This window comes from Echiichthys vipera (genome assembly GCF_963691815.1).
Source record: "Echiichthys vipera genome assembly, chromosome: 16".
Classification (NCBI taxonomy): domain Eukaryota; kingdom Metazoa; phylum Chordata; class Actinopteri; order Perciformes; family Trachinidae; genus Echiichthys; species Echiichthys vipera.
Window position 1 is genome coordinate 13464113 of NC_139841.1, and position 144179 is coordinate 13608291.

Consider the following 144179-nt stretch of genomic DNA (forward strand, 5'->3'; position numbering starts at 1 on the left):
TGGCAGAGGACAGAAGACGCAAGGTGTTACTGTGGACTCCCAGTAGTAACAGCTCTGACTGGACCGACGCCAGAAGCAAAGGCTCGTCTAGAGATGGAAATAAGATCAGTGAGTAACAGGAAAATATAACAGCACAAACTGAAGCGCAAAGATAACTTTGTAAACAAAAGTAAGTATTTCCCTTTTCTTGGCATATTTTTTAAAAAGTGTGTCTAGTCTCCCATATCTGACGTATTTAATCAACTGCATTTGGTCTGACATGAACTAATTCAAATATGAATAAATATTTTCCAAAATTTTGAGATGATTTTTCTGCTGAGACTAACAAAATGAAATCGGTGACATCCACTGGGCTGTTGAGCAGGAAGGAGAGTTCATTACCTTCTGCACTCCATCATTTCAGTTAAGACTGATTTACAACCATGTGGGCAGCCTTTCAATATGCTACAAGGATTGTAAACTTAACTTGAACTTACTTATCATAGTGAACATTTTGATGGCTAAAATATTTTTTGGTAGAGTTACACAGAAAATATAGTTACTGACTACAGGAACGGCTTTACAAACCTTTTGAACAAATCGCTGACATCCAGGATTTTACAGCCAGCTGCTTAAGAGCATTGCATTCACATTACCTAAGAATGCAACTTGACTTTTCCTTCAACAAGCAGACACAGCTTCTAGACCTACAATACCTTTGGTCTTGCAGCTTTTGTTGTCAGGCTCCAGGTAGAAGCCTGGGAGGCAACGACAGACGTAGGAACCGCGAGTGTTTAGGCAGGTGTGTTTGCACACAACATGTGGAACTGCACTGCACTCATCAATGTCCACACAGGACACGCCACTGGACTGGAGTCTGAAACCTGCAGCACAGTAACACTTCTACAAAAGGGAACAGATAAGGGGGGAAAAGAGAGTTTGAGTTTCATGTGCCATTAGAGTCAAAATGTTATGTTTCTAAATACAGTTCTCTAGCTACGACAGGCTGATTAAATTACCTATTCATAAATAGAGAAGTGAAACCTTGCCTGCCATTTCACGAGAGCACACCAAGGTTAAGTTTGGACAAAAAAAACAACCACACACACACACAATCTGTTCAGTACTGACCGGTCCGTTAGGGGTGCTGACACAGTGGTCACAAATGGGAGCCGACGGGCTCGAGCAGTTGCGTCGAGCACATCCCGCGCCCTCGTCTGAGCTGTCAGCGCAGTTGGTGAAGCCGTTACACACCAGGCGGGGGTCCACACACTCACCACTGCCACACTGGTAAAGGTGAGAGGGGCATTTTTTCTGGCTGCCTGTGAAGGCAGATTCACAGATTTGTTGATTTTAGGAGGTACTTCAGTGATTTAAATACATTTCACTATTGTGTAGCATTTCCACAGAAACGTACAGACATTATGCAACATATGGGGCTCTTTTCTTCTTTTGCAGTCTAAATGTACCTCAAAATTAAAGAATGGATGCATGACTGACAAAACCAACACCTGAAACTGACTAAGACTCCGAGTACCTCATTTCAGTTTTAAACTGAATGGATTGATTTGAATCAACAGTGTATTTTAGAAATGGATAATTGTTTTATGGGGTATGTCAGCTCATGAAAATTATATGGTCAGAGTAAAGTAAAAAAGTAATCCCATCCAAACAGGCCTGAATGCACCCCAATGAAGCAGGACAACAAAATGTCTGAAGCAGAGAATAAACCTGACCGAGTAAGGAGCGGAGCAGTGATGAATGTTTAAGAATAAACATGCTCACATTTGTCCTCGTCCACGCCATTGTGGCAGTCCTTCTTCCCGTCACATCTCCATGACAGAGGGACGCACTGGCTGCTGTCTCCACACTGCCACTGATATTTCCTGCAATTTGCTGTTGGCAACGTGCAGTCCTGGATATAAATAATGAGACCAAGTTTAGACCTCTACTTCCTCCACCTCTAATCACATACGCTTGAGAAGCAAGAAAAGTCCCCTCATTAATACACACTGACTACACCTCGATGCAACTGTAGTGCCTTACCTTCTCGTCTGACCCGTCTTTGCAGTCATCTTCACCGTCACAGAGCCACTCTTTCTGCAGGCACTCGTGGCTGTGTGGGCATTGGAGCTGGGTTGAGCAGCGTGGTGGTCTTGGGCAATACATCTCATCAGAGTGGTCACTGCAGTCGGCGTAGCCATCACATCTCAGGGCCTCGGACACGCACTGACCGCTAAGACAATGATACTGGTCTATTGCACAGGCCACCAAACCTGGGAAGAAGAAAATCATCTGATTGAACAAATCATTTACATGAAATTGTTGTTCGGATCCATGTTTCTATATATGGACATCACCTACCACACTTTGCTTCATCTGACCCGTCAGTGCAGTCTCTCTCGCCGTCACACAGGAAGGTCTCTGGTATACAGCGAGTGTTGTTATCACAGCGCAGGTGGCAGCCCTCAATCAGACTTGAACAGTCCATTTCGTCAGATCGGTCTTGACAGTCGTTCTGCCCGTCACACACCACCTTCTCTGGGACGCATTTATTCCCGTGGGCACAACGGAACTCATCTGGGGATGGAGAAAAGAGACTCCTCAAAGACATTTGAATGCATTTAGAGCATCAATTTTTCGAATTAAACACATCTACTGTGCACATCTACTGTGCATAACATCCTGGTGGTTTCTTGAGCAAAGCCAGCTCCGAGTATGGACTAAAAATAAATTCAATTTAGAAATCCATTTCAAAGTTTTCAGAGATGCCTGAGAGACTCAAAACTTAAGACAAACTCAATAGTAAATCCAAAGACAAGGAGTGGTGTCCACTGATACATACCATAGAAATCAAGATGAAATATAATATATAATAAGTTCATAGTGTTGCTAGGATATACCAAAGTCCTTTAGCATTATCAATGAATGTAGACATTTTCCAGGTAACTTTGCGACAATGCCTTAAGCTGCTTTTTTCCAGCTCAATGCATATAACAAACCTGCTTTGCACTGAGTGGCACATCCCTCTTCATCTGATCCATCCTGGCAGTCCTTTTCTCCGTCACACACATGGCTGTACATGATGCACGCCAGGCCATCTTTACATGGCTTGAAACCTTTGCGGCACCTCAGTGGGGCTGATCTGGCACTAAGCACGTTTTTGGAGGCTTTGAAGAGATAAGATTATGCATTTTAAAGTTATGAAGACACCTAGTTTAGATTTTGAGAGCATGGTCAACAGTGAAGTCAGGGCTTGTTTTCTCAGATAAACAAATTATGTCAAATTATCTGAGCTATATCCTGTATCCTGGGCAGTTGGCTAAAGTAATGGGAGTTTCTATGGTGGTACTAGGTGTTTGCTAGGGTGTATATGTTTGATTTTACATGTAGTTGCGCTACATTTTGCTTGTTGGCTTACGGGGAGCAGTAGGATCTGCTGATTGACACTGCTTCTCGTCTGAGCCGTCAGGACAGTTGGCACGACCATCACACACTTTCATCTTGGGGACACATAACCTCCGGTCGCTGCATAAGAAGTCATCTGATGTGTAGGAAGTAAAAAGGTGTCAATTTGAGGCAGAGGGAGGAGTTAATAAACCAGTGGAGATTTTGCAACATCTGAAATCCTTCTGAAGCCAGAGAACTTTCACTTTTTCTTTGAGACATTCCCATAGTAAGTCCATGCCATTAATGGGATGCTGTAAATTATTGTTCCTTTTGCCTTGGGGTCGTCAATGGACTCAAACTTACCTGGATTTTTGCATTGGACCATGCAGTTATTTTCATCAAATCCATCAGGGCAGTCTCTTTGTCCATCACACAGCTGCTTCTGAGCAATACAGAGTGATGAACGTGGACAGAGAACTGAAGGAGTGATGCAAGTTGATACTGGAGTGAGAACAGGAGACTTCATTGTTGAAGCAGTAACAGGGTCTGGAAAAGGAGAAAACTAAAATGTCAAATATTGTAGCAATACCGGCAGGAAAAAAATAAACCAAGTAAACATGATTGCTTTCAGTTTTTTTTTTTCATCATTTCCATCACCAGCTTTTTTAAATCTACTCATAAATCTAAAGTTTCGAACCTTTCATTGGTGGTGGAAATAATGCAGCTGCATCAGCCTCATGATCACCAGTGGATGAATACTTGAAAACTGGATCTGAAGACTTACCACAGCCCACCTCATCAGAGCCATCTGGGCAGTCTTTCTCGCCATCACAAAGGAACTTCTTTGGGATGCAACGTTTGCCGTCTGTGCAGCGATGCTCGCAGTACTTGGTTGGTTTCCAGCAGTCCAGTTCATCAGACTGGTCCAGACACTGTGGCTTGCCATCACACACCTCAGCCTCGGGGATGCACATCTTCCCGTGGGAACACTGAAACTCACCTGTGGTGGTTAACAAATAAAAAAAAAAAGGTTGGACTACTAAAATCAGGTGTCTCAAACTCATCGAGTAAAGGAAGCAGCATTACAGCCAGTCTTCAAAGTGCTCATTTACAATACAGAGTGTTCAGAAGTAGAAAGTATTTCTGTTCTATTGTGCTCCACTTTATCTTATCAAGTCAAAAAAAATAAATTAGAGATTGTTGGTCTATGTAAATCATAAATAAGTCATAGAGTGTGGTCTATACCTACTCTGTAAAGTGTCCTGAGATAACTTTTGTTATTATTTGACATATAAATAAAATTGAAGATAGCCTCAGTGTATATGGTATGGCAAAAAATATAAATGTCCATTAAATTTGATTGAAAAGTTTAAAGTGCAAAATTACCTTGTTTGCAGGTTTCTGGACATCCCCGTTCATCAGATCCATCCTTACAGTCGTTCTCGCCGTCACATACGTGGCTGTATAAAACGCACTCTCTTCCGTCATTGCATGGTTTTGAGCCCATGCGACACTTTGGGGTGTTCGTTCGAGCTGCAGGAGGACTTATGCCCGGACAGTCGACCTCATCCGAGCCATCATGGCAATGAGAGCGACCGTCACAAACCAAATTCTTGGAGACGCAACTCCTACGATCCTTGCAGAGAAAATCAGCTGACAACAAAGGCATTTAATGTCAAATATTATGCAAAAGCAACAATATAACAAAAAAATCTGCCTGGTTGAGATCAGAGAAAATCTGTCTGAATCAGCCCATAATCTGACTACTTACTCTTGTAAGGGCATCTTTTCACACAGTTCTCATCAGCTCCATCGGGGCAGTCTTTCTTTCCATCACATAGCTGTGTTGGCTTGATGCATAAAGAAGAAGCTGGACACTGAAATGAAGGGCTGGTGCAGGACAGCTTGGTGGGAGGCTCAGTTAAAGGTGTGACAATTAAAGGGGATTTATTTTCTGCAGCAACGGTAGGGGCAGCCTCTGCAGAGTCTAAAAGGTAGACACAGCAGTATGATAGTTCAAAGTTCCATTTTAAAATCAGCAAAATACCATGGCAATATGGCTATATATTTTTAATAACTATAAAAATAAGCTTAAGCCACTAGTATCATTGCCATCTCTTAGCAATATACTTACTGATTTTTATTTTCACAATCATTTTGAGAGGTTAGTAAAATTAAGCATCACTCTTAACATATTCATTCAAATGAATATAGCTATTTAAAAATGGGAAGGGTTGCCTGACAATTTCAAGGATGAAACAATACAGCTAATTAAGCTAAAAGGAAAAGTTTTGGATTATCGCAGAAAATCTGACAAAAAAACCCAACAACAAACAAAACCCTCACCCGTTTCATTCACAGATTGTGCTCATCTAAAACACATTTTAACATTTTTTACCACTTTGAAAGATACTCACCACATCCTTCTTCATCTGACCCGTCCTGACACTCTCTCTCTCCATCACACACGTGACTGAAGAGAACACATTCTGTCCCGTCCCCACACAGTCTAGAGCCCATGCGACACTTCAGGGTGTTTGTTCGAGCTGCAGGCAAAGCTACGCTCGCACAGTCGACCTCATCTGATCCGTCGTGGCAATGAGAGCGACCGTCACACACCAGACTCTTTGACACGCAGCTGCGGCGGTCTTTGCAGCGGAAGTCAGCTATGGAGGGTGAAAGAATATTCAAAGACATGAGTGCAATGAAATTTGCTCTCTATATTTAATCTCCATAAGAACTGTCATTTGTTGGAAAGTCAATTTCAAAGAACCATAAATAATACTTTAAAGACTTACACTTGTAAGGGCATCTCTTTACACAGTTCTCATCAGATCCATCAGGGCAGTCTTTCTTTCCGTCACATAGCTGTTTTGGGTTGATGCACAAAGATGAACCTGGACACAGAACCGAAGGGCTGGTGCAGGACGGCTTGGTGGGCGGATGAGTTAATGGCTTGACGGGTGCAGGAGATTCAATTGACTTGATATTTTCTGCAAGAATGGTGGTGGCAGTTGTCAAAACTGAAATTGTTCTGTTGTCAGAAACCTTTGTAAACCTTTGCTCACCACATTCGTCTTCATCTGACCCGTCCCGACAGTCTCTCTCTCCATCACACACGTGACTGAAGAGAACACATTCTGTCCCATCTCCACACAGCCTGGAGCCCATGCGACATTTCAGGACTTTTACTCGGGCCGCAGGAGGTGTTGCACTCGGGCATTCGACCTCATCTGAGCCATCGTGGCAATGAGAGCGACCGTCACAAACCAAATTCTTGGAGACGCAACTCCTACGGTCCTTGCAGAGAAAATCAGCTGACAACAAAGGCATTTAATTTCAAACATTATGCAAAAGCAACAATGTAACAAAAAAATCTGCCTGGTTGAGATCAGAGAAAACCTGTCTGAATCAGCCCATAATCTGACTACTTACTCTTGTAAGGGCATCTTTTCACACAGTTCTCATCAGATCCATCGGGGCAGTCTTTCTTTCCATCACATAGCTGTGTTGGCTTGATGCATAAAGAAGAAGCTGGGCACTGAAATGAAGGGCTGGTGCAGGACAGCTTGGTGGGAGGCTCAGTTAAAGGTGTGACAATTAAAGGGGATTTATTTTCTGCAGCAACAGTAGGCGCAGCCTCTGCAGAGTCTAAAAGGTAGACACAGCAGTATGATAGTTCAAAGTTCCATTTTAAGATCAGCAAAATACCATGACAATATGGCTATATATTTTTAATAGCTATAAAAATAAGCTTAAGCCACTAGTATCATTGCCATCTCTTAGCAACATACTTTCTTATTTATACTTACCTCTCAAAATGATTGTGAAAATAAAAATCGGTATCAGTCTTAACATCAATTCAAATGAATATAGCTATTTAAAAATGGGAAGGGTTGCCAGAAAATTTAAAGTATGAAACAATAAAGCTAAATAAGCTAAAAGTAAAAGTTTTGGATTATCGCAAAAAATGTGCCCCCCCCCCCCAAAAAAAACAAACCCTCACCCGTTTCATTCACAGATTGTGTTCATCTAAAACAAATTTTAACATTTTTTACCACTTTGAAAAATACTCACCACATCCGTCTTCATCTGACCCGTCCCGACAGTCTCTCTCTCCATCACACACGTGACTGAAGAGAACACATTCTGTCCCGTCCCCACACAGTCTAGAGCCCATGCGACACTTCAGGGTGTTTGTTCGAGCTGCAGGCAAAGCTACGCTCGCACAGTCAACCTCATCTGATCCGTCGTGGCAATGAGAGCGACCGTCACACACCAGACTCTTTGACACGCAGCTGCGGCGGTCTTTGCAGCGGAAGTCAGCTATGGAGGGTGAAAGAATATTTCAAGACATGAATGGAATTGTATCAAATTTATTCTAAAATTTACAAAAGTACTGACACATTTGTTGGAAAGTCAAGCTCAATGAACCATAAATAATACATTTTAAAGACTTACACTTGTAAGGGCATCTCTTTACGCAGTTCTCATCAGATCCATCAGGGCAGTCTTTCTTTCCGTCACATAGCTGTTTTGGGTTGATGCACAAAGAGGAACCTGGACACAGAACTGAAGGGCTGGTGCAGGACGGCTTGGTGAGAGGCTGAGTAAATGGCTTGACGGGTGCAGGAGATTCAGTTAACTTGATATTTTCTGCAAGAATGGTAGTGGCAGTTGTCAAAACTGAAATTGTTATGTTCTCAGAAACCTTTGTAAACCTAAACGGGTGCAGGAGATTCATTAAAGTTGGGGAATATCTTCCAGAATGGTAAAGGCAGTGACATTTTACACTAAGAGTTCATTTGAGAACTGTAAAGTTTCATATCAAGTCTTCAGGACAGTGTCAAATTGTTATATTATCCGGATCAGCAAAGAGTGCCAACCTTTGAATGAATACTCACCACATCCTTCTTCATCTGAGCCGTCCTGACAGTCTCTCTCACCATCACATACATGACTGAAAAGAACACATTCTGTCCCGTCTCGACACAGTCTGGAACCCATTCGACACCTCAGGTCTTTTGCTCGGGGTGTAGGAGCAGTTACACCCTGGCAGTTGACCTCATCGGAGCCATCGTGGCAATGAGAGCGACCGTCACAAACCAGACTCTTGGAGATGCAGCTCCTACGGTCTTTGCAGCGGAAGTCGTCTGTATGGAAATTAAGGAAGACAAATTAAAGGGTTTCAAGACACACACAAAAAAAAAAGTCTGACACGAGGGGCATACATGACACTTGGTATTTGGAGACCACTACATTCAAGGATTACTTTTAGAGGGACATCTTTTGACGCAGTTCTCTTCATCAAAGCCGTCGGGGCAGTCTTTACGCCCGTCGCAAAACTGGCCCAAAGAAATGCAGAGATGAACAGCAGAATGGGGACAGAGCATAGAGGGGCTGCTGCAGGGCGGTACAGTTGGAGCAGGAGGTTTGGTCGCAGGCGGCATCACGTTGGATGGATAAATATTTCTTTTTGATGTCACGGTCTGTTCTGCAGCACCTCGAATGACAAAGTAAATTTGCATTTGTCATACATTACATTAACACAAATTAAGCTGGAAATTAAAATCAATAAAAGGGTTATGTCATGAGAACAGAAAATAGATTGCATCAGTAATTAAACTGTAATTTTCACAATACGTGAAATTATGTGGTGGGAAACTTACCGCATCCCTGTTCATCTGATCCATCTGGACAATCCTGTTCCCCATCACACACGTGGCTGTATAAAACACACTCTGTGCCGTCCTTACATGGCTTCGAGCCCATTCGACACTTCAGAGTGTTTAGCCGAGCTACAGGTGAACCTACAATCGGACAAATTTCTTCATCCGATCCATCTGGACAGTCCTTTTCCCCATCACACACGTGGCTGTATAAAACACACTCTGTGCCATCCTTACATGGCTTTGAGCCTGTGCGACACTCCAGGTCTTTCGACTGAGCTACAACTAAAGCTACAGTTGGACAGTCAACCTCATCGGATCCATCCCGGCAGTCCTTATCCCCATCGCACACGTGGCTGTATAAAACACACTCTGCGCCGTCTTTGCACAGCTTCGAGCCAGTGCGACACTTCAGGACATTTTCCCGAGCTGCAGGAGGAGCTACAGTGGGACAGTTGACCTCATCTGAGCCGTCCTGACAATGAGAGCGACCGTCACAAACGAGATTCCTGGAGATGCAACTCCTATGGTCCTTGCACTTGAAATCCTCTAAGATTGGAAATGAAGGCAGAAAAGAAGATTCTTACAAAAATTAAAAGCTGGCTCAAGTTATAAAATCAACGGTGAAAATGTTTACTACTTGTATGGTTGTAGGGGTGCACTGCCCGTTCCAATGAACACATAAAAGTGATACTTTACCTTTAGATGGACATGTGGTTACACAATAATCCTCATCATCTCCGTCAGGGCAGTCCTCCTTCCCGTCGCACAGCTGGGCTTGTGAGAGGCAGACTGATGTGTGTCGGCACAGCACAGAGGGTTCACTGCAGACTGGAGTATCTGGAACTATGGAAAGTTATAATAATTGGAAAAGAGAACGAAGTATGTCAGAGTAAAAACCTGTGGCCTTCATATAAATGTCCTCTTTTCTGTGCTTTCAAAAAGTCATGCTGTAAAATTTACAGTTGTGTAACATCTATGCAGTGAATATGAGCCATGTGAAACTTTACAGAAAAAAAATGCATCTGTATATATACACACTGTATGCTTATTTCATCTGTAACACATTCACTTGGTCTGACCTGTACCAACGTCCTGGAGTGCAGCGATTACACTGAGCACATGACCTCTCACAGTCATGTCCTGGATGGGACTCCCATCGCGCCGGTCCCACAGAGTCATGACATCATCAGACTGGGACAACAGGAAGGGCTCAAAGGCAGCTATGATTGAGCCTGAAATGTTCCATCTTCTGCCAGCTCGGTGGCTTTTTTCCTGCAGTAAACTCATTGTCGTCAAACCTGTAAAAAGTAAGATCCAAAACGTATTCAACAGGCTTGTTGTGTGGAAATATTCAGTCCTAAAGATTGTACATGTTGACAGACCTGGACCTGGACAATAACACTGTATTTCTTGGAGAAGTTAAAACTACTCTCTAGAAAAATGACACATCTTGTTTCATATTGTGCATATTTTAAAACACTTGCTACTAAATTTCAGTTATTTTACTGCTTCAAGCGTTTACTGGTGAGTCACAGCTTGAAAGCCATTTGAGCAACAACATTTCATTACTCTGATCTATAGAAGCAACAGACAGACCTGCCCTTTTTGAGTTCCAGAGCAGACTATTAGCCCTGAGGTCAAAGGCAATGTTCCCCCTGACTCCTTCTGCTAAGTGCAGCAACTCTTTGGCTTTGCCTCCCGTCATGCTCATGGTGAGGACTCTGTCTTCCTCCAGCCAGATGATGCCACCCCTCAGCCAGTCCAGATACAGGTCTCGAATCTCCTTTGTTGTTCGGTACAGCTGCTGTGGGTATTGACTATCGGCCGTGGCAGTGCCAATAGTGTTTTGGTCACATGACACCCAATATAGGTTCCCTCTCATCGGGTCTACTTTTATCAGACAAACTAGAGGGGGGAAAAAACAGACACAAAAGTGAATAAATGGAAAGGGAGCAAAAATCGAAATGAGGATAAGTAGCCAGTTGGTTCATGGCTCAACTCAACTGACTATCAAGTGCAAGTTGCACAATTACCATTTCACTGTTTGCCAGTCGACTAAGTGATAATGCAGTGAATATTGCCCTCTCAGTTCCACTACGATACATTGCAACATCAGTTTCCTGTTTCTGTACAAGCAACTAAAAGCATTAACCTGGCAAAGGTGTTGGGAAGACCTCAGTCTTGACCTGGGTTAGGCTGGTGCGTTGAATATGGCCAGTTTGGTTAGCCCAATAGAGCCAGTCTCTGTACCAGTCCAGATCAAATGACAGGAGGCCCTCATCAGTGGTAAACAGCTGGGTTTTAGTCGACTCTTTGCCTCTAAACTCCAGAAGGTTGATGCTGGTGATGGTAGCATAAATAAACCTTGGATCTATGGGACAAAGAAAGATAAACCACAGTTTAACGAGGCCCTTGCGGTTACCGAGTTCTAAAATGATTAGACAATATGACCTTAATCCTGTAATGATAATAAATAATTTGGCAGGATCAGACACAGTTTCTGTTACAGTAGTCTTCTTCTACCAAAAAAAAATGACAAGGCATTTGTTATTGCAAGCAAACTAAGTGAAGTTCTGGTAAACTTACATTCGCATGTCCCATCAAGCACCAGCACTTTGGAGTTTGGACAAGCGCATGTGAATCCGACAGGGTTGCCTTTAGTAAGCTGGCAGAGTTGACACGGAGTCTTTAGACATGCAGAAGTACCTGATGGACGACAACGCCACAAGATAATTTGAAAGAGTTCTTTTACTAGATGTGAAAGAAACAATATATGATCACTAGAAAGTTTATTATAGACTTAGTTTTTAACCAATCAAATATATTGTTTACATCAACCCTCACTGCACTCCTAAAAGACAAAGTGAGTTCACTTCAGTATTGTAAATTGGTATTGTATTAAAAATGAATAATGGGTGCTATAGGGGACCATAACCTCGAAAGGTCAGTGGATATTCAAAAGGAACAAAATACTGTAATCAACAAGCATTTTATATTCCCATTACATCTAAGAAAAAAAAATAAAAATAAAAAAAAAAGTACCTTGAGGCTGCTGTAGCTCGTGGTAAACGGACAATATTGGAAGAGAGGCTTTCGTGATGAATTGCTTCCTGTTTGGTTGGTTCTGTGGAACCTGCCACAGTCCTTCGTCATCCACGAAGTAGAACAAACTCTCAAACACAGCCAGGCTCAGAGCCGGTCTCCTGCTGAACAGTCCCATGAAGGAGTAACGGCCAGTCCCGTCCACCTTTACCGTCTCTATAGACTGAACAAAATAAAATTCATGTTCACTGTATATGAAGGATAACAAGTCGTCAAACATTCTGACAACTGTGCTTTAACTGTGTGAAAAAGGTCTACCATGTATCATTATTCTGTATATCCATGACATTATGTAATGTATTGTATGTAAAATGTATTTTACACGCATTTCCTTCCTAAACTGACCTTCTTGAAGTTGCTGATCCAATACAGCTTCCTAGCAGCCACGTCAGCAGTGAGGCTGTGGGCCGACTGAGCGGTGAGCACAGTCAGAGTGCTTCTTTCTGACCCATCCATCCATGACTTCTCTATTGTCACCCTGTCACCCTGGCCGGCATTGATCCAGAACATTATGCTAGGAGGCAGAGAGCAGGGAATTTGAACAGGCACTACCCAGTGTATCATCATCTCTCTGGGTTCTTTTCATGATGGCTGGATTTTCTTGTGTGCCAAGCACACAAACACTAATACCACAGCAAAAATGGCACTCATTTTCCAGGTTCCATACACTGTATACAGTAAATAAAAGTGGATTTCCCCTTCACTGAGAACAGGATTATTTAACAAAAGTCAAACATACCTTTCCACAGGTATAAGCACCAACTCTGATGGACTGATGTTTTTGCTCAGCAGAGTCGTGAAACTTTTCCCATCAGCTGACTGCATATAGATTGACTCTGTCTTCTGATTGGTCCAGAACAGGTTTCCATTTAGCCAGTCACAGGCTAGACCCTTGATTCCAGGCTCCCCTATTAAAAAAAAAAAAAAAAAAAAGGGAGGGGGGGGTGGTTTAGTTTCTTCTGCTGTTCAGACCCAAATTTTCTTTTGCACAAATATTCAAAGCCCCAGACTAACTGAGCCCCACCTCCTCATGAGGTATTGAGTCATTTTAAAAACTTTAGTTAAAACATCTTGAGATAACTAACCAGTATAAACTGTCCAGCTGTGCTTTCCGTCACTTTTGTAAATGCTGCCATGGTTGTCAGCCCAGAGGTACCAGCCTCGGGCAACGTCAAAAGTCAAGGCCACTGGGTCAGGCACTGGAGTGTGGATAACTTCAAACTGTTGAGTCTTCACATTCAACAGTCCGATGGAGCTCCTCTGCACAGTGAGTAATCTGGTAGCATTACCTGGACATGTGCATACAGTAGTGTGAATATTTGGACTGGAGTAAGTTTACCATCCCCCAATTACTGACATGAGGAATTGCTAGAGATAAGTGTAGAAAGTTACAGAGTTAAAACACTCAGGACAGGACAGAAAAAAATAATCCTGATGACTATGCAATACCTCACATTTGCCCATATTGTTATCCTTTTATTAGCAATTTGATCTTCTCAGAAGATTAAACTAAATCCAGAGTAAGTTCTGACAACCTCACTTCCACTCACCGGCATCAGGTTTGGTTTGTACTTGCATGCAAGTCGATGTACCAAAACAATCCCGTCTTGTACTCAGTGTTATCCCTGGCTTACGATGAGGCTAAACTGGTACCAAACAAGGTTGAAAGGCCATGATATGTGTATGCTGATTATGTGCACTGTCAGATTTGGACAAACAAGGTAAAATGTCACCTCATTACCTGTTGCTTGACACGTGGAGCCTCCGTTCAGTTTGAAGCCTTCTCTGCAGTGGCAATAGTAGGATCCAACAGTGTTAGTGCAGTGATGCATACACGGGGAAAAGGGTAGGGCGCATTCATCTAAATCTGAGGACAGAGCGGGTTTAACTTAACTTGGTAACAGATACAGCTGCAAAAAGAAGCCTCTTCGTAAAAAGCCAGCATACTCAGTTGCTAATAGACGAGGGGGTAAAGGGTCCAAGGTTCAGACTGAATATTTTCATCTTCATTCTGCATATTGAAAGTGAATAGTATGTTGCCCCACGCACCTTCGCAGATTGCTCCATTGGGAGAAAGCTTATATCCAACAGGACAGGCACACAGAGCTCCCCAAGGTTCATCGACACAAACATGGCTACAGCCGCCATTGTTCACGGAGCAAATACGACCTGCAGGAGGTGACACATAATTACAGGGATGCAGGTTTCAGAAGCATGTCAGAAACATTATTTTGATAACCAACAGTTAGTTTGTTGCTGCAATTGCAATTATTTTAATTCAGGTGAATCTGCCCCCCACCCCCCCAAAACCTACCGCAGGTCACAGGCTCATCACTACCGTCTGAGCAGTGAAGCATTCCATCGCACTTCTGTCCAGCTCGGAGACACGTTCCCTCAGGACACCGTACACCGTTCTCACCACACAGACCTATAGGGGACAACCAGTACTTAACCTCTGAATCCGTATAGCCAGATTCTTAATGACAGTTGTATGTTTATGATTACAATACTGTAAGCAAGTCGATATATTGTGATTTTTTTTTCATCCAACTTTAAGACAACTGTCACAGTATAAAAAAAACACATCACCATATGTATACATTACAGTGGAGTGGAAGCGTCAGATGGCTGAGGATACATTACAATGCTGCTATCTAGTGGTTGGAACAACACTAATTGAACCGCTGTCTGCCCCAAATCTTTGTATGCTTGTATTAATTCAAAATTGATGACGTTTTTGAGAACTGATACAGTATCACAAAACAATATTGTATCGATATTTTCCTTACACCCCTAATACCTAACCCTGAAGGGACACCTGGTCGTGTCTGACATCTTTTGAAAGTCTGTGTTCACTCTTCCTCCATGATCATATTGGGCAAAATTAATTCATTCATTTTTTTTTTAAACACAGGAGTCATCACATTGATATCAAAAGTGTATAATAGGGGCAGCTGGTGGCTCAGTGGTTAAAGCAGTCGCCCCATGTAATGAGGCTGACTCAAACCCGCTGTTGACTCCAACCTGCAACCCTTTGCTGCATGTCTCTCAACCCATTTCAAATCTGTCTTCTGTAATTAAAAAGGCTTAAAATAATCGTAAAATAAAATGCATTATAAAATTCTAATGGGCAAAAAGATGGAGACATTTAGGTGATTGTTAAGACTATGCAGATACAAATCATAGTGATATTAAGTTCAATGTTATTTGTCAAACCATCTGGGAAAAATATAAAAAGATTTATTTTCGCTTCAGGATTAAGGTGTAAGAACCAATAAAACAGAGTTGGTTTAAATAAAAGTGAATTAAATTCATATTTTTATTTGTTTTCTTCCAAAAATGTATAAAAGGCGAAGCAAATTGGTATATTAAAAAAATGTTGTTTGAGACCAGGCTGCACTGAATACAACTGAAAGACTGGTCATCTCAATATCTGAAAAAATAAAACAAAAACTATCTACAGTGCTATAGTAGATACAACAGATGAATAAGAAAATACAGGTTTTTGTAATTGTTGTGAACCGATCCTTTAAATACACAGACTGACACTCTGCTGCTGACACAGCATTCATACCTCCAACTTTTTCACCACAGCCTTCTTCATCAGAGTTGTCCATGCAGTCATTCAGTCCATTGCAGTGCAGCTCTCTGGGGATACAGATGTGGTTTGGACAGGTCCAGTCAGAGTCCAAACAGCCCTCTTTGGCTGCACAGTTCTCCTCATCAGAGCCGGTTGGACACTGCTTTTTTCCGTCGCAGCGGGCCGACGAGTCAACACAGCCGACAGAGTCAACACAAGAAAACTGACCTGGCGGACAGTCGGGAGAGCCTGGAGGCGCTGTAGGGACGAAAATCCTTTTTATTTCATCCTACCCACATTTTTTCTTCAGGTATAAAAGCTTTAAATGCTTCTGATAAACAGTATTGTACAAATGTAATTTGAACAGTTTTGATTACTAAAATGTGAAATACAAATGAACCTGCTGTCATTTCTGCTGATTCTATTAAAACATACGATGATAACCATTTCAGCCTCAAAGAAAAAGATATGAAAGCAATCAAAACAATTTAGACAGTTTATTATTATCACCAGTTTTTCATACACAGGGACAGGAAGTCTACCTACCAGTGCAATCCATTTCATCCGATCCATCCAGACAGTCTCCACCTCCATCACATCGCCAGACATCAGGGATACAGTTTCCATCATCACACTGCCACTGGTCTTGGTGGCATCCCAAAATTTGAGCTTCAAACATAGAAAGAGGAAAAACCCACACAAGGACGAAGATTAAAGGCTTAGGAAATGGGGGCAACGCGGGTCTACACGTTGAAGTGTCCTTGAGCAAGACACTGAACCCCTAATTTGGGTTGAAAGCAGAAGTCAAATTTCACTGCATTTTACTAATTATTGTAGTACATGACAGCTGCTCAATAAAGTCAAGGTTAAAATATGCAGTACAATATGAAAAGCCTTCTGAAATCAGTATTTTCAAGTACAAATTAATCTTAATTCAAGAATTCAGAATTTAATTATTGGTCCATTTATTTCACCAGGATTTAATTTGAGACACAAAAAGCCAAAGACAAACTCCTAGTAGGTCCCATGCTGGAAGAGAAACCAGGAAAGACCAAGGAGGGTCTGGTGTTTAACTCCTCAGAGAGGCTCACAATAGGCCTCAAAAGGGCAAACAGAAGGAATGGTTTGATATAAATTTGCACATTATTTGATGAATGTTGAGGAAAAAGTTACAATAACAAAATATCATGGGTCCATTTTGTTCCAGCCTGGCTGAGGCCCAAAAATGCAACTGCCCCTCACCCCCCTTTTTAAAATTATTCGACCCAAGCACGTGTTTAACGTAAAACGGGACTGAACCCATGGGGACAACGGACGCCATATTGTGTATCTGAAGAAAAGGTCAAAAAGCCTCTGCGTGTTATCTGACACATTAACGCCACACGCTTTTAAGCGAGCTAAGAGGTTAGTCACACAAACGTCTTCAAAGGTATAAATATATGTATTTTTTTTTACCTCGGGAAATTCTCAGACTCGCCAGGAAAATCAAACAAATGAACTGGCGTGAGTCCATGACGGCCCGCGCGACTCACCGGGGGAAAACGACGTCACCTGAGAGGAAACGCTTTTATCAGCTTCCACTGCGACAGGTGCGCGTGCGAGCATAGATCATTCAGCTTCCGTTACCAATAAAATAAAAATAAAACACTTGCAAAAAATGCAGTTATAATAAATTATATAAAAAAATAATTACAATAATACATTATTATTATTATTATTATTATTATTAGTAGTAGTAGTAGTAGTAGTAGTAGTAGTAGTAGTAGTAGTAGTAGTATATACTTCATTAGAATCAGCCTATTCTTCCGACACACTGGGGTTATTATTTGATTTTTACATCAGATAAATCAGGCATTTTTAAATCAGATTACCTAATGTAACCTATTTCATTAACAAATTACAATTAGGCAGCTGCAACAGATAAATTGTAAAATCTTAACTTAACTTTTGAACGGCCAATACACACAGAAATACTGTTTTATTGTATAGATTAAATATATGTCTAAATGAGCACCCAGTTCATTTCATGTCGTTTAAATGTTAATGTGTGACTATCAGATCAGATTTATTGTTAGTGTCATCTCACCTGTTTTCACCCTTTTGGCAAAATGTTTTTTTTTATATTTGTTGCAAATTATACAAAACAAATATGATTTAGAAACAACACCTTATCAATATTTACCGTTAAATCAAGATGATGTCAGAAGGAATATAATGACATATTAAAAATCTTGTGAAGTTGGCTTGATTGCCCCGTGGAACACCACAGATTTTTAATTAGAATTATAATGTTATTTCCATGGCTGAGGAAGGTTCAATCAATATTTATGAACATGACCTTCTCTCCCTCAAAGCCAAACCAAATGTTAAAGTCTCAAACTTGTCATATCATCAAGTATAAAATATGTGGCTGCACCAGAGACAATGCACAGGAGATTTATGTTTTTCACTGAATTTTTGTCTATTTCCTTTTTTTTATTGTTTAGTTTAGTTTAGAGTTTATTGAGAAAAAGAGGGGGATTTACTCTTTTGTAAAACCACCCAGTGTTACTGCCCCCTCAGCCTTTGATGCATGATTAAAGCACAGAACCACACAGCTTTGACATTGCAGCCACTGCAGTGTCCTATAAACGGAATGTCATAACAATTATCAACCACAAGGGGGAGACTGCGAGGGTGTTTCTACACCACGTATAGAAAGACAGCGGCACCTGGAACATACGGTACCTTTCCATGAACTGAGCAGGCTGGTTTCCTTGTAATCGATTTCATAATGCATGAAGCGAGAGCCCAGCATGAAGTTAGTGTTGTATCTTTGGCCCTTGTGTTGTTGCCCTTTCTTTAAAAAAAGTGCCCATAAATAAACCTGACAAAGTAAAGGGTTCCCCCATCCTTCAGGATGTGGATGTGGTCGGCGGAGCTATTTATATAATATACTTCAATAAGCATATTTGGGGATATGAACTTATATACAACTTTTAAAATGGTCTTTCTCATAATTGGGATTCAATACACTGCCCCAACAACATCATACTACACCTAGTGGTGGAATAGCTACTCAGAGAGCCTAGCAATACCATTATAAATAATGATTATTAGTATTGCGTTTAAAACTTTACTGAAAGCATGACAATTTACTTAAAGAAGGAAAAGCAAAATGCCCCATAAAGCCTATTAAATCACTGAAGTATAATGAATTATTGTTGGTTAAAGTGGCTAATTCGACATTTTTACAGTACAAAAATATAAATCCACTGGTAAATCATCCTGTAGTTTGATATGGATTAACTACAGGGTGATCTACCAGTTGATTTATATTTTTGTATTGTATCTCTGAATTTGGAAAGTAACTAAGTAGCAAGTAGCATAAAGTGGAAATACCTAAGTAAAGTACAGGTAACCTGCCTCAAAATTGTTTGCCTACTTAAGTATATTTCTCGAGTAAATGTACTTTTTGTGGCAAACTTAAACTTATTGGAAATATTGTTTTAAAACATATACAGTACAAATGGAAATGGCATGGCAATTTGGTTTCTTTTTAAAGAATGAACTTGTATCGATTTTTCTGTTCTTCCGTTCCGATCACTCTGTATCCACGTGCAGCAGATTAAAACAAAAGTGTGTTTCATGTCGTGGCAATAAATGACCTTCAAAGGGCGAGGCTAACTGAGTCCTAATTGCTTTTTGGATTCTTTTTACACAGCGTGCTCATCAAAAAGAATCAAAGCTTTGTAGTTCCCCTCGAGCGTTTTCTCTCTTCTTTTGAGGTCAAGTGTGCAGTTTGACTTATGGATGGGCAGCGATCAGCTGGCGTGTCTGACGTCACGCATGTCCCTTTCATGCTGCTGTCAATTGTCATCGCATATTTTAGACTCCGATGGTGTTGCGTGAAATCTTTTCATTGAACTTTAGATGTACTGTACATGAAACGTATATGGATGAAAGAATAGCCATATGCTCCATGAACACGTCACTACTTGGCTAATTTACACAAGAAATGGTTTGGAAATAAATATCCTGACATTTGTCTGATTTTTCTGATATTTTGGTGTGTTTATTATTGTTATTAATCATCAATCTATCGAAAATGTTTTATAAGTTATCCTGTTTAGTTGCAATTCCAAACTGGATTTTATTAAGGTCGTTTAAAAAAAATGTCCCTATTGTCGTTGTCTTTATGTCAGACGATATCACATTTGAATGATTTGTGTTTTTAATGATTTTACACATCAACGTCAAATTTCTATGTATTATTGTTTTTTTTAACTCTACGGTGACCTTGTGTGTTCTGGAAGGTGCCTATTAATACAATGCACTAATTGTATTATTATTAGTAGTAGTATTAGTATTATTACTTTTATTATTATTATAATTATTATAATTATTACTATTATATCTAATTGGTATTGCAAATAATAAGCGGAACTTCTGCACATGCGCAGTATATCAATTATGTAAGTTTATGGCTATTCAAAGTTCCTGTGTAGTTCTCAGAAAGACCAAATAGTCAAAAAATATATAGGCGAGTCAATGAAAAAATGGACCAATGATTAAAATGCAACATGGAACTTTTTTCCTGCTGCATTAGAGTCGTGTCAAATATTGACCTTAACTTGCCCTCTGACTAACAGTTCCCTAACGGGCTCTAACGGGCTCTAACGGGCTCTAACGGGCTCCTAGCAGACCACGACAGGAATAAACACAAAGTGATTTCTGATTAACTCCCGTGTCACTTCCCCATTAATCAGAGCGCGCTTGTAATCTCCTTAACTAATATTATTGTCATTCTCATCAAAGGGATCTTTAATATACAAAACAACAACAACAATCAGAGCGGTGCGCTTTTAACAGTTTTCACACCTCGGCCACTACATAGGCAGACTGGTTTCGATACAACGACCTTGTCACATTTAAGTCTTTGAGCGCCCCCGTGGATCACACACGCCCCTCGGCCATCCACAGCTTGACAGATCTCTTCAAAAAGAGTCAGTACAGAGGGGTGTGATTATAAATACAAGTCTCATAATCTCACCTGGACCACTTGGGAATCTACCTCTGGGAGAGACAACACCGCACCTGGGAATTATGAAGGGACTAACGGTGGATTTCTCTTTTGCGCTTCTTCTTCTTCTGGGGGATTTGGTCCTGGCTGTCACCGCGCAGCCTTTTCCCGGGACGCACCCTCACGCACTGCTCCGTGGGATGAGCACCGGCTCCACGAGCGCCGTGCAGAGGCAGCAGGTCAGCAGGCTGCCCCTCTACATGATGCAGCTCTACCGGACCATGCTCACAGAAGACCGGGCTAGGACCCTGGCTGACAGCGGGAGCCACACCGGGACGGAGGACAACCCCGGTCTGCACGACTCCGACTCTGTGATCAGCCTTGTCGCTAAGAGTGAGTATTCAACTTCAGAAATAAAATGTTTCAATGGAGTTTGATTTTGTCGTGATTTTTCCCACCTATAATGGCATGCAGTGCACGTGGGCTATCTGTTATAACATTGAAAACATAAGGAACACTCTATGCATGTGCTCTCCTTTGACACACATACAAAGTGTGGTTTTGTGGTGATTTATTTCACTTTTAATTTTATCATTCTTCTAATCAAACATAATGAAACTGAATCTTATGCAGCTCCCTACTGAGAAAAAAAAGCTGTGAAGTTATCACGTTTACAGATGAGAAACTGTTCTTGCTGGCAAATCTTTTGCAAGCCCAAGGTCAAATGAATAAATGCATTCTCTTGTACAAGTCTAACCATTTTTCTTCACTCTTATTTCTTTCAGCATGCCAACAGATTGGCAAGAGGTGGTCTGTCACCTTTGACCTGTCCTCCATGTCCGCAAGCGACAATGTCCAACTGGCCGAACTCCGCCTCCGCCTGCCCTCCTTTACAGAATCTTCCAGAGCCTCAGTGGACATCTTCCACTCCCACAGGGACTTGCTGTGCTCCGGCATGCACTGCCCAGAGAACAGGGTGTTCCTGGGCCGCCTGAGAGCTCGTCCAAGTGCCATGGCCTCCCCCTCCTCCTGGAAGGTGTTCAACATGACGGAGATGCTCCGTCGCTGGATGCAGGGGGAACACTCCATGCTGAGGATTGGTGCTGAGGCTGAGGGGATGGAGGAGGAAGAGCAGGAGCAGGAAGGAGCCCAGCACCACACAGCTGACAGGGTCATGATGGTGGTCTTCTCAAGGCAGAACCTAAACAGCCAGCGAATGCCAACGCTCATCCGCACAGCAGAGCACTCCAAGTACGTCAGCCTGGGCCGAGAGAGGGAGACGGCTGGCTCCAGGCGGAGGAGCCGCAGAACCAGGAGGCACCACCACACCCAGCAGCAGAGCCAGAGAGTGGCCGGAGCCGCTCCTGCCAGCAAGCCCACACAGGAGGAGAAGGGTCCTCTCTGCAGGAAGGTGGACATGTGGGTGGACTTTGCGAAGCTCGGCTGGAGTGAGTGGATCATCTATCCCAAACAGTACAACGCCTATCGCTGTGAAGGGAGCTGTCCTACACCAGTAGATGAGACCTTCACCCCAACCAATCACGCATACATGCAGGTAAGACTGAATTTACCAACTACTGTTATTTTTTTCGTATTAGCTGCTACAGGAAATCTCTTAATAATGCACTACATGGGTGTTAATCAATCATGTTTTCTCTTTCTTTCTCCAGAGCCTTCTGAAACTTCACCACCCAGACAAGGTGCCATGTCCGTCCTGTGTGCCAACACGCCTGGCACCCCTTTCCATGTTGTACTTCGAGGATGGGAAGATGGTCATGAGGCATCATGAGAACATGGTGGTGGAGGAGTGCGGCTGTCACTGAGCAAAAGACATAAAATAACCTTTAGGTTTAAAAAGGCCAGATGGACTGGAACCACTGAGCTGTAGGCCCAGAGGAGGCTTCAGCCACAGAACTGAGCCACTCAGAGGCACAAAGTGGATGGTTGTCCACACGCACTTTACATAGATGTCCAGTTTGACACTGGGACATAGGCTGCTGCATGCACGCCATGAAAGAAATGAACTACTTTATATCCTGGACACAGCTTTTTAAATTATGGATTTTAAAAATCAAGAGTTATATATTATTGGTACTTTATTGTAAATTAGTCGACCTGAAGAGTGCCTTGGATGCAAGAGGATGAGCTACAATTCAGGTTTGCAAGGACTGATGATGGTAAGAGATCGATCCAGTCAAGATGAAACAAGACAGCACAAAATGGTCACTGACTGACGCACTGTAGAAGACAAAAAGGTCTTATGTACAAACGGTTCTCTTCATGATGAAAGGACAAATGCAAATGTCAGAATGGTGTAAGCGCTTTTAACTTTATTGCCATGTTTGGGTCACATTGACCCATTTGTATGTTTACTATGTACAATAATACAGTACAATAAATTATTTCTTATCTGAACAAAGTGTTTGATGGGTTTTAATACAGAGTTGAAATCAGGCTGCTCACTGCCCTTAACTTTATAGGATTGGAAAAATGAAACTTCAATAACAACTGTGTTCCATTTAGGGTGTTCAAGTTCACAGTCCTATGGTGTAAGCTGGTTCACTGACATGGTTTTACTGAATGACCTAAATGGAACGGAGCCATCGTTCATGTCATTAGTAGCACCTGCATGTCTGCTAAAATATGGGCAGTGGCACCTGACTATTGCTTTTAGACAGTTAAAACATTTGTGAACATCTCCTTTAATATTTCACAGTTTTACAAGAGAATAGACCTCACTGATGAAGACTGATTAGTTGGTTTCCAGCAACAAAACTCTTCAGCAGACTGACAAAGTTACCAGTTGGCTGGTGAGGGGGTCATCCCATTGTCCCCGGGTCCTATGTTCCCCAGTCGCATAAGCCTATGCTTTCACTGATTAAATTCAGCATTTGGTTAGGGTTAGGAGTTAAGGTTTGGGGGTAGGGTTAGGGTCTACATAAGCTTATTTGCCGTGGATCATCCCGGGTCAAATAGGACCTTTTTTGGGAACATAGTTAAGCACTTATAGCAGCTGAAGATATCTTTCTTAAAGCAATTCTTATTTGGACTGAATAAAATGATGGGTCAGACTTTTATCATAAAAATGTGAGGATTGAATATTGATCAATTTTAACACCTGGTGGATTTCTTTGATATTTTACCATACCATACGATTACAAAACAAAAGTGTTAAAATGCCGGAAAGGTAAAATTATGTGTATGTTATCAAATTCGACAACAACATAACAACTGATTAAATTCAGCATTTGGTTAGGGTTAGGAGTTAAGGTTTGGGGGTAGGGTTAGGGTCTACATAAGCTTATTTGCCGTGGATCATCCCGGGTCACATAGGACCTTTTTTGGGAACATAGGCACACTCCCGTGGTGAACATAGTGAAGCACTTATAGCAGCTGAAGATATCTTTCTAAAAGCGATTCTTGTTTGGACTGAATAAAATGATGGGTCAGACTTTTATCATAAAAATTTGAGGATTGAATATTGATCAATTTTAACACCTGGTGGATTTCTTTGATATTTTACCGTACCATACGCTTATTAGGAGGATTTAAAGATTACAAAAGAAAAGTGTTGGCGGAAAGGTAAAATTATGTGTATGTTATCAAATTCGACAACAACATAAAAGTGTTCACAGTCATCCTGTCAGTGTTCACAGTTTGTTCCTTAAACTATTATTGCAGATTTCTAAACATCACATTTCCCCAAATACTAGCAATTTGACATGTTTTCAAAATACATCTAAATTATAATTAAAGTACTTCGTTTATAGGTTATAACACTTGAAAATGTGACACAGACTGAGTCCAATCCCATATAATTAATGGTTTAATTTCAACAAGAATTCGACTTACTTGTCAAATATATCAGAGGTCATACACAGTCAAGTATATTCAAAGTAAAGAAACAATTGCACGCATCAGTTTCTGTTGTTTGAGAAGCATAAAACATTTAAAGACATATTAATTGTTACAAAAAAAAAATGCCATCTTGTTGACAGAATAAATCTGAAGGCGGATCACACAGCTCAGTAAGACTATAGGCTTCATGTTTCAACTGAGATTTCTTTTTTTATCTCAGTAAACAAAAAAATGCAGTTAAAAAGTTGTGAATCACTTTTGTCCTTGCGGCTGACTCTCTTCAGATGTCCATTTCAAACTGGGCATCTTCAAAAAGAGAAGAAAAGATGTGGTTGAGTAGAAGGAAGTAGAGAATGAAAGAAAACCATGATTGCAGCTCATCGTAAATATACAGATGTGTTTACCTGCGCTCTCCTCTGTATGCAGGATGTGGTCGGTGTTATTGCTGGGTGTCTGTTCGGGCTGGTGCGTGTCGTTGGAGGAGTTGGGTTTGAGCGGCTTGGTGACTCCCGGGATGTCAGGCAGATTTGGAGGCGTACGAGCGAGAGGAGACGTCCGACACTGCAGGAGGAACTTCCTGTCGTAGATGATTCTGGTACCTGCAGGCAGCAGCAACAGCAAGGGGACCAAAAGTCACGCATTGTCAATATTTTGGCAGTATAGTACAGTAACATTTCAAGCAGCTGCGTTCATATTGTAAATTTAGTTTTGTGTAAAAGTTTTATTTTTTTATTTGGGCTAATAAACATTTGTCAGTTTTACATAAAAATAACATAAAATGAAATGCATCTGCTAACCTTCACATATGACACTTATAAAAGGTTTAAACGGTGAAAATAGAATTAAATTCAGCAGCTAATATTGATTTTAAAAAATTGTAACAGTTAAAAATAAAAGATACAAGACAACATTAAACTTACACTTTTTTTTAAATGTAATTAAATTGAGCAGCACTGGCATTAAACACCTTAACACTAAACAAATTATATTTTTAAAATCTAATTTAATAGAAAACACTTTTTGAAAGTGTTAAATCAAAATAAGGTAAAAAAAAGAAATACATATTGTATGAACCACCTCAACAGTATTGTGGAGACTTCTACTTTTTCTCGGTCTGGTGACTATTGTGTCTTTACTGTATGCACGTCCATACATGCCCATGACCAATGACCTATATTTTGTCATCCCTTTCAGTGACGTTGATACACCTCCACTGACCCTATTCTGCTTTATCTGTGTAAATCTGTCCCCAGCCATGACAGTACACAGTATCAGTTATAATGGACATGTGCACTCCGCGTCAACATTCTCACAACCAGGGAGGGAAAACCTTTTCTGCTCTACTTCTGTCACCACACTGGAGATTTCCCAGCGTGTTATTCTCAAAGATATTTGAGTAAAATACTGAATAATGGGCCAAACAACTCAGTGTTTTGATGAGAGTGAGACTGGCTTTTAGTTGTAGTCGGGTGAGTGGGTGAAAGTTTGGTTATTTTTAGACTTAAAGTAGCTCATTTTCTTCCTCTTTAATATAACCAGTTTGTCCTAGTGGAGCCAACACCTAGTAAACATGTTGCTGCTGCAGCTCAACAACAGCCTGCTGTAATAACAAGCCTATAAATAGGATGTGAGCCAGTACAGTGGGCCTACATTTGATCATACAGTCCTTGATTGTGTAAGTATTCATAAGTCTGCTAAATGTTACTCATGTCTGTGCGCTGACTTCTCCATGAGCATTAATGAAGAAATACATCTGCATTAAAGTTGCTGTTGAGAAGATGAAACCAATGTATGAAATATTGATTGGCAACACACAATCTTTCCAGTGGTCTGTTAAGCGGAGACAGGGTCTGGCATGCCAAAGATTGTTAGTGTACAGACAATGAAAGCAACTTTCACCTACACTGAAATGCAATAAAAAAAAAACAAGTGTACAGTCAAAGGGGGCTGAGGAGTGTGCAGGCCGCATGATTTAGGTGCAGATAATAAGTTTCCTTTAATTCTGTTAACTTGTCAGGAAACACCGTCAAGCATGTGTCTCCATACTATCACAAAATCCAAAAAAATTAAATAAAGGTGTCATCTTTAAATTGACAACACATTTACTTTAATGGCCTCATGCCATTTGACCCAATGCCAACAGATTTACCAAAGCTTACCAGCATACTGTGTGATGGGGTGGAATAACAGTGAAATGATAACACTGATAACTTCTCCACTCAGCATGATTATTCTTCAAAAATCCCCTAAATCTTCTTATTTCTATTTAAATGTCTCTTTAATTCTGTTTACACTCATTTTACAGACCCCCTTTTCTTGTCTCGTGTCATTTTAATAGTGTGTATTTACATCTGTTTCAACTTTTATTATTATCAATGTTTATATTATGTTACGGAGCTTTTTCTTAACCCTTTGTTTTATAATATCTGATAACAATGTAACTGTGTTGAGTCTTTTGAAAAGACCCAGCACATGGTCACCTCCTGGCGTGGTGCTGAACAGAGTCCCCCCGGGAGTCGTAGAGTAGTCCTGGGGCATGTGGGCAGCGTCGTGGATGGTGACCCGTCTGACGGCCGGGATAGCCCGGCTCCCGGTGGTGTGACCTCCCGCTGACATCTCTCGCAACACTCGGTCGGTTTTGCGCTACTGTAAACACCGCAGAAATGGGGGGGAAAAGTTGCCACGGGGGTACAGTGAAGACAGCAGAGCAGCTACCATGTGGGAACACGTGGTGTGAACACATCCAAAACAACCCAGGCACTTCCTTCAAAACGCCACGTGGAGCAGAGAGCTGTGATTGGCTGAAAGCAGGGGCGTCACAGGAGTGGGATTGTAGGTTTTTTTTCTGATCCGCAGGCTGCTCTGTCGACCACAGATAATACTTAAATCCCAAATATTCAAACATCGATATATAATAAAAAGAACAATAACATATTAAGAACAAGAATAAATATGTATTACATTAAAAGTTTTTTTCATGTGATTAAAAAACATGTGTAGTCCCAGCAAAAATACACTATACCCCCCCCCCCCATCAGCGAAATCAGAATGAACCATATAATTATTATTATTATTATTATGAGGATGGTCCCATATGACTTAATATGTAAATCTATATGAAGTGTCCTAAAAAAAGACTATAAAGTATTCTTATTTCAAAGAAAAGACAGTGTCCAGGTAGTTGCCTGTGTAAAATGGAAGTGAAATGAAGTAATTCTTCTTCTTCTAAACATCAGTAGTTTAGTCAATATAGAGCTGCTCAGCTGAACATGCAAAAAGGTAAGATTTACATGTTAAGTAACAATATATAAGTACAATTCAATTTCCAATAAGGAATAATAATTCATTTATATTTATTTGGGTTTAAACTGAGCAGTCCCTCTGGAGTCAACAACTGCTGATAAACTCCAGAACACATCTAAGGGAAATATTTTTTGGACCCATAAAACAAAGTATGAAATACAAATACAAATACATTTAAATGTACACAGAATTCAAAATAGTCCAGATTATAGCAACAAATGTAAAGGCTGCACTCATTTTTTCTATTTATTTACAAAAAACAGGACAATATCTATGTCACATCTTTGTTTATTAATTCTTGTAAATGGTTTGAGCTGGTGTACAGGGAAAGATGATCTATACATATCGTCATGTCAGAATGACTCTGATTGAAAGGCTTGTATACATATTCACGTTTGTTTATCCTCTCTCCAGGACAATACAAAAGAAAAGAAAACAAGTGGTCATAGCTACAAAGCCTCTACATTCCCCATGATGTGGGCGTTGGCCTACTCTAGATAATGCTTAAAGAACATCCATAACAACTCTATGAGGGTGCATAGCATTCTAATTAAATATATTTTGTCATATATTTATACATATATTTTCATAAAAACATCTTTTTTTTGTGCATGTGCGCAGTTGCATTCCTTAGGATAGAGTAATATGATATTGCGTTTACATTGTCATGTATCCATTCTAAAGGAGTATAGGTGATTTCTATTCTTTCGCGACAGTTGACATTTTACAATACTCTTTTTTTTTTTAAATACATCGTCGAAGGTTACACGACCTCTCAAGCCCCCCCCCCCCCCCCCGATCCAACAAGGTTTGAAACCAAGCACCATCTCACACACACACACACACACACACACACACAGACACACAGACACACACACACACACACTCACACACACACACACACACACACACACACACACACACGCTTTACCTACAGCACAAACATGGTGGAGTTGAATTTATCATAAAGCACAGGCTCACTGACTATCTTATGTCAGACTGCAAATCCAAATGATAATTTTTATCCTTATCATTATCCAGTGGAAATACCTGGTCTTTTAACTGTAATATCAACAAAAGGATAATGGCTCAGGGTTTAAATTATAATCCCTAAAATTTTAGTCCTGGGTGTTTTCAAGTGGGCCTATTTGGGGGTGCACAGTACTGCAGGACACACCTACTACACGAAACGGTTAGGTTTAGGCACCAAAACTTCTTGGTCAGGTTTGAAAAAAGATTGCTGTTTGACTTAAAATAAAAACGTTCATCCAGGAAGTTATCTCAGGGGACGTGTGGTGTAGTGAAGTGGGCGTGTCATGTCGCTGAACCTTCTGACCTGTTGTTAGGGTTGGCAACAAGTGTGTTTGAATCATACAACTCCCAGAGTTGCATTTGATAAGAAGTGTATCGATCATCGGGGGCAGCAAACACGCCTGGAGAGTCTGCCAGGGCCCTGGTCAGGATTTTAGAAACACTGAGTCCTATCCTCCCAAACAGAACTCTCTTGTACATTTTTGACAATCCACCTAAGAAAGGTTTTTCTCACATGTACTTATTAGTGTAATGTCCAATAACATTTCTGTAAATTGTATCTCCAACATTATAGTCTAAATACATCTCAAAGCTGTCTCCACACACATTTTGTAAATGGTAATTCAAGTCAATTCAATTTTATTCACAGTGCTAAATCAAAACAAAAGTTATCTCAAGACACTAGATAAAGCTTCAGCCTTGGTGGCTACGTTTTCTGCTAAGAGGAGCAACTTATCGGGCTAACATATCTACTGAAAGCACAAACAAACAAACTGCTTGAGTTGAGTTACGGCACAGTGTAAATATAAATAGAGGGTATCTTATTTTTCCTCTAGTGGGCAGACGTAAGGCTCAGAATTAAAGGCTTGACTTTATGGGAGCAGCTGATTTGATAAGATTACAGAATGGGTCAAACAGAAAGTAACTCGAATAAAACACGGCATTCTTTTGCGCTTGTCTGCAGCAAAGTAAAGACTTGTCAGGAAACGAAAACGTCTTCAAAGCCTGGAGCAGTTTAGGGTATGTAGTAAAGACTGCAAAAACCTTTTGTAGTTTGCCTATGCTAACTAACGCATGTGTCCTTAATTTCTTTGGATTCTATATAATAATGAATAATATCTCATAGCCCTCCATTTTAGGTATGGGTCTGGAAAATCACCCCTGCCCCTACACGTGAACGCGCAAAACCAAGGGGTGGGGCTAGGGCGTAGGGGCAAGGGGTGAAATGGGATTGGGCATTCGTCTTCTCTTTGGTCCTATTTGAATCAATGAGTTCTCCACCACAAACTGTGTCAAGTATACACACACATACACAAGCACACACGCGCACACACACACACACACACACACACTTACACCCCCCTCCCCATGCATCCCCATCCCGTCCCAAAACAACCGAAAGCACTCGCTTTTTGTCCCATACTTGTCTTTGAGAGGAGGACTCGAAACTTAAAAAGGAAAACTATTTTTGATTCTGACGAAGCAGAACTGAAAACCTGAGTGGAGTAACAGTGGAAAACATGTGATTCGTAATAAACATGTGCTGTATCGGATGAGGCTCTCATGTGCACGGACATGGAAAATATGTGCATTTGTGAGATGTGTACCTAATGTATCCATTCAGTCATTCATTCGGTGTCTCTATCATTCAGGCTACAGGAGCATTTACAGTACTTAAATAGTGTTTTGATTGCCGGGAAATGTGTGCTACGGATGATATGACCCCTTCATAGTGCTGCTGTTGATTTCTGCATAAAGGAAGTGCTTCAGAGATAAAGAGAACAATGGGTGGTTTTGCAGTGTATGAAAATAGTGAAACAACTTAAATTACTCAGAAAAAGAAAATGGAGCTATAGGTACTTTCCACCTTATGGCAGCAACATACTCCTTGATAGGTACCAGTCTATTAAGTTAACATATCCTGGCTTATATTTTGCTACTTTAGGTACTAAAAACAAACGATCAGTCTCAGGCCTCCACAGTCCCGCACTGCTACAGCTGAATCATCCGATCTTGCATCAGTATACCCTCTCTGACTCATTCAACCAGTCAGATACAGCACATCTGTCTCCAGCGAGCTCAGTCATTTACACCTTTCACTTCCAAATCCTTTCGTGTAGATATACAGAACCCTGGCTTCCATCTTCTGTGTTCTTGTAAGGTATTATTGCTGTGGCAAACCCCCCCAAAAATCTAACACTCCAACCAGGCTATTTCTTTTTCATGATGTAACGTGTTTCTGATATGTGTGTGTGTGTGTTTGTGTGTATGCATGTGTCTTCACAGTTCACGAGTCTGTGGTCAGTGTTAATAAGACAATCACAGTGCTACCTCTGTCTGTCCTCGCCGCGCAGCACCTATCACGATCACAAAATATACTGTCGTAGAGTCAGGCTATTTTATACCTTTTTTTTTTACCATTGACAGAAATCCTCCAAATCCCTATATCCTCACATGAAACAGATCCTCCATGTTGGTTCCACTTCATTCACTCACCTGAATTCAACAGTGAGGAGATACAGCCGTTGCGAACAGATAAAGAAGGAGCACACAAAGTGTTTTAGCATTAGGGAGCTATAAATGATGATGAATAGGCCTGTGATTTTACTGCATATTGACTGAGGTGGCTACTGATAATGATTGTGAATCAAGATGGCATGCGCTACTGGAAGAAATGACAGAAGAAGAAGATAGAAAAAGGTCACGGGGGGAGGAAAACATCGATCTTTGTGTTGTAGAGCTGCTGCACAATACAATAAAGCAACCGACCCCTTTTTTTCCGAAAAAAACACGAGGGGGGAAAGAGATTTCTAGTTCCATACAATGGTCAGACAATTCTAAAAAATTAAAAAACAAAGGCGGACAGGTTCCGAAGTAAACGAGCTTCATCCACGAAGGAAAAGATGTTGGCGCACGCAGACAGGAAACACTCACTAGCAGGGGGAACACAGCGACTTTTTTCATTCCAGCGCAGACCACGCCGTGACATCACAGGGGCCAAAGAGCCAATCGTGAGGCATGAGCTCAGCGCCAAGCTAGAGGCAAGAAACACATGCAGCAGAGAAGAATACACGCACACATACGCACACATACGCACACATACACACACTGACACATGTCCAAGTAGCATAGAGTGCATATATCACATTGAGAATATTAGGGGAAAGGGTCCAGTGAAAGAAGCATTGGTAGGCTCAGCAGAAGCTTAGCTGTAGACAGAACCATCCATGGAGGGACTACTTTTTGGCTGTAGTGTTATTGGACTGAACTTGCTGAAACAAACCACTCCAGTTTGGGGGGAATAAGGTCCTAAAAAGCGTGGGCCAGCCCCCTACCTTGTACCGCTTCAGTTTGTAGATAATGACAGTTCAAAAGGTCAAAGGGCATGCACCAGCAGTCATCATGCGATTACAGTTCACAGGAAGCACTTTTTGTTGCTCTTTTTTTTCGTGATTGTTTTTACTGACATTTATGTTTTTTTTGTAAAAAAAAAAAAGAAGAAGAAGAATCATGCCTTAGTCTAGTCGATATTTTTCTTTACAAATGTTATAAAACTACAGGTTGAACTCCTCTTTTTTTCTCTTTGTCTCTTTTTTTGGGTGTGTGTTATCCATGGTCACACATTGAGGATGATTTTGTTTGTTGTAGTTTGCACTTCTTAGTCTTTGTCGGACTCTTCCTCTCCTCCTTTGCTCATTTTCCTCTGCGGTCCGGTTGTGTTTTTGTGGAGGATGATTTGGCAGTGGCTTTCCAGTCCTGCAAAACAGAATCGGACAACATTACCACATGAAACACAGGCAAGATGAATCTGGCCTTCTAAAAATAAAACAAATCATATCAAAGTGTACTGATTGCTACATCTAAGGTTTTATTTTTTTTTAAACATATGAAAAAAGCATGTGAGAGACCACTGAGCTCTCCTGTATGTCACCATACAGGCTTCTATCCAAGCACTGGGATGCACAAGTGCTTGTTGTGTGTCCCGTACCTGGAGGACTGGGTAGTATGTGTATTTTCAGTGTTTAACTCTCCGCAGAGTGGTGCGCTGCGCTGACTGAGCACCCTTTCTCACATCCACCCCCACCTGGAGCAAGGAGGGAGGGAGTAGGGAAGAAAACAACACTCGGACCAGTTAACTGCTGAAGCCTCTATGTAACCAGAGCAGAACACTTGCCAGCCACTGTGGCTCGCTGCAGCCCCAAAATACCAAAAAAATGTGCAAGCATTTGTCAATGGTGACAATGATTATTGTGACGTCTCACTTTTCTACAAACACACATTTTGTTCAACTATGACTTACAGTTATGTAAGCTATGTATTTAAAGGTCCCATATTTTACCCATTTTCAGGTTCATACGTGTATTTTGGGACCTGTTTACATGCTTTTATGTTCAAAAAACAATTTTTTCTCATACTGTCTGGATATACATGTACATGTATTCACCCTCTGAAACGCTCCTAAAGAACCCCGCTTGAAACAACACAGTCTGCTCTGATTGGTCAGTGTTTCTGGGTCTTCTGCATTGTTATTGCTACTGGGGAATGACTGTAATGTCAGTTTGGAGGCTCTACCTGTATTTAGTATGGATGTGACATCAAAACTGTACGGAAGTTATATATCACCTGGACCTGCTATATAATAATAATTTAAAAAAGACACTTGCTTTTTACAATATGGGACCTTTAATATATGGATGTCTAATTTGCACAGGAGAATGCTTTTAGTCAGCGTTTGGCTAGTGACAACTGCTCATTTCTCACTTTTTGTGCCAAGCTATGTGAGTAATTCTTGTCATCTGCTTGGGTTAACAGTGTTTATGTGTGAATATGACTCAGTGTAAATGATGAAAAACATGACTGACTCACCCTTCTGGCAAGCACATGTCCGTGCTCATCAACAAATTGCGCCTCAGCAGCGTAGTCCTCTTTCTCTTCTCTCTGTACAAAAAAAATAACACAATTTGGATATAAACAGCAATTCATTGCACTCATATTTGTACAACAATAAATTGTTTGCAATCAGAAATGTAAAACCAAAAAGTATCATACATGGCAGATATTCCCCATGTGTTGCACCACATAACACATAATTCTGATCGGTTCTATGATTTCATCAAAATAATCAATTTTGATGATTGTTGACTAAATTTGTTAATGGTCATGAGCAAAAGAAAATCAAATAAAATGACTGTCTTTCAATTTGCTTGTGAAAAAGATATAAAGGGATGGACAAAAATATTCCCCCTCCAGGCGCAGGAAGCGGCGGGTGGTTGGCAACCTGACCTGGCCCCGCCTCTGCTCCTTTTCCCAAGCATGTTGGTCTGCCTCCTGGTGAGAGAAGCCCAGCCCCTTCTCAAAGGGCTGCGTGCCCTGCAGGAGGCGCCCACGCAGCACATGAGAGTAACCCGTGTCACACACCCGAGTCAGCAGGGCCTCCTGGGCCACGCGCAAGCCTGGCACACTGCCGTCACGTCCTGAGGACACCGAGCCCACCCAGCCCTGCAGGGAGTCCTTGTCTGGTAAGTAGGGCTGAAATGCTCCGCCTCCCACCACCCTGGAGAGCAAAATGCAAATAAAGCAAAGCGAGAGAAAGAAAAAGCCATTTTGAGTACAGACAGTGGGAAACAACACACAATGTAATCAGTTTGACTACAGTTATAGCCGACGTACCGGTTATCTCCGTTGTGTTCCGAAGCTCGATTCAGTCCTGACACCTCACACCGCTGGGCATACACCTGCTGGCCTGCAACAACAGAAATCCCTTCCACTGAACCCAACCCTAAACCTCCACCTCCACCTCTTGCTCCTCCTCCTGCTGCAAGGACCTCCCCTTTCCTCCCATCCAACCTCTGACCTCCCAGCTGGCCGTTTAGATTGACCTTGGGAACAGCGCCACTGGCCCTCACCCTGTCCCATTCTGCCAGTACAGTTGCTGGCTCATGTGGCGCCTCCTCCTCCTCAACATCCCCTTCCTCCTCCTCCTCCTCCTCTTCCTCCTCCAGCTCCATGATGGAGCCACTGGCCCCGCTGGCTCCACTGCTCGGGCGACCCAAGCTGTAGGGAAGGGAGAGCGTTGCGCCCTCCGAATCGTCAGCCCGGCTGCTGCCGTCTAGTGACGAGTCCTCCACCGTGACCAACGAGGGGCTCACCCCTGCTGGCCACACCTGAACGTCCGACATCTCCATTAATGTGTCTTCCTCAGTGGTGGCGATGGGGGCGCACTCGAGGCTGGAGACTTCCTGCCAGTAGGGCTCTGCACCCAGTGGGGAGGGCAGGCTGTACTGCATGGAGGCCGGAGACAGCAGCTCCTCCTGCACCAGCCCATAACCTGAGGGAAGACAGGGGTGAGACAAGAGAAAGACTAACACCACGCAGGCATAGCCAGGGCGAGGATGGGGAGGTGGTGGATCAACTGTTTCTCCAACCTATGAGGAAACAGTGGGGCTCAGCCCTGTCCCAATATACCAACAAACAGAATAGAGTCTGTCTTTATAAAGCCACTAATTAAGGATTGAGATATCCTTCAATTCATTTCATCAAGAGTGAAAAGCAAGATGCATTAAACCAGCCATCCATTAAATCCCAGCCAGAATGTGTTGTACTACTTTCAGTTTGAAAAGTAGAGCACAGGAACAATACTTGTCTTTCACTCTGAAATCAGCTTCTCTCTAATGTTGATTGTTCTAATTAATGTTTGCGGGTTTGATCCGAGCACTTCAGGTTACTGTTATTGGGACACAGCAATAAGAGTAAGGTGAGGGTAAAAGTGGTTTGGTGGATGTCACCCATTGATGTGAATGGTGCAGGGCTGCTGTGTAAGGAAGTGAATCTGAAGAACATACACTGTGTTCCTTGATAAGCAAGAAAAGGTGAGTCTAGAGTTATACAGCATAGTAATTGTGGGGTTGGCACGATATAAATGTATCATTAGCAACATCTGAGAAAGTATTCCAATTGAATTTTAGTATCCTGATTGAAACCGGAGTTCATTGAGAGGCAAATTAGCAAAAATGTCCATAAAGGCAACTACAATATAGGAAGTACTTTACTGTACATTTGAAATTTGACCGTCACAGATATGTTCAGATAATTTCAGATAATTTCAGAAAGCATCATCAATTTGTCCTTCTTCATGACTTGATGACATTTGGTGAGGACCGATCAAGGCAGGAGCTAGGTGCTGTACCTTTTCAGTAATTATTATAGACAGCTGATTAGATGGAAGTTGATTTTTTCTACAGTATCCCAGCAGCTGTGATACAAATACCAAAGCTGTAATAAAAACGTCTCTATTATCGTTCCAACCCTTGTCACACCTTCCTGATTGGGAGTCAGCAGCATCTTGCATATTCTGCAGATGAAAATGCAAGTTGCCGTTGCTCTTGCATTATCAGTCATGCATTCATGTGTCTGCATCCCAGGCATCCAAATAAATAAAGGTCACTGTGTACACACACACACACACACACACACACACACACACACACACACACACACACACACACACACACACACACACACACACACACACACACACACACACACACACACACACACACACACACACACACACACACACACACACACACACACACACACTATCCGTAATGTACACACACATTAGACAAACCTGTTATGTTTACAGCGTTTTCGAATTAGAATTGATTTTGACAGTTAATGAAGGCAATTTATAGTATTGCAACTTTTATTCAAAACGTACCTGGTTGCAGCATGTATTATTTTATCTTATTCTGCTGAGCCTCTTTACATTCAAGAGGACTTAATTGATTGTAAACCAAATACTTTTACCCACACTTTTTGGTGTTGGACAATCATTTTTGAGTCCACTTGAAATATGTCAGTCTAGTAAATTGGACACACAAACACACTATCACATACACAAACACACTGTCACATACACAAACACACTTTCTATTCAGTGATCATTTTTCTATTATTCTTTATAATATAAATTCCAGCAAAACAAATATGTGTTTTTTTCTAATATGATGAGGTGATTCACAGTCATATCAAAAGTTATTTTTATATTTTGATTTATAGTACATACAGTATAACAACAGGTTTGATATCTGATTTAAAATGTTATTTAGGTTCAGTCTATTGATATGGATTTTGATCATTTTCCAGAAGCAATTCTTTCGTCTTGTTTTTGCTTTAAATAATTTGATTAAGTGGCATTTTTAATTCTATTATCTAAGTTTAAAAACATTATTGAAACACATTCAGTATTTAACTTTGGAAATGCTATGTGAGTAAAGCTTATAATCTGTGTGTGTGTGTGTATGTGTGTGTTTTTTTTTCATTATACTTGAAGACAATCATACTCTCACAGTTTTGTACATGTGACCAGTTTGGGTTATCTGATCCCTTAGTAAAATGTTTTTGATAAATTGTTGCAACAATGAGTTCAGATGAATGAAATAAGGGGAACTTGAACAGTAAAGGAGTACTTCACCCAAAGTCACTGTTAGGATAAGTTTACACTTTTGTGCTTTGGAGCGCTAATCCACTTTGGAATGCTACATTTTCATTCATTTTCAACTTGTATAAGCTGACAGGTTAAAACCACAAACACCTGAAAGTTAAGTAGAGGCTTTAAAGTAGTGGGGTTGGTAGATGGGGCTTTCAAGGAGAAACCCAAGGTATAATATCCTTAATGTATGGATTGTCCTTACCTAACCAGGCCCAGACAGAGAAAAGGCAAACAAAGTGGTTATTTGTGTAGTAATTAAATAATTAAAGCTCATGTTAATTGCATTGGCAATGTCACATTTAGGCAGTACATTGACTAAAGCAATTTTTCTTAAAAACGTTATTTTTGTATGTTCAGTGTGAAGGAATATGACTAGGCTTAAAAATATAATCACACAGAACGTTCACTAAGAAATTATGACTTTTGTAAAATGACATCTACAGTATCAGTGCATTGAGTGTATCGAGTGTGATAATGTACAACTGTAGAAACAGAAGGTAAGAACCATCATTGCTTAGTTAGTGTCCATGATTAAGCAGATAATTGAGCATAAAAAGGGTTTTTCTTCTCTATTTTTCATGTGATTTTTGCTGAAAAAAACAATAGCAAAAATATCCATCAAGTCATTAAGGTCCATCTATATAAAGAAGATGACAAAGTAAAACAATATGCAAAGTCTGCCTTACCTGACCTGCTAATATGTGAATTATCTAGTCTCAGATTTTAAATGCTTCCAGGTCAAATTTATCAATGCATAAGTTTGACCACAATTGAAATCTCTCAGCATGTCAAAGTCAAGTCAACACGATTAATTAAATCCATTATGAAATCCATTACAACTCTGGCCTGCAAAAAAAGTAGGTATTAATGGGTGAAATACCTCTTTACTGTGAAAGCAATTGTCTCTCAGAGAATTTGCACTAATGGAGTAAAATGGGCTTGTCTAGATGGTAACTCCGGATATGCGAAAAATCTTGCGAGACTCGCTTCCTTATGACCTATACTAACCTTAACCATTCAAGATTGATGCCTAACCTCAACCATCTAACCTTAACTATCTAACCATAACCATTCAAGATCGATGCCTAATCATAACTACCTACCTTGAACTATTCAAGGTCAATGCCTGACCTTAACCATCTAAACATAACTATGTAACCTTAACTGTTCAAGGTCAATGCCTAACCTTAACCATCTAAACATCACTATGTAACCTTAACTGTTCAAGGTTAGTGCCTAACCATAACCATCTAAACATAACTATGTAACCTTAACTGTTCAAGGTCAATGCCTAACCTTAACCATCTAAACATAACTATGTAAGCTTAACTGTTCAAGGTCAATGCCTAACCTTAACCATCTAAACATAACTATGTCACCTTAACTGTTCAAGGTCAGTGCCTAACCTTAACCATCTAAACATAACTATGTCACCTTAACTGTTCAAGGTCAATGCCTAACCTTAACCATCTAAACATAACTATGTAACCTTAACTGTTCAAGGTCAATGCCTAACCTTAACCATCTAAACATAACTATGTAACCTTAACTGTTCAAGGTTAGTGTCTAACCTTAACCATCTAAACATAACTATGTCAGCTTAACTGTTCAAGGTCAATGCCTAACCGTAACCATCTAAACATAACTATGTCAGCTTAACTGTTCAAGGTCAATGCCTAACCGTAACCATCTAAACATAACTATGTCACCTTAACTGTTCAAGGTCAGTGCCTAACCTTAACCATCTAAACATAACTATGTAACCTTAACTGTTCAAGGTCAATGCCTAACCATAACCATCTAAACATAACTATGTAACCTTAACTGTTCAAGGTCAATGCCTAACCTTAACCATCTAAACATAACTATGTCACCTTAACTGTTCAAGGTCAATGCCTAACCGTAACCATCTAAACATAACTATGTCACCTTGACTGGTCAAGGTCAGTGCCTAACCTTAACCATCTAAACATAACTATGTAACCTTAACTGTTCAAGGTTAGTGCCTAACCTTAACCATCTAAACATAACTATGTAACCTTAACTGTTCAAGGTTAGTGCCTAACCTTAACCATTTGAGGTCGATGCCTAACCTCGACCCTCTAACTGCAACCATCTTGCAAGACTTTCGCAAATCTTGGGTTACCATCTACACACATCCACTTAAATGTGAGTACGCATGTGTGTCTTTCTGGGATGGTACAGGGCCAGGACAATGAGATGTGGCGTCAGAATGAGGTGAACGGGGAGGTATGAGTCAGAATTAGAATGAGTTAGAATGAGTTAGATGAATCTGGTTTAGCCTTTCCCTTCACTCCTGCTATTTGAACACAAACGCACACTTACAGGTGTCAAAAGCACAGGGTGTAGTGAAGCACAAATGAACTCCACAGAGATTGTCATGGCACAAAAAAACAAAAAAAACAAAGACAACACACGGCACAGCACTCTACTTGTTTCACCACTGTACACACACACAAACACACATTCTGCACTCATATTAACATACAGATGAGGACACTTTTAGCAGCTCAAATGTAAGACTCAAATGTACAGAAATAATCACACACACCTAAACCAATACACAAACACACCTCACAGCAATATCCCTGCTGGCAGATAACGTTCTGACAATGTTAACAGTGAGACTGTCATCAGACTTGGGCAAAACACAGTTTATGAAAATAAAATAAAATCATCTATCAATCATTTCAATTTCAATCAATCATTTAAAGTCAACCTTTGACTTTGGCCAGATGGTGGAGCTATAACAACAAATTGTTTTGCCCTGTAACTTTTGAACCGTACGTTCTTCTCCTGGATTCTGTGGATTCATACAACTCCATTCATATAAGCCACGTCCAATTGTGTCTAAATCAATTTTTTTGCCATTTTAAATTCTGTCAAAATCTGTCTTTTTCACAATTCCTACTACAAGTTTTGAGTAATGATTATCAAGTTTGGTACAGAACATCTCTTGACCAAGCCGGAAAAAAAATACCTTTTCAGATTTTACCTGTTTCATGCATTTTTGCTTTAGCTGGCCCTCAACTTGAGCTCAAATGCTGTGGCAGGGCTTATATTACAAAACATATAATATCTCCTGAACATTCTGTATTATTGCAACCACATTTGGTGATACTGTGTAAATATGCTGTCTGAGTGCCCATGCTAAATCTGCTGCCATTTGGCCAATAGATAGAGCTGTAGCAACATCATCTAACTACACATTATTGGTATCTGTGAGTGTATGCATGTATGACTGCCTTTCACATATTTATGTCCTGAGAATAATTAACAGTTAGTAGTTTTGCCCATGAATGAAAGACTTGAAATGTCACAGCAACATTGTACATTGAACGTTATGTCCTACACAGCTGATCATGAATTACAGCGTAGCAATAAACACACCATTTATTTTACAGTTAATGAAAAAAGAAACATTTGTTTGTTAATATAGCATTAAAAAGAAGACTGAAATACACCCATTGAACGGATAAAACATTTTACACTGTGAAGAAAACGTCATACTTTGAAAGCATGCCATGCACATAAAGATGTCAATCAAAAAACAGCAAACTTCATTTTGTTTAGGAAACTCCTCACTCACAAGTCCCAGTCACTGTACAGACAAAAATCCACTGGTGTAGACCTGGGTAAAATATGTATTTATATATATTTATTTACACCTAAAGTATTAAACTGAGCCTACTTTACGCAAGCCACTTCTTGTGTAGAAACAAGACCGAATATTTATACACATGAAATCCTTGCAAGCTGAACGAAACTAAAAGGGATTTTCTTGCCTTTCTTTGAATACTAACAAATTCATCTACTACTAAAGCCCAGGTCTGAAACACACACACACACACACACACACACACACACACACACACACACACACACACACACACACACACACACACACACACACACACACACACACACACACACACACACACACACACACACACACACACACACACACACACACACACACACACACACACACACACACACACACACACACACACACACACACACACACACACACACACACACACACACACACACATAAACAGATACCGTAACAGCAAAACATGCAGCATGCACATGCACAAACTGTAGTACACACAGAGCTGGATTGAGAGAGGAGGAGAGGGTCCCCGCTCGACTGAACGAGGGAGGAGCGCGGGGAAATAAGATGACAAGAGAAGGAGGAGGCCCAGAGGTCAACATGAGGTCATATGAGGTCAGAGGTCGGACAGGAAGAGCTGTGAGGAAGAAGAGCAGGAGAGGGGAGGAGGAGGAGGAGGAGGAGCAGGGCGGCTTGGCAGCAGATATGACATGTCATAGGTTCAGAGACAGACTGAAATTAGGACGGAGAGAGATTGTCCGGAGCAAGAGACACAATTTTTGAGACTGCTAGAATATTACAATGTCTGCTGTCAATCAAGTGTAGTCTGAAGTGAAATTATGTCTTGTTCTCAGGGAAAGAAAGAGAAAAAAAAGAAAGAGGGAGGGATAGAAACACGGTATGAAGGCCCAGAGCACACTATCATCTGTGTACTAGTGCCACTTTTGAGTAGTGTATCCATCCCAGACACACGTGTATGCACACACACACACACAAATGTATGTGTGCACACACTCACTCAGACACACATACGCACATGTAATCTAAACAATGTCAAACATCCTAAGGTGTAAATCAGAAATTACCCAAAGTGTAAAATCCTGTCAGTAATAGCAATAAGGAGTGTTCCCTCGTTTCTCATATTGAGAAAGAAGAATAAGAACCGTCATGTTCAGGGCTCAAGTATGAGGTGTCATGAGGAAAATAAATGACTCGTGCCCCAGTGAGGAATGCACAGAGGCGGTGTTAGTGCATGCTGCAAAAGGCCGGGTTCAAGGTGGGAGAATGACACCATTCCTCAGACCTCAAAAACATCATCTGAGATTCATCATCATCATCATCATCATCATGTCATGAGCAGCAAACCACCATGCAGCCCGAGTTTCCCTTCAACTTACCCCTTCTGAAAAACGGGGGTCTAATAACTCGTGGCTTGTGCACTAGGCGCGGTGGCCTTGTGTCCGTGACCTCTTGTGGAGCAACAGAAACAAGGTGAAATGGCTGTTACCCAGACTGAGGGGAAGCAGGGAAGTTTTCAGAGGTGGAAAGTAAATGAGAACAACAGCTCACCTTATTGAGCTGACGGAATTTTGTCTCAGATTTTCAGTAGAGCTGACTACACCAGCTGTTGTGACCAATACCTTTATTCATTTATGTGAGTAAATAAATCCTGGCGGCATATTTATGAAACATGAGCAGAATCACAGTGATTTTTAATCAGCATGGAGAAGTTATTTGTTTTTTTCTTTGATATTCTTTTTTTAATTTTTATTTTCGAACCACTGAATTCTCATTCCTTATGAATATATCTGCAAATATTACCAGGTACAAAAATACTTAGCATCTAGTTAACTTTCCTTCCAAATTCTGCTTAAGCAGGAAATTATATTAAACTTTCCATTTCTGTTCATTACAGATTATCATGGTAGAATCAAACAAGCTTATGTATTCATTCATTCCATATGTATTTCATTAAAGACTTTTGCCATCTGTCTTACATATCTTGAATGGGGAATACTATTCATTCTTAAACAAATGGACTGCTAGAAAAAATAGTGAAATGATCTAACCTTGGTGATAGATTGTTTTGTTCACTTTTAAAAAAAGGTGTTAAGACTAAATACATTTTGTCTTGCTAGACTTAAATGTATTTATTTAAAATGTATAAATGTATTATACAAATGAGAATATTTAAAGACTAAATACAAGATTCATGTTCTCTTTATTGATCAGGATGCTGATTTGAATGGTTCATGTCATGTGTGATGTGTTTGCGTGTCTTACCATTGAGGACACTGGGGGACAGCAGGGTCGAGTCGCGGTCGCTGAGTCGACAGGCACCCTCCTCTAAAGAACCAGGCGCTTGCTGTGGAGCCTGACCCTCCAGAGATGTTACGATGTCGGCTCGATCGATGTTTTTCAGAGCAGTGTACAGGCTCTCCACTGAAAGGGAAACGTGCAGAGAGGGGTGGGAGACATAAAGAGAGGGAATGTGCATTAGGACAGGGAAGTCAAGAAAGATCAGAAGTCAGAGAGCATCATTCTTGTAGACAGCCAGAGTATAGTAAGTAGAATAGATTTAAACTACGACGGCGTATTAGGGCCAAGTATGAAAAAAATAGTAATACAGACCCGGTGAGGGGCGTTATATTATGAGAAAAAGTTGAAGATTTATGAGATCAAAATGGCAAATCTACGAGAAAATAAAGTCACAGATTTATGAGATTCAGAGTAGAAAATCTATGAGAAAAAAGTTGCAGATTTATGAGATTCAAACTCGGAAGATAGTGTTTTGATATATACCTCCAGTGTTTTGTTTTACACTGTTGAACTGTTGCTGTGTAGGCTATTATATCTGTAGCAAACTCTGAAAAAGGTCAGATGACATCATGTTTAATGCGGCAGTGGTTGAGAGACTGCATTGTGATGTTATAAGTACAAGGAAACTTTAATGGGACTATTATTTTTGATGAGCGATTTATGCTTATAGTGAAGTGACTGACAATAGTGAAAAATATTATTTTTCCAACTTTGAATCTCATAAATATGCTAACTTTTTCTCTTAAATTTGCCACTTAAATCTCATAAATCTGCGACTTTTTTCACAAAATAAATCTCCTCCCTCAGGTCCATATTTTTTAGTTTTTTTTTCATACTTGGCCTTATTAGCCGTCATATTAATGTGACGATTAAATAGTCAAAAGAGAAATTCTCCAGTGGGCCCTGTGATGTGATTCCTATAAAAACAACCCAGCAGCAATTAACATCTATGACTTACAGCAGTTTGTATGTACTGATAAATGAATTGAAACATTAGCTATTATTAGCTAGTTTCTGAGGGATACGCAGTAGTGTCGGACTTACTCTTGGCTCTTTTGCCTTCTCTGGTGGCCCATAGGCTGAGCAGGGCAGAACTTTGGTCTAGCAGGGAGTTGGGATTCTCCACACGGATCCTATTGATGTCATCCACACTAAATTGAAGCTCACGGGCCAACTCTAACAAGTGGACAGTCAAGTACATAAAAAAGATATGTAGAAAAACAGACGGATGCAGTAGATACACAGCTCGTTGGATTTTTGTCTATGACTTACCTGCCCAGCTCAAACCCAGCTGTTCAGATATGATGTTAATCTTGATCTCAGTTCTTTCCATAGCATTCACAGTGGCTAAAATGAGAAAAAGACAGCCACATTAGAAAAATAGCTGTCATGCCAGTGTCAAAGACAAAAAAGTGTACATTAACTGAACTTAGAAGATTGTACCCCTCTTAAAATAAGTAAATACATTGTGTTTAAGTCACACTTTTATTTGGACAGTCCAGCTGATATTCAAGTGACTATACTTTGGGACTTAGTGGACAGATAATATCAACTTTGGACCATCCAAAAGTGTGTTATTGACAAAATACTCAAATAGTGCAGACAGATTTAAAGACTTTTTGGTTTCAATACAGCCCTTAAAGACTTGACATTGACTTGAGTTGCTATTAAAATTGTTAATAGCAATACTTACCTTGACAAAAAGCATTGTTCTGTTGAAGGAAATATGCAATACCCACAACTTTGGGTTTTGCCCAAATAATCTTCAGGGTTAGCACACCATATGGGCAAGGGGAGGTTAGAATTTGGGGTTCATTCAGGTGCTAGTCCCACCAATCAAAGTAGCATTCAGTTACCATAACAGAGGGACTGAGGTGCAATGTAGCAGCGCTGTGTGATAGACAGAAAAGGCCTTTCTCTTCAACCCACCACCCTCCATCAGCAGCATTTAAACCAACCAGAACGGCCATCTTGACTCTGTTCATTTACCACAGGCCAATCAATATGAGGGCTCCTCTGTCTAGCTCCACTGCGAGGTCCTGCCCATTCCCGGTGCTAAGCTACAGTGCTAATGCTAACAGTATCTGCTGCCATGCCATTGGAAATCGCAGTGGAGACACTAGCGCCATGCAAACCAATCACAGAAGTCATTCATCTGTTGTCATAGCTACCAGGGCACTCCGCACTCAACACAAGAAAGGCCAATTTGCCAGGTGCCATGGTGCCATTTTAGGTCACGTTGGAGATCGCTGCTCATCCTGTTGATCGCACATTCAATATAATATCCTCTAACTGCACTGCAAAGAACTCTGGGGCATACTGTAGAGCAGTGCATTGCATCCAAGGCTCGGCATTTGTGCCATGCGTGCACGCGAGACATTTAGGGGAAAATAGAGAGGGGCAAAAGTGGGAAGCAAAGGGTTGTGGGTAAAGGGGCTGTGCAACATTCAGTGCCCGTCTCCACGGTGTATAAATCAGGAGAGGGCTGAAGGTCAGGCAGTGAAGGACTCACCCACACCAGGCTCATTCAGTGCACTGTAGCGTTCCCTCAGGGCGAGGGGGGTTAAGGTTCGCCTGCGCTCCTCACTTCCAACAACCTAATAAATAAAAAGAAAAAAAACATTATTGTCATCAATGTAGTATTTATTTATTTATTAAGATTTGTTTTGGCTATTTTCCAGCTTTTTATTATGTAGGACAGACAGGAAATGAGAGAGAGAGGGGGAGACATGCAGCAAAGGGCCACAGGTCAGAGTCGAACCCGGGGCCGCTGCCTCGAGGACCTTCAGACTCTTTACATGGGGTGACTGATCTAACAACTGTGCCACCGGCCTCCCCAATGTAGTACTTCTTAACCTTTTTAATGGCCGTTGTTTGGCCTGGGGCCTTATAGTACTATAAAAAAAACCTTGGTGGACTGCGGATACAATGAACAGCCTGTGAATGTTCTCATTTGTCCAGGTCATCGTTATTACCAAAGCATGCTTTGGGGATGCTTTGGGGATACAATGAACAGTTACGTGAATATGAGCATGTGATACATGAATCACTAGATAGGACTTTCATCTTTTGGGTCACTGTGGTCATTTTCAAAAAGAATGCCCTGTGGTGACAATAATTCAGGTTCAATGCACAGCAGAGTATACAGGTGAAACCTTGGCCTTTTAAGCACTCTGTCAGTCTAACAATCTAATATATCCTTGGGAACTAAACTTAATTAATTGTAAATTCAAAAATAGTCAATCTACATTTACATGTAGGTGAACCACCCCAATAACAAGGGAGGTGTTAAATGAGTTCTCAAAAAACTGAAAAGCGGCGGTTGGGATTGTCTCCACACAGCTCTCACAGGCAATTCTCCAAAACATAATATACTGTTGTTCTTTCATGGCCACATGGACATGCAAAATAAACATACTGTTTCATTACTTATTTGTTATTCTTTCTTATTTACTCTGTTTGGTTTAGGCGACTCGTGGTGCCTGGGTAAAGCGTGCAGAAGGCAGGACATGACGTGGATTACACTGCTGCGATGTAGCGGGTTAGTTATTTGCTCATAAACAACTAGATCTCTTGCTGTCCTTCAATTTGACGATTTCTCCGTCGTGCCTTACCGACAGAAGTTCCTAAATCTCGTTGTCTTTTCAGATAGACATTTTCGTCGCTGTCTTTGTGTAAATCACCCTTCTTCTTCACGTAAGTGATTGGATGAACCATGTATCTATTGACCTCTTGCCGAAGTCAATCAGGAGGAGAATGAAAACATCTTTTCCATTGTGAAAAGTCTTAAGTGCTGTTGTCTTCTCTCAGTGAAGAAAAACTCTCCAGTTCTGATACAACTGATGCTATTGTAGCATGTAAGCTAACCTCTTTAGGAGCCGCCTCTGTTGTTTCGAACGAGCTGTCGCCTCTTGTGTCATCATCCCCTGCTCCCCCCTCCCCCCTCAACTGCTGGTAGATCCTCACAGGGCGCTGACTGGCCGGTACACCTTGGCTCGGAAAACAAGCACATTACTTGGAGCCTGACCAGATGGCTTTTCTTGTGACGTAAACCAGCGACTCTCGTGGGATCTTCTGTTATCGCAAGAAAGTCTGTACGATCTCATGTATGATCCAACTGATCCGGGTAATGTCTAGATTATTTTAGGTTTGCAGTGCATGAGTGAAAGGAGTTTTAGTAAGTAAGACATAAGAGCTAATCAGAGAATGTCCCAACCTCCGTCTCATCAGATGGACGTCTAGGGAAATTCAAGAACAAAAGTTTGTGCATGGGTGCTTGCAGTAAGGTGTTTGCAAGTAAGTTCTTACCTTGACACAGGGTGGCATGGTTATGTTTAGGTTACACAGTACGTGCTGCGTGTCCTCATACTTGGTGCACTTTCGCAGAAAGGACAAAAACCCAGCAGCTTCCTTGTTACTATCTCTGACCTAACATAGAGAAATGATGGGTAGAAAGAAGAGAAAAAAAGAGAGAAGAAGGAGAAGATGGAGAGAGAAAATGAAGGATAGTGATGAAACCAGACCGAGGAATGGAAGAGAAGAAGAATAAACAAAAGGAGTAAGCAAAGAGAGACAGAGGAAGGATGGAAGTGTCATAAAGAGATAAGAAGGGAAAGATGGAGAGAAACATGAAGGAAACAGACAGAGCCAGATAGAGGAATGGAAGCGAGAAGTATGAACAAAAGCAAGTAAGCAAAGAGAGATGGAGTGAGGAAGGAAGTGAAATAGAGAGACAGGGTAAGAGGCAGGACACATGAGAAAAGACAGAGGGAAGAGGAGGAGGAAGAAACACAGATCAAAACGGGTATTAGATCCCTCCACAATGTCTTGAGCATGTGGCGCAGTTACATGGGACGAGAAGCAGGGGGAAACAGGGATGGAAGCAGTCCACAGGCAGGCGAGAGGGAGAGATTTACCTGCACATTTTACCTGGACGTCTGTCAGACCAGACAGTAACAGAGTGACCATGAGAGAGAGAAAGAGAGACAGTGAGACAGACACGTACAGACAGGCAAGGCCGCAAGATAGGAAGGCAGGCAAAGAAAGTGAGGGAGTCACACAGGACATGCAAACAATTACCCAAGAGAGTCGACAGGTAGGTAGGTAAGTTGTTTGTTGCTTGGCTACACCACTATGAAGAGATATTTATCAAAGTAGTCAACTAGCTGATACTGCACAGTAGTGTGTGTCACACTGACAGACACACATAGACAGGAAGACACTAATAAATAAATGGACTATCAACTGAAAACAAACAATGCAACCAATGCAAACATAACACATTACATGGATATAAAAAAACAAATGAAAGACATGAAAAAAGCACACAGTGTCAAATCAGACAAGTTACCTGTGCAAGAGAGGGAGTTTAAACAACATCAATCATTTTTACTGTCGCTTTTATTGATACACATTTATTATATCTTGCGTTTCCCGCTGTTGTTATCTGCATTAGTATCCTCTTTGCTGCTTTAGCACTGAAACTTTCCCCACTGTGGGACAAATAAAGAAGTTTTATTTTATCTTATACATTCAATTATAAAAGAAAAAGAACCAGAAAAATCAGGGACACATTTGGACCATGTTTAACTTAGCAGAGACACACAGATCATGATTTATCAATATGTCAATGCTCATGATGACAATAATAATGTTTATTGGTACCTTCATAATTTTAATGCTTCAGTTAAATTGTTATTATGTCCCTATTCTAACTGCACTGTTGTATAGGTGTATTTTAATTTCTTGTTGTGATGATCAAAATAAGTGCAAAGAGTACACAGCACTGTACTGTTATCTTAACCTATTCATGCTAATGGTGAGATTGCCTGATAGAAATGACAGTGAAAAGCACACAAAACCCACTGTACGAACAGGTTGTGGAGTGATCAGCATGTGGGTGCTCAGGACGGGAAACTGACTAACTGGCGAGGGGATCCTTGACACACTGAATCCAATAACTGAAGAAATCAGACCACAGTACTGCATGAATACGTAGCGAGTGATAGAAAAGCAGGCATACGGGCAGTGAGATGGAGACAGACCTTGACAGAGACAGGCAGCCTGTTATCTCTGAAGGCCTGGAAGCTGAAGCTGCGAGGCTGCTGGGTGGCCTTCCTGATGGGCACGAGGTTCCCAGAACACTCCAGGTGAAGCGGCATGCCCTCCATCAGCTGTGGAAAAGTTTCACAAAATGTTAGAAGTGACTAGATAAATCGTATCAGCAGTCAGTGTGGATCCGTATCATAAGACACCATCGCCTACTTCTCTGTACTGCAGAAAACACTCTATTTGCCATTTTTAGGTCTTTATTTTTTTTTGTAAAGCTAAGGATTGAGAGGTAATGGGGGAGAGAGAGAGGGGGGATGATGTGCAGCAAAGTGCGCACCTGTTCTACTAGGTGAGCTACTGCTGTTTAGACATCGCTTTGTGAAAGTTTGTGACCCGGCCGCCATAATTTCCTGCTTCAAAAAAGACAGAGCACAGCTTCAACTTAAAGGGCTATGTCGTTTCAATGCTCTTATTGGTTGTAGGACACATCTGTTTGCTCTGATTGGTTGTAGGTCTATCTAATTGCGTGCAGAGACATTTTGGTCTGCACTGTTGAAAACACCCCCAGGAAATCACAAATGAACTGAGAGATCATTGACTAATAAGCATCTGCATTAGAAAAAGACACAATTGCATAAAAAGTGCATACATATATATATATATCTATTCTTTGTCATGTTATAATTGTAAAATTGATTTGCACTGTCTTTGAATTACTTTCAGGCTTCCATAATCGCTACACCTCTCCCTTTTAGTAACCGTGGCAACATTTTCCTTTGCCACTGTGCTGACCTCTATGTCTCGACTGCGGGCCACTTCTGTGAAGTTTTCATGCAGCTCCAGTGTTTTGTCCATCTTGTCATCTGTCATGCAGTAACAACGCAAGCGTCCCTCCCGTGCTTCATTCATCTTAGCAAAAATAACAAACTTGGCCATATATGGGACAGACATCAGCTCGCGGTACAGCAAATTGGCAAAGGTCACTGCCTCTGCCGTGCGTGGACAGTCTGCCAGCCAGAATCTGGATGTGGTAGGAGAAGAGAAATAAGAAGTGTGCGAGACAGGGAAGGAAAGCTGACTACTAATGCATTCATCTTGATTTCCTCCTGCTGAGGTGCTCACCTTGCGGAAACATTGGTGGTAAAGTTGGCACAGTTGTGGGCGTACATTAGCTTGGTTGTCCCGGTGATGTCCTCCCACTGAGCTGGTGCTGTGCCACCTGAGTCACAACAACTACTGTGTCATTCATGCCCTGATATTCAAGGTAAAAGATGCCTACATTCACCCTTTTCATGCACATTTTATATTACGAGTATACCCAGACAATTCAAAATGATACGAAAAGTAATTACTTTACAGCATGGGTGTCAAACTGATCCAGTAAAGGGCCGTGTGGCTGCAGGTTTTCATTCCAACCAAGCAAGAACACACCTGACTCGACTTACTCAATCACCTGAACTGTCTTCACACAGTCGGGCCAGGTGTGTTTTTGATGGTTGGAATGAGAACCTGCAGCCACACGGCACTTTACTGGATCAGTTTGACACCCATGCTTTTCAGGGAACGTTGGCAAATTTCTTGTCTTTTTTATTAACTAAGTCCCGTTCCTACCAATGACACTGCAGAGAAGGCGCAAGCTGGTGGTGTCACCCTCCCCAGCGTCCCGAGGACTCTCCCGCCAGGATGGTGGCAACGGGATGCGCAACCCGATTGGGCGGTGAAATTTGCGTCGGCGTGGTTCGATGGTAACCACTGGGCTGAAGGTCGCCTGGTTACCAAGCTGCCGAGTCAGCAGCTCATCGGGGATTGGCTGCGCCTGAAGTGGAAGTAGTGGGGGGGAAAGCTTATTAAAAAGGAGTTTGCAAAAAAAGACAGTTTAAAGGATATGGAGTTGAAGAAGGATGGGTGCATGAACAAGCACAGACACAACATTAAAGCTGCAGTAAGTATAGGTGATCCAAAAGGATATTAAATAAGCAGGGAATAGAAATAAGGGCAGGGTACAAAAAGAAAACAGAACAAAAAAAATGTGTGCAATAGACTGAGATGTCAAACTCACAGCCATACTCACACATGCAACTCAATTCATATTTCACACCTGACCCAACTCAGATCAGTGCATCAGCTCGGTCAGTGTGGCTCACAATTTAAATCAGGCAACTGAAGAGTGATGAATGGCTGGATAAAAGGAAAACATAAACAGAGCAGCATAAGGCAAAGCAAAACTCAGACCCATGCAATTTACCCTGAATAACATCAGCACCGTGTCAAATCAGTGCTTTCACAGACAATGTAAACAACGTATGCTTAAGTGCCCAAAAAAACGGAAAGGTAGAACCCGGAATCCGCTGTAATCTCTCTGTCATGAAAAACAAAACCAAGCGGAGGTGTCGGGTGAATAGAGACAGTCAGTGTCAGAGTGTTTGCCAAGTTCCCATATGCGGGTCTGTGGAGGTCTGGATGAATGACAGGCAGCCACGCATTTGCCAAAAGCTCCTGGCAGGACAGACACCACGTGTTACAAATGCTATTTTAGAAACGGTGCAGTATGGTGTGACAGGCCGAGATACTGCTAAAGTCTAGTTCTTGGCAACTGTATGTGGGGTGATGTAATGTATTGTAAAACTACATCATTTAGTATTTTTAAAAGGCCCTGAAAACCGTTTTTCTCAGTCAGTGTTTCTCAGTCAGTGTCATCTAGAACAGTTTTGGTTATTCCACAAGAGAGATTTCAGCATTTCTGCATTTGTCACTGGCTGTCCCAGTTGGAAAAAGTTGACTTTTGCAACATTTGAATCATTGTTTGTCGAGTGTTTTTTTTTTTATGTCACCACTGTCATTAAAAGAGAGGGTCTCACTTTTAATGTCGCTGTTGTTGTTGATGTTTTAATGTGGGCATACGGCTGAGTCTTTCCAGTGTGTTTAGTCATCTTGATGGGCGGATTGCGTGCTTCTCTTTCACCTCGGGCCTACTCGTCAACCTCCGGCAGAAGCTAGTAGAATGTGGTTACCAAAGAGGATCATGTGTGAGTGCGAGCGCGAGGCCAGATGAAGAAAATCTTAATGACGGAGAAAGAGTAGATGTGCTTCCAGCTCCTTCTCCAGTTTCTTCCAGTTTTTTTTATTTTACTGTCTATGTGGGGAAAACCATGTTACGCAGAATATTAATCATAGCAGAGTAGTTTTAACCTGTGTCTGGAGATGGAATTTAAAAATTGAAGATGAGTTTTGGGGGACTTTAAACCTGAAATCACCTGTATCTAACAAGTAGAGGTTATATTTCACACCGTAAACCACCATAGGAGTGTTTTTGAATATTTTAGCCATTTGCTACAACCATGAATATTTTAAATGACTGGGGACCAGTTTCTAAGGCATAGAGCTTTACATTTTTTATATTTTCTTCATATCTTTGAGGTAGCTGATTTAGTGTTCTCTGTAATGAATTAAGTAAAAAAAATGTACAATTTAATGAAATAAACAGAAACCAATGAGAAATCTAAGGCAAAAAGAACATGTACACCATTTGCAGTAAATAAGAAAAAAAACATGTAAAAAACCCTGGATGAAAAAATACAGCATGGGACAACTCACACAACTTCCTTCTAACGTTAAGATTCACAATAACAAAAGAATAAAGCATCTGTCTGCAGTCTGTAGTACAGCGTACACATTGACTCTGACTGATAGCACAACTCTTACATATTCAAGGCCTGTCGTTTGTCAAACAGACAGAACATCAACTTCGGGGTATAAAAAATCTGTCAAATCTCGACTCCGAGAGACTGAATGCGGCACGTGCCACAGGTAAAACATTGGCACAGATCACTGACTCACAGACTGAGAGTCAGCTGTTTAGTAATTCAAACATCTGTCCTCAGTAATTCCTGAAAAAGCGCCAGATGTCTCTGTTGTAGAAGCAAAAATAACAAACACCCGAGCATTTACGAAACATGTACAGGATCTGTCAGGTTTTTGCAATTCCCTTTCCTCCTCATCATTCCTACTCACACATAACACTCTCCTGTCTACTGTATTTTAGCTCTTTTCTTCTTACCTGCAGCCCCAGTCTCACTCTCTTGGTGACGGCCGTTTCAGGGAAGATGGCCTCGACGTGGGGCACCAGTTTACTGGTCAGCCGGCCTCCCTCTGGACCGATCAGATCGCTCTCCTGCTGAACGCGGGAGACCACGGCAAAGTAGAGGGGGAAGTCGGTGGAGATGATCCGACGGATTCTCTTCTTCTCCAGCTCGTCGTGACTCTCCAGGTCTTTACATAAGAAGGAGTGAAGAGGAAGACAAAGAAAAATAGAGACACAGAGGGAACAACAAAGAGAGGAGGGGAAATGTTAGAATGCGAGTTACACGTGTCCAAGTGAGAAAGGTGCACTTCTGGGTCGCTGCTTTGACAACATTCCTATATTAACGAACTGTCCCCTCCCGGTTCTGAAACTCCAGGGTCGTACATCAAGAGTAAGACTCTTCTGTCACCATGCAAGATATCACTCATTACCATCACACTGACCTTCATCCATGCCATTCAGAATCGTTTCCAGGACTTCGTCACCATAGCGATTGCGATGTTCCTTCCAGACGGAACCATTTTCGCTGCGGAGAACCACGAGCTCTCGGTCCCCTCGGCCCAGTGAGGCAAAGTGAGGGATTTCCACTATTACTGGTCTGTGAAAGCGACAGAAATCTGCATAAAAATGTATGGTTTTGAAACAAGTTTCAAGCCTTTTTTACTCGACCCACGGACCATCACAAATTAGTTTGAAAAATAAATACATTAAAAAATGAGATTTTGTAACCCGATTTATTTTGCTCCAATATCGTTTCTAGGATTACACCATACTTTACAGTATTGCCCTGAGATACACAGACCATAATGTCTGTGTACCTTAATGTCACCAGATGGCGTCATAATCATCAGCTTGCAATTTATTTTCAAATGACACAAAATTTAGCACATTATTGTCATTATCTTACACACATTCAGTGCAAGTCATTCAGTCTAATTTGTGTTTGAGTTGACGGATGGAATGCATATCTAGCATATAAATATTACAATTTAATGAAAATACAAATGGCAGGTAACTGAACTAGTCATTTTTTACATGACAGGCCTTAAAGCTAGCAAAATACAGCAAGTAAGCCAAGCACAAAGTCGACTCACCCAAGGAACTGCATACTGGATGGCCCCAGGGATATGATACGGCTCGCAAGCCCCTCCCCCTCCACCAGCGGAGGAGGTGTGGTCAGCTTCTGAGGTTTGACCAGACGGCAGGTAATGCGCGTTGGTGCTGTGCAGGTTCGAGGTGGGATAATCACTCGCAGGCCGTGGTGTCTGCTGCCTCGCATGGAGCCTCCTCGAGCATCCACCATGAAACTCACCAGGAAGCTGAGAGTCAAACAGTGATGAGGTTGAATAAATTACAAGGTTCACATGATCACTTTTGCTATTTCTTATTTTTTTTTCCATTGAGCAGTAACTCTGTAACCTGACTCCGCCAGATTGATTGATTCGCATTTGCTCAGCATATCATTCTGGGAACTCTCGTTTGGAATATCAACCAATCAGATGAACAAAGCGTATGACGTACTAACAGAGTATTGAGGCAAAGCTCAAGAAGTAAACATTATGTCGGTAAAGGATAATTGCTGTTTGTGTAACAGGAATTTAAGAGTAAAGGACACAATTTCAGGTGCCCAGTCCATATTCCAACAGAAGGATCCAAGAGCCTCAAAACCAATGCTTGGACGTTCACTCGGCAAACGCTCCAAATTTTCTCCGTTGCATGTTACAAGACTGATCTGCCAGTAAAATATAATGGAGCTCGTGAGATCAGGATGGACTCATGAGGCCAGTAACTCTGGGTAAGAATATAAAATGTAACAATCAATACTGGGTTTTCCTAAGGGAAAGTCTTCCACTGAATGAGACGGACAAGGATAATTCATTTGTGGTTTATTCGTCAGCGTTTGGAATTGATCTGGTCTCTGTCTGTTTCTGAATGATTCAGAAAGGCACCAATTCACTATGTGGGCGCTCTTTTCATTTGACTTTCTCAATATGACAGGAGTAGACAGGCCATCTGGAGTGGCCACTAAAGTGCAGCATGAATGGCGTAAAGAGACTTTAAAAAGAGCCCCATGCTGTTTGATCTCTCATTAGATGTCTGTGTCTGTGTGTCAGGGTGACTCTTGTCTCATGAGTTTATCTTTTCCAACACATTCACCTTACATTCTGCTGTTTCAATGCTGACTCATTGTCCTGTGCATACATTATGACGAGGCAGACTTCTGCTTTAACACTATGAACATAAATGCCTTAATTACATACGTTATATGGATTCAAATATAAACAAAGTGTAAACATTAACTGTCAGTTAAAACAGACATGTGCCAGCACTGTAGGAGATGGGGTAGTGGGTGGAGTATCAGTGGTTCAGTCTTGGCATCATTAATGTGTAGATGTCACGACACTGGCGATGATCTGTGATCATAAAAGACGAAGGATGATATTGAAAAGTGCGGCATTCTCAGTTGTATTGTTTGTGAATAACGCCTTTACAAATGAGTAAACGTAATGCCCAAAAGAGACCCCTGTCTCTCACATACTAAATTCTTAATCCAAGGTACTGTTTGACAGATCACATATTTTCCCCTTTATTCCATCTCTACTGCCCTTGCAAGCATTCTGTACTCTAAAAACCATTTGCAATACTGGTAATCTCATTGAGTCTGCCAAAATCCATTCTTTATGACAAGCAGCATCAATCAATTACATAATTTAGCACAAAAAAATTGAGGATTAACATGCAGCAGAATGTCTTATTAGCTGACCCAGTGTGAATAGGGCTGGCCACAGGGCTGACGTTGTCTGAAGTCTCCGTAGCCGGGCTACTCGGGATAAGAGAGTCTTCATCATACTCCTTTGGCAGAGGGATGGGGGTGTGCTGAAGTCAGAGAGGGAGGCAAAAAGGATGGGCAGTGAATAACTGAGAGCCATTTAAATAACCATGACTGAAAAGATTAAGACAGAGAAAGGGAGGGAGTGGATGCGATAAAAAAAGCACAATGAAAAGAGTGAGAGCAAAGAAACAATAATAGACAGGCAAAGAGGAAATGAAATAAAAGGGCAGACACATCAAATAGAAGAGACAGAGCAAATCAGAAACCAAAAGATGAGATATAAATAAATAAATAGCCAAATACTTTTTGATTTTCACGAATCAATATCTGTCTTTAATTGGACAAAGAAACTAATGCTCACAAAATGTGATGCATCCACTAAACGTCATGAGCTAAGCCTACCTGATCCAGCAGTACAGTCTCTGGGGACACACAAGGGATCCTGGGAATAGCAGGAGAATATGGCCTGTAGGAGAGGAAGTGATTATAATGTGAATACCATTACGACCCCATTTATAGAACAACACAAATGGATACTGCGAGTATAAAACGACTTACGTTGTACCCATGCCACCCTCAAAGTCTCTAAGGGTTTTCTTCGGGGAGAGGAAGTCATCGTCCTGGTCCTTGAAGTCATCAAGCTTCAAATAGCGTGCCCCATCCATCCCGAGCAACTCGTCTCCTGTGGGTTAAAATAAAGTGGTAAGAAAAGTGGAAAAGGAGTAAAAAAACAACAACTATAAACTGGTAAGGAAACACGTTGCACATAAAGAATAAAGAGAGAAAAGGACAAAAACAGGGGAATACAGGGCAAAATGATGCTGATCTCAACTCTGAAGTTCTTCCACTCAGTCATAAAATGTAAGTTTCCTAAATTGAGTCAGAAAGAAAAAATGCCAATTGAATCCACCCCACATGCATTTTGACTTTTTAATTGTTTTTACGAGTTACAGTATCTTGAACTGTGGTTGACCTCTCCACTTGAATCAAAATAGTGTCACTTGATTTAATTCTCCATAGACGAAAGTAGGAGTAGTTACACCACCATCCTTCCCATCCCTTCACCTTCATGAGAACCACAGAAAGAAAAAGAAATGGCCACAAAAGCAATCTCAACAATCAGAGCCAATGGAAACCAAAGGGGTGAAAGAAGAGGATTGGTAAGACAGTGAATATTAACACAGTTAAGGACACTGCATGGACGGCAAACTGCAAGGCACCTGGTGACAGCTTTTTTTTAGTGAGCATGCCCATTAAAGATGAAATCACATGTGGTGATGGTTGTTTCTGTGTAGGAGAAAATACCTCAATTATTAAGAAAGAATGATATTGGAAAAAATGATCATAACAACAATAGAGAATGATAAACCACAATAAAACAGTTGGTCACAGACAATTAAACATCCACTGGTACAAGCTGTACGGGTCACCAAAACGAATGTTAAAGAAGAAAAAGCAATACAATTAAACATTACGACAAGAATGAAATAGATTAAAAATAATGCTTGTGTGAAAAAAGGCTTTCAAAATTCCACTGATTTGATTTAATTATGAATTTCTTTAAAACAGAAACATGACTGCATAAGCAGCAGCTGTGTGTGTGTTGAGAGTCATGCTGGGGCACAGCATGTGCGTAATTTATCTTACTGATCAATTAGGCTGTAAGAGGCAGGAGCGCTCGGTTTGAAAATGTCTCGATTGGAAGAGTGCCTTTTTAAATTCAGAAATACTGGAGTTCTGTCAATAATGAGTCCACGAACAGATGTGCACTGAACGCTGATAAAAGGAAAATGTTGTGACTTCATGCCGATGAAAAACAGACACTTTTTTTTTTTAATAAATCTCTGAGCAGGAGAGAATAAAGATTGCAAAGATACAGATAGACGGGGCTGGTGTTGTTAGCAGAGTCAAAGAAACTGAATAAAAAAGACAATTCGAGACGCACAGAGAAAATGAGAATTGCAATGAAGGCACAAGTTCACTAGCCACCGGACTGGACAAGTCAGAGATACAGACACAATCCTACCTAACGTTAGCTGGGCAACCCCTACAAAACAAATGGAAAAAGGGTGTTATAAACAGCCATGTACATATTTTTATGTACTTTGATGTGTCAGTGTACCTCCCATACAGTCTTCTTCTACCAAAATAGCCAATCAGAGCTGAAAATTAATTCTCAAAGCTCTACAGTTGATGACATCATTAAATCAGATAGCCTACCTTCATCCTCAGAAACATCCAAAATCTCATCTACTGTCTCAGGGAAACTCATCCGATGCTTCTCTGTGGTGATCTGTGGAGAGCAGAAAAAAAGGAAATAAGAGAGAGAAATGGCAGAGACAGAGGAGGGAGTGAAATGAAAGAGGAAAGAGAGATGGAAAATGCAGAGTTACTTTGCAAGCAGGTGAGGGAGCTCAAGACAAGACAATTATTCGATTGAACATCTGAGTCATGGCGTGTCAAGGCTACTTTATTGTGCACTGGTGTTACCATGTGAACCATGCGTGATGTGTTGCTCACCGCGGAGACAGACTCCTCAGTAACCAGTTTGAGCACGTCAATTACAGAGATGTAACCCAGCCGCTTAGCAATACCCAGGGGAGATGTCCCGTTCTGTACAGAGAAGGATGACGCAAAAATATTTTTAGCAACTTTTAACAGTTTCAAAGCATTTCATTCTTTTTATAGAGAGTACATGTCATAATGGGATAGACCTTTTAACTGTGTAACATTAATAAATGCAAAATAAATGTAAATATGGTGCACATAAATATATTTTTGATATATTTCTGATGTTGATACACAAAGTTTCTAATCCCAAACCTACAGATTACAAGCACCTTTTCATGATAATGGGGCATGTCACCTATTGACCATTGTCCACCAGAGACAATATAAGCAAATATAAGATACATGTCATTTTGTGTTATTACATCTATGGTAAGGTGTTTCAATGTGGAAGTCAGAAAATGTAACTTATAATAACAGGGGAAAATTATACAATTTTCAAAAATACAATAGAGTATCATAAGCATATACAGTAGGGGTGAATAGTGACTGGAGACAAGGGGATACTCATGTATCACATAATAGAATTGGTTCATACTGCTAACAATCACCACAGATGGAGGCATCTTAATTTCAGACTATAAAAACAAACCAAGTCCTAAAGGACCTACCACAGGTGATGCACTTGATGGCAGTATTACTGTAGAGTGATAGGCACGGAACAATGTACTGCTGTGGACGGGGGCATCGACTAAAGGTATTTTAGCCACCTAAAAATGAATATCATATGTACTAGATTTGGAATATTTTTTGACAGCTTTGCCTTGCCCCCAAACAGCCCTGTTTAAGTTTCAGTGGGGGAACTGAAGCTTAGGATTTATGATCTCCTCCACTGACAAAACCTGTAGCTTGTGGAACACTGTAGTTGCTGGTCTACCGTTGCCTTGATTTGAAACTAAACCAATCGAAGGAGTAGATGACCAACTCCCGTGTACTTTAAGGTTAAATAACAATTTTGGCAGTGGAGTCTAGTGGCCTTGACAAGAGCATAGAATGGCTTCAGTTCCCCCCCATGTAAACTTAAAGAGAACTAAAAATATTCTTAATATAGTGTACACTTAAAGTGATAACGATTCTTTTCAGGTGGGCTGTTTTTAGGTTGCTAAAATACATTTGACTGCTGTCTTCCTGCCTGCTTCTCCAAACTGGTGGCATGCTAACCATCATCTACTGTAGGTAAATCACTGACTATGGATAAGTACCTCATACAACCCTCCTTCAAAAAATTTGAACCATCCTTTTAATGTGGGTCAAGCCATTTGATTTCATGCTTTATAACAGGTGCACCAGGGGAGGCCAAATAGTAGGTATATCCTGAGAGGCATGCCTTTAGAGAGTCCTTCTTTATTTGTTACTTACATTATCTATGTAGGTTTATGTTTGCCCGGAGAAATCAGTGTGCACGTACAGAGGGAATGACCAGTGTCGAAGGGAAGATTATAACAGAATAAGGTAATCCTAAAGGTGTCTCACCGAAGTAATCTCATTGGGCAGGGCTCCGTGCTTCAACAACAGGGTGACAATATCAGTATGGCCCTGCTGAGCTGCCTGGTGCAGAGGGGTATAGCCCATCTGGAGGAAAAAAGATGGAGATGGTGAGACAAAAGAAGAACACAGAGAAAGTATCTATTTGATGTTTGGCACAGAATGCCAATACCAATGGTGCTCCTGCAGTATGCTCTAGTTAACAAATTGCTGCTGGCTAAAGACTGTTAAAGCTAAAGCTTAAAACTAAATACGGCTTCACAGGACTAACATACAGCCAGTCATTATAAGGCACTTATAGAACATGTCATATAAATTACACAAGTGAGAAAGAGATCGTTTACCCTGGTTTTGCTATTCACATGAGCCTGCTGCTGCAGAAGGAACTTCACCATCTTGATGTTGCCATAGTGACAGGCCACATGGAGGGGTGTGTAGCCCATCTGAGACAAGAGGGGTAGAGAGAGACAGTTGGCTGCTGTTCGGTAGCTTTATTAATGCCTGTTTAAGTCTATAAAAAGGCCTTGTAAACAAACATGAGTATGCAAAATTGTAAATAGGCCAAAAAAACAAGACGAGATGAGAAATGATTATGCAATCCTTTAAAAGACTCATTACCTACTTTTACATCCATTATTGCTCATAGACTCTGGAGGACCATTTTTAAATCAATAAAATCATTTTATTTTCCCTATCACTGGGAACTGAGCCATCTGTAAAAGTTATATAGCAAATCAATATATATATATATATATATATATATATATATATATATATATATATATATATATATATATCAATATGTCAAATTGCTCTCCACTTAGCCACATGGCAAACCTCGGTCTCCGAGATGAGTAATACATGGGAATTGTCAATAGCAGGCTGGCTCAATCAGGTTCAGTTTTAACTGTCCTATAGTCCACTGAAGACCACTTCATGATATAATTATACCCCTTCTACTAATGTGTGTACCAGAGGAGGTAGTGTAACATACCCGTGAAGCAGCGTAAACGGAAGATCCTTGTTTGACCAACGTGTCAGCGATTCCCACATGACCCTCCTGAGCCACAAGATGCAGAGGGGTCAACCCATTCTAAAAACGAGAGATGGAAAAGGAAGGAATGGTTTTCAAAAGCTACGTAAATCAACAACCATAGCTGGGATTGATGTACTTTGATCCAATCTAATATTATACCTTATTTCCCAGATTTACGTTGGCCTGTTTGGTGATGAGCAGGGCAACCATGTCAGGTCGCCCCTCCTGTGAAGCCAGGTGTAAGGGCGTGATGCCTTGGAGGGACTCGCAATTGGGTGTTGCCCCATTCTGCAGCAGGCAAGTGGCCACCTCCATCTGGTTCTGCTTGGCTGCTATGTGTAGGGCAGTATAGCCATTCTGTAGAAACAAGGGCATGCAGACACACAAGTGGAAATCGCTTTTCTTAGCACTAAACTTGTCTAGTTTTAAATAAAATAATAATACAAGAAAAAAACCTGTTGTGAGAGAGTGCCTAGTAGTAGAAATGTTGTCATGTTGTCACTGTATGTTTAAGCACACTCATTTGACCCGCTTTGCTATGTGTGTCAGTGGTGTGTTGGCCTGCCTGTGTGAGGATATGCACACACATATGTGAGCATCTTACTCGGGCAGTGCTGTGTGCAGATCCTCCCTTGCTGACCAGGAGTCTAACAACATCCAGGTTGTTGTGATGGACGGCCACATGAAGGGGTGTCAGACCATTCTGTTAAACACACACACACACACACACACACACACACACACACACACACACACACACACACACACACACACACACACACACACACACACACACACACACACACACACACACACACACACACACACACACACACACACACACATACACACACATATATATATAAACCCACAGACACACACACACACACAAAAACATGTATATATGTAACACATAACCATGATTATCTGTAAATCCGCTGATATCCCCAAATCATCTCTACGATCAGGCTGATTTGCTCTTCGCAGGCATGTAAAGAATACTTCATGGTTTTGTGTCCTTCAGGGAGCGCAGGTTGTCTTACCTTCCCGGCTGCATTAGGGTTGGCCCCTCTCTCCAGAAGCAGTTCAGCCACATCCACCTTCCCATATTTAGAGGCCACATGGAGGGGAGTGAAGCCTTTCTGCTCAAAAGAAAACATACTTGTCATTATTGTATATTACAGTCACTAGTTTTCTCCTTAATTCTCAGGTAATTGATAATAAATGCATTTATGCATGCAGTTCGCAGAGTGGCCACTTTCGCAGAGGGGCAGGTTTCATAATAGAGTAATTTCTCATCGATCCCCATGTTAAACAGGCCATTTTTACAGCATAATTAAACCTATTTCCCTAAAGACATTCTAGTCTGTATGTTTAGCTCACATCTCCATGACAACACTGACGGGGTTGAATTTTTTGTACCAGGCTAGTTTTTATTTTATTGAAGGTTAAAGTTTATGAATAATTAGGGGCATGGTCTCTTTAGTGACAGCTAGCTGCTGGCCCTCACTTCTCCTCGGAGGTATACGTCAGCCAAATGGACGTATCTCCCTCCCCCCAACGTCACATCAATGCCCTTTTTTGGTAAGAGGAAATGAGGCAAAGTCAAAGTCTGACAAGACAGCGACTCCCATTGGCGAGTATAATTGGAACAAGTTAAGAGAACGGACCTCGATGGAGATGCTAATTCCATTTTTTATACAGTCTATGAATAATAATAAATACCAATACAACTCAGTGTGTTGTTAACTCTGCATTTTTTCCCAACCTTTGTCATCTTGATCTGCTGTGCCCCAGCATCCAACAAGATTCGAATAGTGTGGACATGTCCTTCACGTGCAGAGATGTGTAGGGGTGTGTGGCCTGCAGTTGTGGACGAGTCCGGGCTGGCTTTGTGCTCAAGGAGCATCTTGACAAGCTCCTTGTGGCCCATGCGGGCCGCACAGTGTAGAGGTGTCTGGTCATCCTGGACAAAAGGACAAAGTGTCAATTTTTTGTTGTAAATAGGGAGACCGATATCATTAATCTAGTGGGTAACACTACTATCCGACCACAAAAACCAATGTATGCTAATTTCATTGTCTACTTGAGGTGGGCTTTATGAAACCTTTCCTGCAGTTTAAAATACAGCAATGACCTCCTCAACCAATACTGAATGTCAAATACAAACATACAGTACACACACAAAGATTTTTAGGGTTGTGATAGCTGAGTTAAGACTACAGGACACGTACCTTAGCTTTGGCGTCCGCTTGTGCTGCGTTCTGCAGCAGGAACTGAGCAACTTCACAGTGTCCTGCTCTGGAGGCCATGTGGAGGGGAGTCTCCACTTTCTATTGTGTATAAATACAGGCAACCGGTCACTCAAATGAAAAAATAGTACGCCACCTGTATGTATGAATGTAACTGAGATTTTCAATTCATTCATCAATTGCTATTGCTCAAAATGTAAGCCAAGTGTGTCTGAGCATATTGCACCCCATACAGAAAAAAAGACTATTTCTTATCTTGATATTTAATCTATTATTAGTTTTGCAGCCTTTTGACCATGTTTGTTTTTCAATTTAAGAGAACTCTTTAAATCCACCTTGTCCATAGCAGGGCCCAGGCAGTAGTTCAGACCAGTCTATTAATTTAAGTCATTTAGAAACAATTAATGTTCATTCAGCAATATCCCTTTTAATAGCCGTGGCTTTCTGTGCTGATGAAAAAAGAGACATAATCCATCCATGGCTAATAGTTGAATGTTTGACCTATAGAATTAATCTTCTTAGGTAATTAATTATTGAATACATCATGGAATTCGTTGTCTTTTAATTGAACACAGAAAGGGTAACTTTTTGTGGTTCAACTGAACATTAATTACTTAAAGCTGCAGTCGGTGAGTCTAGCAGATGAGTTCACTTAGTCAAATTTTTAATGTTTACAACTCTCACGCCTCTCCCCCACTACCACAGAGCTCCTCAGCTCCCTCCCATCGAGTTCTCGTCAGTGCGTGCGCACCAGATTCCTGTGAATGCTTCTGTGTCTTCTCTCATCGATAAACAGCATGGAGTGACCGCTACATGGAGGTAGGCTGGCTAACTTACTCATAGATAGCAATTTCTAACGTCATTAAGTTTATGCCTAGCTTGAGGCGTGGGTTTGTGTTATTGTAACAACAAGTTCTGGGAGCAAGTAGAGGCGCACTTTTTTTTTCCTAGAGCCGTTTGATTTGTGTTGTTCTATCGGAGCATAGTGTCCGTTTCAGTGAAAATGATAAAAAATGTTGCCAACTGCACTTTTAAAAACGGGTAATGTTGGACAGTGATTTAAAAGAAAAAAAAAGAATTTGAGAATTATTTCTTTTCATTTTTTTGGCAGAAAAGTAGTTTCTCACCACATTGGAAGCATTGGGTGAAGCCCCTCTCTGGAGCAGATTCTTCACTATGTTCAGATGGCCCATGAATGCTGCTACATGAAGAGGAGTGAGACCAGACTGCAAACACAAACACAAAGACAGAGAGAGAAGGTCACCAAAGCTTAATGATAACAATCAAAGCATTACAGAGAAGTCGAATGACATTCTAGTTCATTAGCCACATCTGAATGACTGGCATGAAAGGATTAGTGTCAATTTTGACTCTGTCGTCTTTGACAGCTGTTTGGACCGCAAAGGACAACATTTTTAATATTTCCTATTAACCATCAGAAAATTGCCGGTCTGAAAACTTCAACACAGATGATACAGACATCAAACAGGGCTATATCATTGTGAAAATGTTGCACATTCCTTGTCATTTTAAAGCCATTTCAGCAAACTGTTCTATATATAACATACTGTATGTTTGTAACAAAAGGCATAGAATGCTTTATGAATGCTGCGTTGGTGGCATTAAAAGAGTGGATAACATTTTCAGACACTGTCCCCCGGGGGTCGCACCGTCTCACCTCTGTGACAGCTTCTAAGGATGCAGAGTGCTTTAGCAGCAGGTCCATGGACCGCATGTGGTTCTTCTTGCAGGCAATGTGGAGAGGTGTGAAGCCATTCTGGAAACACAGAAAATTGCATATCACAAATGTCTCCCTGCAGTGAAGGTGATTGTCTGTTGTGGTACGTTTTGAAATGACTGAAACACTAAAGTGGACATTAAATATTGGTTTCCCTTTTAAGCTTCTGCATAAGTCTTCAGTCATTTAAAAATAAATCTGCCAGGTCCTCAATGAACTTCTGAGCGACATGAACACAATATTAACAAGAAATAACAAGATGGATACAAAAATTACACCTATAAAAGTAAATTATTAGTAAATAATTAACTGGGGAAATCATCGATAAATGATGAACATCTTGGTTGATTGTACTGTACACTTATAACATTTTAAAGTCGTTTGAAATAAACAAGAAAACAAAAGACCTACCAGAGCTCTTGCATTTGCTTTGGCCCCCTTGTCCAGTAGGACTTTGGCCATCCGATGGTGACCACAGTGGGCTGCTACATGAAGAGGGGTTAAATGGTCCAGCGTGATATCATCAATCTCTGCGTTGTACTGCAGTAGCTGCCTGACACAGTCCATGTGATCCCCCTGAGCTGCCATGTGGATGGGGGAAAGACCGTTCTGGAAGAGAGAAGGAGTAGGCAGGAGAGTTAGCGAGAGAAACATGTGCATGCATCAGGATGTATGTAGCACATAGTCGACAAGATTATATTTCTTGTTTTCGGGAGAGCTGAGTATGACTCCTTAGAGGAGATATAATCAACGCACTGTGATAAAATGACTTGCAGATGACAGGCAAGGGGGCTTGTGGCAATAATATCTGCTTAGTGCTAAGTGTGAGCTTCCAAGGCTGACATCTAGATGCTAAGTAAACAGACCAATGTGTCACACAGCTTTCAGCTAATTAGCCAAAGTTGGATGAAAGTGCATACGATTCTAGCAAGCTGGTTTATATGCTGATTTTCTGTCCGCTTCATTGGTCATAAAATATGGAATCTCACTCAGTAGTTAGATTGAGATGTCACTGAACTACTACTTTTATTAAAGATAGTGCCACTTGTTGCTGCTCATGGGGGAATTGTTGGGTCTCTGTAAATGATAAATAAGTCATAGAGTGTGGTCTTTACCTACTCTATATGTAAAGTGTCCTGAGATAACTTCTGTTATGACTTGGCACTGTAAATGAAATGGAATTGAATTGAATAAACACTGACGTTAACAGAGCTCCAAAGGATAGTAATGGCAAAAAGACAACTACAGCGAACATAGTGTTTCGTTCAATTTCTCTACCTTGGTTTTAGCTTGGATGGGAGCACCGTGTTCCAGCAGGAGCTCAATGATACGAACGTGACCATTCCTGGCTGCACAGTGGAGTGGAGTCAGCTCATCCTACAAAGAGAGAGACGGACGAGAGTAATTAGAAAGGTGTTAAACGACGTAAGAGACTGGAACGAGCAAAACATTAGAGAGGAAGACGGACAGAGGGAATGCATTTTGGGAAGGATTTAGGCATACATAAGTGACAAAACACCAGAGTGGAGTAGAGCTGGAATGAACACTACCTTAGTTACGGCATCTATCTGTGCTCCTCTGTCCAGCAGTAGTCTGACCATCATCACATTGCCCCTCCTGGAGGCTATATGAAGGGGTGTGATGCCATTCTAGAGAAGCAGGGACACGAAATATGTGAGTTGTAATAAGGAAAAATAACAGTTTGGAGTCATTGCATCAAGTCTCCAGGTTGCTTCAAGATATGTCAAGACAAAAAAGGAAACTTATAAGGAAATGTACTATTAAAGTGTAAGTCCGGTGAAAATGGACCCCGGAGTTTATTAAAAAAAGACGGTTTTATATGTCTGTGCGTTACCACTAGGTCCATGTTGACAAGTAGTCCATACGACTTGATGACCGAATGCACTGAAGTTCAGCTCAAGAAGGACATTTTTTCACTAACTACGTTGTTGGTGTTTCGTTTTATGTGTAGGGACCTTAATCATGCTCCTGCAGAGGGTGGGTGCTAATTTGAGCAATATTAGTGGTTAAAAAAAACTGTTTTGGATGCGTTCAGTGCACCGCCAAGAGCTAATCAGTGTTATCCCTTTGGGTGTGTTTTTCCAAGATTTCTCCATACATGGTTGATTAACGAGAAAAAAAAAACTGTCTCGATGGCTTATTTGATGTATTTTCATGCCGAAAAAGACTATGAGGTCCATTTTCACCGGACTTACACTTTTAGATTCCTGTCTCCTTCATAATATTAATTTCTCAACACACATTGTTTGAAGCACATGCATTATTCCTTTTAGAGGTCACTGTCGAGATAAACTGACCTTGGGGGTGAAGTTAACATTGGCCCCTCTGTTCAGCAGCAGCTGGGCTACGCTCATATTCTCATAATGGGCTGCAATATGGAGAGGTGTGAAACCAGTCTAGAGAAGAGAAGACAAAATAAGAAAGTGCAAGAATAAAAACAATTATAAGGATGATAATCTATTTATACTATTATAAAAAATCAAGGTTACAGTAACGTGCATGACAAAAATAACAGTTTGGGACAGAAAGTGCAGTCCGACAAAAGTCCAAAAGATGAATAACAGTGTGTTTCTAGGGATTATTTTTTATATAAAATATAATAAAATAGTGATTTGCTTTAAGAAAGCTGTGGCACCAAACCGTTTACCTTTAGTATTTGCTTGGAGAGTTTTCTGGTTATTCAAGGAAATGACATTGTAATTGTGTTGATTCTGCTCATACAAGGTATTTTTCTTTATCTATTCTTTGTGGCTGATTATATTGTTATAGCACACTAAGTAAACCATTACACTAGTGCATAACATCTCAGTGAGCGCGTACCTTGCTGAGGACATCAGCGTTAGGGTCGTTCTGCAGAAGCACTGCGGCGGTGCGAGTGTCGTCGTTTCGCGCGGCTATGTGCAGCGCAGGGAGCCGGACCTTGCCTTTGGTACCGTAGTTGATGAGCAGAGCCACGACGTTTTCATGGCCCTGCTGGAGCGCCACCGCCAGGGGAGTGAAGCCGTCCTGAGAGAGGGGACATGGAGTGAAAATAGAGGAGAGATGATAGAAAAGGTAAAGAGGTCAGGAGGGGGCAAGGACGAGAATGTAATAGAGGAGAGGGAGGAGAAAAGGGACAAAGTGAATCTGACACCATGTAATGTTATATTCTATGAGCCAACACAGTGCAAGATAAAATATCATGAAGTACCTGACAGCATGATATTTTTTCTTTGCTTGAAAAAAAGCTGCAAAGTGACATTTTTTTTTCTGGTGATCCATTTTCCAGGTGTGATCTAAATTGTTCTCTCTCCTGTGTTTATGACTAAAGAACAGTTGATGAAAACGTTTTGACAGGTGATTTTGTTTTTTGTTAGAATCATTTTCTAAAAGAAAAGAGAAAAATGACCCCGGCAAAACTTTTTTTCATCTGTTCTTAAAGCTGCAATAGGAAAAAAGCAAAAAAATATATAGTATTTGAAGCTGAGTGAAACCTCTTCTTACAGCTCTCCCTCCCTATCTGTCTTGAGCCAACAGTAATGCCCTCTCTCTCTCTGAAATGACCTGTGATTGGCCAAAGTCTCACATCAAAGGCTAGATTTACTAAAGCCTAGAAACAGAGCCAAGGAAGTGCAAAAGTCTAGTTTCTCTCAGTACACTTGAAAAACAAAAATGATGAAAGATTATTCTGCCCAACAATGCCAAAAATAAACTGCCTGCTCCAGGTTTAAGTCATGACAGAAAACAATTTAGATCATACAGGAAATTGATCACCAAGAAAAACTCTCAGGACAATCCGTAGAGTTTTGTCCAGTGCAGACTGGCAAAAGAGCCAGTCTGAAGAGACACGTACCTCGGTTGGGAGACTTTGATTGGCACCGTTCTCGAGCAGAAACTTGACCACCTCTAAGTGATTCTCCTGTGCTGCCATGTAGAGAGGACTGAACCCTTTCTGTTAGGGCACAAATATATTATGTAAAGTTACACACATGCAAACAATACAACGCAAAATGCACACATCCACATACATACAGGGATTCAAGACTCGACTGATCTGAGAAATAAATACTAATAAAACAGGGGTTCACTTTTACAAGGACACACACGTGCACGACTCAAGCGTGCATATACAAGCTCAGAAATACACAACGCCCCTAGGTTACTGTTTGATTGCCCCCCCCCCCCCCCCCCCCAGTATTAATCATGCTTTATCAGAAAAAGAACCCCACTAGAACAGAAGAAGAGTACACATCTTGAAAAATCCTGTCAATTTAGAAATGTTCTTTAGTAGATCTCGGTCCTGTCATTCTTTCTGCTATCACATATCCATTCTAACATTTTGCCACTATACTGTCTTGTAACAGTGAGTGACGTATCATTTGACATCAAAACTGACCTTATGAACCCGGCCACATGATGGCAGATGATTGGGTAAATGTGTCCCATATCTTTCTAATCAGTGTTTGAACTTTTTTTTAATGTTTCTAAGGGCCCCTTAATAGAAGGTAAATAAAAAAAATAAAAAAATAGTCTGGCCAATCTGGGGGCCCCTGCACACCTGGGGCCCCTACTCTGCGGCCTAGGCCGGCCTGTGCATTAATGTGGCCCTGGCGGTGACTCACGTGTGACTGGGCATTAACGTTGGCACCATAATTGACAAGCTCAGCCACCACTTTCTCCTGCCCTGCCAGCGCTGCGATATGGAGAGCCGTGTTCCCTTTCTGAAGGTCGCACACACACACACACACACACACACACACACACACACACACACATACACATAAAACCGCACAAAAAGAAAGGGGGAGAGAAAAATTAGAGTGAATGAGAGAAAGGCAATGCAACCTGATGGCCTAGATCTCGACACGGAGAACTCCAGGCTGAAATACATCTAGTGTTTTGCACTTATAAAGTATTTATGATAAAAACCATGACGATAGCAGTATTTACATTTTAGCCATATTGATGATATGATCAGACCAATGTAATGGCACCCAGTGGTTTCTATAGCTACAGTCCATCTGTAAAAGCTCTAAAGTTATTAAAGGTGTGTTACTTAAAGTGCTTTCTTTCATTTCTAATCAGCATGAAATGCTTATTTAGATTGTAAGCACACAGAGGGAATAAAGTACCTTGGTGGTGGCTTCCAGCTCAATGCCAGTGTGTAGTAGCTCCAGGACCATTTTGACGTGACCTTCTTTAGAGGCCAGGTGTAGCCCGTTGAGACCATTCTTAGGGAGAAGACAGAGACATTTAAGTCACATTAGAGTTAGAAGAAACATACAGGATAACATATATTAAAGTATTAATTCATTGGCCCAAACAATTGAACTTTTGATTAAACAAAGGACCATCTGTACCTCGAAGCTTCAGTAATAGCATAATAATCCTGTTAATAATCAGGATTATTACAAAGTCCAGATTAACTGAAAGTGATACGACATCTCTCAGGGCAACTAAATGAGTTAAGTTTTGGTCTTGGGAGTTAATGTAATAAATTATACATCCGCAATTGTCGGCTGCATCAGCAAGGAGAGGGAGGCTAAGTACAGGGGCGTTGTGGACTCAATGTTGGCAAAACGAAGGAGTTGATGGTGGACTTCGGCAGGCAGAAAACACCCCCTACACCTCTTTTAGTCCAGGGGATGGATGTGCACACTGTACAGGAAGACAAGTACCTAGGAGTACATTTGGACAAACAAACTGGACTGGATTAAGAACACAGAAGCAGTGTACAAAAAGCGCCAGAGCCGACTGTACTTCCTGCAGAGGCTCTGATCATTCAGTGCAGTACAATGCTATGGTTGCTCTACCAATCGGTGGTAGCCAGGACAGTTGATGACAACAGAATCAACAAGATCATCAGAAAGGCTGGCTCTGTCCTGGGGGTGGAGCTTGATTCTTTGGCGGTGTTGTCAGAGAGGAGGATGTTACTCATGCTATGAATTATCATGGAAAATGACTGTCACCCTCTCCACCATGTTCCGGTCACACACAAAGCACCTTCGGCAACAGTCAAATACAGCAGTGACAATGTGCAAAGTTTGCAATGACAGTAGGAGAATTGACCTCCCTAAGGGGACCCCACCTGACTCCAGCCACTCCCGTTGCAAGTTTTTTAAAATTGTTTTAAGCATATTAATATACTTGAATTACAAGTTGTTATGTTTATATTCATATTTTGAAAAGAACTAACTTTGAAAATGACAAAAATGTGCAAAAAAAAAAGAAATGTTTTTGTTGCTGTCAGATTATTTATAAAATAATGGTGATGAACGCTGGTTCTAAATATCTAAATTTTTGCCTAGGACCCCAACTGACTCTAGAATCGCCTATGCATGGATTACACTGGATATTTATCATTACAGCTCCTCACAACTGACTCACGGGACATACTGTACAATAACGGGACATACAAACAAATATCATGGACATATCCATGAATACTCATATATTGTACATATTAGGATCACACCGTGTTTGCATCTTATCTAGGTTCTTATATTTTGTAATTACTGTTATGTTATCTTAGTCTTTTCTTTATTTGAATTCTTTGTAGCTGCACTCTTCCCACTTTGTTTTGCAACAGCTGTACAGCAATTTCCCTTTGGATATATACCGTCTCAACACACGCACACACACACACAAACACAAACACACACACACACACACACACACACACACACACACACACACGCACACGCACACACACAAGGCGACACATTCTACCCTCCTAAATCAATTAATGGAACAGATCTTTGAAAAGATCTCTCAGTAATCTCTACACATCCTTGGCCACATTTGGCCTTGTCCTCTCCTTGGACTTGATCATTGTGGTCTCTGCCACAAGCACTGACATAAAGTATCTCACAACCTTTCAGAATAGTCACATGTGCAATAATTGCGGTGGTCTGAGGAAGTAGACTGTAATGTGTTTAACTTCTGCTACTGAACCCCGTCAAACTTTCAAGTTCATATTCAATCTGTATGAAATGAAACCGCTTTGTTGATGGAAATGAAGTAAGTGAAAAATAAATGCCGTATTCATTCAGTCTGATGCCCGTGAGCACTGCACCATATGCGCATCTCCTCCAGCTGTGCGTAACATCACTCGTGTAGTTACTATCTCTCTAAAAATCAACACACAACAGCAGGAGAACTCAGTCATGACAACATGAAAAACCTGATGAGGCTGATGAGTAGAGAGGAGAGGTTGCTGTTTTATTTGAACATTGTCCATCTGTCTGTCTGATTGTTTCTCTAGGTGCCTGGCTACATATCGTATTAGTACATTTTGAGCTGCAAAATCCGCCTGCTGTAACCAGCCTGGCCACCAGGAGTCTCAGTTATCCACACTGTTCTCAGGCTTCCCATCATACTGCGGTGTCACTCATTTCAAATGGGCAACACAGTCTCTCTGCACGCATGCGCAGAGAGATGGGAAACACACCGTGTATCAGTGGCAATTACACACCCTGTTACATGTTGTGTGAGAATGTCTGCTGTGCACACACTTTAGACTGAATACACCGTGACATTAAGTTTTGTTTTGAACACAAAAATAGAACCTTAAATGCTCATTCACAGCTACATGTTAACGATATGCATTCATGTATACATTGACACAGGCAATAGTAGGGAGTTACCTCAATATAGAAAAGTAAAGAGAGGAAGACAGGGAGCACCAACAAGTGCCTGTGGGGTTGCAAGGATAGCAAGGGCAGGCTATTGCTGCTGAATCACATAAATCACATTCAAAAATACCATCTCTGCCCTTGCCTTCAGTCCCCATAAAAAAAAACCCAGGCTGGGTTGCAGCAACAACGACTCATTTTTAAACCTGTTTAAATCACGGATTAACTTTAAATCATGTTGCACCAAACTTTAAAACCAGCTTAAAATTAAGAAAGATTCATTATAAACTTTTCTTTACCCCTAGTTTCCTTTTCACCTTAAAGTTAGATTCCATTTAATTATTTTCCATCAAAACTTTAAACTTTAAAGAAACGCGATCCAGTATTAACAATGCATTTAAACATGGCGAGTTTTAACTTTTAAAATTGCAGACTTTTTTAAGATTTTTTTTTGGCAGTTTTTCAAGCCTTTTATTATCTCGGACAGACAGGAAATGGGGTGAGAGAGGGGGAGACATGCAGCAAAGGGAGTCGAGTCAAACCCGCGGCTGCTGCCTCGAGGACCTTCAGCCTCTTTACATGGGGCGACTGCTCCAAACACTGTGCCACTGGCTGCCCCGAAAATTGTTGCCTTTTTTGAGATGGAATGAGGAAGTTTTTCGAGGTAAGTTAAGGGACAGACTTAAATCAATTGTGATGTATGATGCTGCAAGGAAACTGTTATGGATGATGATGATCGTTATCATCATGGCAGTTAAAGAAATTCAGCTGTTCCACCAATGCTCCAACTGCCCTAAGATTTAATGCCACTGGATGTTTCCAGAGGGTTCGGCCAACAAGTTTTCCTCGAAGTAGAAGACATTAGAGCTTCTCTGCTGATCCATTGTGAGTAACGTTTGGCTAACTTATGGATAAGCTAGATAGCCAATATTGTAACATTTTGTCAAGGAAGACAGAGCAGCCGATTGGTACTTTAAACTCTTATTTTGATTTACATTAGAAAACCTGGATTTACTTAACATAGATCATTTTTAGGTGTGCTACAGAGCTCTGCTTAAATTTAAAAGTAGATTTACTTATTTAAAACCTAATTTTTTTTAAAATCTGATAAGAACTAATCTTAGATTAAAATTAAATTACTTAATTAATTCTCGCTGGCACAACCCAGCCTCAGAAAGAAATAACTGCATAAGGAAATGGAGGGAAATAATTCCTATTAGAGAATCATTTAGGGCCTTTAGAAATATAATGGATCACATGGTTGTGGGTATGAAATTAAATTATTGTAGATAATATCAATTGTAATTATCTAGTTGATTAAATTCTTAAAAGGCAGAAATTAAGGACCCTTAACACAATTCCAAAACAAGGTTTTTCTTTTATTTTAACAGTCATCTATCGTCTATAACTCATTTTCTGTCTGAATGCATCAATAGTGCAACGCAGATTAAGGGAGGTGGGCGTTCATTCTTAATGCCCAGACTTCCATCTCACTGACAGTGGTTTGTCCGTGTTTAAAAACATTTGTCTATTCATTCATCAAACTTCTCTCCCACTCCACAACCATCCTTAACACACCAAGTTGAAGCCTGGATTTGTTGTGCTATGGTCATGATGCAACAAGGTGTAAGAGAGCAGACAGTAGGGCTGAAGATTGAGGGGACTTTAATCTAATATACTTAATTATTTATGCCCACCACTTTACACAAAAGATAGAGAATCAGGAGGTCTAGGAGTCATGCATTTTTAATTTTTCTTTCTTTTACATAATTTGCTGATACTGCAGAATGGCATTCAAATGAGATTATAGGGACATTATGAATTGCATTCAGATCCCTTTCTCTTGAGACTCTTTGAGTCTGTTTAATGAAGGCTAACACCACATTTTGGACGAATTATTTTTCACAGGAATAAAATGAAGTTCTACTCTCTATTAAATGCGTTTCATAATCGTGACGTTTCTAAAGGCCTTATACTTTCCGACAGAGGAGTTGGCGAAGGGCAAAATAATCTCCCAGACATTAGTGCAAGAGGCAAACAACCTTTTTCTAATTACTTTTATTTACAATTAAAATATTCATCATATGCTTTGAGTTCCTTTTCACATTAGTTAATGTATTATTCTTTAAAGCAATGTAAAAAAAAACATAAATATACCTCATTAATATATTATTTGCTTATCATTGTCTGAGCAAAAGGTGTGTCTTACTGGTCTAACAGCAGTTGGTCTCCACATATATTGTCCCAAAGATAGCAACGTCTATTTTATGCTTAGAGCAAAAAGGTAGCCAGAAGGCACTGAGCAAACCAAGAAAAAACTCTTTACTTTCTCAAATACGCTTCCCCTGGGCATGAATAATTGAATTGGAGGGTGGTTTCAAGGAAAAGGAGCTTATAAAGTGGAGAGAATATCATATCATCGAGACCTGCATCATTGGAAATTTCTCCTGAGAAGCATTAACAAGTCAGGCAATAAAGTTCTCTCACCTTGATATGTTGCAAACCCTTTCAATTTTTACGACTGACAATTTCATTACCTTGGTGGCTAACATCATCCTCGACCTGGCAAAACATATGGTTACTGGACTACACTATGCAAGTTTCTTTCAGCAAGGATTTCGACTCAAGGCAGCATGGTGGTGTGGTGGTTAGTTCTTGGTTCGGATCCGAGCTGGGGCCCTTCTGTGTGGAGTTTTGTGTTCTCCCCATGTCTCCGGGGCTTCTCTCCGGGTTCTCCGGCTTCCTCCCACAGTCCAAAGACATGTGCGTGTTAGGTTAATGATAATGTATTAATGTTGATTCCCCTGTGAATGTGAGTGTGAGTGTTGTCTGTCTCTGTTTGTCTCTATGTGCCCTGAGATAGCCTGGCGTCCTGTCCAGGGTGTGCCCCGCCTCGGGCCCAATATCAGCTGGGATCGGCCTCAGCCCCAATGCGACCCCGTTAAGGATGGGGATTTTGACTCCCCCAGAAAACATGTATAAACTCCCAGCTCTTGGCTTTCCACGTAAATGAAAACACCAATGTATAAATAGTGCAGTGATGATCCCACAGAGGGGTATGAGCACAGACTGCTATTTTCTTTTCTTTTCTTTAAAGCACCGTGAGTATTAAATAAATGTTGTAATTGATTTTAGTAAGAGACACACTTGAATTTACCGTTTACACACAAAAAAGCTTTTTTTGGATACGAGTTTAAATAGTGAGTTTAAAGAGAGTATCGTACTTGATTAGCTGTGTTGATGTTAATTCCATTCTTCAAGTGATCCAGAGCCTTGTCCAGGTTCCCCGAACGAGCTGCACGCAGGAAGCTGGTGGCTGCATCGGCCTGCAATGAAAAGGAAGAGGACGACTTTTAAAAAGGAGAGGGAGTATGTATGTAAGTCTATAAAAAAAAACACAACATGTAATACAGAGATATACTGTTCCAAGCAAAAAACACATCCATCCCCAACGGCACAAAAACTTGCACATCTATACCGACATCAACAGGTCTGAAATACACACAAACACATGCTCGACATCAAGATTAACCTCAAGTCCTCGATATCAGGATGTAGTTGGACTAAAAGCCCCAGTCAGGTTACACAATCCATTACAATACTATAACAATCACTTTGAGGCAAGACACAAGGCCATATACAGGAAATACAATACTACAATCAGGGGCTCTCCTGCCCTCTGTAAGAGGCTAAAAATGTCAGGCTCCTTACAGTCGAGCATCGCCCACACTGTGAGTTTGGCAGGCGTTCACAGCCGAGCACACTTCGCCACGAGCTCCGCTGTCTGCCTGTCTGATCTCAGAGGAAAGCTCCTGCGGTTTGCATCTTGGTGTGTGTCAAAGTGCTTGTACGCCTCTGTACGCACCTCTGAATTCATTCATCAGCCAACAGTGTAACACAGCTGACCTGCACAACAAGATGTTTTTTCTGATGCCCCCGAAGAGGAAACACCACGTAATGTACTGTGCTCTCGGCCCTTTCTTCACTCCTGTCAATGGCAAAAATATGTATTTGTTTGAGCTGTTAATCCCAAGTGGTTTAATTCTGTGGACTTGCTGGGAGATATGCCTGCTTGTATTTTTTCGCCCCTTTATCTACAAACAAATACGATTATTTGGTCCTGTTTACCTTCCCATTTCTTTCCATTGTTTTCTGTTCTCTAAACATCTGAGATGTTCTACTCAGTCTAGCTCCTTTGACATTCTGCTGAATTATATCGCAATGTTGGGAGTATTAAGAAAAAGGTTCCCTGACTTTTCATTGGATCGCCAATAAACTTTTTTTTGTCTGCCTGTCTTTAAAAACAATATATACTTTAAGGAAACACTTACAATTAAACCAATGTGCAACATGCTCTCTTACTTGAGCATTCACAAGAGATGATCCGATATCATTTTTTCCTATCGATACCTATTCCCATTCCTGAGCTTGATACTAATACTGAAAAACATAATGTACTAACCCTCTATGGCTGTGATATGATTGCTATCACTGTTGTATGGTTTGGCAACACACTTCCTCTTCTAATATAATTTGACAGTCAGTCATACCGTAAAAAAGAACATAAACAAACTACTTTGAAGCAAATTTGTTTCAGGGCACAGACCTGAGTATTCGCTGATACTGATCCCAGCATTTTAGGTAGTCTCGGAACAACTCTACTTCAAATAAATAATGGAAACAACTCATAACTTTCTATACATTTTTTATTAGAAAACAAATGTGTGTACTTTTCTTTTCAGAAAACCACTAAACCCCTAATATTCTCTACAGGTATATGGAGTCTTTCTTTTCTGAAACCAGTGTTGATGTCTGTAGGAGTGCTGGTGTTACCGATATCTGTTCAAATTGACTTATCGAAGTATTGCTAATAGCATACCAATTTGGTTGAGATCTGATAGTATAGTATTTTAGTATTCACCCTGTACCTGTATTTTCTTCTATTTTCTTCTCACAGCCCACCACAAAGTGTCTGGGAAGCGACATGATTCAATATCTCATCTCCTTGTTTTGAACATGAGAGCTAGACATTACTTAATTAGAAAACAGCATATGCAAAGAAAAGGTATTCTGTTCAAAGTACTTAGTGTTTGCTTCCATGTATACCTTACCTTTAAAGGACAAAAACAAAACGTATTTTGTTTTTTTATATGCCTAAATAATATTGGTAGTTCATCAATACCCTCACATTGCAGGATTTAAAGTGACATCCACCGAGTGTTCAGCTGCGCAAATTTTACAGCTAACTCCTTTTGTTTCCCTTCTTCTGCGCTATAATGTTCATAATATTTACTGTATTACTGTCGCCTCCAGCTGCATGATCATCCTCCTGTTTCCCATTACTCCACCACCGCTCGTAAACCAGTTCACTATGTTCATTTATCATCACGTGTTTGTTTGAGTGCTGGTCATTTTGAGTGTGTGCATGTGTGCGTGTGCGTGTGTGTGTGCGTGTGTGTGTGTGTGTGTGTGTGTGTGTGTGTGTGTTTGTGTGTGTGTGTGCGTGTGTGTGTGTGTGTGCGTGTGTGTGTGTGTGTGTGTGTGTGTGTGTTTGTGTGTGTGTGTGCGTGTGTGTGTGTATTGAGGCAATAACTGCATGAGCCATGAGCTGACTACATTTAGCAGAAAATGAAAAGACTTCCAGAAACTCGTTCTTCAGCAGCTCGTGTTCGTGTTGCTGTCAGGCTAGAATCCATTTTCTCCATGCTTCACTACCGTCTCTGCAATTCCGTCTCCCTCTTTTTTTCTCTCCATCCTGCCGTCTATTCCTCTCTTTATTGCAGAGATCAGAGCTGTACATACAATCCATGGAAGTTCACTTTAGCCAGTTATCAGAATGCATGAAACCCTTCAATATGTATCACTTAATATTGTACGAATGATCAGTGCTCTACTTTGCCTGTACCTAAATCTGATTTTCCTTTTCCGCTTTCTCACCCATTCCAGCTATTTCCAGACTTTCTCTGACTCATTTTGAGTAAAAAAGTACATATAACTACGATTCAAGGAGAGTATACAGTTGAAACTGTACATAAAGTTGTAGATAACAGTTTCATGTGGTCAACTGTCTGTTTAGTTAATATCTATCAAAGAGTGAGTTAAAACAATGGTGATTAATCATATGGCCCACTAATGAAAGCGCTTGTATTTGCTGCTTTGCCGAGAAATACGATCTGAGTGTCTGTGACGACTTTCCCGCGCTAAAATCCAATGCAGGTGATAGCTGCCAATCTACCGTCATACAGTCGGCACTGTTTGGTTTCCAAAAGAGCTCTGGGAGATGAGGTCCCAGAGGCTCGCCCGCAGTTACATCTTACATCTTAGAAACAATGTTTCTCAATTGTTACGGACTACAGCTTTAACTGCTGACTCAGGTATTTTCAAATTTTGTCTGTTTCAGCTTTGCACTTCAGATTTTTATTCAAGGAGACTAAACTGTTTTGTTTTTTTCAAGTTTTGAGAATATAGGGAAGAGTAAAACGTTTTAAATTTCTCATCAAGGTGAAATTGTGAAGAAGCAGAAGAAGTGATGTGGGGGCGACTGACTGCCCTTTCAAAGGCAGCATTTTAAGGGATTCTTCACTATGAACATAATGATTAACGTTGCATGAGTAAAATTGACAGACATACATACCATTAGAGTGAACACAACTTTTCGAGACGATCATTAATATTAAATGTTAATGGTTTGCATTGTAAATCAGCTCACAGCACATTCTACAAGTCTAAACCACAATACACAGAAGAGAGGAGATACAACAACACTGCTGAAACACAAATGAGCATGATTAGAAACTTGTCGGCAAGGCCACGACAGCAGCAGTTTTCCTGAATAAGCCGACCACAAGGACAGGAAGAGAAGCAACAGCAACACATTACTTCCACCACCACCATAAGAACGCAAACAAGTCAATCTAAGAAGTTATTTCATTTAGGAATAAGTTTTGAGATTAAAAGAAGATCTGCCACTGGGTCCAAAACCATCTACTGATTCACAAATTTGGTCTAGTTCTCTTCTACTATCAGTAGAAATATTCATTGGTCGTGTAACTACAAGACTTAAACAGGTGACATTTCTTAAAGTGTAATTCTGCACAAAATCATCCCATGATCTTTTTGGCACTTGCATACGTCATCTAAGCCATCAAGACAGTTTTTTATTATGTAACGACTATTGACGGAGAAATCCGGGAGAGTCACTAACAGCCGGACACGGCTAACACTGATTAGCTCGGGGCAGTACGGTGAAGGCATTAAAACGGCTTTTTTAACTACTAACACTGCTCAAAATAACACCAAACCTCTGTAGTAGCATGATAAATATCCCTACACATGAAACGGAGCACCAAAATTTATTTCAAAGAGTGTTTTAAAGGACTTACAACTGGCCCCGGTACCAGCTCCTCTCATAGTAAAGTCCATTCAAGTGGATTACCAAATGCAATCCAAAAGGAAGGAGCCCATTGGTGCTTTGTAAAAAAGCAATATTCAAACTGGTTGAAATGAGGCAGGTGTTGTCAGGTGTCAATGAATTTGTCAGGTGAATTTATTCAGCGTCAGCTCGATTTTGACTTGGAAAATCAAATGTTCTTCTTAGGGCTGGCTCCCCCCGTCATGTTCTATGATAAGCAGTCAAGACTTTGGGAGAGGGGAGACATTCGATTTCTAAACATCACAAACTTTCTGTCCTTGGTGGTTTTAGGCCTTTTCTGACTGAAGTCATTGGCAGAACATTGGATATGTGTACTTATTGTAGTGACAGGAGCTGTCACTACAATAAGTACACCCACTCACTGATTTTGAAATGAGTCCTTGTGTCACTTCAAGTTGAGACTTCTCACAATTCAACATGCATTTCATATCCTTCACACTGTAACTTAGCTTACCTTAAAAATACTCGCTACTACACTATATGTACTCCTGCTGTTGGAACAGATAGAGGATATGTTTGATAAGTCTGTCGTTTTAACCCTGAGTCCCTTTGTCATTTGGCATTTATCTCTTGATATATGCCAAATATATCTCATACATCAGTGTCAGAGTATTTTGAAAACAAAACCATTGCGTTTTCTCTTCCTGTAAGCCCAAGTAAAATGGTTTTAAATGTTTGATGACTCAAACAAAAATTAATCTAAATCAAATGAAACTGAAGGCGACTAGCTAGCCACACAAGTCATATAAAACTGCAATTCACCATTTGTCGGTCGAATAGTCATTAGACTTCATTTAAATGTGCAAATCTGTTTTCACAGTCAACATCATTAATTGAAGGGAGAGGCAGAATAGAGGAGAGAGGAAAACAAAAATGTTTGGCATCGTGAGTATAAGTATGAATCTCATTTAAATAATGCTAAAAAATGCATACAAAGACAACTTACCTACACACACACACACACACACACACACACACACACACACACACACACACACACACACACCAAATCTAAAAATAGCTGTATAGACGCCACAGTATGTTAGTGTTGGCACTAACAGGGAGGGAGATGGATCACAGTAATGAACCCTCATGGGTTTAAACAGAGACCCACATCAACCACTAAAGACAGATAAATTTGCAAGCCAGCTCACACACACACACACACACACACACACACACACACACACACACACACACACACACACACACACACACACACACACACACACACACACACACACACACACACACACACACACACACACACACACACACACACATAAAATAGGGGCAGACCCACTGTAGAGAATGTATGCACAAAAAAAATAGGTACACAATGATTTAAAGGCTCTGACAGCAGGAAACAGTATAGTGGAAGCCTTGCAGGCCCCTGCTGTCAAGTTTATCTCACAGTGAGTGAGTACAAAAAAAGCAAAAAAAAGCCATTGAGACAGTTTTTTGCGTTGATCAACCATGTATGGAGAATGCCCGGAGAGACAGCCCCGAAGGGCTAACACTGTTAAGCTGGGGCAGTGCGATGATTAACCCCTAACACTGCTCAAAATAGCACCAAAACTCTGCAGTAGCATTATTTGGGTCCCTACACATAAAACAAAGCACCAACAACGTAGTTAGTGAACTGAACTCCGGCGCATTCAGTGACTGACTTGTATGGACTACCTGTCAACATGGACCTACTGGTAAGGCACAGTAAAACAGTTTTTTATAATAAACTTCGGGTTCACTAACTAACTAGTTGGTGCTTCGTTTTATGTGTAGGGACCCTAATCATGCTACTGCAGAGGTTTGGTGCTATTTTCAGCAGTATTAGCAGTTAAAAAAATGCCACTTTGGATGCGTTCAACGCACTGCCCCGAGCTAATCAGTATTAGCCCTTTGGGTCTTTTAGCGTCTCTACGGGCATTCTCTATATGGTTGATCAAAGAAAAAACTCTGTCTCGATGGCTTATTTGATGTATTTTAATGCTGAAAAAGACCATGGGGTCCATTTTTGCTGGACTTTAACATACATCCAGGAGATCATTTAGGTGTGTCAATAGGCATACACATGTAACACTGTATAAAAGAAAGCCACATCTTGCATGCCATTTTGAGATTTTTCAGTACCCAAAGTTCTCATGTTTTTGTCCTAGGTTTGGATAGCTGTTAACTCAAAACAACAACAATAGCGGCTTCTAAAGAGGTTAGCTTAAATGGTATGCAACAGCATCATCAGATGATCATCAAATAAGAACTGGAGAGTATTTCTTCATGGAAAGAAGAAAAAACTTTTCACTACGGAAAAGATGTTTTAACACTTCTCCCGACTAACTTCGATCGCACGTGAATGACAGATGGTTCATCCAATTACCTGCCAGGTACAGTATGTTTTTAAAGTACCTGCCCTTTTCTAAAAAGGATCTAATGATGGCTTCTCAGATGGTGTAACAAACTGTCTGACGCGTCTGATGAGGTTAGAGAAGTTACTAATTTACTGTAAATATTGCCATTTTGAAAACTTGAGTTTTATTCATATCGGATAATAGGTATTTAAGATAATACTTGTGACAAAGGCTAATGAAGGAAGATTAAATACACATTTGACGGCCTATTTTGTTATTAAATGATCTGGTTTGTTGAACATTGTTTTATCATGTAACGAAGTTGTCAATGATTGATGAATGCTTTGCTAGGTTATTTTATGTGCCAGGCAAATATGATTGATCTGAGGTATTTTTGAAAAGAAACATATCCAAACCATATGTGCATGAAATACTTCATTGTATAAAAGAGAATGAAACATGATAAATGATAGCAGCCTCGATCATAAATGAGGTGTCATAATTTTACAATTCTGCCCGGGAAAGTGGAGATCATTTCAAGCGCTCGTCTATGCCTGGCAGGATGAAGTCACAGCCCTGAGAATGAAAAATCAATAGCAGGCTCTACAGAGTGGGAGTTGATCCTATATTGATGGATAGATGGCATGAGTGTGTGAGCGTGAGACGGCACTCCAGAAACACAGAGGTATTGCGCTGTACATACAATCGACACAAATTTCAAGTGATGCATGCTGCATCTAAAGACAGATAGAAGCAATGTGAACACGAACACATGAAGGAAATCTTGCTTTATGGTCATTAAATGTAAATGTAAGACTTCATGCAAATCAAATACCTAGTCACTTTTTGCAGTGTGGGTCTTTGAATCTTAAGACTGTTTGCCTGTGACTAACAGTATGTCTGACAAATAGTTAGATATCAGATGAGTTTACATGCAAGTTAATCAACTGCACAGAGCTTTCAAATGAGAGAGATTACACATTAAGATGTCTGATGTCATCTAGTGCAGTTGGCTCGAAAATCCTCACACTAATCCCACAGAGCAGTATGTGTACAGTAGAGACTGCACAATCGTGTACACATGTCAATACAAAGCCTCAACCACAGAGAATTCTAGGTTGATCCAATACGGAGGTGCCAAAAACTACAGTTTGTCGAGTGGCCACTAGGGGCAGGTTTTATAATAAAGCAATTTCTCATTGACCCCCATGTTAAATAGGTTGATTTCACAGCATAGTTAAACCTATTCAAGGCCTGTTACAAAAAAAACATTCTAGCCTGTATGTTTAGGTCATATCTCCGTGACAACACTGTGGGGGATACATTTTTTTTGTACCAGGCAAGTTTTGATTTAATTGAAGGTTAAAATGTGTGAATATGAAAGTGTGAATGTACGAATAATTAGGGGAGCAGCCTCTTGAGTGACAGCCAGCCGCTGGCCCTCCCTTCGCCTCGGAGGCTAGTTGTCAGGAATAGCATTAGCATTCTAACTCCAGGCATATTGACCTCGACTGTGATCATTTGTGTGGGGGTGTTACCGTAAGTGACGAGATGGCGGTTACAGCCATAAACTGTATAATATAGAACAGTTTTTTTTAATAGAACAAATTAAAAGGAGTTGGTATCGCGAGTGTCACAATGAGTTAGCTCTGTTATGCCATTTTATTAAATAGCTGCACTTTCACAATGACTTGCAATGTAGCTATATAGCTATTGCTAATAGCTAATGTTCAATGTTCATGAGCAGAAGAGTGAAACTACCACTGGCCTAACTCAGTAGACCCGACTAACATATATTTGTGCAACCTCTATACAAAGGGCAGAATCTGAAGCTTAGCTGCTCTTTATCCGCTCTTTAAATAAAACAAGGGTTGATGACCGAATAAAAGATTAAATGATTTGTTGAGACGAATATATTTTGCAGCACACCAAAAATCCATCTTTCCTTGTGAAACAATGATGAGACACATCAAAACGAGGATCTTCCTGTTGTCTTCTCTATCCCGGTGCTAAAACAGAGCATCTGAAATATTTATAGCTTCTGTCAGGCCACTGCTTCTGGAACCCATTACAATCAAAGCATGCTTTTCCTTATTTATATAAATATCTTTATGTATGCACATCCAACACACACACACACGTGCACACACACACGTACACACACACACACACACACACACACACACACACACACACACACACACACACACACACACACACACACACATACACACACACACACACACACACACACACACACACACACACGCTGTATGCAGATATTTGGGCAATTATACGATATGCAGGTTAAGATTCTAGCAGGTCTTGGATTATAGACATTTAGGAATAAAATTTAATACACATAAAAAGACATTTGGGGGAAAAAAAACTATTTTATGTGTCAAAAACTTTAAAATACAGAAAGGCGTGACAAAGGTGACCAGAATAATCAGTACGAAAACTAAAGCAGGTATTGCAACTGTCAACAATGCTCACCTCTTTTAGTGTCAAGCAGCCTAGAAGAAACACTGTTACGTCCTCCTCTAAGATGCATAATTTATTCTTCTTCCATTTAACTTTCTACCCCAAACCCTAGCTTTATTACCTACTATCTCTTGAAAAGAAGTGTACACACATGCAAGATGAGAGAAATGCTCCTTAATTTCCTTTTAACTGAACATTTTCAGTGCCCCCCACCACCTTTTTTGGTTTACCACTCCATGACTTCCAGTTCCTTTTTTTCTTTTAACTACTCATATTCTGTTTTGATTGCTGACAACAGCGCAGAAAAGCAGGGAGAGACAAGAGAGAGACGGAGAGAGAGAGAGAGACAGCGAGGAACAATAAAGAAATATGACACAGGGTGAGGCAGCCTTGAACTCAATTCATAAGCACTTCTTCATTTGCTCAGCTACACATCTTATCCACTCATTCCGTGTCATTACTCCTTCAACCTCTCTTCTCTTGCAGCTTCTCTATCTCTCTGCCAACCTGCCCCCTCTCTCTCTCTCTTTTCATAACATTTCAATATTTATGAGCGCTGCAGAAATACTACTGGCAAAGCATGCTGGGTAGAGCTGTCCCTCAGAGTCTGTTCCTGACGTCATCACTCTGTGCTGACATTCTGGGCTCCCCTACCCTGTCTCAGTATTCGAAACAAAAGTCAAGTTACCTGCCAGCACAGCTAATATCTGGACTGGAAATGTATGAATATGAATAATGAATAACACATAGGAAGTGTCATTTTAGAATTCAGACATTAACTACAGTAAAAAAAAATTAGTGCACAAAATGACTAGTTTGACATCTAGTCTATGGTAGAGTGTCAGGTGTTGGTCATAATATTTTATGATAATAAATAGTGCATATGATTACATGTTAGACAGAGCACTCACAGTATAAGGCCATAAACTATTCTTAAAGTGCAACTCCAGCTTAAAACGAACCCACGGTCTTTTTTGGAATAAACATCAAATAAGCCATTGAGACAGTTTTTTTCATTGATCACCTATTAACGGAGAAATCCTTAACAGTCGCTAACAGCCAGACATGGCTAACCCTGAGTAGCTTGGGGCAGCGCACTACCATCCAAAATGGCTATTTTTAACCACAAATATTGCTCAAAATAGCACCAAACCTCTGCAGTAGCATGTTAAGAGTCCCTTCACATGAAACGAAGCACCAACAGAGTAGTTAGCGAACCCGGAGATTATAAAAAAAAAGACTGTTTTAAAATGCTACAAGCCTTAGCAGCTGAGTACGTACTTATTGAGAGGCAGCTCAAACAAGTTTTGGATGGTTCAGTGCTCCGCCCGAGCTATTCAGTGTTAGCCATGTCTGGCTGTTAACAACTGTCCGGGATTTCTCTGGTGATGACCCCAAAACTTGTCTCCATGGGTTATTTGATGTATATTCTTGCCAAAAAAGACTGTGAGTTTGTTTTAAGCCGGAGTTACATTTTAAGGATGTGCCGATCAGACCCTGATACCAATCCTTATGGTCTGCTTGGGTCATTTCTAGATCTTCTAAGAGACATAATGGCAGCATTGCAGATAAATACATAAAGAGGACGAGCTTTAGTTACTGTTAAAGTTCTGTGCTTTTACACAATCAGACAGATTGTGATTAACAATAATATTATCAAGCAAAGACAAGAGACCCTGATCATGGCAGACATTTTGATGTGACATTGCATAGGTGTTGCTTTAACAATAGCTCTGTTCCCAGTGATCCAGCATGCACTGGCTGACCCTAGAACTGGAACACCTAAATATAGTCGTTAAGAAGGTTATTAACTACACTTGCACCTTTTCTGGTGTGACACAGGTCCGTACCGACAAAACAGGAACAGTATTTCATTAAAAGTTAAGTCAATTAAAGGATATGCCTTTATGTTTGGAGATAAATGTGACTTTTATTTTTTTTTCTTAAAAACACTCCACATAAAGAAACACTGCCAATCACAGTGGGGTGACAGTAGTGCTGAAATCATTTTTGTTAAAGAAGCACATTTACATGAACCGCAGCATTTAGTCTGGAGTGGCACACCCATCTTTGACCGCAACCTTCTTTTGATCTCAGCTATAAACCTGCAAAGTTTCTAGTTTCTGATTCTGGTTGTGACGCTATCGCAGTGACAAAATCTGGCCGCAGACAGACAGGCTGACAGACAGACAAACACCGGACAAAATGCTCAAAACCTCCTCTGTGTTAGCTCACTACAGTAGGTGTTTCCATGACCACATTTTGCCATGAAACAGAAACACAAACAGACTCACAAGGTGAAAACAATACCAGCATTGCTGCCGTGACTGTTAACAATGCCGAGTCCTTTGTCAAAGGGCAAGAGAGTGGCAAATCTGGGCACCTCATAAATGGTGCATAAAGACACACAAATAATGCAAAGAGAGAAGTAACAAGGAAGAAGATAAGCAAGAAGGGGATAGACGGAGAAGCTAGAGAACCGTAATGTCTGAAAGTCATGTGTGCATAACTAATGCAAAGCACTCAGGTGCACTTGGTCAATGACTTCACCACCTCCCATGAGGCCCATATACAACCATGACAGGAGGAAGCAGTCAGCAGTGGGAGGAGCATGAGTGATGGATGGGCAGGAGGAGGAACAAGGGAAGGGCACACAGAAGAGAAGATTGTGTGTATGTGTGTGTGTGTGTGTGTGTGTGTGTGTGTGTGTGTGTGTGTGTGTGTGTGTGTGTGTGTGTGTCTGTGTGTGTGTCTGTGTGTGTGTGTCTGTGTGAGGGGGGGCTCTAAAAATGTAAAACCAAATAAAGGAAGGTGTAAAGGACATAAAGGGATAAAGGGTAATGAGAGAATGAATGAGTGAGAGGAAAGTAGACTGAAAGAGGGGAGGGAGGACGACAATCGGAGAGGAGAGGAGAGGAGAGGAGAAAAAGAAAAGTCTGCATATCTAGCATTTCTAGGTTGTTTTTGCAAAGTTGCCATTTGGAAAGAAAAGCAAATTGGTCATGTACATCAGCTAACAGTTTCCCCTGTACTGTATATAAGCGTTTCTTGGTTTAAGAGTCAAACCTGAAAAGCATAGCGTGCACCTGAGAATGCGTAGGAATATCATGGCTGGTTAGATAATAGCCTCAACTAGCAGCAGAAATAAATGCATTAGTGTGGACAACGTACAGAGCATAGAGAAGTGGAGGTCAGGTGTAAGTGAGAAAGATGGAGAGAGGTGGGTGAAAGCCAGCTGTGAGAGAAGTCACATGGTAAAGAAACCTATCTGTGTGCGATGGGAGAGATAGATGTCTAAGAACAATTAACCCCCACTGGGAGATCTTCTTTTTACTTGTACTCCCTTCATGGAAAGAGGTCATAGGTCATGGTCAGACACAGAGCAGCAGCCCTGGGGACCGTGGTGATGTAGCATCTTGAAGCAAGATCAGTGATTCCTGATAAGAGGAGTTGAAGGTTTGAATGGGCACTACATCTCAACCGCACATCCAAGAAACTACACACTCAACACTGCTGGTTCCAAAGCAATACACCTGCCATGACATAGTTGTGGCCCCCTGGTAATGCAAGAGTATATGCTTCATTTGCTAACAGCTTGCTGCTTTGGGACCAGGCTACATCGCTGATGCTTGAAATGTTTCAGCTGTCACATACGATGTACCATCTCTGGTCTCTCTTTCTTCATCCCCGCACAATATACTTCGTCGTGTTTACATAACACCATACTAAGATGTCCTTTAGATATCAAGAGCTTCCAGTCACTGCACTTCCTTGGGTCCTCAGCAAAGCACACAGGGAAAAGTGTGAAGTCAGGTTTGTAGGGCAGCATGAATCAGGCAATGGCATTATGCGCAGCTGTTAGCTGTGTTTGCTTCATCAAATCGCCTGACAACAACATCAGTTTGCCACAGTAACACCACATATACCTCTACACACATCAGACTGCTCAGTTGTAACGCATACCCTGACAGACATCTCTCCTTTCCCGGCTGAGATGGACGGCACAGCGCTGCAATGTTTCAGTGGAATTAATAAATTAGCGGCCTTGCGGTAATCGTTGTGATGAATTTTAACGTGTATGTGATCTCTTAAGCCTCACATTGTTGAAATGGTCCAGCTAATATTGATATCAGAGCAACAAGTTGGTGACTGCTGCTCCTGCAACCATCTGCTGTGCACCTAGCATAGCAAAGAGACTTACACTGAGCTGAAATAGAAACTGTGCTGCAAAATGTGTATTTCGATTACACTAAAGGCATTGTTTTTTTAAGGGTAGTGTTACATCAAAACAAATATCGAAACACAAAATTTAAACCAAATGCCTACGCAACGAACTAATATCCGAAAAGTCAAATTTTAGTTAGATGTCCACCTCATTGGTATAAATGTACAAATCTTTATATACAGTCTATAGTCTATCCATTGGTCTATCACGTGGTGTACATGCCTATTGGCTGTTTAGATTGGGATTTAGTAACCATACCATCATGAATCAAATCCTCATCATACCAGCTCATTTTTTCCCCCTTGTTGTTTGAAAGTACTCCTGAATGTACAGACACACATTGTATGTTAAATATACTATAAATGAAATATATAATAAAATGCACACACACACACACACACACACGCACACACACACACACACACACACACACACACACACACACACACACACACACACACACACACACACACACACACACACACACACACACACACACACACACACACACACACACACACACACACACACACACACACACACACACTTTAATTCATGCAAACATGACAAAAAGTCTCAGTCGATGACACGCTGTTATAACACTTCTTGTTTCAGCGCTGTCAGTGTATCACTTCATCCTCCCCCATCCATCTGTCGTGTTTTCATTTTGAGGTGATTTCAGGCCAACAGTAGGGCCATTGCCATTACCTTTGGGCTTTGGTAAATCCAGTCTGAGGATATTTTATATTGTACACTGGAAAATTCTTACAAAAACATTTGTCATTTTCATTAACTTATGGTGGTTTGTGCTCATGCACAACATTTTAGTGACATATAGCATTTCCTTTTATAAACAGAGTAAAAACGTGTATAACAGGTATATACTATATATAGCATCCCAGCATCATGTTTATGAAGCTCAGTGAGAAAAGAGTTCAGTGTTGGATTTTGTATTTGTATGTTATCTCTGTTCCTGCATTACTGTATGAACTGGATAAACTGCATAAAATACAATAAAATCATGCTTGTAGTGGAGTGTTGTTCAAAGATTCACCCGTAAACGTTACTATGAGACACTCAAATCAAGACCTAAAAGAGTATAATGATGCACTCAGCCGGTCATATCAATACAAAATCGGTGCAAAATCGACATAAAAAAGGTCTATTTTCATTCCAGATCAAAAATATTATACATCAGTTGACATAATGGTAACCTGTGAATTTCCCCCTCTAAAAATCCCTATCTGTATCGGCCTTAAAAATCCCTTATTGGTCCGGCCCTAAATAAAATAGCCTTAGCAAGAAACGATTGTTACCATTATCCATTAATTGGACAATTACTTTCTCGATTGATCGCATCGTTGTTTGGTCTATAAAAATATCAGAGAAATGTCCATCGCAATTTCTTCAAGGTGATATCATGAAATGTTTTGATTTATCCAAAACCCAAAGATTTTTGAGAGGCTGAAAACAAAATTTTCTGACATTTTGGCATAAATATCTACCTTTAACAATTAATCGATTATCAAAATAGTTGTCGATTGTTGCAGCTCTTTGAAAACAAATAACCTGGAAAAAGCCTAATTGTGCACAGGCCAGTTGAATAAGGAAAACATTTCATCTTAAATTAAACCCAGCATATAAACATCAAAGCATTAACATGGCAAACTGAACCACAATTAGATGAGATAGCAGCAACAAGTTAACCACAAAACTCAAAGGGAAGTCACTCTAAGGTCACTGCAGTATGACTCAGTAGTTGAAGGCACAGTTGGATGTTAGATGTCAGAGTATCTGCGGTCGTGGCCTGGGAGGAGGAGATAGATGGACTGAGAGGTAGGTGGGAGGGTGGGGGTTCAGCGCCCTATCGTGGCGTTGACTGACTGACTACCAAATCACCCGTGTCATGAATCAGGACAGCAGAGGGCTCTGGAGCTGACACACACTAACTCACACGGGCACACTGACAGGCACAGGACAAATGCACACGGTCTTAACCTGTATGTGAATGCATGCGCACCCAGAAAAAAAAGATCAAGATTTAGACATTTTAATACATTAAACGCACAGACCTGTAATGTAATGTATGTAATGTAATGTGCAGACACATCAGCATGGACACACACTGTAACATGCTCCTTAATCTTCAGTCATGCTGCCAACAGGCGGTCACAGAAGCCGACATATGCGCCTCGCTGCAGGACGTAAAGACTCAAGGATGCACGTAAGGATGCTCAATGCTTGCAGTTGAAAGTGCATACAACACACGCAAATCAAGTCAAAGGCCCTCCGTATGAGCAGTGGTCAAAGGTGTCCTGTATTTTTTCCAATACAAATTGAAACCGACAATATCTCGCGAGTAAATCACACCCAGCCCTAAAAGTTTATTTCTTCTTTGTAGCAGCGCTGCCGCTGGGTATGGGAATCCCTTCAATATCATTCAATCATTCTCAGCTACAACCAGGGGGACAGATACACTGATGACAGAAGACTGATGGATCTCAGAGTAGGGTTTTTTACTCTCTTTGTAACAGAGAGAGAGCATATCAGATATACTGTATATGTGAAAATATACAAAAAATAAATTCCCCATTAACCACTTTAAAAACACTCGGAGGTGTAGTCATTTGTTTCAGAATTGGAGAATTTGTGTCTAAGCTTTCAACTTAACTCAACTCAACTTTATTTATAGAGCAGTTTAAAAACAACCAGTGCTGCAAAAAAACTCAGTAATCATAAACATAAAACAAAATAAAAAACACTAACACATGAGCAAAGTCACATGCAGGGTCAAAAGCCTGGGAATAAAAGAAGGTTTTAAAACTAGTTTTAAAAACTCACTTAAATGATATGCAACAAAGTTAAGCTCTTTAAACAGAGACACAAAGGGACCCCAGGTCTGAAAATCTCCATAGGCAGTCATTGTCTATGGTATGTAAAAGAGGACTAAAAGAGGAAGAAGCTGTGGAAACAGACATGTCATTTCTACCCTTTGTTTTTTCTTTCATGCACCTATAACAACAAGAAGCATAAACATATAATAACTATGAAATACTTGCATTTTGTCATTGTCCCGGATTTTGGTTTAGTGTGTTTCCTGTTTTATTTTGTGTCATGCCTTGATTTACTTCCTGTCTGTTTTTTTTTTTTTTTTTACCACACCTGTGTTCCATTATTGTATTAGTTCCTTGTGTACTACACTGTTTAGTTCCAGTTCTACTTTATTTTTTTGAGCCTGTGCCCTGCATGTTTTCCCTTGTACACCTGTTTTGTGTCTACCCTCCTAATCCTACCTTATGCTTCAAGTCCTTGTTGTCTTGTTACCCAATCATAGTGTGTCCTTCTGAATTTATGGTCCCTGCCCACTCCAGCTGTGTCCTGTTCTTCTGATACAGTATGTATATGTATATGGATATATATATGCATTTCCTTTTGTTCGTTGTCAAAAATGTGTTGAAGCTACTGTATATTGTTTCTCCTTTTGTCGAGCCTTTATTTTTCCTGTGTTCTGCATTTGGGTCCACATGTCGGCCTCAAACCCGAGCCACGTTAACATCTATGTGTTTGCATATCTGTGTATGTGCATTTACAGTCTGTGGCGGCTGCATGTTTTGCCGACCCCGCTGTGCTTGTCTGTGTCAGTGACAGCAGGTCATCACTAATCACCTGGTGGGTGTAGAGTCATACCACGAAGTACCATGCTGAGAGAGGGATGGGGGCAGAGGAGCTGAAGGAGGAGTCATAGAGGACAAAAGCAAGATGATCCAAAGGACAGGATCACAGGAGAGCATGATTACCTCCAGCTATTATTGTAAGTTCACAAGCACCACTAGGACTACTGCTTCTAAAAATAACAATACAACAGCAGTATTAGCAACAACAGAGTCAAGCTCTTTCTTTCCATCTTTAATGCACTGATAAGGAGCCTTAAACGCGCCCCTTCGTCCTGAAGGAAAAGGCTATTTTAAGTTTTTAAATTATTAAATCTGGTTCGCTGATATTTTAAAGGTCATACTCAGAATGAAATGTAGTGAAGACAAAATTAAAATACATATGATATTGAGAAACATAATCACATCACAACCAGAACCACAACAAATGGAAAATCAACAACATGCCACCATAAGAGAATAATGGAATCACCCTCAGCCGCAAACTGCCGCTGCTGGTCTGATGGATTTCACGGGATGGTGACCACTCCCTGAGGCCGGTCGATAGAGCCAGCTCCTTATGATTCAGCACTCTGTGCCGGTTCACAAGGAGGCGTTTTAGCCCGCGAGGAGCTATTCATCAATGGGACAAATTTGTGATACCAGGGTCAGGCCTGAAGGTCCAGCAGGGGTTAACACAAAGCCTGTCAATTTAAAGCCACAGCAAGTGGCTTGTCACTGGAAGCCAACCAACTGCAATTCTCCATATACTGAGAGAGAATATGAAGGGAAGCCTAATACTTAATGAATCATTAACTCATTAGCATATTGAAAAAGGGGCAGTAGCCAGAGCAGACACTAAGATGGTCTCTGTGACACAGACACACACAAAATGTGAGAGTAATGAATCAACCAGAAGGTCTGGATTAATACATCTCTCAAAACGAGTCAACAAAAGAGTAATATGGCACAGCAAATATCACCATAGCGTTTTTTTTTGGGAGAAAACTTTGTATCTCAAAAACACCAGTGTTTCATTTTACTGATACAAGAATCCTTACAAAGAGAATACTGTGTTTATTCCTCAGTTTAAGACACACAAATCACAAGTCACTAAAATGCAAGCCTTCGTCCAAAATACAAGCTGGTGACTGAGAATGCAGGCGTGTGAGCAGTATGTCTATGACACATGTCACAAAGAAAAGTCACTGAGCTCTTTCCAAGGCTCATGCTATAATAAACCTTATTCACCAGGGAGAGCTAAAAATATGGGCTAGACAAGCTGACACACTGCATTTGCAGAAGGCTGCACTTTGTACGGAGCACCATCAGTCATCCTCATCATTTACTAGTTGCTGATGCTTGTTGACTTTGCTTTGTTTGAAACACGTGACTCATATATGACTGTACACTGGCACGCTTTAAATGCTGTATTTACCATGTTATAAGTGAATAGACACAAACCTTTTTCAACATCAAAAGAACACATAATCCATTCCTTTTTTTAAATGAAACCGTTAATTCGTCAAACAAATGCAGTGTGAGCTAACGTTAGCTAGCAAGTTAACTAATGGTGAAAGGTGTTTCACCTTTTTTGCACAATCCGTGCTGAATTGCACAGCAAATAGGCATATATAGACCCTAACACTACCCCCTAACCCTGACCCTAACCCTAACCCCTAACCCTAACAAATTGCTAAATTAAATCAGTGGATGCACAGGCTTATGCGACCGGGGAACATAGGGATGACCCTATAGTAACAGCTGAGCTAGCTAGCAAAAACTAGCAGAAGGTGTTATCAAGTTATCAGTTATTTAGTACCCTTTAGGCTACTATCTGTTGGTTTCCTGACATGTTGCGTTTTATGTACAGTTTCCCCACAAATTATCTCACTATTAAAAAAGTACAATTTATCATGAAATGGTGCAAACTTCCCTAAATTCCAGCGTTTACCTTCCCTCAAATTTTTTTGGGAAATTTACAGACCCTTTGCAACCCTAGTCTGCATATAAACCATATAAGGCTTGCAGAGGAAATATAACATTTTAAAATGCTTATTACATTTCTGGGGACGGCACAGTGGTTTGGTGGTTAGCACTGTCGCCTCACAGCAAGAGGGTTGCTGGTTGCTGTGTGGGTTGCTGGCCCTTCTATGTGAATTGATGACTCTAAAATTGCCTGTGAGTGTTGTCCGTCTCTGTTTATCTCTATGTGACCTGTGATAGACTGGCATCCTGTCCAGGGTATACCGCGTCTCACGCCCAATGTCAGCTGGGATCGGCTCCAGCCCCCCACAACCCCGATAGGGACAAGCGGTGAAGGAGATGGTTGGATGGATGGATGGACTGATTACGTTTCGGAGTAAAATCCCCACAAATTAAGAATTTATTTTGAAAGCTCTTTTCATAACTGTGTTCATTGCTTCTCTGCTGTAAGATTATCAAGTACCTATTTTTGAGGACAATCTATGTATGAAGTATTCTCTATATAATTAATATATCATGTCTGAGTGAAAAGGCTCTAAAACCATGTTATAACCATGGGATTTGAGACTTTAGGGAAAATACACAATAACACAAATATCTACAACAGACAGAAGCAATATCTACTTATTGGATACAAACATACAGCAACCAGAGACAGATTTGTAAACTAAGATAAAGGTTACCTGCTACAGTTGGTAACTGTAGCAGACTGGCATCCTGTCCAGTTGGTAACTGTGATAGACTGGCATCCTGTCCAGGGTATACCGCGTCTCACGCCCAATGTCAGCTGGGATCGGCTCCAGCCCCCCACAACCCCGATAGGGACAAGCGGTGAAGAAGATGGTTGGATGGATGGATGGACTGATTACGTTTCGGAGTAAAATCCCCACAAATTAAGAATTTATTTTGAAAGCTCTTTTCATAACTGTGTTCATTGCTTCTCTGCTGTAAGATTATCAAGTACCTATTTTTGAGGACAATCTATGTATGAAGTATTCTCTTTATAATTAATATATCATGTCTGGGTGAAAAGGCTCTAAAACCATGTTATAACCATGGGATTTGAGACACTAGGGAAAATACACAATAACACAAATATCTACGACAGACAGAAGCAATATCTACTTATTGGATACATACATACAGCAACCAGAGACAGATTTGTAAACTAAGATAAAGGTTACCTGCTACAGTTGTTTTCCCTATGGGGGAAGCAAATTATAGTGTAATCAATCACTTGAGACTTTTTTCATGCTTCAGTGAGCGAGCTTGATGACCTGAATTCCGATGAAGGAGAAAAAGCCTCAACTTGCTAAGCTATAGGATTAAGCGGGGGTTTTTAATATGTATGCTATGTGCATATTTGATAGTGGGTGTTTTGTCCTCTCACCTTGGCCTCGCCCATGGGAACACTGATGCAGAGCCAGCAGCACACGATGTCACCCTGTCAGTCGGTCATCTCGTCTTAAAACAGCTGAGTCAGACTCTCTGCGCCATTGCAATCAGGCCATCATCCACAAATATTTTAGCTTGTATGTTTGTATGGGACATAGAGAAAAGTGTTAAAACTAAAGAGTGTGTTCAATCCATCAAGTCAGGTGTTGCAGTGAGCATGTGTCCTTTGGGCACAGTGCTGCTGTGAATGAATCATACAGCTGATCATACAATGACATGAATGATGAGATGATTTTTCACTGTCTGTCGTTTAGTCCTTGGCTCTGGTCCACACTCATGTGACTTTTGGGACAGAAGCTATCAAGAAGTAAACAGACGAGATAATGCCAGGCCAAAGACAATTCCCTAGGGAAGGCACAAAACTCTGTTTTGTCATTAAGTCCCACTTCAGCTAGACAATTATTTTAGACAACAGGGGCGACTGAGGGTTGAATCATGACGGAAATCAACACTCTCTCCACTCTGTGCCTCCAGAGCAGTATTACATTTCCATCTGTTCCTGCGTTCCTGCTAACTGACTATCATCTAAATTCCAAAAAACATTTTATGACTCACCGGCTGTTCTGGCAAAACATAGTGTTAACATTCCATTTATTTATTATACTTGGCCTCTAATACAAACTGTTTAGAGAGTGGAATTGATGATTGTCTTCTGGATGATGTATGCCATCTGATTGTTTGCTGGATTTGTCATAATAAAATGAAAACACATTTTAGCATAAGAGTGTTTAAGCACAACTGAACATAAGAGAAACTCACTTTGATCTGTTGTCATGGGTCATGGTCATGGTCATGGTTGTGGATTTTTTTTTAATGTATTCAACTCAATATCCCATATTCTTAGTTTGTTAAATTAAAGGTATCAATGATGGATCAATTGGCTGCGCTCAATATCATCATGGTATTAGGGAAAAGCTTCAGTGGGGGATAGAGGGCAAGATTAGGGCAAGGTGGAAGGATATAAAAAATGGTGAGAAAAATCTCCAGTTAATGGAGCTGAATCTGCACACAAAGCAGTAAGTTAACATTTGGTGTGGGGTGCACGAGCGCCACGTCCTTACCAACAACAGCACAGCGGTAGAGCAATGTTCTCTGCCACATACACAGGTTATAGCATGAGGTTGATCATGCTATAATGCTGCCCATATTTGAAAATAAATCCAGACATTTTAGACTTATTCAAACACATTTTCAGACTTTTGAATCATGGTGAATTGCTTGATGGTGCATTGACATATATTTAGAATAATTATAGACACAGAATACACATGTAAATTAATTCCCTGGCTTTTGGTTTTTACAGTGGCTGGACAGACCCATTAGATAGTTCCCTACTCTGACACTGCAACTACAGTGTCTGAATGATGTTGGCAGTGGCACTGACATGTAAAGTGAGTCAGTATTGGCTGACAGCAGTATGTCAGAGGATTCCAGAGAGAAAGCATTTTAATCGTTTTTGAATTCTGGGTATATAGACTTTTGACAGGAAGACTGTGGAATCCGTCCTTTTACATAGGGTTCTTGGTTTTAGTGCTCTGCTTTTCTAACCTGACTCCGCCAGATGGATTGATTTGCATTTGCTCAGCATATCCATCTGGGAACTCTCATTTGGGAAGGGAAACAGTTAATTAGACAGGATAAAGAAGGAAGACAGAGGTGGAGGAGAAAGAAGAAGACAGGAGACAAAGATGGCGAGATGCAGAGATAGACGATGAGAAGAGCAGGGATAAGGAAAAAGACAGAAAGGTAGCTGAGGGAGAAAAGTGCTGAGGGTGTGGTGAAAGAACAAATAGTTGCTTCACTCCCCCCTTCTTGCATTTAGAGTTTAAAATTGAATTAGCAATGAAGTATTTATACAAATGCAGTGTGCATTTTCCAACTCGATGCCTCTGTACAGTAGATAGAAGAGGAGGGTAGTGCAAAGAGACATCGACCACTGTTTACTGATTTTTTTTTATTTTTTTTTCCTCCAGACATTTCATGGGCCTAATGACAAATTTACAACCAGAAAGACCCAACAATAAATCATACCCACGGGGGAAGAGAAAGATGGAATTATATATATAGAGAGAGATACAGAGAGAGAGAGAGGAAAAAAGTAGTGGAGGTATGAGGAGGACTTAGAGTCAAGTGAGGAGGAACAATCAGTTTGGGTTTGCTTCAAGCTGTCTCCCCTTGCAATTGTTCCCAGCCCGGCTGCCATCAGTGAGTGCTGATGCAAGCTCTCTCGGATCAGAGCGTGAAGTGCTATCAGTGACTGAATGGCAGCTGTTTTTGGCAGGCATGTTCGGATAAAAAAAACAAAAAACACAGCTGATGTTAGACTTCAGTATTATACATTTTAAAAACCAATACTGTTTGTTTCCAGTACATATTCCTCTTTAACCCCATCACTCTGCTCTCATCAGGATGTGTGGTTGAATGTGTCCTCCAGCATAGATTGGTTACTGAGTGATGAGTATGAAAAGAGAGGAGCCATTACATTTTCCATCAGGCAGCAATCCCAGTGACACGACACCCTCCTCATCGTGCAAATACACACGCACGCACACACATGACCAATTAAATCACATACACACGTGCATGCCTCAATGGGGGAAATAAGGCGACAGTACTTGTCAAAGACCACTTCAGTCATATATATAACTGCTACACAAATGACATCACAAACCAGTCAATGAAGCAGTCAAACAATAAAATCACATGGTATGACTTGTTTTGAGCTTCTCCTCACAGATTTCTGACTTGCGTCCTTGCCTACCTTTGTTGGAAAGCTAATAATCTTTGTAGCCTCCAACAAAAGAAGAAGCCACACCCAGAGGGTGAGACTGGGCAAAGGTTTATGACTCTCTTTATAAAACTTTTCATTTTACTGCAGCAGGTCCTGGCAGTCTGCCTGTGGCGTGCTGGTTGCCCTGCTCGAGTGTGAGCTGGAGGAGTTTCTGGTGATCCTGCATGCCGTAAATAATTTTGTCTGAGTTTGCAGGGGGATTACTTTTTAGAAATAGCCAATATATGCAACGTTTGCTTAATGTGTCATATGGAGGCATCAGTATTCAATTGAGACTGTTTCATTACTATTTAAAAGCTCCTTGCTGTAACTTTAACGCAGGAATTTTCTGACTAATCAATATATTGGTTAGAAAACAAATACAGTAAGTTAATTGAATCCACACCTCTCTCTCTCTCTCTACCTCTGACACATTTTCAACCATCCATCCATCTTCAACCGCTTGTCCCTATCGGGGGTCGCAGGGGGGCTGGAGCCAATCCCAGCTGACATCGTGTGAGGCGGAGTACACCCTGGACAGGACGCCAGTCTATCACAGGGCACATAGAGACGAACAGAGACAGAAAACCATTCACACTCACAATCACACCTACGGGCTATTTAGAGTCATCAATTAACTTAACACGTACATGTCTTTGGACTGTCCAGGATTCGAACAATATAGTCTTAAAAGAGGTAGTGTATTACATTGTGCAGGGCAGTTATATGAAATTGCATTCTACTGTATCCGCGTTCACCCACATTTTGCTATTATCCTCAATATTTATAAAATCCAGATGTGTTCACTGCGTAAGATCAATCTCAAGTCATATGTAGTTGAACTACATTTTACACACTACATTCTACAATGTGCAAACAAATAATGAAAACATCTCACAGCACTACCACCACATGAACTACGGTACAGGATTTTTGATCATGCATTACGTCCATTAGCCAGCACACACACTGCAGTAAAGAGATGGAGTCAGGGTGTGCCTGAGAGCGGCTGCTTCGGTGCATTAGTGGGCTCCTGCAGGCCACATGATCCATGTAGACCTTGAGGAGCACTAATTCCATTACATAATGCCCAGTTCCAGCTCTAAGTGTGTGTGGGGGTGCTCTTTGTGGGCAGATCAGAGTGTGTGGGGCACTGTGCCAGTCCGTATTACTTTCACTCTTCCTTTAATTATTCTTAGTAATTAACAGTGCTCAGATACTGATTTTGCTAATGACCTATGATAAGTCAGGTGCAACATTAGTACGAGGTATATACTGTATGTAGGACAATTTAATTAGATGTGTTTTATAATTTTTGCATATTTTTGATGTCCTTTTTGATGTGAAATGGAGCAGCTTGTGATGCGAAATGAAAAATTGCAACAACTGCTGTCTGATTCATGTTTCTTTATTGATGCCGTCTCATCAGCGGCACTGTGACTTGACATGAAACTCAGCATCTGCATAAATCTGGGACCATGCACAACAGTTTTTTTTGAGAGAGAGAGTTTAGCTAAAGCAACACGCTTTTTTTTCTACCCTCACTTATCGCCAGCCAAGGCATGCCCTCATCCATCTCATCATCCTGCCACGTGTAGTGTCACACCGTAATCACCATGGTAACATCAGTCACTTTGGACTGCCTGCTGACTGACCCCAGGGTCACAATAAACTTTGCAGAAAAGATTTACAGCTGTTACTCCTTCCTCTGCGTGCCAGGGCTTCATGTTGGTTGGCCTTGCTAACAATGGTGATGGATGCACTGACTACCAGCTACAGGCTGGCAGATGAGCTGTGACACTTGAGGAACTCAACGACTGCACATTGATCTAATGGGCCATCAGCACAGTGACTCTCTGACCACGGCAACTGTTGCTCGTGTGCAAAACAATGGTAAAACTGCTAAAAACTAAATATAGAGTCAATGCAAAAGTGGAAAATGATCTTATAATTTTAGTCTGGTTTGAGTTAGTAAGGCAGCTTATGCTCAATACTTGGAAAATCAAAACATGACACGGAGATACAGTGTAGCATAGGGCTAGACTCTCTAAAAGCCACAGTACACCCTCAACCCATACACAAGAGCTTTTCTTTTGGATCCTAAAGACATAAATGTACCGGAATTGCAGGCACAGAGCCAGAATGGCTACCAAAGTTTTGCATTATCAGAGCAAAAAGACTTTCCTGATATCTATCAAAGGTGTCTGACAAGACGTTCTTATCTAAAATCACTTCGATCTCTAGATCCGAAATACGTGACGGAGTGGCGTCCTATCTAAGCCCCCGGAGAGGTCTGATAAATAACGGCCCTCGTGCTTCTATTCTGGAATCTTCCTATGTTGTTTAAGCAGGTACGGATCCTGGGCAACATCAGATAGCATATCAGAGCAAGTGCTCAACAGTGGTGGTGCGTAGATGGATGGGTAGCTCTGGTCTCAGATGCAGTGTAATCCTAGGCTGCCAGGTAAATATAGTCTGTGGCTGCTACGGGCTGGGCTGAGTGCTGCTTTGCTCTGCTCGACCTTGGCTCATCTGGTTCTCCCTTTCCTCAACAGTGATGAAAAGGCACCAGCTCACACCATTATGCTACGTAATAGACATAATGCTATGGCAGCCAAAAGCATGCATCTCATGTCTCTAAGATGTTTCCCAGAATTGATCCAATGTAGAGGCTTTTAAGATATCCTGCACCAGCTGGACTTGTATTTAGTATAGGGGTGGGCGATATATATGAATATACTTGTTTATATTGTCATGTAATATTTTTTAATCTGCCAACTTTGTGCTGAACAGTATACACACTCCCCAGCCCGTCCATACCACATTACTCCTGGGCGACTGTGTGTGTGTGTGTGAAAAATGAGGCGTGTGTCTGCAACGTTATCTGGAGGGCAGAAGGAAACAGGGAAAGAGTCCTGAGAGGGAAATGAACGCGAAAGCAAGTTTATATGTGACAATAAGTGGTTGTAGAGGTGTCCGTACATCAAGCCCTGTTTACTTAAATGCATCCTCACCCCCCAGTGGTCTTACTGTACACATCAGCTGTGCTATCCACCTGGAGGACACAGCATCCCGTCACCCGCCGTTGTGCCATGTTTCAGTGAAAATCATGATGTTCAAACTATAATCCATTCATGAGCAGTGATCTGCAGTTGTAGTTCATCCATTTTGTTCACCAGAACATCGTACATTGGCGAGGAAAATGCTGGGTAGTAACAGGATTTGTAGCCCCCCCTTGTCTTGGTGAAAGTGAGTCGGAGCTCACTAATAATGTTTACAGGATTTCAAGATCTCATGTACAAAATTTCCTTTTGGTCGTGTACTATATATGTAAGACTGTTCTGAGTGAACAGAGTTGAAAAAAAAACAGGCAGATAACTACACATTTGCACACATTAAACAACAGTAGTGTGTGCAGTGCATAGTTTGGATGAATTATTCTTATTATTAACTAATTATTAGTTTGCTATTTAAAGGCCATATTGCCCGGTCCTAATTTAGTACAACTCATCATGCAAAAATTATTCATATAAAAATAGTTATATATACTGTATGTATACTGTATATGTCCTTTTAATAGCAACAATACAGACTTCATAATTTGTTCAGCTGTGCAGTTGAGTCATATTTTAAAAAAAAACAGTTCCGAAAAACTCATTGTACACTATTTGTCCAGCACCAAATGAAACACAGAAAAACGTAGCAGCTATCTGGTAAAGATAGCTAGCAAGCTAGACTCGCAAGACAGAGACACATTTATCAGGAGTTAGTGGTGACCAAAACAGAGTTAAGGGCAAAGGGCAGTGAAAGAGAAAATACCATTTTTCATATTTCTGTGAATATAACTCCAAATTAATGCTAATGTTACTCTGTGTATGATGCTTGTGGCTAACATGTTAGCAATAACACCTAACCAGTATGTATGTCACCTTGTTTTGATGTTTAACTGCCTCCCAGTGGTAAACAAAATATGAATTCCTCTTTACATAAGCGACTAACTAATGACCGCAATATTAAAAAAAAGAATGTATGAGTACATTCATAGAGGTTTGTGCACATCTATTTGCAGAAATACACAGGTGAACCCAAAGGACAAATCAGATACATTAGTCCCTTGGATTCTAGGGCACATCCTTAAGAGCCCCACTGTTATAGGAAGAAATAAACATACTCCATTACCGCCCCCCCTTCCACTTCAAATACACAGTGAATCAAAGTCTTTTTTTTAATATGGGACAGCATACAATACTGTATTTAAACACAGTGGACTTGCAACCATCTGCAATTGTTTAGTTCAAAGAGTTCAGGTTCTGAAACTGTCAAATTCAGCAGCTGAGAAGACGGTGATATTAAGTCTTCAATCACCCTGTGTACTGAGGAGCACAATACTCTATGCTTTCATGTGATAGTGCTGCAACTAATGATTACTTCATCATCAATTATTCTGCCGATTATTTTCTCTATATAATCGTTTGGTCTATAAAATATCAGAAAATAGTGAAAAATGTCCACCCCAGCCCAAGGTGTTATTTTGAAATGTCTTGTTTTGTCAGCCCAAAACCCAAAGATATTCAATTTAATGTGAAACAAAAACAGAGAGAAGCAGGAAATGTCCATATTTTAGAGGCAAAAAACAGTATTTTCTATCAATTTTGTGTGAAAAATTACTTTGTGGGGATCCTGCGGGAGGGCACGCTCCTCTTTTCTGTCAAATGTTCTCCTCTTCTTCAAGTTTTCTCCTCTGCTAAGTGCTTTTCTTTCACAATAGCGGTTGTTGCACTTTGCGTAAGTGAGGTACAAAGTCATTACCTTCCTACGATTAACTGATTATCAAAATAGTTGATTCTGTTTCTGACAATCGACTAATCGATTAGTCAAATAACCTTTGAATCTATACTTTGTGCTTTTGGTAGTTTAAAACTGTCTCACCAGGAGTAAATCAATTCATTAAAAAAAATGATGCAGTTCCCAGCAGTCAGAGAAGTAATGTTTCAGTCAAAACTATGTGATTAAGTGTATGATTAAACTGTTTTTCAAATGACAGGTTTCGACTGAAATAACATTAAATACCAAAGCTCTAAAAATAGCAGATGGAAGATTCATTTTCCTCTCTTCTAAACCATATTTGGAATAATATATATTTACGCAGATGATACCACTTTTATTTGCCAAAGTTAGAGATAACTGAAAAGTATTTCTGATGTCAGCGTCCCATGTGTTGTTTTGTGTCAGGATAAAAGTGGGCAGAGAGACAAAGAAACAGGGAGGGAGACAGAAGAGGGTTTTGGCTAATTATGGTTGGGTATCCATAAGGTTACATAAAAGTGGAATGAGATACCCTGAGGCACTGTTATTTCACTCACACACAAACTATGTGCACGCATGCACACATTCAGCTCCTTTGAAAACACTAGCAAACAACAACATACACACGCACACACACACACACACACACACACACACACACACACACACACACACACACACACACACACACACACACACACACACACACACACACACGAAAAGCATACACTTTCCATTAGCAGATCTTTGGATCCATTGTAATAAGTGCAGGCCTGGAGGAAACAAGAACATGTACAGGCCAAAGGAGCTTCATGCTGACGTACTACAATAAAAGGTTTCATGTCCCAGATTAGTCTATCCTTATTGGTTACAGAGAACTGAAAACTGAACCTGAACAATCTCTAGTACAATTTGAAGATGACCCAGCACTTTATTGTACTTCTTCATTCACATTATTCCATTCTTATTTCATCAAAGCGTAATCATTTGCCCTATGTGAATATCTCATTATTGGTATGCACCGCACCCCAGCTGACTGTGGTCCAAGTAAATCTTTGATTTAAACATATTTAATGGTGCAGAATGGAACTCTGCTAGAATTCAAATTTGCACACAAGCTATTGCATTTCATAAGACCAAATCTTCACACACATTTGGACATTTTATACTATACATAAGATTGTAGAAATGTCAGACATTGAGGTAGTAACTTCTTCTCCCGCTTCTCCTCCCCTTAGACGGAGCAGACCATACATTTTGACTGACTTTAAATGATTTATGTTGCTGGTGGCAGGTCGTATCAGCTTTCACTTATTAATGTTAATTCTGTGAGAAGCTTGATAACAGGCGAAAAGTACATTTGTCTGTGGTCTGGTTAAAGTGCTCTGTAGAAACTGGTGCCTTTGTTTGGTCAGGACGGTTTGTGAGAAAAGAAGTTCGAGTCTGTTCCACAATGGTGCAATCGTGAGTGTTTTTTTAGTCCCAACAACTCCAAGAGAGTAAGGCTTCTTCTCTCTAGCTTATAGTGTCACAGCAATTTTAGAATCAGATACCAGGAATTGACCTCGTGATTTTGTGCAGATGCAGAAAATAGCCAGATATACATATACACATACACAGAATTTAGGAGTTACAATTAAATAGAAGAAACATTTAAAAGTTATAAGTATAGACTATAAAATATAAATTAAAATGTGGATTTGTGCAGGTTATTGGGGTCCGGATTCCTGTTATTCAAGATTTTTATCACAAATTTTAGAAGATGAATTCTGCAATCAAAATTCAAATTCATATCATATAAGTAATTGAAGATGATTCATTTAATAGTTTTGAACCAGGACCTCCAGTATTTGGATTAAGAAACTTGTGAAAAAGTAGGTGTGCGTTAGTAGTCTACAGCTGTCCATCTTGTGTTGGGGTAACACCAGCCGTGACGCCAAATAGGGCGAGAGAGCAAAAGTGGCAGGGGCCAAGGCCCCCTCCCAAATTTCTAACCCTCTACTTTCGGCTCCCTCGCTCAGATCACACCCATGTTAGAACTTTGCCTTCATTTTGATCTCAACTACACACCTGAAACATTTAATGACTGTGTCTTGCATGGTTGCAACGCTATTGTGGTGATAAAATCTGCCCGCAGACAGTCATATAAATACCGAGCAGGAGTGTGTCTCCAGGACCACATTTTTGCGATGATCACACACACACACAAAGTGAAAAGTCACAAACTGAAAAAAAAACCTTAAATAAAATGGTAAACAGTATATATGAGACATATCAGATTGAACTCTGTAACAGGAGATCATGTCAATGGACTTGATCACGATCAGGGCCAATAAAACTTGATCGGGGAATCCCTAATTCATAGCAGCACAATCAATTAAAGTCATCAGACTGTTGTGACCCGTGAGTAGTAAACATACACCAGTGATCAATGATGTATTGTATTGTCAGAAAGTGAGCTGCACACAAGTATTTGTATTGTTATCGTATCACCTCCAATCAGGTCTTTCAGATATGAGTGAGGAAAGACAGGATAGATAACAAGACATAAGTATACTATAGAGGTTATGATCTAAAGTTACGACTCTGCGTCTGCATGGTATGCCCCATAACCAGCAGAGCTAGCAGAGGCACATTCTTTGCAGATCCCCTAACTACATTAATGTCCCGTCTATCCAGAGTTATGATCCGATCTCTGTTGGCACTGTAGTAGATGACCTTTGTGCAAGGGGAGGAGTAAGGAAGAGAGATGCCTTGCTGCCGAGTTTGATTTACATCGAATGGAGCTAATTAACATCCCCCAGAACATTAAGATCTGCCTGTGCCTCCTCTTTCCCTCTCTGTCTCCTTTAGTCGCTTACTCACTCCTTCTGGGTGCATAGCAACAATCAACCGGAGGAAGAAAGACAGATTTCGAAAAAGATACACAGAGAACAGAGACTCAAAGTGGCACGGTTGATGATTGAGGTGAAAGTGAGGGAGAAAGGCCACTCAGACAGAAGCAGTGAACCAGAGACGGGTTTATTTTTTGCTCCAAACTCTCCCATATTGCTGCATCAAACGTGCCTTAAGCTGTGAAATCCTGTAGACCAAGCAATACAATTAAACTGATGTTGTACATTCCTTTCCCTCCCTTGCTTTTTTAGAATAACTGTGATACAAATAGTGGAAAGTTCTTGCTGATTTATACATGAAATCAATGTATAACTACGGGAGTAAAGCAGGAGCACATTCCCCTTTTTTAAATGAATTGAGTGATTGGGTTTGGCTTTGCAAATTTTTACAGTCAAGCAAAAGGAACTCTTTGCGAAAGGAGCCAGTTGAGAGGAAGGGTTGTTGTGAAACTACAGACTACCACCCTGAATAAATTCCCACTTTAACAGAAGAAGGATTTGGTGCATATTGTTCTACAGTGAAAATCAATTAAAGTTGTAAAATTTTACCTAGAATATTAGAAGTGTGCATGAGGGATATTATAGATGGCCTATTTTGCTGACACCATACAGTAAACATGAGTGATTTGATGTTACTGTAGAATAAATACATTGAAATTCCTCACTACATCACCGCATTTTCATCCAATTGCCAGGTTTTTCAACAAAAAGTAAACCACTAAAACATACTGCTAAAAGCCTACTGCTTGGCCTCGGAAACCCTTAGCAAACACACGCAGCTTTGCAGTCAGGACAGACAATCTGTTTTATGTTGAAGGAATATTAAATACAGAACACTGATTACACTCCATGACCACCCAAGCTCTCTCCGCATTCTTTGTACTAGCTCTTTTCCTTTGTTTCTGTCTTTCAGACAAATGACCCCCCCCCCCCCCCCCCCACACACACACATCTACCTCACAGTGAATATAAAAAGACCTGTCTATCCTCTGTTGCCCATGACTCCACATCCATATATGCACCCAGAAATATTGCAGGAGGAACGAAAGCAATTGAGAGCTGGTAATGGATTGAACACTGAGCCTCTGTACGTGGCATAATGTTGTTAATTCCACTTAAAGTGTTTTAATCCATTCAACAGGTACCTTTTACAATAGAATATGTATCATTTCAGTGCCACAAAGCATGAGTGCAAGGCGGCGCAACCCCAATAGAAATCTACACCTAAAGGCACAACCAGAGTGGGAGAGTGCAGGGGAGAAGTGAGACAGAGGGGTGACTGAGAGATCTCGTGCCTACCGGATAATATTCTGCGTGCCGCGTTTTTGATAACACATCTGATTATTAATACAAGCAGCAAATAATATAGAATTATCTTGGAATACTTGATAGAACGATACATGTAGCACAAAAATCCCCCCTAAAAAAAGGTGAGTTAACATTTCATCTATTATAAGAGTGTACCTCCATCTTCCCCCTCCATTTTACATCTTCCCCAATGAAAAAAAAAAATCTGTAATATGGGAGAAGACACTACATCTTTGACCAACACAGCTTTATGGGAAAGATGCAGAGCGTGTGAATGGAGACGGGATTATATGCATACAAATACATGTACGTACAGTACACTGAACTTGCACTGCATTAATATGAATGAGCTACACCCATAAGGCTCAAATCCTCCAAAAACGCTTGTTAGAGAACACTGACATTGACATTACCTGTTATTTAACCAACAGCCTATATTGGTACCACCTCTTATGGCACATAATCATCATCAGACTCCTTTTCCTTCCCCCATGGCTAGATATCTGACCGTGCAAGCACAACCTGTGCCAGAGCATATGTGCTTGAGTGATTACCCATACACACACACACACACACACACACACACACACACACACACACACACACACACACACCCACCAGCTGAGGCCGCAGGACCAACTGTGTAATTATACATGTGTAATTTCATCCTCGCCAATCTAGCACAATAGATGCAGTGACAGAGAGGACCCTAGAGAGATAGAGAAAGGCACGTAGAGGGAGAAAGATGGATGTAAGGAATGCCGTCACCTCCCCTGTCTCTTGAGACAGCCAGCCATACCTTGCGCCTGCGGTCCCTGGAGCGATTCCTCTTTTTTATCTTTTCCTCCTCCTTCTCCCTCTGCTCCTGGGCGGCGGCCTCTGCGAGGTCCTTGGTCTTACGGAGCTGCTTGGCGGCTTGCGCCATGGTGCCGCTGCTACTACTGCTGCTGCTGCTGCTTCTGCTGCTGCTGTTCTACTCAGTGTCGCTCCAGCCCTCCTCTCGTTTGCACTATCACCAGTCGTCCCTGTTTCCTCTTCCTGTGTCCCTCTGTCCCCCCTGAGCCCCGTCACTTACTACCTCTTCTCAGGTGGCCACCACGACATGTGTGCGTATACGTCTAGCAGCGGGATGTCTGTGTCCAGATATTTGTGTGTGTATATGGACACAGCAGCCACAAGACAGCCTCCAGCAGCCACAAAGAAAAGATGCTACGGCTAGTGGTGCTGATGCTGCTGCCTGTGCCGCGGCTGCTACTCATCCAGTCAGCTTGCACTGCGCTGAATTGTCTCCCCTCCCCCTCCTTTCTCTCCTCTCTCCTCCCTCTGCTTGCACAGACCAGTCACGCAGACCTCAGCGCGGTGGGGATCCTGCTGCAGAGCTCCCTCTTTTTTTTTCTGTCAAATGACCTCCTCTTTTGACAGTTTTCTTCCCCGCTAACTGCTTTTCTTTCACAATAACAGTTGCTGCGCCTTGTGTAAGTGAGGTACAAAAGATGAGGTAGCCAAAGCTGAGGGATGCCTTCAAAAAATATTCCTCTCCTCTCCCTGACCATGGCTTTTCCATGGCAGCTTCCACCTGGAAACAGATGGAGAGAAAGAATAGCAGTGAGTGAGATGAAAGCTTGTAAAATAGAGATTGATCTTTTATGTTATAGTGTCTGTTCTTTTGCGGGATGATTCTTTGCACAGCTTGGTCACTTTTTGGCTATCATAGGTTGGTGATAATGTGGCACGGAAACATGGTGCCATACATTAACCTACTTCCCTCGTGTTTTAGTGTCAGAAGCAGACAGCAGAAATAACATCAACAACATGAATGCTTCATAAAAACTGCATGTCCTCTCCCTCCCCTTTCATTCCACCACTTTCCCTCTCGCCATCATATCAGAGGTCACTTGCGGCTGTTTGATGTTGCAATTCAGTAGCAGATGAGTAAACAACAGCATGGAGGGACAATAGGATTTAAAGATGATAAATGCAGAAAGATTGTCATCGCTTTTGTTTTGATGTCCATCAGATTATGTAAACATAAACATTCTAAATGTGTCCTATTTCCTATTGCAATGAGTGTGAATGACATCAGCTGACAGGAAGTTAACAAGGACCAAGGCCTTGCAATGGAATCCAATTTAAAAGGCCTATCATTTTTAATAATTCCTTTTAAGCTCTGAAATGATTTGCTGTCTATCAAAAACACCCAGGTGAAACTAAATCTACTGCTAACAGCATATCTATTTTATACTCATTTTTAATGCATGTTACTTACTCGTTTACTTAATTTTCAATATATTAACTTTAAAAGAGTTTATTTTTCAATGTGAGCAAACATTTAACAACACATTTTTCGAAAATATTGCACTCAAATTCGGAAGTTTTTAGTGTTTTTGTGAAAAAAGTTTTCCCCACATCAAAAAGCCAAATGCATGCGAAACATGATAAAGCCAGTGGGAGGAGCAAAATGATGGTGTTCAGGACAGAGGTGTGCATTTGGATTTGGACCCATCATCTAGCATTAGCTTAACTGGTAGCTGGTAACAGGCAGGCTAAACTAATGAATATCCTTGAACTGATACTGCCTTTAGCCAGTCTGTGCCTTCGGTGTTTTATCATAAGAGCTAACATGATCATGTTCTTCTTATAGGCTACACAAGGACATTCACTGGAGCAACATGTTTGCCTTAAATTATGCAGCTCAAAGAGGCTTAGTAGCTAGCAAGCAGTTAGCGTGCCCTGCAAACCATGGACATAGTGTGTTGCTAACTTGGGGATCTTCCCTATGTTCCCCGGGTCTTATGTTCCCCCGTTGCATAAGCCTCTGCCTTCGCAGATTTAATTTAGCATTTTGGTACAGCTAGAGGTAACGGTCAGGGTTAGGGGGTAGTGTTAGGGTCTACATAAGTCTATTTGCCGGGGAATTTGGCACCAATTGTGGAAAAAATAACAGACCGGGGAACATACAACATTTTTTGGGAAAAAGTGGGGAACATAGGACCCAGGAACATAGGTACACTCCCCTAACTTGCTAGCTGAAGGAGCTGCTGTTCAATTTAAAGTTGTACGTCATAAGAATTAAGATATGTTGTTTCTAGCGGCCTCTTTGGCAGTAAGATGTAACTGTAGGCAAGCCTGTTCTTTCAGAGCCCTTCATCTTGTGACGTTCACGGGACTATATGTGTTGATGTGTTTTTTTTTATTTTTTTCCTTATTTGTAAACCTTATGAAAACACATTCACCTCTCTACCTCCAGTCTGTACCCTATATGTTACCCTCTTAAATCCAATCACACACACTTACACACCACACACACACACACACACACACACACATAGGTTCCTATTACATTTCTGCACTTATTACAAGCCTGACTAAGAAGTTGAGAGGTTCCAAGATCCTCGATTTCCGATTACAAGTGAACGCAGCATAGCTGTTAGTGATGAGTCTATGGTGTGGGACAGATCTAATGTGACCATGGCATGCGACAGACAGACTAACCGATGTCAGCAGCATCACTATCATGGTGGCCTATTTACAGCTAACGTTAGCCCATGAATTGCGCCACAGACACGACATTGGATTACTTGGCGGAAAGGCAAGTACAAGTGCTTTCATTATATGATCAATCCCCACTGTTTAACTCTTAGAGAGTGGCTGAGATAGTAACTTAAAAGCCTATTAAATAGATGAAAAACTTTGGGAGTACATCTTTAAGGAGGATTATTCACTCTTCCGGTGCTTTTTAGCTGACATTTACAATTGTGGCTAACATGAGAAACTTGGGCGGGCCAAAATGGAAACAATTGAAATTGAAATGGGTAACAACAGTCCCTCAATGTTTTGCTTATGTAACGTTAGTGGTATTTTTTATATTTTCTATGTAGGTATAAAAATTAAGAGAACAAACGTTAACTAAGGTTTTATATACAGTATAAACATGGTTCCCAAGTAATACCAACTTAATGGCCTCAGCTAGCTACATACAGTAGTTAGCCTTTGCATGCTAAAATGCCAAGTCATGTAAATTAATCTGTATCAAACTACTAATGTTAACTGATGACAACATTTCTGCCAAAAAAAACTAATTAATGGGAGAAGATAAAAGGACAATGATTTTATAAAGTTTAAAGGAAAATGGGTGAAATGAGGTGTGCAAGAAGGAATAGGAGAGTAGAGACAATATTATAAGTCGCAAATTTGTACACTAAACACTATTGCAATGATCTAAGTAGGTAAACATGAAGAAAGAGGAAATGGCCATTGCTTGCCAGCATGGATCCTTGTTAACTTGAACAGAATATAGAGAGGAATGGAACTGGACAGTTTGGTGTGTTTAAGTGCTGCTGAAGTGGAAATTTAAAAATATTTAAAGATGTTGATTGTACAATTGAGAGCCCACAATTACTGACATTGAGACAATCATTTTTTGTATTACAAGTTTTCTGAAATGTTATGTTTAATTATGTAAATGAGGCATTCTCTTATGCTCACTTTTGGTGAGTTTAGGAGAAATACAGACACAAACCAACAAAAGTGAACTCAAAGAAATGTTTTCTTTCCATCAGTCTGAAAGAAGACGTGTTATGGAATATATATAGAACAAAAGTATCAAAATTGACCAGATGATGATTTATTTTCTTTTTGCCTGGTGTGTCTGGTAATAACACACATAACTAATTTATCAGAAAATGTGATGTGAAATATTTTGAGGGGATACCTTTTGAAGATTTGGACCTCACACAATCTGTGTGTATACGTGCAACATGTGACTTTTATTGTCCATGTAAACATTGTCACAAGTTGATTTAAATATTTTCTGGATAGTAAAGCTTGTCTCCTCGATATCTAATCCTTAAACCTCCCGTCTTTTACAGGAAGTCCTGGCCGTTGTTTCACTTTCACAACCTGCTCTGAACAAACAGCCAACGTCACTGTACGTATTGAGGTTTCTCTGCTTTAACCAGCGGCAGCAGCAGCAACAGCTGGATGCCTCAGGTCAGCCCCTGTCTCAAGTGTCACTTTGTTGCGTTTAATGTCTTCTTCGCTGTGAGTAATTGGATTTTAAAGCCTCTTGTTTTCATTGATGCTTTGTGAGAAGATGCAACGTGATCTGTAGACACAACAGAGAGAACAGAGGGACCTCTGCTGGAGGAGCACACCAGGTGCAGTTATGAGTCAGGGTTTCAAGTACTTACATGCTTTATTGATTTATTTTGGACAACCCATGAAAAGTTTCAGCTGTACTTTTATAAACTGTTGGGTATTTTACTCTGCATTAGAGCATCATATTTTATACAAGTACTCTTATCATGCTACTGCAGAGGTTTGGTGTTAACATGAGCAGTATTAGTGGTTAAAAAAGACGTTTTAATGCCTTCACCGTGCTGACCCGAGTTAATCAATGGTAGCTGCATTTGGCTGTTTGCTACAGTCCGGGATTTCTCCATTAGTAGTTGTTACACACAAAAAAATTGATTATTAAAAAAATTATTTGATGAGTGTATTTGCCGAAAAAGAGCCTCGGATGATTTCACTTTAACAGTCACTTTTTGTCGACTAAACTAACCGTTACCTATGTCGCCTAAACTTAACCGTCACCTTTTGTCGGCTAAACTTAACCGTCACCTTTTGTCCGCTAAACTTTACTGTCACCTTTTGTCGCCTAAACGTAACCGTCACCTTTTGTCGGCTAAACTTAACCATCACCTTTTGTTCTCTAAACTTAACTGTCACCTTTTGTCCCCTAAACGTAACTATCACATTTTGTCCCCTAAACGTAACCATCACCTTTTGTTCTCTAAACGTAACCATCACCTTTTGTTCTCTAAACTTAACCGTCACCTTTTGTCACCTAAACGTAACCGTCACCTTTTGTCGGCTAAACTTAACCATCACCTTTTGTTCTCTAAACTTAACTGTCACCTTTTGTCACGTAAACTGTCATCTTTTGTTGACTAAACTTGACCAGTTACGTAACGGTAGCTTTGTTGCCTTGAGAATATGTTGTTGCAGCGATGCTCAGTGAATATAATATTCAGTGCCACTATCAGACTCATTTCCTTGTCCATCCTGACCCTCAGTTTGACAAATGAGCGCCAATGTCCTCTACATGGCTGACTCCGTTACCATGGCAATCACCAGCTTGGGATCCTGGGGAGCGTATAAGAAGAAGCTGGTGGCTCTGACTGTGATGAGGAGAAACAAACAGGTTACACATGTTTTGGTTTTATTTGTCTCTGACCCAAAACAACGAAGATGTGATTAGTTTAGTTTGTGGTGCCCAAAGCAGGGATGCAAAGTTGCGCCGTAAATAACTCAAATAAGTTTAATCTCTAATAAAAAAGAAATGTACCAAAGAAACAGACATCAATATTTATTTTGAATGGAAGAGTTTCTGGAAAGAGATGTTGCTTTAAAGTTTGGAGCACAACAACCTAAATATAATTCCCCTCTGTTGTATTAGAGCTGCTCAATTATGGCAAAAATCATGATAATGATTATTTCAGTCAGTATTAAGCTAACAATTCCTCATGGACTTGACTTCATTCATTCATCTTCAACCGCTTGTCCCTGTCCTATCTAGGATTTTCTTGGACTTTACATAAATAAATAATGACATATATGAAATAAATAATCTTTAAATATATGTATATATCAATACATCATATGATAGTTAAAAATAAATACGATCAAAATTAATAAGTTGACACGGTGGTGTGGTGGTTAGCACTGTCGGCTCACAGCGTGAGGAGTTTGCATGTTCTTCCCGTGTCTGTGTGGGTTTTCACCGGGTTACCCGACTTCCTCCCACAGTCCAAAGATATGCACGTGTTCGGTTAATTGATGACTCTAAAATTGCCCGTAGGTGTGAATGGTTGTCTGTCTCTGTTTGTCTCTATGTGCCCTGCGATGGACTGGCGCCCTGTCCAGGATGTACCCCGCCCGATGTCAGCTGGGATCGGCTCCAGACCCCTGCGACCCCTACAGGGACAAGCGGTCGAAGATGAATGAATTAGTGGACTTCCACAACCTCTTGAAAGCTACTGAACATACAGTATATTAAACACTTTGTTAAACTATGTTCATATTGAGTCAGTAACTCTAAAGAAAAGGGTGTTTCAATAATCATTGGAACCAAAAATCATAATTGAAAATAATGTATTGGGATGGAGACAGAGCTGAAAACTATCTGCTTGTTTTTTTTTTCCTCATCCTCTGCAGTTCCTGGTGTGTATGGTCACTGGAAGTCTACCGGTGCTCTGAGTTGGAGTCCCTTCTGCTGCCGCCTGACCCAAGGTGACAACTGTTGGGACGTTAGGCTCGTTGTTTCAATGAAGAAATGTTACATATTATACCTTTAATTGGTGACTTGCTCATGCCTATGAGTCATGCCTTTTAACGAGACACTGTGTTGATGAAACACATCATATTCAAGGACTATATTTGAATTCAAGCATAATTCCAAACTTTCAAGACTTTGGACGGATCTCTGTGAATTAACATGAACCTTTACCTCTCTGAGTTTACTCATATATGTGATTTAAACAACACTGAAGTATGATCAATGCTCAACAACGGTGATTTTAAAATCTTCTCCAATAATCTGCCTTTGAAATATTTTTACCCCAAGTGAGAAACTCACAGCTCTGCAGAAACACTACTCTGAAGGAAGTATTCATCTTTGTAAAGATTTTATTGTTGTTTAATTAATTATTATTGTTAATGTAGTGGGAGAAACCGGAGCACCCGGAGGAAACCACGCCCCCCCCTCACACACACACACACACACACACACACACACACACACACACACAGTAGGAACATGCAAAGTCCTGACAGACAGAAACCAGCTGTCTGAGGACGAAACACTGAACCATCGCGCTGCACTGTGGCTTGATACAGCCTGAGTAATTATAAAGCGCCTTTCTAGTCTTCACTATTCATCCATACACACAGGCATTTAGAGTGATGGCAGTAGACACCTACATACCATCTAATCTAATGTAACCATTCACACCACATTCACACACCCAATGTTGAGGTTTCACACCTCGTCCTTCTTGTTTTGACGCCGATGTTTTGGAGTGAGCGTCTTCTTGAATCTCCTCCAACGGGAAGGCTTCTGCTGTTTTCCAGTCACCTTCATTGGAGTGTCTTCCTCTCCGATGTCCTCAGCCGCCTCCGTTTTGAACTCCGTCTGTTGTTGGAGAGTCGGAGAGGCCTCTTCCTGTGCCTTCGGTTTGTTGGCCAGCTCGAGGTTGGAGCTGGCCATTACGCCCAGCTGCCTCTCGAGGTCCTCCAGCGGAACGGCAGTCACCTTCCTTTTGAAGTGTTCACTCCGCAGGAGCCCCGTCTCCTGCTCAAGCGCTGCGTTTTCATCTTGCAGCCTTCGAATCAGCTCCTCGTACTTGGAGACGGTTTCCAGAGTCTCAGCCTTGGCTTCCTCGAGTTCTTTCTTGAGGGCCTCTACCAGTAGCTGGTCGTTTGACTCATTCAGGTCCTCCTGCAGAAGCTTCTCTTTGTTACAGAGGTTGGTTCTTGTGGGCTCCAGATCCAACTTCATCTGTCTTTCCTGCTGCACAAGGTCATTTGCTTGCTCTTTGCTCTTACCAAGAAACTTCCCAGGCTCGTAGGGTTCTGATGGCATACTTTCCTTCACTGCACCAGTTGATGGCTCTGTGAGGAGCTCCTTGTTGACATCCTCAATGTCTTGGGGTCTTGGAGTAACCACCTCTATCTGGGCTGGGAGCTCCTTGTTTACATCCTCCACCTCTTGATGTCCTGCGGTCTCTGGCTCTGTGGGGAGCTGTTCACAGACATCCTCCACTTCTAGCAGCTTTGGCATCTCAGCCTTGAGGTCCTCTACCAGTAGCTGGTCGTTTGACTCATTTAGGGTCTCGGCTTGAAGCACTTTGGAGGGGGGACTCAAATTCTTGATGTGTTCTTTGAACTTCTGCACCTCCTCCTCTTGCTCACGTTTTAACCTCAGCTCCTCCTGCAGAATCTTCTCTTTGTTACAGAGGTTGGTTGTTGTTGACTCCAGATCCAACTTCATCTGTCTTTCCTGCTGCACAAGGTCATTTGCTTGCTCTTTGCTCTGACCAAGAAACTTCCCAGGCTCGTAGGGTTCTGATGGCATACTTTCCTTCACTGCACCAGTTGATGGCTCTGTGAGGAGCCCCTTGTTGACATCCTCAATGTCTTGGGGTCTTGGAGTAACCACCTCTATCTGGGCTGGGAGCTCCTTGTTGACATCCTCCTCCTCTTGGGGCTCTGTGGGGATCTGTTCACAGACATCCTCCACTTCTAGCAGCTTTGGCATCTCAGCCTCTGGCTGGTATTGTTGACGTGGCTCCTGGTATTGTTGGCGTGGCTCCTGGCATTGTTGGCATGGCCCCTGGTATTGTTGGTGTGGCCCCTGATATTGTTGGCATGGCTCCTGGTATTGTTGGCGTGGCCCCTGGTATTGTTGGCGTGGCCCCTGGTATTGTTGGTGTGGCCCCTGGTATTGTTGGCATGGCTCCTGGTATTGTTGGCGTGGCCCCTGGTATTGTTGGCATGGCCCCTGGTATTGTTGGCGTGGCCCCTGGTATTGTTGGCGTGGCCCCTGGTATTGTTGGCGTGGCCCCTGGTATTGTTGGCGTGGCCCCTGGTATTGTTGCCGTGGTTGATATGGTTGCCGTGGTCGATATGGTTGGCGTGGCCGATATGGCTGCCTTGGCCCCTGGTAATGTGGTGGACCATAGTTTTGTGGCAGGCCGCAAGTTTGTGGCGGGCCGTAAATTATCGGCGTGCCGTAAATAATTGGCGGGCCGTAAATTACTGGCGGGCCGTAATTTTGTGGCGGGCCGTAATTTTGTGGCGAGCCGTAATTTTGTGGCGGGCCGTAATTTTGTGGCGGGCCGTAATTTTGTGGCGAGCCGTAATTTTGTGGCGGGCCGTAATTTTGTGGCGAGCCGTTATTTGGTTGCGAGCCGTAATTTTGCGGCGAGCCGTAATTTTGCGGCAGGCTGTAATTTTGTGGCGAGCCGTTATTTTGTGGCGGGCTGTTGTTTTGCCATGGCCCGTAGTTTTGCTGCAGGACATGATTTTGTTGCGGCCCGCAGTTTTGTGGTGACACCATTGAAGCAGTTGAGACATTAGACCTGTGGAGATATTTAGACACAAAGAATATTTAGTACAACCTATTCAAACGCTTGAAGGTAATTAACATCAACTGATTGTTTTTGCTACAATAATTAACATAAAGTGATTCTTTTTTATACAGTATAATCAAAGATTTTAATATTGCTTATTGTGCTCATGCAGAGTCGCTATTAATAAAAAGATAAAAGGTACATCAAGGGAGTCCTACAAAATAAATAAGACCAACCATCACTTAACATATATGTTTTAGTAAATAGGATTAACCAATCACTTCATAAACATTTCTAAATCTTCTGTGAGTCTATGTTTAAGTCCCACAGTGTATAAAAAGATAAAAGCAGAGTTATAAAGCATTGTGACAAGGAATTGGATGTTCTAGCCGTGGTATACAGGAGTAATATGGAATTTAATTTGCTTATTTTCCAGGTCTGGACTATTATCTCACTTTCTAAAATAAAGTACATGAATATAAATCAAAACAAGCTTACTAAGGCAACAATGCCTTCCTTTAGATGATATGAAACTAATCAAAGTGCAGTGAACATGTCTCAGTTTGGAGCTCATTCACTCAAATGAGCTACAATACCTAGATTAAAATGTCTTTTGTTTACTCTGCAACATAATGACATACATAGAATAAAGTCAGAATTTAACATACGTGTTAAAAGTTGGATTTTAAAACCATCTAACAATGGGCATTCAGGTGTTTCATTTTGACTGACAAATCCTCCCAAAAATGTGGACTTTTGAAATAGAAAATGTGTGGGAACCCTGTACAATGTCCTATTCCACCTGTTTATAAATAAGAAATGAACAAACATTACATACCTGAGCCCCTCTTGGTGTTGTGGACTGTCAGCCTCTGGTTGGGTGGGTAGCTCTTTGTTGACCTCCTTCAGTGCCTCGAGGCCTTCCTCCTGTTCTCGGGGTTTTGAAATCTGGAGATTTAGCTCGATGGGGAGCTCCTCCTTGAGACTGACGAACAACGTCGCACGTTTATCTGTGAGAGCCTTAATCCTGTCCCTCACCTCCAGGTACCACTCCTGTGGACCTTTTAGTTCTGGTTCATGCATTTCACTCTGATCCTTTTTTCCTTCCATTTTTGTAGTGAAGTGAATCGGTCTCTGAGTTGTGAAGTTAAGTTTGTCTCTGGTTTTGTCAAATATTTCTATGTCTCCAACAGTGTTCTCCGAATGGTCTGAAAGGATTGTGGCTGAGGTGGTATTTATAAATGTCTTGAAAGGCTTTGTGATGTCACAAAGCCATTTAGAACATCTAAACTCTGAGAATTCCAAAGTGAACTTTTGCCAACATTCTATCCCCACCCCCATCTCACTCAAACACACACACACACACACACACACACACACACACACACACACACACACACACACACACACACACACACACACACACACACACACACACACACACACACACACACACACACACACTTTCATGGTAAAAAATGTGAATAAAATGGCCGCCCCACCATTACAATTGTATTAATGTCATGCACAATCAGTTACAACAATCATTTAATCAAATATAATATACTGTTAACAATTAAACTTGAAAAAATCTGTTGAGTTGTTAAAATTCAGCTCCATCTTGACAAAAACGGTTATAATATGAAATTATACATATATATACATATATATATATATATATAATACATAGTACTTTTACTTCAGATACGGTATGTACATTTTGCGGATTATAATTCTGTAAATTGTTAAATGCTGGGCTTGTATGTTATACAGTATTATTTATTGTAAAATGTATATGTTTAATATGTCATTAAATTAATTGATAAAATGTGACATAAATTAACATTTCTGTTTTATAAAGCTTTGTAATCCCCTTTTTATTTATTACACTAGAATCATTTTACTATTCACTACATTTACTTGTTAAATGTAATCACTTTGCAGTATGAGGTTATCAATGCAAAGTATAATGTATTATGATGTATTATCGTTGATTAAACTACCCCACTATCTGTATCTGGTGGTTTTAATTGGTGGATATGTTTAATACATTAACCTGTGTGTTTTTCTTTTAGACTCATGAAGCTACTGATTTAATCCCAAAAAATGCCTGACTGTTGAATAAAACAGAAACCTCTTCAAATGATCATTATTTACAGCCTATTACTGCATTTCATTTGTGATGTTTATAGTTGGAGAGTATGAAGGAGTAAAAGTGGCGTTTGTTTTTATCACTGGATCAGGCTTCAGACAACATCAAGAATGAAGGCTGAAGCTCTGTAAACATCAGTGTGTTACAGAAAAGATTTGCTTTTATTTCATTTGGGTGTGTATGAACACTGTGTAAACCAGGGCTGCACAACAGTCGTATTTCCAGGACAATCTGACTCTGGGGTGGCCAGGGTGGGACAAAGATTCAGAGTAGGGTGGCCATGGCAAAAACAAACCTGCACAAATCGCATTTGATATGCGTTATTAACTAATGCAGACCAGTCCCAGTCTGCTCAGATGCGTACATGAACTGAGGAAGCCTCTTGGATGAGGGGTGAAAAGTCTTCCTAGACAAATAACCAAGTCCAGCTGCTTTTGACAGAAATTGCTTTGAGGATGACGATGACCTGGACAAATGAGAACATTCACAGGCTAACTAATGCAGAGATTATTCATGTTTTTTTTGCATCCATTTTAATGTTTGTAGAACTGATTATGGTCATGAAAGCTGGGTCATGACCGAAAGAACGAGGTTGCGGGTACAAGCGGCCGAAATGGGCTTACTCAGGAGGGGGGCTGGAGTCTCCCTTAGAGATAGGGTGAGAAGTTCAGCCATCCGTGAGGAACTCGGAGTAGAGCCGCTGCTCCTTAGCGTTGAAAGGAGCCAGTTGAGGTGGTTCAGGAATCTAGTAAGGATGCCCCCTGGGCGCCTCCCTAGGGAGGTGTTCGAGGCACGTCCAGCTGGGAGGAGGCCTCGGGGAAGACCCAGGACTAGGTGGAGAGATTATATCTCCACACTGGCCTGGGAACGCCTCGGGATCCCCCAGTTAGAGCTGGTTAATGTGGCACAGGAAAGGGAAGTTTGGGGTCCCCTGCTAAAGCTGCTGCCCCCGCGACCCGACCCTGCAAGATGAGAACTGATTGACACACTTGAACAGCACTAACATGCAGTTACCATACTATTCCACTTAATTTAACACAGTCATCGACAAGCATTGATTACTTTATTAATATTTTTAATCAGTAACTATGTTAAGGATATGCTATACATTTGAGCTGTTTCAGGTTGAGTAAAGCCCTGATCACACATCATCTGCAAGAGCGTTCAAAGCATGTTAAAGCTGACGTTTGTATATGTCTACAGCTGCTTTTATCTGAATCAAACAGTCATAATGTGCATAAAATAACTTAATATCCATGATGATAGCCAAGGTGTGTCTTTGTTGTTACAGGTGTCTTCTTTAACATACTGTAACGGACTGTAGTAACTGTTCATGTTAATGTTTACAGAGTCACTGTTCAGAGAGAAACAGGGAGATTTCCTACAGGTCAGCGAAGTAAACATGTTGTCCTTTGAGATGCTGTGAAGCCTGTCCGCATGTCAACTTCCCATGAGAGGGAGCCGCGCGAATATGTCTATGAATACAACTGTAGTTGGCTGAAAGCTAAGCTAATGCTAACTGCTGGTTGGTTTCTGGCCGGGCTAACAAGCTAGGAATGTGTAGTTCGTCTACTTTGAACTGCTTCTTCGTGCTAAATAAAGTTTCCACACACTCAGCAGAGAAGTCGACATAACTTTACAATAAATGACCATCATTTCAAAGGATACGTGTTATCTTTTCATTGCTTTTAACTCCAGAGTCCTGAGGATGTCATCCAGAGACCGGTGTTGGCACGCGCATGTATCCCGTTTTGGAGACAGCTAAACAGAGATCAGATCTTACCGCCACAGTCCTACCAATACGGTAGTAGTTGGAAATTACAAACTGGTCCTATATCAGCAAATTGGCTGTCATCATTGATGTGTTGATGAACTTCAACAACAGCCTATCAGATCTGGGATGGCAACTGGGGTGGCCAATGAGATTTCAGGGGTGGTCTGGCCACCCGGTAGTTAGCCCGAAAGTCGCCATTGCTGCAGAACTACAGCACTCCAAGGCTCCATGACTTGTATATTTTATTTATTAATACCGTCCCTTATTGGTTTGTTTCTGTTTCTATGAACATTCAGTTTTTTTTTAACACTGATGCTCTGTACTTTCCAATTGTGAAATAAAGGATTCAATAAAAATAATAATAAAAAAAAGGGTAAGGCCAAGAATAGCCTACTCTTTACTGGAAAAATGTAGTCAGATTAGAGTAGCGTTACTAAGTAGGCTAACGCGTTAGCGGTATCACTGACAGGCTGGCACAAGTTTGTGATGAATGGTTTATAATACGTTTCTGGTGGTTTTATTTAATGACACGTTACCAACTCCCTCTAAGGAGCCAGAGTGACAGTGAAATGTTATAATAATAAAACTGCTGCAGAGTAGTAGGATACAGTTGTTAGTTGCATTGCTGCGAATAATGTTAGCAGTAGCTGTGGCTGACAAAGTCACAATAGATCTGTCTTATCACAGCATTGTGGATAATAAATACACATGTAAATAAAATGTTAAGTAAGTTCAAGTTCACTTTTATTTATATAGCACAGTTTATAAGACCTGTAACAGTCATCAAAAGTGCTTTTAAGCACACTTAAACCTCTCCATGGACCCCGCATGTGTAATATGTAATGGTAAGCTGTTCCTAAGTTTTCAAGCATAAAAAGTTTGCTGCCCTGCCTCCAGGCTAACTGTGGATTATACCGCATCTAGATGTCTATCTTAAGTCTAATTAGCAGTGATATCTAAACCAAAGTCAAAGTCTATCTTTGTGAAACCGGCCCTAGTAATTACTGTAGGCTATTAGCCTGTAATGGAGGCATATGCACATATTGGGTGGCAAAAGTATAACTTAAATCCATTCATCCAAAAATGAATTAATAAAAGGAAATACATCCCTAGGGAGGTGTTCCAGGCACGTCCAGCTGGGAGGAGGCCTCAGGGAAGACCCAGGACTAGGTGGAGAGATTATATCTCCACACTGGCCTGGGAACGCCTCTGGATCCCCCAGTTAGAGCTGGTTAATGTGGCCCGAGAAAGGGAAGTTTGGGGTCCCCTGCTAAAGCTGCTGCCCCCACAACCCGACCCCGGATAAGCGTTTGAAGAGGAGATGAGAAGATGAGATGATGAAATACATCCCTCTGTTTAGGGCTTGTGGTTTTCATTTCACAGTAGTGATGAATTTAGTTGTGACGTCACATACAGTTAAAAGAAAACAAGATAAATGATGAGTTGTAACAGATGGTGCTGAGATCTATCATTGATGAAAAACAATGACGATACTGGTTCTGGTTCAGATCTGATTCCACCTGCTCCTCAGCCAAACTGTGGCCTACTTAATATGGAACATGATGAAGCAGCAAAAATGTGTATTATCTGTTCTGTTTCCAATTGAAACAATGGTTTTAAATAATGCCATGATTCCACTACACTAATGTGTCAAAGGGTCCTTGACAGTCACTTACATCAACACTCAAGGTAATCGTACCTAAAAAGTGCCATTTTTGAAAATATTGCACTCAAATTCGGAAGTTTTTAGTGTTTTTGTGAAAAACGTTTTCCCCACATCAAAAGCCAATTACATGCGAAACATGATAAAGCCAGTGGGAGGAGCAAAATTATGGTGTTCTGGACAGAGGTGTGCATTTGGATTTGGACCCATCATCTAGCATTAGCTTAACTGGTAGCTGGTAACAGGCAGGCTAAACTAATGAATATCCTTAAACTGATACTGCATTTAGGCAGTCTGTGCCTTCGGTGTTTTATCATAAGAGCTAACATGATCATGTTCTTCTTATAGGCTACACAAGGACATTCACTGGAGCAACATGTTTGCCATAAAATAATGCAGCTCAAAGAGGCTTTGTAGCTAGCGAGCAGTTAGCGTGCCCTGCAAACCATGGACATAGTGTGTTGCTAACTTGGGGATCATCCCTATGTTCCCCGGGTCCTATGTTCCCCCGTTGCATAAGCCTCTGCCTTCGCAGATTTAATTTAGCATTTTGGTACACGCTGCTCTCTGGCAAAACAAAGGGTGGAGATATTTGTTTCTACATCAACAGCGGCTGGTGCAACGACGTAACGGTGATACAACGGCACTGTTCTCCCCTCCTGGCAACTTTTATTATTAATTGCAAACCATTTTACTCCCCACGTGAGTTCGCTTCCTTCATTCTGGTCGGTGTTTACATTCCAGCGGAGGCCAACGTGCAGGACGCACAGCGCGCGCTCGCCTACCAGATACTAGAAGTGGAGCGGACCAACCCGGACTCCTTAGTTATTGTCCTCGGGGATTTTAACAAAGGTAACCTCAGTAACGAATTGCCCAAATACAGACAGTTTATGAAATGTGCAACCAGGGAGGGGAACACTCTGGATCACTGTTACGCAACAGTCAGTAACGCCTATCACGCCGTCACCCGCGCTGCACTGGGACACTCTGACCACAACATGGTCCACCTGATTCCTGCCTACAGACAAAGACTAAAACTCTCTAAACCTGTGGTGAGGACATCAAAGAAGTGGACCAGTGAAGCTGCAGAGGACTTGAAGGCGTGTCTAGACTGCACTGACTGGGATGTTTTCAGGACTGCTTCCACCAGTCTGGATGAGTACACAGAAGCTGTGATGTCATACATCAGCTTCTGTGAGGACTGCTGTGTACCAACACGCACCAGGATGACTTATAACAATGACAAGCCCTGGTTCACACCCAAACTGCGACAGTTGAGGTCTGACAAGGAAAGGGCTTTCGAAAGTGGCAACAGAGCAGAGTACAAAGAGGCCAAGTACAGGTTTAGCAGGGCGGTGAGGGACGCTAAACAGCTGTACTCCAAGAAGCTCCAACATCAGTTCTCCTCCAACGAATCTGCCTCTGTCTGGAGGGGGCTCAGGCAGATCACCAACTACAAGCCAAGAGCCCCCCCTGCTGCTAACGATCAACGACTTGCCAACAACCTCAACGACTTCTACTGTCGCTTTGAAGATCACCTGGACAGTACTCACACCACCCCCCACCACACTACCCACCAGCTCCAGCCCATCAGCCCTTCTCCCCCCACCACCACAATAGAGACTGTGAATCTCCTACCACCACAGCTGCCCCTCCCCACCCCCCCTCCACCGACACCTCTGTCTGTCCTTGAGAGAGACGTTAACCGGCTCTTCAAGAGACAGAACCCCCGCAAAGCTGCTGGGCCAGATTCCGTGTCGCCATCCTGCCTGAAGCATTGTGCAGACCAGCTGTCTCCTCTGTTCACGGACATCTTCAACACCTCACTGGAGACATGCCGTGTGCCAGCTTGCTTCAAGGCCTCCACCATCATACCAGTCACCAAAAAACCAGGACCCACTGGATTAAACGACTACAGACCTGTCGCCCTGACCTCTGTGGTCATGAAATCCTTTGAGTGCCGGGTTTTGTCCCACCTCAAATCCATCACAGACTCACTCCTGGACCCCCTGCAGTTTGCCTACAGAGCCAACAGGTCTGTAGACGATGCTGTTACTATGGCTACACACTTCATCCTCCAGCATCTGGACTCTGCAGGATCCTACGTCAGGATCCTGTTTGTGGACTTCAGCTCTGCATTCAACCCAATCATCCCGGCTCGTCTGCAGGACAAGCTTTCTCGACTCAACGTGCCAGACTCCACCTGCAGGTGGATAACCGACTTCCTGACGGACAGGAAGCAGCACGTGAGGCTGGGAAGCCTCACCTCGGACTCCAGGACGTTCAGCACCGGCTCTCCGCAGGGCTGTGTTCTTTCTCCCCTGCTCTTCCCCCTGTACACTAACAACTGCACCTCCAGTCACCAGTCCGTCAAGCTCCTTAAGTTCGCGGATGACACCACCCTCATTGGACTCATCTCTGGTGGGGATGAGTCTGCCTACAGATGGGAGATCGACCAACTGGTGACTTGGTGCAGGGAGAACAACCTGGAGCTAAATGCTTCAAAAACAGTGGAGATGACTATAGACTTCAGGAAGAGCACAGCCCCACCCTCCCCCATCATCCTGTGTGACTCTCCAGGGGACACTGTGGAGTCCTACCGCTTCCTGGGAACCATCATCTCCCAGGACCTCAGGTGGGAGCCAAACATCAGCTCCCTCATCAAGAAGGCTCAGCAGAGGACGTACTTCCTGAGGCAGCTGAAGAAGTTCAATCTACCAGGGACAATGCTGGTCCACTTCTACACTGCCATCATCGAGTCCATCCTCACCTCCTCCATCACCGTCTGGTACGCTGCTGCCTCTGCCAAGGACAGGCGCAGACTGCAGCGTATTCTTCGCTCTGCAGAAAGGGTGATTGGCTGTAACCTCCCTTCTCTCTCAGAACTCTACTCTTCCAGGACCCTGAGGAGAGCAGGCAAGATAGCTGCTGATCCCTCCCACCCTGGACACTATCTGCTTGAACCTCTCCTTTGGAATTATGTTAAAGACACTTAACTGACATTCGTTATATTTACGACATCTGGAACTCATACGTTATATTACTACCACCCCCCCCCCCCCTTTTTTTTGTTTTTCACTGGACACAATTTGCACACTACCACCTGCACTGGTCATAAACACAGTCACTTATATTTCATGTATATAATTCAATGCCATATGTTTAGTCTTGCTTGTGTTCATGTTTATATTTATGTAGGCACTGTCAAATAAAGTCAAATTCCTTGCAATGAAAATTGTCTGGCAATAAACCTGATTCTGATTCTGATTCTGATTCTGATTCCGAAAACACATTCACCTCTCTACCTCCAGTCTGTACCCTATATGTTACCCTCTTAAATCCAATCACACACACTTTCACACCACACACAAAGACACATATAGGTTCCTAATACATTTCTGCACTTATTATAAGCCTGACTAAGAAGTTGAGAGATTCCAAGATCCCCGATTTCCGATTACAAGTGAACGCAGCATAGCTGTTAGTGATGAGTCTATGGTGTGGGACAGATCTAATGTGACCATGGCATGCGACAGACAGACCAACCGCTGTCAGCAGCATCACTATCATGGTGGCCTATTTACAGCTAACATTAAATAGCTGAAATATGGAAATAGTTATTGATTAGAGCTGCTGTTAGTCATTAGCTAATTTTTGATACATTTCCAGAACAGAAAATGTGAACACTGGATAAAGCCAGGTTGAAAATGGCGGTTTCATTTTGTTGGCACATTAGGGTCAAAGGTTTTAACAGATTTTTTACAGCTCAATAAATAATTCAATAAATAAAAAATACTGTTTTTGTATGTTTTTATGATTGAAATTTTGTATAAAGTCAGCTGTGAATGTAAAAGCCTTCAGAATATAGAGAGGAATGAAACTGGACAGTTTGGTGTGTTTAAGTGCTGCTGAAGTGGAAGTTTAAAAATATTTAAAGATGTTGATTGTACAATTGAGAGCCCAAATTTTTTACTGACATTGAGACAATCATTTTTTGTATTACAAGTTTTCTGAAATGTTATGTTTAAATATGTAAATGAGGCATTCTCTTATGCTCACTTTTGGTGAGTTTAGGAGAAATACAGACACAAACCAACAAAGTGAACTCAAAGAAATGTTTTCTTTCCAACAGTCTGAAAGAAGACGTGTTATGGAATATATATAGAACAAAAGTATCAAAATTGACCAGATGATGATTTTTTTTCTTTTTGCCTGGTGTTTCTGGTAATAACACACATAACTAGTTTATCAGAAAATGTGATGTGAAATATTTTGAGGGGATACCTTTTGAAGATTTGGACCTCACACAATCTGTGTGTATACGTGCAACATGTGACTTTTATTGTCCATGTAAACATTGTCACAAGTTGATTTAAATATTTTCTGGATAGTAAAGCTTGTCTCCTCGATATCTAATCCTTAAACCTCCCATCTTTTACAGGAAGTCCTGCCCATTGTTTCACTTTCACAACCTGCTCTGAACAAACAGCCAACGTCACTGTACGTATTGAGGTTTCTCTGCTTTAACCAGCGGCAGCAGCAGCAACAGCTGGATGCCTCAGGTCAGCCCCTGTCTCAAGTGTCACTTTGTTGCCTTTAATATCTTCTTCGCTGTGAGTAATTGGATTTGAAAGCCTCTTGTTTTCATTGAAGCTTTGTGAGAAGATGCAACGTGATCTGTAGACACAACAGAGGGAACAAGAGGGACCTCTGCTGGAGGAGCACACCAGGTGCAGTTATGAGTCAGGGTTTCAAGTACTTACATGCTTTATTGATTTATTTTGGACAACCCATGAAAAGTTTCAGCTGTACTTTTATTAACTGTTGGGTATTTTAATCTGAAATAGAGCATCATATTTTATACAAGTACTCTTATCATGCTACTGCAGAGGTTTGGTGTTAACATGAGCAGTATTATTGGTTAAAAAAGACGCTTTAATGCCTTCACCGTGCTGACCCGAGTTAATCAATGGTAGCTGCATTTGGCTGTTTGCTACAGTCCGGGATTTCTCCATTAGTAGTTGTAACACACAAAAAAATTGATTATTAAAAAAATTATTTGATGAGTGTATTTGCCGAAAAAGAGCCTGGGATGATTTCACTTTAACAGTCACTTTTTGTTGACTAAACTAACCGTTACCTATGTCGCCTAAACTTAACTGTCAACTTTTATTGGCTAAACTTAACCATCACCTTTTGTTCTCTAAACTTAACTGTCACCTTTTGTCGCCTAAACTTAACCGTCACCTTTTGTCGGCTAAACTTAACCATCACCTTTTGTTCTCTAAACTTAACCATCACCTTTTGTTTTCTAAACTTAACCATCACCTTTTGTCCCCTAAACTTAACCGTCACCTTTTGTCACCTAAACGTAACCGTCACCTTTTGTCGGCTAAACTTAACCATGACCTTTTGTTCTCTAAACTTAACCATCACCTTTTGTTCTCGAAACTTAACAGTCACCTTTTGTCACGTAAACTGTCATCTTTTGTTGACTAAACTTGACCAGTTACGTAACGGTAGCTTTGTTGCCTTGAGAATATGTTGTTGCAGCGGTGCTCAGTGAATATAATATTCACTATCAGACTCATTTGCTTGTCCATCCTGACCCTCAGTTTGACAAATGAGTGCCAATGTCCTCTACATGGCTGACTCCGTTACCATGGCAATCACCAGCTTGGGAGCCTGGGGATCGTAGAAGAAGAAGCTGGTGGCTCTGACTGTGATGAGGAGAAACAAACAGGTTACACATGTTTTGGTTTTATTTGTCTCTGACCCAAAACAACGAAGATGTGATTAGTTTAGTTTGTGGTGCCCAAAGCAGGGATGCAAAGTTGCGCCGTAAATAACTCAAATAAGTTTAATCTCTAATAAAAAAAAAATGTACCAAAGAAACAGACATCCATATTTATTTTGAATGGAAGAGTTTCTGGAAAGAGATGTTGCTTTAAAGTTTGGAGCACAACAACCTAAATATAATTCCCCTCTGTTGTATTAGAGCTGCTCAATTATGGCAAAAATCATAATAATGATTATTTCAGTCAGTATTAAGCTAACAATTCCTCATGGACTTGACTTCATTCATTCATCTTCAACCGCTTGTCCCTGTCCTATCTAGGATTTTCTTGGACTTTACATAAATAAATAATGACATATATGAAATAAATAATCTTTAAATATATGTATATATCAATACATCATATGATAGTTAAAAATAAATAAGATCAAAATTAATAAGTTGACACGGTGGTGTGGTGGTTAGCACTGTCGGCTCACAGCGTGAGGAGTTTGCATGTTCTTCCCGTGTCTGTGTGGGTTTTCACCGGGTTACCCGACTTCCTCCCACAGTCCAAAGATATGCACGTGTTAGGTTAATTGATGACTCTAAAATTGCCCGTAGGTGTGAATGGTTGTCTGTCTCTGGTTGTCTCTATGTGCCCTGTGATGGACTGGCGCCCTGTCCAGGATGTACCCCGCCCGATGTCAGCTGGGATCGGCTCCAGACCCCTGCGACCCCTACAGGGACAAGCGGTCGAAGATGAATGAATTAGTGGACTTCCACAACCTCTTGAAAGCTACTGAACATACAGTATATTAAACACTTTGTTAAACTATGTTCATATTGAGTCAGTAACTCTAAAGAAAAGGGTGTTTCAATAATCATTGGAACCAAAAATCCTAATTGAAAATAATTTATTGGGATGGAGACAGAACTGAAAACTATCTGCTTGTTTTTTTTCCTCATCCTCTGCAGTTCCTGGTGTGTATGGTCACTGGAAGTCTACCGATGCTCCGAGTTGGAGTCCCTTCTGCTGCCGCCTGACCCAAGGTGACAACTGTTGGGACGTTAGGCTCGTTGTTTCAATGAAGAAATGTTACATATTATACCTTTAATTGGTGACTTGTTCCTGCCTATGAGTCATGCCTTTTAACGAGACACTGTGTTGATGAAACACATCATATTCAAGGACTATATTTGAATTCAAGCATAATTCCAAACTTTCAAGACTTTGGACGGATCTCTGTGAATTAACATGAACCTTTACCTCTCTGAGTTTACTCATATATGTGATTTAAACAACACTGAAGTATCCTCAATGCTCAACAACGGTGATTTTAAAATCTTCTCCAATAATCTGCCTTTGAAATATTTTTACCCCAAGTGAGAAACTCACAGCTCTGCAGAAACACTACTCTGAAGGAGGTATTCATCTTTGTAAAGATTTTATTGTTGTTTAATTAATTATTATTGTTAATGTAGTGGGAGAAACCGGAGCACCCGGAGGAAACCACGCCCCCCTCACACACACACACACACACACACACACACACACACACACACACACACACAGTAGGAACATGCAAAGTCCTGACCGACAGAAACCAGCTGTCTGAGGACGAAACACTGAACCATCGCGCTGCACTGTGGCTTGATACAGCCTGAGTAATTATAAAGCGCCTTTCTAGTCTTCACTATTCATCCATACACACAGGCATTTAGAGTGATGGCAGTAGACACCTACATACCATCTAATCTAATGTAACCATTCACACCACATTCACACACCCAATGTTGAGGTTTCACACCTCGTCCTTCTTGTTTTGACGCCGATGTTTTGGAGTGAGCGTCTTCTTGAATCTCCTCCAACGGGAAGGCTTCTGCTGTTTTCCAGTCACCTTCATTGGAGTGTCTTCCTGTCCGATGTCCTCAGCCGCCTCCGTTTTGAACTCCGTCTGTTGTTGGAGAGTCGGAGAGGCCTCTTCCTGTGCCTTCGGTTTGTTGGCCAGCTCGAGGTTGGAGCTGGCCATTACGCCCAGCTGCCTCTCGAGGTCCTCCAGCGGAACGGCAGTCACCTTCCTTTTGAAGTGTTCACTCCGCAGGAGCCTCGTCTCCTGCTCAAGCGCTGCTTTTTCATCTTGCAGCCTTCGAATCATCTCATTGTACTTGGAGACGGTTTCCAGAGTCTCAGCCTTGGCTTCCTCAAGTTCTTTCTTGAGGGCCTCTACCAGTACCTGGTCGTTTGACTCATTCAGGTCCTCCTGCAGAAGCTTCTGTTTGTTACAGAGGTTGGTTCTTGTGGACTCCAGATCAAACTTCACCTGTCTTTCCTGCTGCAAAAGGTCATTTGCTTGCTCTTTGCTCTGACCAAGAAACTTCCCAGGCTCATAGGGTTCTGATGGCATACTTTCCTTCACTGCACCAGTTGATGGCTCTGTGAGGAGCTCCTTGTTGACATCCTCAATGTCTTGGGGTCTTGGAGTAACCACCTCTATTTCGGCTGGGAGCTCCTTGTTGACATCCTCCACCTCTTGATGTCCTGCGGTCTCTGGCTCTGTGGGGAGCTGTTCACAGACATCCTCCACTTCTAGCAGCTTTGGCATCTCAGCCTCGAGGGCCTCTACCAGTAGCTGGTCGTTTGACTCATTTAGGGTCTCGGCTTGAAGCACTTTGGAGGGCGGACTCAAATTCCTGATGTGTTCTTTGAACTTCTGCACCTCCTCCTCTTGCTCACGTTTTAACCTCAGCTCCTCCTGCAGAATCTTCTCTTTGTTACAGAGGTTGGTTGTTGTCGACTCCAGATCCAACTTCATCTGTCTTTCCTGCTGCACAAGGTCATTTGCTTGCTCTTTGCTCTGACCAAGAAATTTCACAGGCTCGTAGGGTTCTGATGGCATACTTTCCTTCACTGCACTAGTTGATGGCTCTGTGAGGAGCTCCTTGTTGACATCCTCAATGTCTTGGGGTCTTGGAGGAACCACCTCTATCTGGGCTGGGAGCTCCTTGTTGACATCCTCCCCCTCTTGATGTCCTGCAGTCTCTGGCTCTGTGGGGAGCTGTTCACAGACATCCTCCACTTCTAGCAGCTTTGGCATCTCAGCCTCTGGCTCGTATTGTTGACGTGGCTCCTGGTATTGTTGGCGTGGCTCCTGGCATTGTTGGCATGGCCCCTGGTATTGTTGGCGTGGCCCCTGGTATTGTTGGCATGGCCCCTGGTATTGTTGGCGTGGCCCCTGGTATTGTTGGCGTGGTCCCTGGTATTGTTGGCGTGGCCCCTGGTATTGTTGGCATGGCCCCTGGTATTGTTGGCATGGCCCCTGGTATTGTTGGCGTGGCCCCTGGTATTGTTGGCGTGGCCCCTGGTATTGTTGACGTGGTTGATATGGTTGCCGTGGTCGATATGGTTGCCGTGGCCGATATGGCTGCCTTGGCCCCTGGTAATGTGGTGGACCATAGTTTTGTGGCAGGCTGCAAGTTTGTGGCGGGCCGTAAATTATCGGCGTGCCGTAAATAATTGGCGGGCCGTAAATTACTGGGGGGCCGCAATTTTGTGGCGGGCCGTAATTTTGTGGCCAGCCGTAATTTTGTGGAGAGCCGTAATTTTGCGGCGGGCCGTAATTTTGCGGCGAGCCGTAATTTTGCGGCGAGCCGTAATTTTGTGGCGGCCCGTAATTTTGTGGCGAGCCGTAATTTTGTGGCGAGCCGTAATTTTGTTGCGAGCCGTAATTTTGTGGCAGGCTGTTGTTTTGCCATGGCCCGTTGTTTTGCTGCAGGACATGATTTTGTTGCGGCCCGCAGTTTTGTGGTGACACCATTGAAGCAGTTGAGACATCAGACCTGTGGAGATATTTAGACACAAAGAATATTTAGTACAACCTATTCAAACGCTTGAAGGTAATTAACATCAACTGATTGTTTTTGCTACAATAATTAACATAAAGTGATTCTTTTTTATACAGTATAATCAAAGATTTTATCATTGCTTATTGTGCTCATGCAGAGTCGCTATTAATGAAAAGATAAAAGGTACATCAAGGGAGTCCTACAAAATAAATAAGACCAACCATCACTTAACATATATGTTTTAGTAAATAGGATTAACCAATCACTTTATAAACATTTCTAAATCTTCTGTGAGTCTATGTTTTAGTCCCACAGTGTATAAAAAGATAAAAAGCAGAGTTATAAAGCATTGTGACAAGGAATTGGACGTTCTAGCCGTGGTATACAGGAGTAATATGGAATTTAATTTGCTTATTTTCCAGGTCTCGACTATTATCTCACTTTCTAAAATAAAGTACATGAATATAAATCAAAACAAGCTTACTAAGGCAACAATGCCTTCCTTTAGATGATATGAAACTAATCAAAGTGCAGTGAACATGTCTCAGTTTGGAGCTCATTCACTCAAATGAGCTACAATACCTAGGTTAAAATGTCTTTTGTTTACTCTGCAACATAATGACATACATAGAATAAAGTCAGAATTTAACATACGTGTTAAAAGTTGGATTTTAAAACCATCTAACAATGGGCATTCAGGTGTTTCATTTTGACTGACAAATCCTCCCAAAAATGTGGACTTTTGAAATAGAAAATGTGTGGGAACCCTGTACAATGTCCTATTCCACCTGTTTATAAATAAGAAATGAACAAACATTACATACCTGAGCCCCTCTTGGTGTTGTGGACTGTCAGCCTCTGGTTGGGGGGGTAGCTCTTTGTTGACCTCCTTCAGTGCCTCGAGGCCTTCCTCCAGTTCTCGGGGTTTTGAAATCTGGAGATTTAGCTCGATGGGGAGCTCCTCCTTGAGACTGACGAACAACGTTGCACGTTTATCTGTGAGAGCCTTAATCCTCTCCCTCACCTCCAGGTACCACTCCTGTGGACCTTTTAGTTCTGGTTCATGCATTTCACTCTGATCCTTTTTTCCTTCCATTTTTGTAGTGAAGTGAATCGGTCTCTGAGTTGTGAAGTTAAGTTTGTCTCTGGTTTTGTCAAATATTTCTATGTCTCCAGCAGTGTTCTCCGAATGGTCTGAAAGGATTGTGGCTGAGGTGGTATTTATAAATGTCTTGAAAGGCTTTGTGATGTCACAAAGCCATTTAGAACATCTAAACTCTGAGAATTCCAAAGTGAACTTTTGCCAACATTCTATCCCCACCCCCATCTCACACACACACACACACGCACACACACACGCACACACACACACACACACACACACACACACACACACACACACACACACACACACACACACACACACACACACACACACACACACACACACACACACACACACACACACACTTTCATGGTAAAAAATGTGAATAAAATGGCCGCCCCACCATTACAATTGTATTAATGTCATGCACAACAATCATTTAATCAAATATAATATACTGTTAACAATTAAACTTGAAAAAATCTGTTGAGTTGTTAAAATTCAGCTCAATCTTGACAGAAACGGTTATAATATGAAATTATATACATATATAAATAATACATAGTACTTTTACTTCAGATACGGTATGTACATTTTGCGGATTATAATTCTGTAAATTGTTAAATGCTGGGCTTGTATGTTATACAGTATTATTTATTGTTAAATGTATATGTTTAATATGTCATTAAATTCATTGATAAAATGTGACATAAATGAACATTTCTGTTTTATAAAGCTTTGTAATCCCCTTTTTATTTATTACACTAGAATCATTTTACTATTCACTACATTTACTTGTTAAATGTAATCACTTTGCAGTATCAGGTTATCAATGCAAAGTATAATGTATTATGATGTATTATCGTTGATTAAACTACCCCACTATCTGTATCTGGTGGTGTTAATTGGTGGATATGTTTTTTAATAGTGTTTTTCTTTTAGACTCATGAAGCTACTGATTTAATCCCAAAAAATGCCTGACTGTTGAATAAAACAGAAACCTCTTCAAATGATCATTATTTACAGCCTATTACTGCATTTCATTTGTGATGTTTATAGTTGGAGAGTATGAAGGAGTAAAAGTGGCGTTTGTTTTTATCACTGGATCAGGCTTCAGACAACATCAAGAATGAAGGCTGAAGCTCTGTAAACATCAGTGTGTTACAGAAAAGATTTGCTTTTATTTCATTTGGGTGTGTATGAACACTGTGTAAACCAGGGCTGCACAACAGGAGTATTTCCAGGACAATCTGACTCTGGGGTGGCCAGGGTGGGACAAAGATTCAGAGTAGGGTGGCCATGGCAAAAACAAACCTGCACAAATAGCATTTGATATGCGTTATGAACTAATGCAGACCAGTCCCAGTCTTCTCAGATGCGTACATGAACTGAGGAAGCCTCTTGGAAGAGAGGTGAAAAGTCTTCCTAGACAAATAACCAAGTCCAGCTGCTTTTGACAGAAATTGCTTTGAGGATGACGATGACCTGGACAAATGAGAACATTCACAGGCTAACTAATGCAGAGATTATTCATATTTTTTTGCATCCATTTTAATGTTTGTAGAACTGATTGACACAACCTAGAACAGCACTAACATGCAGTTACCATACTATTCCACTTTAACCTAACACAGTCATCGACAAGCATTGATAACTTCATTCATTTTTTTAATCAGTAACTATGTTAAGGATATGCTATACATTTGATCTGTTTCAGATAGAGTAAAGCCCTGATCACACATCATCTGCAAGAGCGTTCATAGCATGTTGAAGCTGACGTTTGTATATGTCTACAGCTGCTTTTATCTGAATCAAACAGTCATAATGTGCATAATGTAACTTAATATCCATGATGATAGCCAAGGTGTGTCTTTGTTACAGGTGTCTTCTTAAACATACTGTAACGGACTGTAGTAACTGTTCATGTTAATGTTTACAGAGTCACTGTTCAGAGAGAAACAGGGAGATTTCCTACAGGTCAGCGAAGTAAACATGTTGTCCTTTGGGATGCTGTGAAGCCTGTCCGCATGTCAACTTCCCATGAGAGGGAGCCGCGGGAGTATGTCTATGAATACAACTGTAGTTGGCTGAAAGCTAAGCTAATGCTAACTGCTGGTTGGGTTCTGGTCGGGCTAACAAGCTAGGATTGTGTAGTTCGTCTACTTTGAACTGCTTCTTCGTGCTAAATAAATATTCCACACACTCAGCAGAGAAGTCGACATAACTTTACATGAATGACCATAATTTCAAAGGATACGTGTTATCTTTTCATTGCTTTTAACTCCAGAGTCCTGAGGATGTCATCCAGAGACCGGTGTTGGCACGCGCATGTATCCCGTTTTGGAGACAGCTAAACAGAGATCAGATCTTACCGCCACAGACCTACCAATACGGTAGTGGTTGGAAATTACAAACTGGTCCTATATCAGCAGATTGGCTGTCATCATTGATTGAGCAGCGTTAGTCCCGGCCGTGTGTTGATGAACTTCACCAACAGCCTATCAGATCTGGGATGGCAACTGGGGTGGCCAATGAGATTTCAGGGGTGGTCTGGCCACCCGGTAGTTAGCCCGAAAGTCGCCATTGCTGCAGAACTACAGCACTCCAAGGCTCCATGACTTGTATATTTTATTTATTAATACCGTCCCTTATTGTTTTGTTTCTGTTTCTATGAACATTCTTTTTTTTTTTAACAATGATGCTCTGTACTTTCCAATTGTGAAATAAAGGATTCAATAAAAATAATAATAAAAGAAAAGGGTAAGGCCAAGACTAGCCTACTCTTTACTGGAAAAATGTAGTCAGATTAGAGTAGCGTTACTAAGTAGGCTAACGCGTTAGCGGTATCACTGACAGGCTGGCACAAGTTTGTGATGAATGGTTTATAATACGTTTGTGGTGGTTTTATTTAACGACACGTTACCAACTCCCTCTAAGGAGCCAGAGTGACAGTGAAATGTTATAATAATAAAACTGCTGCAGAGTAGTAGGATACAGTTGTTAGTTGCATTGCTGCGAATAATGTTAGCAGTAGCTGTGGCTGACAAAGTCACAATAGATCTGTCTTATCACAGCATTGTAGATAATAAATACACATGTAAATTAAATGTTAAGTAAGTTCAAGTTCACTTTTATTCATATAGTACAGTTTATAAGACCTGTAACAGTCATCAAAAGTGCTTTTAAGCACACTTAAACCTCTCCATGGACCCCGCTTGTGTAATATGTAATGGTAAGCTGTTCCTAAGTTTTCAAGCCTAAAAAGTTTGCTGCCCTGCCTCCAGGCTAACTGTGGATTATTCCGCATTTAGATGTCTATCTAAAGTCTAATTAGCAGTGATATCTAAACCAAAGTCAAAGTCTATCTTTGTGAAACCGGCCCTAGTAATTACTGTAGGCTATGAGCCTGTAATGGAGGCATATGCACATATTGGATGGCAAAAGTATAACTTAAATCCATTCATCCAAAATGAATTAATAAAAGGAAATACATCCCTCTGTTTAGGGCTTGTGGTTTTCATTTCACAGTAGTGATGAATTTAGTTGTGACGTCACATACAGTTAAAAGAAAACAAGATAAATGATGATTTGCAACAGATGGTGTTGAGATCTATCATTGATGAAAAACAATGACGATACTGGTTCTGGGTCAGATCTGATTCCAATTTAAACTAAAAAAGTACAATTATATCAAGCTGCAACAGTGAAGTCATGGTTCAACACTTACATATGGTACAGCATGAAAGTGTAATATTTACTGCCAACATGTCACGCTCTACATTTCTGAGCAGATTAAACAGTTCCTTCTGGATGGTGACTCATGATTCTAACAGGGTTGAGATTTACAAGTGCATTACTGCTATTTAAAGCCTCAAACTGCACTGCAACATCTCTAAACCGTCTCATGTCCAGTGTGTTACAGCATCACCAGGTGGTAGCTGGTTGTTGTTACAACTATTTGACATGATGTATCTTCGTTGCTACAGTACCATAATGTTTTTTTGAAAATTGTGTTTTCATTCATGTAGTTGTGGATTGATAGTTTCCGTCTCTGTTTTCATCATCATCATCATCTTCAACCGCTTATCCGGAGTCGGGTCGCGGGGGCAGCAGCTCTAGCAGGGGACCCCAAAGAGATATAATCTCTCCACCTGGTCCTGGGTCTTCCCTGAGGCCTCCTCCCAGCTGGACGTGCCTGGAACATCTCCCTAGGGAGGCGCCCAGGGGGCATCCTTACTAGATGGTTTCCGTCCCTGTTTTGCTTGAAAAAATATCGTTGAGTCTTTATGAATGTGTCAGAGAAAGAGATTGCTGTGAGGGTGGTTTCAATCATACTACGACTCATGGTAATTTGCTTTTCAAAAAGATTTAAAAGAACATAAATTACATTTGATGCAAAAATGTACTGATTCGCATGCTTTTCATATGATAAAAACACACCTATGTACATGTGAAAGTGTTTATGGCTCTTGTTTGAGGATTACTCAAATTATTATCACCGTATTATGATGAATAACAACTCCATCTACACGTTTTTTGGATGATTCGATCGAAACAGAGAATGTGAAATATGTTTAGATAATGGGGTGAGTTCATTCTGTGTGCTATGGATCCAACATGCAGTTTTCTTTCTTCATAAGATCTAGTTTATTTATCATCGTTCACATGGTTCAGTTTTATTATTGTTCTTCTATTTCTTGCGCAAATATTACAGGGTTAGTTTGGCTTTTTCGAGGTGAGATTGCATGAGGTGTTTATCGACAGACCTAAAGTAGATGTCAGTACCAACACAGAAGTACTACTGTGCCTACTGTAGGTAACACACTGTCTATCTATTTATATATTATATACTATAGAGATATTTATGGATATGTTCTTTAAATGCCCCTGAAATGCCCACCCATTATTCAGTGTCTTTTGAGTTGTGTCACATGCCATCTGGCCGGACTCCAAAGACACCAAAGGTATCCGCTGGTCTTTGCCCTTGACGATGACTTGCACTTCCCTCAGCAAAAACATTCTGGGACTCGGCCAATGCTGCTGTGTTCAATGTAAAGCCATTTCTGAAATAAGAAGAGAGGTCGTGAGCGCTGTAACAAAGGACACGTCTTTCTCGTCACCTTGATGTGATGTTTCCCTACATCATATTATCGGAACAGGCACCATCAGCCATTATTTTATAGAACATTTGGAACCTGAATAAAAAATATAAAGGTAGACAAGAAATAGAATAATTTCATTACAAGTCTAACATCAGTAATCAATATATTAACCATTACAAGATGATGATGATGATGATGAGTGAGTTTCTTTGCTTCCCTTTTCTTTTCTTCAGTTATCAGTACTGGGACACAACTCAGCACACTTACACACTATAAACTGTAGGTGTCAGCAAAGTTTCAACATAGGAATCTACCACATAAGACATTGTGAAGAAAACATTTTGAAGATATACAGCAAGCGCGCGCACACACACACACACATACACACACACACACACACACACACACACACGCATACACACACACACACACACACACACACACACACACACACACACACACACACACACACACACACACACACACACACACACACACACACACACACACACACACACATATCTGCTACAAAACTTCTGCTTTAGTATGAAAATGTATATAAAAAAAGATGTGAAACAATATCTCTGCTCTGTCTTTCTAAATTGTGTTCACCTAATTCCTTTTCCTTGTTTTCTGTGCTGTGGGGGGACTTTTCTCATGTCACAAACTGTAATGTAGCTATGCAGAAATACTGTGACATCTATACTTAAGCAACCTCAGCATATCAATAAGCAATGATATATTTAAAGAACTGAATTGCTGGCTCTCTTAGACAATGCTCTGCAGGGCAGAAGTAATATATGGCTACGTAAGGGCACTAATGCATTTGAAAAGTGAATTAAAAAAGGCATTTGAGTTTGCTCAGCACTTCAGCTACTGCACCAGTGGACAATGGAAAGGTGTGTTTTGTCATTCTGAGCTATATTTGCTACCCTGGTTAATCATGGCAACAAATGGACAAAAATAAAACCAAAAGAAAAAAACTCAATAGATTTTCTGACATGATGCAGAATTGATGTTGATACGTTGAAATGGAGATGTGATGTAGCCCCATCGTGTTTAACATACAGTGCTATCAGCATGCATTCTTGAAACATCTGATACTGCTGCTTTTTCAAGTATTACACTGTAGCAGTGACAGATTTGTTTTTAACATGAATGAAAAGTACTTTTGAAGATGAGCTTCAAGTGTGCTTAAATGTTCATTCTTGCAGAGGTTGATGAGAAGATTAATACCACTCTCATGTCTGTTTGTTAAATATGAAGCTACAGCCAGGAAACGCTTAATGTATGAGTGCCACAACTGAAAATGGGGGAAAAAAGAGAATTTGAAGTAGGACTTGTATGTGGGGAACTATTTGTGGGTGCAGTGACTTCCTGGTCTAGTTATAATCAGACAACCAGGGTTGTGTCTGGACCAGCAATTTCTTATTGACCCCCATGTTAAACAGGTCATTTTAACAACATAATTAAACCTGTTTAAGGCCTGGTACAAAAAACATTCTAGTCTGTATGTTTAGGTCATGTCTCCATGACAACACTGAGGGGGGTGATTTCTTTGTACCAGGCTAGTTTTTATTTTATTGGAGGTTAAAATTCATGAATAATTAGGGGCACGGCCTCTTGAGTGACAGCTAACCGCTGGCCCTCACTTCATCAGTCAGATCAATGCCCTTCTTTGGTAAGAGGAAATAAGAGGCGGAGTTAAAGTCTGACAAGATGGCGGCTCCCGTAGGCAAAGATGAGGATTAGATCAAGTTGAGAGAATGGACCATGACAGAGAGGCTACGCCCATTTTTTTTATACAGTCTATGGTCTGTACGGTAACCTTAGATTTGCGAAAACTCTCAGAAGAACCTCTGTCCGACGACCTATCCCATCCTTTGCCCTTCCAGCTCAACGCCTAATCTCAGCCAACAAATCTTAGGTTATATAGACACGACTGACAAGTGTTGCTGTGCACGTTACCTTCTGTAAAACCACAAAAAGTTTTGTACGGATTAAACACATTTTTACTTATATAATTGGTGAGCTTCAGAAGTGCTGGCAGGCAGATGCTAAACTTGCTAAACCTTTATATTAAGAATACAGACATAAGAGTGACATAGATTTAACTCTAACATAAGAAATAAAATCAGCACAGCTCCAAAATATCAAACTATTCCTGTACTTGCTAAGTTTAAGTAACATATTCTTGGGATGAGTTTTGCATGTTTAAATCAATCACAGTAATGAGATTAGAGCAATTCATTTATGCTGCCACAAAGAAAATGGCTCTAAAAAGGGCTCACAATCTTTGTGTCCTTTTTTCAATCTCGTGCTGTGCATGACCGCTCCTCCATTAGGAAGCATTGATCATTAGAGCAGGACATGCTGGACCCACTCTGTGAGAATCAAAGTGCTTGGGGGTGAAAAGCCCTTGGCAGACGGTCAAAAATGATCTCAGAGTCACCCCTATGGAAGCCAAGACGCCACAATACTGCAGACCAGCTTCCTGTCAAGGAGAAGAATAATGCAAACTTTCTCCCTTTCCATCTGAAATGCTGATGAGGAGACTAGCGCACACAGTAATTCTGCATTGCTTATGATACGGTCTCCTTTTTCATTGTCAAAGCCCTTTCGGTTGATGGCTGTAGCAGCTGATGATGGTGCAGCTTGCATATAAATCAGTTTTTAAACACAGTTATTGAACTTCTCCTAACAACTCCCAGCAGCATCCAAAATTTGGTGGGAAAAAAAAGGTACATTGAAAAGTGTTGAATAATACTTCAAAATCACCGTTGCATCCAGCCGCAGATTACTTTGTCTCTTTGTACCCTGGAGCTGCTGCCTCGCCTCCCTCACCCTGCCAGGAAATTCTGTGACCTCTGAGGCTTGGGTTACCCGGCATGGCCTGAGAGAGCAGCTCAAGAGCACTTGAGGACAAGACTCGCGCTGCTAGCGATCAATGCCCATCGACTGTGCTTTTCTTTTTTACAAGAGTTACATTACAGTAAATGTGTTTGCTTTGCAGTGGTTCTGCAAACTGCCACGGCAAATACCTTGTTCCATAGATTAGGAGGTGCAGCCGAGATGTAGAAGTCTGATCCTCCTTAAATGGCTGCCCAAAGCATGACAAAGCAAATGCCTTTCTCTGCAGCTACAATTTTCTGTTTCGTCCGTTTATATCACGGCATGTTCTGATTCACTGTTTGTACTTACAGTGGAGATCAAAATTTGAGAACAACTAATAACTACTTGATTTATTTTGAAATATTATTATTTTTAATCGTCCAGAATGTATCCACTGTGGCTATACCACTGCTGCACTAGCCTGTGTTTTTAAATAACCAAAGAACTTCGACAAAGCTTTTATTTTGTGAAAACTCACTCTTAGCTTCAAGGAAGTGCTTCTCCTGTTGCAGTGTGACAGGGGACATTGGCTTGTGTAAAAAATTGCAGTGAAGGTATTGCATGTTGCCAGAGGAGGTTCACATAAACATTTGCATTCACCCTGCCATGTAGCTGTACAAGAGGCCCAACAACTACTGCAGAAAACGTCCCCAAAATCATGACACTTCCTCCTCCAAATCTAACTGACTTCTTTACACACTTTGGGTTCAGCCTGTGGGCGGCACGGTGTGTGGTGGTTAGCACTGTCTCCTCACAGCAAGAGGATTCCTAGTTTGAATCCCGGCTGTGGCCCTTTTGTGTGGAGTTTCCATGTTCTCCCCGTGTCTGCATGGGTTCTCCCACAGTCCAAAGACATGCATGTTAGCTTCATTGATGTCTCTAATTTGCCTGTAGAAACAGAATGAAACAGAAATTCTTTCTTCATTTAGTTACCCAATTGCTTTGTTGTGCATACTCCACAAGGAACGTTCATCAACACATCAAAGTCCAAATGTTTCCTAAAAAAAAAAGTTATTTATATCTTTTTTGACTTAAAAGTTTAGGAACTTAAATAGGGTGAAAGGTCGTTCTTGACATTTGAAATAGTATTTCAATACCAATTGAATGTTATGGTTTTAAATCAATAGATAGAAGTAGAAAGAGGTCAGGGTCACAGTAGTATTCGTGGAAGACCACAACTCTCTGTCCTCTTTTTTCTACCACAACTCACTTGTGCTTGTCAAAAAGTAATGCATCCGGGGGTATCTTCTCTCTAAGACTTAGATTAAGGCTTTCTGTCTTTTGAAGGGATGTATCTGTCTTCTCCAGAGACTCTCCAAGTAACATCTACAAAACCAT

At 41.1% G+C, this 144179-nt stretch overlaps 3 protein-coding genes across 3 annotated transcripts; 1 reads left to right on the forward strand and 2 right to left on the reverse strand.

The window, feature by feature from the left end:
* Positions 1-20808: 20808 nt before the first annotated feature.
* On the forward strand, positions 20809-22548 carry LOC310959124 (nodal homolog; the record flags this gene model as incomplete). The annotated part of the gene is made up of 3 exons (XM_083930364.1): positions 20809-21118; positions 21511-22280; positions 22396-22548. 3 exons carry the CDS (start codon positions 20809-20811, stop codon positions 22546-22548), a joined length of 1233 nt encoding a protein of 410 aa, XP_083786490.1.
* A 1990-nt stretch (positions 22549-24538) lies between these two features.
* Positions 24539-27310, reverse strand: LOC310958463 (eukaryotic translation initiation factor 4E-binding protein 1-like). Its single transcript, XM_083929420.1, has 3 exons — positions 27064-27310; positions 24988-25182; positions 24539-24889 (listed from the first exon to the last, which is right to left on the reverse strand). Exons 1-3 carry the CDS (start codon positions 27197-27199, stop codon positions 24864-24866), a joined length of 357 nt encoding a protein of 118 aa, XP_083785546.1. The 5' UTR covers positions 27200-27310; the 3' UTR covers positions 24539-24863.
* Positions 27311-32933: 5623 nt separating this feature from the next.
* ank1b (ankyrin 1, erythrocytic b) lies at positions 32934-109326 on the reverse strand (the record flags this gene model as incomplete). Its single annotated transcript, XM_083929458.1, has 43 exons — positions 32934-33002; positions 33785-33856; positions 34202-34472; positions 34589-35246; positions 42447-42518; positions 43333-43491; positions 44413-44544; positions 44641-44715; positions 45881-45965; positions 47677-47796; positions 49413-49541; positions 50212-50440; positions 50542-50638; positions 51031-51235; positions 53477-53688; positions 53944-54098; positions 54595-54819; positions 56265-56377; positions 56736-56799; positions 56892-57015; positions 58360-58380; positions 58554-58626; positions 58854-58946; positions 60375-60473; positions 60731-60829; positions 61381-61479; positions 61582-61779; positions 62027-62125; positions 62466-62564; positions 63191-63388; positions 63657-63755; positions 64802-64900; positions 65353-65451; positions 65824-66021; positions 66691-66789; positions 66963-67061; positions 67731-67829; positions 68254-68439; positions 69266-69364; positions 70035-70133; positions 70545-70643; positions 76271-76372; positions 109201-109326. 43 exons carry the CDS (start codon positions 109324-109326, stop codon positions 32934-32936), a joined length of 5847 nt encoding a protein of 1948 aa, XP_083785584.1.
* Between the last annotated feature and the right edge of the window lie 34853 nt (positions 109327-144179).

What these genes read in the sequence shown, in the direction of transcription:
- LOC310958463 (XM_083929420.1), bottom strand. Translation starts at nt 27,199, where the DNA reads ATGTCAGCGGGAGGTCACACCACCGGGAGCCGGGCTATCCCGGCCGTC. An exon ending in GTTCAGCACCACGCCAGGAG is followed by an intron (nt 25,183 to 27,063) that starts GTGACCATGTGC and finishes TGCTGCCTGCAG; the next exon opens with GTACCAGAATCATCTACGAC. An exon ending in GCATACAGAGGAGAGCGCAG is followed by an intron (nt 24,890 to 24,987) that starts GTAAACACATCT and finishes CTCTTTTTGAAG; the next exon opens with ATGCCCAGTTTGAAATGGAC.